Source organism: Oncorhynchus tshawytscha, linkage group LG30 (assembly GCF_018296145.1).
Source record: "Oncorhynchus tshawytscha isolate Ot180627B linkage group LG30, Otsh_v2.0, whole genome shotgun sequence".
NCBI lineage: Eukaryota > Metazoa > Chordata > Actinopteri > Salmoniformes > Salmonidae > Oncorhynchus > Oncorhynchus tshawytscha.
This window is the reverse complement of record NC_056458.1, coordinates 7,424,362-7,565,580: the sequence shown is the minus strand read 5'-3', so window position 1 is coordinate 7,565,580 and position 141,219 is coordinate 7,424,362. Positions and strand designations below refer to the sequence as shown.

The following is a 141,219-nucleotide window of genomic DNA, read 5'->3' as shown; positions in this document are numbered from 1 at the left end:
ATGTCTCAACAGAGAGAGGAGCAGTACAGATGGAGAAAGAGGAGGGGCTAACTCACTGTGTGCATAGACAATGGAAGACCTTGTGTATAACCTCTGGGTCTCTTCTGTACGGCACACACAGTCAGCCCGTACAGTAGGGCAGTTCTAAATCCACCCGGCTCTTCTCCAAAAGCACTGGGCGGTCTGCCCTGTTTGTAAATGGCCAGGCAGATTCCATGCTGAATGTTCTCTTAAGGCACAACAGCAGAGTCCTTAGCTTCAGCGCTTTAGTGTTAAGAGCACCACAGCCAATTCTCTGATCACTCTTCCAAATAAGACCCTCAACAACCCACACACAGTGTTCTCACTGGCCTGTGTGTGTGTGTGTGTGAGAGAGAGTGTGTGTGTGTGTGTGAGAGAGAGTGTGTGTGTGTGGACTGTGAGGATTAAATCTCTTCCTCTCTACCACTCTTTCTCTGCCTCTTTCTTTCTCTCTCTCTTTCTTTCCTCACAAATTAAGGCTACGTATATATAACACGTCTAACAGACAAAATGGCCTATACAAATATATATTTTTAATGACGATTTATAACAGGAGTTAGAGCCTGTAAAATGTAATATCTCTTCAACAATATTCCATTGCTTTGTTTGGGTAAACTTTCTCTTGTGTTCAGGGATTTGTTTTGGTCCTTGACCATCGATTTGCCCTTCCACAACACACAGTCCTGACACACAAACACACAAAGAAACACATAATGACTGAGATGTAGCTGAGCTATAACTGAGAAATATCTGAGATATAACTGAGATATAACTGAGAAATAACTGAGATATAACTGAGAAATGACTGAGATATAACTGAGATATAACTGAGATATGACTGAGATATAAATTAGCTATAACTGAGAAATATCTGAGCTATAACTGAAATATATCTGAGCTATAACTGAGATATAACAGATATGACTGAGCTATAACTGAGCTATAAAACATATAACTGAGATATAACTGAGCTATAACTGAGATATAACAGAGGTGTAACTGAGATATATCTGAACTATAACTGAGCTATAACAGATATATCTGAGATATAACTGAGATATATCTGAGATATAACTGAGATATGACTAAGAAATATATCAGATATAACTGAGATATAACTGCAATATATCTGAGCTATAACTGAGATATAACTGATATGACTGAGCTATAACTGAGCTATAACTGAAATATAACTGAGATATATCTGAGATATATCTGAGATATAAGTGAGATATATTTGAGATATAACTGAGATATAACTGAGATATATCTGAGAAATATCTGAGCTATAACTGAAATATATTTAAGCTATAACTGAGATATAACTGAGATATAACTGATCTATAACTGAGATATATCTGAACTATAACTGAGATATAACTGAGCTATAACTGAGCTTTAACTGAGATATAACTGAGATATAACTGAGATATATCTGAGAAATAACAGATATGACTGAGAAATATCTAAGATATAACTGAGATATGACTGAGAAATATATGAGATATAACTGCGATATATCTGATCTATAACTGAGATATAACTGAGATATAACTGAGATATATCTGAGAAATATCTGAGCTTTAACTGAGATGACTGAGATATAACTGAGATATAACTGAGAAATAACTGAGAAATAACTGAGCCTCAGTGCAGCATGTGTATTATCTTCTCCAGTTACACATCTCACTTCCTGTGGCTAGAGTGTTTTGAGTTGAGGTACAGTAGCTATATAATACACTAGTCCAATCTTATGGATGGGGTAAGGTGGCGTGTGTATGCGTGTGCATGTGTATGTGGGTGGTTGTGCATGTGAATGGGTGGGTATGCAAATGTGTGTGCTTGCGTGTGTGCGTTCCAGGCTCATGAGATTTGGTGCAATAGTGTAATGATGATATGCAATGAGACCGGGTTTGGGTGTCTTCGAAGATATACAATAATACGTTATAGGTATGATATATAAGTATAATAATATGTTTGCACTGACAGCATTAACACAGGTTTTAATAGGGGGAGTGAGAATAAGACAAAATAAAATATGGATTCCAGGGGTTTACAGACACTCGTTTGTATTTCTAACCATTTGTTTATTAGAACTTTTGATTTGACGTTTAAAGGGTGAAGTTACTGGTGGAAGTGACCGTACATATTCATTGTTCTTTGATTTTTGGGCTCACTTGCTTTTCCCCCAGTGAGAGATGGAAAGTGGTAATGTTTTGGATTGATTATTTATTATTAAGTGCTCTCACTGTTTCAGTTGTATTCACTTGGAAGTCTGTACATTCTAATTTGTATCATTTTTTTTTTCTTCACTTAAAGAAATGTCCTTTTTTGGGGAGTGGCCAGAACTGTTGTAAATACAGAGGTGTGTGGGACGCTGTTGCAATGCATACTGCTAATTGGACATTAGAGAAACCATCAGTCTCAGCACTGGTACCTGAGCCCACAGCCCTGCTACCCCCTCTGATACACAGGAACACATCACTTTGAGTGGGTCTCTCACACACATGCGCACACACACACACACACACACACACATTCTACATGAATGGAATAATAGTATGTTATTCATTTCTTTATTTGAAAAATCAAATGTATTTCTTATTCTCTGTCTCAGACATCCATATCATAGTGTGATACTCCTAAACAAAATATATATATACATTTTTACTGAATAGACTGATGATAAGATTACATCGAGGTCAACTGATGCAGAACATGTGTTTAAAATTATTTATCTTGCAAAAGATATTTAACAATGACAATATCAAGCAAACTAATATGTTTCATTTAAGTGAATCGCTTGTTGTAAATTAGCTATAAAGACAAGACAATTAATTAAAATAAGCTTTCTGGAAGAAAAAATTGTGTCATGGCACCATTTTGTTTTTGCAGAGACTGTTTCATGTTGTGTTTTGGGAACAAGCCAGGAACTAACCATGCACAGGTAAGGTTGGTCCTCAGCCTGGGAGGAGGAAAATGACCAGAACATTTTGTCCTTTAGGGGGCACTCGTATACCATTATTGTAGAGTACTTCTCCGCAGTCTCCAGTTTCACCTACTGCAATCTTTTATTTTTGGCTCTCCTTTCTTTTGTTGTGGTGTGTTTTTGTGTGTTTCTTGTTTTCCCAAATGTATTGTTTTTTGTTTTTCTCTTTCATTTTTTTCTCTGTCTCTCCATGTCCCCCCCTTCTTCTCTCTCGCTCTCACTCCCTCCTCACTCTGCTGACACCTAGGGGACCACCCTTTTCCCTTTAGGAAATCACACAACAAAGATGCTTCCTCTGTGAGCCTGAGATTTAGAGGGTGTGTGTGTGTGTGTGTGTGTGTGTGTGTGTGTGTGTGTGTGTGTGTGTGTGTGTGTGTGTGTGTGTGTGTGTGTGTGTGTGTGTGTGTGTGTGTGTGTGTGGTGTGTGTGTGTGTTCAGTGAAGACAGAAGGCATGGCACTAAATTGTGTGAGAGGATGAGGTGAGCCCCCCTCCACCCACTTACAATGTCAAGCACTTTGAGCATTGGAAAATCACTATATAACCAGTCCCGCTTACAATGTCAAGCACTTTGAGCATTGGAAAATCACTATATAACCAGTCCATTAGGTGTGTGTGTGTGTGTTGCCTGTGTAGCTGCGGGTGTGCACTTGGTGTGACTAATAGGGCATGAGAAGAGAGAATCACACCATATTGTCTCCCCAAGTGTGATTAGGATCAGTCTGAGAGGCCAGTTACCACAGGCATATCTAACCCACTACAGATCTGCCCATTTGATATGCAGGGGACACTTCACAAAACCAGCAATAAGTACCTGTTCCTACAGTCTTTTAGTTTCACTCTCTGTGGTGAATTCTAGCTGTACAGCTTCTTCCTTTCTGTGTGTGTGTGCTGCCTGGCAGGATCCTTCATTTGCGCTCTGTGCTGATGTTCCACCTTACACTCGTGGTGTGTACAGTCTTTGTGTCATCCACACGTTTCTCACCGTGGCTCAACACTTCGGGTCTCAAGCATTCCATTACCGTTTCATTCATGAGCACATTATCTCTGGTCAGAACTGGGTCAGCTCTAGGGTTAACTGTTATCCCAATGAGATTTGAAATCCCAGCACTACAGACATATGTCTCTGTTGAATGGATTACATAAGGTTGTAGAACAACACCATTATCATCATCCTTTAACAGTCATACCTGGGTTGTCTCCCTGTAAGTAACCAGGTGTATGGCTAGGCTGTCACTGAACTAGGGATACAGGCATGAGGTATGGGATTATGGAGCTGATTTGAAAGAGTGCTGGTGTTTGGATATATGGGATTGGTTTGGGGTGGGCGGTTTTTACGATGTGAGGGGCTAAAGGTAAGGGAGGGGTTGAAGTGGGGGGGGCTAAACATGAGACCATGCCCATGAGCCATGAAAGCAGTTCTTTCACAGCTCTCTCTCCCCTCCCTCTCTCTCACACACACACACACTCTCTCTCTCTCTTTCCCTCATGCCATCTCCCATCCTCTCCCTCACTCTCACTTCCTGTGTCTCCTGTGTCCTTATCCTCTCCTCCTCCTCTCTCATCCCCAACCCCCCTCCCTGCCCCTCTCTTTTGCATAATGAATTATTTTGTGTCTGCGTTATTATTTAAATCCTGCATTCCACAGCACAACTTAGCACCCTCCCCTCGCCTTTCTACCCTCCATGGTTACCATGACAACCCCCCTACTTTCATGTTGTTTTCATTTCGATATCCCAATTAAAGATGGATGACGTGAAGTGATCACGGCAGGAGGAGAGGGGCTGAGGAAGACTGCAGCTGAGCGGCTTTGGGGGTAATTGCGGTGACTGTGCAGTTGTAAATCAGTCATCGGTATTATGGATGGGAAGGCTAAATGTTGTGTTTGCGTATCAGAAGCAGAGAAAAGCCGTGGGTCATTGCTACCTCACACCTGCTCCACTGTCTGGGGGGGATAGAGGATGGAAGGGTTTTGGTCTGGGATGTAACAGTAGCATCAGATGTCCTGAGGCCATGGCAGAACAGTAGCCTGCTCATAGCCCCCCCTCCACCCCTCCCCCCTTTTACACACACTGACGCCGAACCACCGCCGACTTCACACCTCTGTGGCACCGTGTGAGTCTCAGCTCTTCACACGGTGTGTTTCTTTCATTCGTTTTTTTTCTTCTCTTTCTGGTTCCCACTGTTCTCACCTCCGCCATGTCTCTGTCTCAGCCCAGAGAGGGAAGCCCCGGAAGTCTCGCCCAACACCCTCAGAGCTGTTAGCATATGTGTAAGGGAACATAGGGTTTATGGCCCGCTGTGGACGCGTACCGTCTCTGAGAAACTTGCTGATCCAGCCTTGTTCCCACCCACGTCTGCCTTGTAATTCACATTGACAGAGTGAAAGACAGTGTTGTGAACTGCTGCTGTAGTATTGTGTAGTGTATGAATGGATCGTGTCCAGGAGTGTGTGTGCCACAGGATAGAGCCTTGGATTAAGCCCAGTTAGACCTGACCCCATTTAACCTTCATCTGACCCAGTTACCCATGGACCAGACTTTTTTTGGGGCCACCTTGGACTCAAAAACCTCTCACTGCAACACACAGCTGCCTACGCCACCTGCACAATGGGTGTACGGGTATGGTTTTGGTATTGGTTGTGTGTCTTCTGTGCATACTGCTCATATTCTGAATCTGTGTCCGTCAAAGGGATCTTTTCGTGCAAATAGCTCAATTCAACCCCATTGATTATAATTCCCTTGTTATTTTAAACTGATTATCTCATTCAGCAATGTAGGATACATTAATTTATGTTACAGCAGTTTCTGTGGAGGAGAAGGAGATTTACGTCGCCTAATATCTCGAGTGGAAATGCGTACGTGATGTTTTTTTAATTTATTTTTTATTTAACCTTTATTTAACTAGGCAAGTCAGTTGGGAACAAATTCGTATTTACAATGACGGCCTACTAAAAGGCAAAAGGCCTCCTGCGGGGACGGGGGCTGGGATTAAAAATAAAATACAAATATTGGACAAGACGCACATCATGACAAGAGAGACACCACAACACGACATAAAGAGAGACCTAAGACAACATAGCCTGGCAGCAACACATGAAAACACAGCATGGTGATGTGAGCATAGTTTGCGCTAAATGTGGGGTGTGAAAAAGATTTGTAGGCCATTAAGTCACACACACCCTAAAGACATGAATAAAACATCACTTAGGTCTAACACCAGAAATGTCGGTTTTCTGACTTGCGGACTATACCATAATATAAGTATATCATAGAATATCATTATAAAATGTACTGTATATCGTAATAAGCATTACTTTTTAATTCTCAACGCGTTCTTGTTCTCAGTTGAGAGTGACAGTCTTTCACTGCTACTAATTGTTTTCCACCGGTTTTCCAGATAATTTACGTAAGAAAAGGACAAACCGCTCCTTCACTTTCATGAAGTCACTGCCGAGGAAATAACAGGCCAATACACAAAGTGGGCCCCTGCGACCCTGAATTGAGAGTGCATTTATTTGCATGGGAATGACATGAAACCAGACACAAGTCTGCTGGTTTCTTCTCCAAATAGATTGTAGTAAGTAGCCTACATATATTGTATGCTTGCAGAGCAGACTGGGATGAAACTTAAAACCATAAAATAGAACATTGTAATATGATCTCCACATCTTAAAACCTGTAGGCTATTTCAATGTGTGTATCATGAATGAAACACGATAACACTTTGGTATGAGCAATATCACTCCCGTTATTTAGACTACAGCAACTCTCAACAAGATACAAGATACAAGATCGCAAAAAAATATCACAAAAGTAGGGGTCGAGTGAATACATACGTTGATTTGCATATTCCTATTTGACTGACAGCTCAAATTGACCTATGATTGGCCGAAAATGTGTGCGTGAAGGCGGGGCGTATGCAGTCAGTGGAGGTTAGTGCTTTTCGACTCTGATTGTGTGTGGTGAAACATCCCCAGTGAGACGACTGCGAGTGGACGGCGGATAAGTCCATAACTTTTTGTTTTCAGTTTATTATTACCTGAAAGTGATTTATCGTTAAAAAAAATATTAATATTTAAACTCTCTAATTTGTCAATCATTCCACATCACTGGAAACGTACAGGCAGTGGCAACGAGACACGCAGTTGTTCCCGACCAATCGACTACATTTTTTTAAGGGAAAAAAAAATCATACAATTATTGTTCTGGTCGTTTGGAAAGAAAATAGGCTACCGAAACGTACAAAACGCAGCAGTAACATTATTTTAGTTCATGTTGAGAATTGAGGGGGTTTTCAAGTGCTTTAATTGCGGAGTCTAGACATCGAATTGAGAGGACATTTGGGAGAAGTAGAGGGCTGGCGGACAAAGAGTGGACCGAATACATCCCAAGGATACGAGAAGTTTCACATACATGCGTCCCCTTTTTGAACATGACAGAGAAGACAAAGGACAACGGTGCTATATAATTGTATAGCCAAGCTATACAATATTCTATAGCACTATAAAGCAAAGTTTTCCCTCATATGAAAGTTGATATTTGATTGACTATGCTCGATTTTTAAAGAAGCTGGTGGTTGATTTTTTTTTTTTTTTATCGATTTATTCCATGAGATATTGACTTGGCAACCGTCCGTCAAAAAGCAAGGTTTTCCTTGAAATGCTGTGACCACATTTTTGTATTACTCATTTCCAGTGAAACTGGTGTTTGAACTGTGGTCCGTGTCAGATGTGGTCGGTGTTGCGGCCAATGGGTACACGGTCCAGCTGACGGTGCCACTGAATTCCCAGTTACACGTCGTTGTTTTTTTGACCAACACAACCGAAGGAGTTCGTTTATATTACGGATAATCTGTATGCCATTATGAATTTCATATCCAGGCGCATTGCCCCACTTTGGCTGGTCCTGCTGGAATGTGTGCTTCTGTCGACAGCAGAGGAAGGTAGGTTGGATTACCTCCTGTACAATGTTCTCAAATATAACAAGGCTGTTTCATGTTCTGTCATCATGCTTATTATCGACAAAACAGTGTACAGTGGGGTTATTAGGCTACCTAATAATAGGTTATTGAAAATATAATTAAGGCCCATTTTGCCTTCAGATTGTGGTTACATTGTAACAACAGCACCGTTACATTGTAACAGCCGCACATGGCAATGTAACATGCTAGTTGACAATTATCGTGAAGAGGTTCATCAATCCTACACTCCTACGTGAACTATGTTTACTGTACATTATGTTGTCTTTGTATAAAGAATCATCACCCTCCACTATCTAACTATTGCAATGAGACTTTTCCCGATAATGAAGGTTAACTTGACTGGCCTGCACAAGAGCCTATGCAAGTGTCTGTACATAGGCACTTTAAAAACAGCCCAAGACAACATAAATACCTGGATTCATTTAAGATACGAAGGTGATAATGAATTAGCTGTGTGTGTGTGTGTGTGTGTGTGTGTGTGTGTGTGTGTGTGTGTGTGTGGATTTAGTGTGTCTTTATGTATGTGTTCTGGAAAGGTGTGGAACAGCACAGAAATGGTCTTTGTGGAAACATACACTACATGGCTAAAAGTATGTGGACACCTGCTTGTCGAACGTCTCCTTCCAAAATCATGGGTATTAATATGGAGTTGGTCCCCCTTTGCTGCTATAACAACCTCCACACTCTACTAGATGTTGGAACATTGCTGCGGTGACTTGCTGCGATTCAGCCACAAGCATTAGTGAGGTCGGGCACTCATGTTAAGCGATTAGGCCTGGCTCGAAGCCGGCGTTCCAATTCATCCCAAAGGTGGGGTTGAGGTCAGGGCTCTGTACAGGCCAGTCAAGTTCTTCCACACCGATCTCAACACACCATTTCTGTATGGACCTCGCTTTGTGCACAGGGGAGTTGTCATGCTGACACAGGAAAGGGCCTTCCCCAAACTGTTGCCACAAAGTTGGAAGCACAGAATCGTCTAGAATGTCATTGTATGCTGTAGCGTTAAGATTTCCCTTCACTGGAGCTAAGGGGCCTAGCCTGAACCATGAAAAACAGCCTCAGTCCATTATTCTTCCTCCACCAAACTTTACAGTTGACACTATGCATTCGGGCAGGTAGAGTTCTCCTGGCATCCACCAAACCCAGATTTGTCAGTCAGACTGCCTGACAGTGAAGCATGATTCATCACTCCAGAGAAGGTGTTTTCACTGCACCGGAGTCCAATGGCGACAAGCTTTAAGCCACTCTAGTCGATGCTTGGCATTAAGCATGGTGATCTTAGGCTTGTGTGGGGCTGCTCAGCCATGGAAACCCAGTTAAAGCTCCCAACGAACAGTTATTGTGCTTACATTGCTTCCAGAGGCAGTTTGGAACTCTGTTGTGAGTGTTGCAATCGAGGACAGACGGTTTTTACATGCTTCAGCACTCAGCTTCCCCGTTCTGTGAGCTTGTGTGGCCTAGCACTTCGCGGCTGTGCCGTAGTTGCTCCTAGGTGTTTCCACTTCATAATAACAGCGCTCACAGCTGACCAAGGCAGCTCTAGCAAGGCAGAAATTTTACGAACTGACTTTGTTGGAAAGGTGCCACCCTATGACAGTGCCACATTGAAAGTCACGAAGCTCTTCAGTAAGGCCATTCTACTGCCAATTGTTCCCTATGGAGATTGCACGGCTGTGCGCTCGATTCTATTCACCTGTCGACAACGGGTGTGACTGAATTACCCGAATCCACTCATTTGAAGTGGCGTCCACATACTTTTGGCCACACGATGTACCAGCCTCTAGACCGCATCCACCCAGACCATTTCTACGGTGTCTCACTACCAATCAACCCTGAACGGCATGGCTCGGATTAGTTCCACATTACATGCTGAAATGGAGACACCTGGTTCCTGCTATCTACAAACAATTAACCTGGCGCTGTCTGACAGGCATGGATAACATCCGAGCACGGCTATGGCGTTTACAAGTGACTTGAAGGGATTAGTTGCGTATGCCTATACTACAACTTCATTGTAATTAGCCGCAGCAACGGCAAAATCTATTCACGACTGTGTTTTAGTTGATTCATTGAAGTTTAAGCACCATTCTTCGAGGTTTTGCCCTCAGTCGGTGTCTGAACTATTACGATTCACTCTACGTCCTGGCCTGTATGCTACTCTGTAGGCCTGCTTCACTTCCATTGAGAAGGGTTTTTGGAGGATCTAGGCCTAGAATGTATCGTTTTCATGTCATGAACCCACCTCCAACATCTGTTGACTAATTCCCCTTTTCAACTCCCAACAGATGGAGCAGAAAGAGAAGCAGCGCTGGGAGTTTGGTTGAATGTGACCTCTCCCTTATCTTTTAAAAACTCCACTTAAACAACTTATTTACTTTTTCAAATCATATTCGCACGGCATTGGACGGTCTTTGAAGTGTTACCTCCATGTGGTGGCTGCAGGACTGTGAAGGTATTAAAAAGGGCAATGCTGGTGATGATTAATTTGGCCAAGTTAAGCTTGGCGTCCGTGGGGGGTAGATTGGATTCTGTCCACAGGGTAAGATCCTCAAAAGGGCCCCAAACCCTCTGAGATTAGACAGTGAGTGTGTGTGTGTGCGTGTGCGTGTGGGTGTGTGCATGGGTGTGTGCATGTGTGTATGTATGTGTGGGTGTGTGCGAGTGTGTGTGAATGATTAAACAAAGGCTGATCCCTGTGCATATTGTATATTAGATATTTAGTGGTCTTTGTCGGGAAGAGTTTGAAGAAAAAATACACTTCCACCCCAGTGAGCCGGTGAGCCTTCCCAATCAGCCTCCAAGATGAACTAACCCCCCAAAAGACACCACTCTGAAGGCCCATCCTCTCTCTGTTGCATTCTCATTTCCTCCACCTACGCTTCTTTCTCTCTCTCTCTCTCTCCCTCGCTCTTTCTCTCTCTCTCTCTCCCTCACTCTTTCTCATACTTTGAATAGAGTGCCGTGTTGAGTGACATTCTGCTTCACAACCCATAAACCCAATGTCTAAAACCAGCAAACGCTAAAATAATGTTTTTATTCCGAATGCAAGAGGCCCTAGGTGAAAGAGTTAGGGCCTCCCCCCACCTGCACTCTGTTATTTTGTTACTCTTTCCGTTGACTCTCTCTCTCTGCTATGTGAGCGAGGCAGTGCAGTGGACTTACCACTGTCTGCCCCGCCGCGGAAATGCGGATTTCTTCCCCCGAAATCCTATTAAATGGAACTGATTTTTATAAGAAAGGGATTTGCATTTAAAGCAATCCTGCCCCCTCACTGACACCCTCAGCCCATCATCCTCTGTGGCTTAATCCCACGATTAGCCCCTTGAAGAGTTAAACAGGCATCCGAGTCGTGCAGCTGTAATGTACAGGCCAGTTTCCCTCTACTCTTCAGCAGCTCTCTCTCTCTCTCTCTCTCTCCCCCTCCCTCCCTCCCTCGCTCTCTCTCTCTCTCCCCCTCTCCCTCCCTCGCTCGCGCTCTCTCTCTCTCCCCCTCTCCCTCGCTCGCTCTCTCTCTCTCTCCCCCTCTCCCTCTCCCTCCCTCCCTCCCTCCCTCTCTCTCTCTCTCTCTCTCTCTCTCCCTCTCTCCCCCTATCTCTCCCGCGCCTCGCTCTCTCTCTCTCTCTCCCCCTCTCCCCCTCTCCCTCTCCCTCCCTCGCTCTCTCTCCTCTCTCTCTCTCTCTCTCTCTCTCGTGGCCTGATGAAGTTGCCTCCGCTGGCTGGGCTCGGCCTAGACAGATGGGTTCCTGAGTGGGTCTGGGTTGGCTTATCAAGACTACTTAAGTCACAAATGAGATGCGATGCATATGGAAATATGACAGGTGGACGGTACTCCGGGTTGATGAGGGGATAGAAAAAGCCCCCCAGTTCACCACCACCAGCCCCCAATCCATGCATCAACGTCAGTGGCACGCAGACAGGCAGGCAAGAAGCAGGGCAGGTGACCCACGTCTGCACCTCCACCCACACACCACTCACTGTGAGAGGGGACACAATGGGGACGACTAGAGAGGGGACCGGCAGCAGAGGACAGGGAATGAGGCCACAGCCTTTCAAATAAGACAGGGACAGAGAATGACACTTATGGAGAGAGTAATTTCTGCCAGTGGGTGAGAGGGAGAGACTGCTATCAAGTCGAGTAGAAATGAGAAAGGGCTGACGAGAAAGCGAGAGGGTGTGCGTCTGTGTTGAGTGTGTGTCGTAGGTGATAATCAGAAGCGCCTGGCTGGGAGACAGAGGGACTTCCCGTGCCTGTGTGCTCGCTGTGATTCCCCCGAGCCCCAGAATATCTGTCCTATATACAGTAACAACACTGAGGCTCAGCAGGCAGCAGGCTTCCAGTCCCACCACACAGCTCCTCAGACAGAGAGAGAGAGTACACAACGTGTTCACACTGGTTTCACCATTTCATCCATCGTCATACGAGATATCTCTGTCTTATTTCCCTCTTTGGAACCTACAAAATCTGTTCCAAAGCCCCTCCCCCCCCCCTTCAATTCCACCATGTCTTAAGCCTTTAAGAGCAAAGAACAGTGGAAGGAAGATTTTGAGCTGTACCCCCTCAATGTGTCTGGCTTTCCTTGGCTGCTGAAATGGAGAAAGAGGGGGATGAGTCAGAATGAAAGAGGAGACCCATGCAGGGCGAGTATTCTCTTGTATCTGGGCTTGGACGTGCCGATCTTTGGATGGCTGATGTAGCCTAAGTCTGTGCTGCCATTCAGAGTGACTGTCCTCCAGCCTCAAGCTGTTCACCTCCCACCGCGGATTAGTCACTGAGAGCCTGTGTGTGTTTGCGCGTGTGTGGTGTGTCTGCATGTTTCACGTCACAAGGACCATATCCAGTTGTAACAGTCTGTAATGGTTTTTCAGCCACCAACGGGGGACCCCAAAAGCTCAATATGTTAAAGAATGCAGACGTTGGAGAGAGCCCCCCCCCGACACTAAACGTTTGGTCGTATTATTTTCCGCAGTCGAATGCGTGTGCTTTTTTTGCGTCGGAGCACATTTGAGTGCGTCTGTGGAAGTGTGTGTGAGAGAGTTGACCTTTTGTTTTGGTATTTTTCCCAGTGTTCAGTGGGAGGGAGACTCTCTCAGTGTGACTGACATGGAGATGCATGCAAACACATTTTCTGTCCAGAGATAATTATATGGATGCGACTTGAGTCGTGGGATGGGGGGGAGTAGTGGGCGGAACGGCAGAATTACAAAGACAGAAAGAACCACGAAAACACAACAGACAGTAAACATGCTGAAAGTGCACAAAGGTTATACAGGATTTGAAAACGGATCTGTACCAGAGCCAAAGTGTGTGCTTCCTTCAACACATGGTGATAGTTTGCGAACTATCTTTATAAACTCTTTGTAAATTCTTCTGAACGTATAGAGTTATCGCCGTCACACTTGTTACCGTTGAGCCCCTATCAGTTATTAAAAAGGAACCATTACAAATGAACACAACTCCTTTTAATTGGAGGTCGACTCGATCCTAAACCCTTTGTTCTAAACACACAGTGACACAGACACGGGTTGAGTTGAGATGCCGATAAAACCCATGCCAACTAACTGCACCTTTGTTACTTGATCTTGTAGCGAGCTGTTCCACAGTGGTTCTCTTTTTCTCTCTAAGGGATGGAGGTGAAGACTCAACGGGTTTTTTTGTTCCTCTCCAGCTCTACTTACTTAGGCTTTTATGGAGTTTAATCTCACCCATAGCTCAGTGTCTTTTGTTAGTCAGGGAGGGAGATGTGGGAAGTCAACCGGACTCTTTCAGATCCCCCCCCTTTTTGGTGTGAGGTTAGCTGAAGAACTCCAAATCAAACCAGGGAGAGACAAACCCAGAACATTACTACTGCCAAACAATCTCCGCAATTAGCTGGCTGAAGAAACGTTACAGAAATGTTGTGGTAATGTTTCCCTACGTTCTGGAGACAACTACCGCAGTCTGTTGCGTGGAAATGTTGCTGTCTCTACTTCTATATCTACTGCTTTGGCACAGGAATTTCAGCCACCGTATTTTACACCGACAATTCAGAGGATTGAGTCAATTGGAGCCTGCACATTTCGGAGCCAAAATGAATACCAGACTCGGAGGGTAGGTTTAAGACACTTAATCCCCACTGCTATGGTCAGCCATTTTGGTTCCCAACTGTGTTATTTAACTCTGGCTGCATACCCAATCATACCCACACAGAAAAGTAACCCCGTCCAGTTCTAATAGCCAGCAGCCTGCTCCCGACAGTCACTGGATCGGGTTGTGGCCTGGGAGGGAAGGAGAGCACAGGGACACTAGTATCTTCCTGCCTGGACCAGCCTGTTTGGCATGCATCCCTGAAGAGGATTACATCCAACTAGGAGTCTGACATTAACACCCTCATTCTCACTTTCTTTCCTCACTCTGTTCTCTTTCGCTCTCTCTCCCTCTCTCTCTCTCTCTCTTGCTCTCTCTCTTTCGCTCTCTCTCCCTCTCTCTCTCTCTCTCTCGCTCTCTCTCTCTCTCCTCTCTCTCTCTCTCTCTCTCTCTCTCCTCTCTCTCTCGCTCTCTCTCTCTCTCTCTCTCTCTCTCTCTCTCTCTCTCTCTTTCGCTCTCTCTATCTCTCTCTCTCTCCCTCTCTCTCTCGCTCTCTCTCTCTCTCTCTCTCTCTCTCTCTCTCTCTCTCTCTCTATATATATATATATATATATATATATATATATATATATATTTACAGTATATACACTGAGTGTACAAAACATTAGGTACATCATCCTAACATTGAGCTGAACTCCCCTTTCCCCTCAGAATAGCCTCAATTTGTCAGGGTATGGACTTTACAATGTGTCAAAGTGTTCAACAGGGATGCTGGCCCATGTTGACTCCAATGCTTCCCACAGTTGTGTCCTTTGGGTGGTGGACCATTCTTGACAGACACAGGAAACTGTTGAGTGTGAAAAACCCAGCCGCGTTGCAGTTCTTGACACAGTCAAACCGGTGTGCCTGGCACCTACTACCGTACCCGGTTAAAGGGACTTAAATCTTTTGTCTTGCCCACTCACCCTCTGAATGGCACACATACAGATGACATCAATAAGGGATCATAGCTTTCATCTGGATTCACCTGGTGAGTTTGTCATGGAAAAGGTGTTCCTAATGTTTTGTTCACTCAGTGACATAGATGCACCTCTCTCTCAAACACACACAGGTCCATGCGCTATCATAACGGGGCCCTTATTATAAAGAGCGGAGAGTGAAGTGTAATGTTTCCTCAGAGGGCCTCTCACTCCAGTAGGTCTGCTGAATGCAGTGTGAGGATATCAGTGGCCAGTCCATCACTCCTCAGCTCCCTCCAGACCAGTAGAGAAGCAGGAAACGGGGAGGAGGGGAGTGGGATTAGAAGAGAGGGGGAGACTTAATCTCACAGGCTCAACTCCATGTCAAACACACAAACACACACACTCTAAGAACTGCCGGTCTGCACAAACACACACACACTCATGCTCACATGCACATGAATAGTGGAAGGCGGTGTCTTAGTGGCAAAATGCCCTGATAAGCTTCCACTAGTCTCTTTTCTTCTCTCCCTTTCTCCCTTCATCTGTTTCTATCTCTCTCTCCCTCCCAGCTGTCCCATAACTGCTTACCCCAGGTCAGCCTTGTCCAACACTCCCGCCCACTCTTCTCCCCGCCCTTCTCCCCACCCTTCTCCCCACTCTTCTCCCCACCCTTCTCCCCACTCTTCTCCCCGCCCTTCTCCCCACTCTTCTCCCCGCCCGTCTCCCCGCCCATCTCCCCACCCTTCTCCCCACCCTTCTCCCCACCCTTCTCCCCACTCTTCTCCCCACCCTTCTCCCCACTCTTCTCCCCGCCCTTCTCCCCACCCTTCTCCCCACTCTTCTCCCCACCCTTCTCCCCACTCTTCTCCCCGCCCTTCTCCCCACTCTTCTCCCCGCCCGTCTCCCCGCCCATCTCCCCACTCTTCTCCCCACCCTTTTCCCCACCCTTCTCCCCACCCTTCTCCCCACTCTTCTCCCCGCCCTTCTCCCCACTCCTCTCCCCGCCCTTCTCCCCACTCTTCTCCCCCGCCCGTCTCCCCGCCCATCTCCCCACTCTTCTCCCCACCCTTCTCCCCACCCTTCTCCCCACTCTTCTCCCCACCCATCTCCCCCTCTTCTCCCCACCCTTTTCCCCACCCTTCTCCCCACCCTTCTCCCCACTCTTCTCCCCACCCTTCTCCCCGCTCTTCTCCATCTCCCCGCCCGTCTCCCCACTCTTCTCCCCACCCTTCTCCCCACTCTTCTCCCCACCCTTCTCCCCACCCTTCTCCCCACTCTTCTCCCCGCCCGTCTCCCCACCCGTCTCCCCACTCTTCTCCCCGCCCATCTCCCCACTCTTCTCCCCACCCTTCTCCCCACCCTTCTCCCCACTCTTCTCCCCACCCTTCTCCCCGCCCATCTCCCCACTCTTCTCCCCACCCTTTTCCCCACCCTTCTCCCCACCCTTCTCCCCACTCTTCTCCCCACCCTTCTCCCCACTCTTCTCCCCACCCTTCTCCCCACTCTTCTCCCCGCCCATCTCCCCACTCTTCTCCCCACTCTTCTCCCCACTCTTTTCCCCACCCTTCTCCCCACCCTTCTCCCCACTCTTCTCCCCGCCCTTCTCCCCACTCTTCTCCCCGCCCGTCTCCCCGCCCGTCTCCCCACTCTTCTCCCCACCCTTCTCCCCACTCTTCTCCCCACCCTTCTCCCCACCCTTCTCCCCACTCTTCTCCCCGCCCTCTCCCCGCCCGTCTCCCCGCTCTTCTCCCCGCCCATCTCCCCACTCTTCTCCCCACCCTTCTCCCCACCCTTCTCCCCACTCTTCTCCCCACCCTTCTCCCCGCCCATCTCCCCACTCTTCTCCCCACCCTTCTCCCCCACCCTTCTCCCCACTCTTCTCCCCACCCTTCTCCCCGCCCATCTCCCCACTCTTCTCCCCACCCTTTTCCCCACCCTTCTCCCCACCCTTCTCCCCACTCTTCTCCCCGCCCTTCTCCCCACTCTTCTCCCCACCCTTCTCCCCGCCCGTCTCCCCACTCTTCTCCCCACCCTTCTCCCCACCCTTCTCCCCACTCTTCTCCCCACCCTTCTCCCCACCCTTCTCCCCACTCTTCTCCCCACCCTTCTCCCCACCCTTCTCCCCACCTCTTCTCCCCACTCTTCTCCCCCTCTTCTCTCCGCTCGCCCTCTGTTTTTCTTGCTCTTTCCCTCTCTCCCCTCTGCATGTTCTCCCATCCTACCCTAACCTGAGTCTCTGTTCTCTCCCTCTCCTTCTCAGCTACCCCCCTTGCTGTTCCTCTTCCCTTCTCTCTTTCCTACTCTATCTCTCCCTCTCTCTAGGCGTGTAGGGGGTAATTGGCACTCTGAGTTTCCTTAATTAAAGCGGGGGTCTAATTGTAGTCGATGCAGGGCGAAGGCTCACAGGCCTATAATTTCCCTATCACACTCCAGAGCCACTGGAGGGGAAAGAGAGGGAGGGAAAAGCAAGAGAGCGGAAGGGCGAGTAGCGGAGAGGTAGAGAAGAAAGTGAAGAAGTCGGTCTGTGATTAAAGAGAGGGTTTGTGTTCCAACTCGATGGAGTCATGCTATCATATTCAAGGTCACTTATGTAAAGAGCAGAGGCATTTGGGTTTATTCACCTGCTATGTGGAGTGGATGGGGACAGAGCTGGTAGTAGGAATCCTAGACTACTGTACCGCCAGGCCCTGCTCTCTGGGGTGGTGTAAGGTCAGGATGAAGGATGGCACCAGCTTATATGGAACACTCTTAGGCAGGGGTCTAAGACCTGCTGGTCTGCAAAAAGCAGCAGGCTGCCTGGCTGTGTGTGTGTGTGTTCAGTCAGCCCCATCTCAATGATAACCTCCATTTACTGTTGGGTGGCTCTCTCGGACATGGTTTTTCTAAAAGGGTTCTTCGAGGCCTCCCGAGTGGCACAGCTGTCTAAGGCACTGCATCGTAGTGCTTGAGGCGTCATTACAGACCCGCGTTTGATCCCAGGCTGTGTCACAGCCTGCTGTAGTCGGGAGACCCATGATACGGTGTACATTTGGCTCAGTTTCGTCTGGGTTAGGGGAGGGTTTGGCCAACCGGGATGCCCTTGTCCCATTGCGCTCTAGCGACTCCCTGTGGTTGGCCGGGCACTTGCAAGCTGACAGCAGTCGCCGGTTGTACGGTGTTTCCCCCGACACATTGGTGCGCTGGCTTCTGGGTTAAGCGATTGATTCGGAGGTTCGGAGATTCAGAGGACGCACGGAGGACGCACGGCTCTCAACCTTTGCCTCTCCTGAGTCCATACGGGAGTTGCAGTGATGGGACAAGACTGCAACTACCAATTGGAAATTGCAGAGAAAAATGGGTTCAAATAAAATAAGTACAAAAGGGCTCTTCAACTGTCCCCATAGGGGAACCCTTTTGGGTTCCATTTAGAATCCTCTATAGAAAGGGTTCTACATGGAACCCAAAAGGGTCCTATCTGCAACCAAAAAGTGTTCTTCAAAGTAGGGCTGACCCCATTTAGTTGACTGGTCGATAGGCTGTTGGTCGACCAAGATTTTTTTAAGGCAAGCAGTGGCAAGTATATTTAAAAAAATGTATGGCACGTGAGACACCTGTCTGATTCACCCCTGTCTCAGTGGACTAACCCATTGCAGAGGCCACGGGGGTGGCACACCAGTATCACCAGTAGTACATTTATCATTAATTCCCATCATTTCTAATCTACAATGTTTGTTTGATTACGGTCATTTCTGTTAATACATTCAATATATTATTATTTCAGTCTTACTGTTGTCATTGTCGGAGTGGACACATTGTTTGCAGAGCGCACAACCTATGCTACACTTGTGAGAAAAGAGAAAAAAGTTGTGGTTTAGAGGTAGGCCTAGGCTACCTGGCCTCCGTGCAAATGTAGGCTTATTTGCCCATTTGGGGATCTGATAGTATTTCTGATTGTCTTAACTCACCATCACTATGGAGCTTCTCACAGTCATTTTTTTCTCTCGCCTCAAACAGCAAGTAAACCAAGTCTGTTTTTACATCCATTGAGAATGACAATAGTTCCTCAACATAGCCTACTTGACAGTTTTTTTTCCCAGCTCTCTCCATTTCCATAACCAGTCAGCATGAAAGGGGGAAAATATGTCATGCTCTGATCCGGGGGAAACGTCATAAAATAGGCCTACCTGATTCCTTCTTATCCCTTGCGCAAATAGTCTACAGCTGTGTCTGTTTGTCTGGAGCTCGCTGGCACAGGAAACTGAGGGCCCAGAATATTTATACAATGTTGCAAGTTTGCTAGCATGATTGGGCCCGACCAAGTTAGAAGTTGATACAATGTTTTAAGTTTCTTGCAGACAGGCCATGTATATCCAATGTGATTTATTTGTTTTTTTATCAAGATATTTTCTTCCTGCAGGCTGCAATGTTTTTATTTGTTGGTTTATGTTGGCAATGGCAATAGAAGTCGTTTTTAGATTTGTATAATTTTCATTTCGATACAATTTTGATGAACCACATGACATTGATTTTGAGACATGTAGTTATTAGAAATGAAATGAAACTTCCACATAAATGTGCATATGAAAATCTAAACTGTCACGCCGATCAGTAGAAATGGTAACGATAACTTGGCACTCCAAATGGAAAAGGTTGCCGACTGCTGGTGTAGCCTGTTCCCGTCAACTTTAGGAGTGTAATGGCAGAATCTGCAAAGGTCAGCAGTAGCAGGCAGCGGAAGGAGGAAGGTCGGAACAGGTTTACTCCTTTTGATTGGGCTATATTGATCTCTGGCTCCCTCTTTAGTAATTTGTGAGTCTTCATTTGTAATCGCAGTGCTTAAAGCATCAGACAAGCTCAGTAGCCTACATGTAGTTGATTATATTCAAACATAGGGTGTGTCTACAGTACATGAACTCTCGGTCAACTAAGATTTTTTTTTGTCGGGGACAGCCATACATCAAGGGGTTCTCCTATGGGGACAGCCAAAGAACCATTTGGGGTTCTAGATAGCACCTTTTTTTCTAAGAGTGTACTCTGTCATATAGCGCGGTACTACATGTCTGTGCATGCATACACAATGAGTAAACATAACATGAGGAACACCTTCCTAGTATTGAGTTGCACCCCCATTTTGCCCTCAGAACAGCCTCAATTTGTCAGGGCATGGACCACACGGTGTCGAAAGCGTTCCACAGGGATCCTGGCCCATGTTGACTCCAATGCTTCACACATTTGTGTCAAGTTGGCTGGATATCCTTTGGGTGGTGGACCATTCTTGATACATACGGGAAACTGTTGAGCGTGAAAAAAACAGCAACGTTGCAGTTCTTGATACACTCAAACCGGTGCACCTGGCACCACTACCATACCCTGTTCAAAGGCACTTAAATATTTTGTCTTACCCATTCACCCTCTGAATGGCACACATACACAATCCATGTCCAATTGTCTCAAGGCTTAAAAATCCTTCTTTAACCTGTATCCTCCCCTTCATCTACACTGATTTACACTGAGTGGATTTAACAAATTACATCAATACTGGATCATAGCTTTCACCTGGATTCACCTGGTCAGTCTGTCATGGAAAGAGCAGGTGTTCCTAATGTTTTGTCCACTCAGAGTCGAAAAACACTCAGACAGACACATGCATGCTGTCTCATAAAACATAATGATAGTTCAGTGGTAAACAGTGATTACACACCTCATACTCACCACACATTCGCCTCATACTCACACGGCTGGCGTAACCGGCTGTGCCTGGAGGGGGCTGACAGTTGTGTTTCCGCTGCTCCTTATGATTGATCCTCATAGGACATCAGTAGGAGCAGGTTAGGAATGGCACAGTGTGTGTGTGTGTGCGCGTGACTCCCATTTTATAGTGGCACACCAGTTACCACCATGAAGACGTTGTGTAATTTGGTTTCCTGTGAACTTGAGGCAGAACACACAATGGGGAAACACCGGGTGAGATTGTGTTTTCTTCAACCCTCCATCTCCACCTCACCGCCATGCCTTCCCATTCCTCCATCTCCACCTCACCGCCATGCCTTCCCATTCCTCCATCTCCACCTCACCACCATGCCTTCCCATTCCTCCATCTCTACCTCACCACCATGCCTTCCCATTCCTCCATCTCCACCTCACCACCATGCCTTCCCATTCCTCCATCTCCACCTCACCACCATGCCTTCCCATTCCTCCATCTCCACCTCACCACCATGCCTTCCCATTCCTCCATCTCCACCTCACCACCATGCCTTCCCATTCCTCCATCTCCACCTCACCACCATGCCTTCCCATTCCTCCATCTCCACCTCACCACCATGCCTTCCCATTCCTCCATCTCCACCTCACCACCATGCCTTCCCATTCCTCCATCTCCACCTCACCACCATGCCTTCCCATTCCTCCATCTCCACCTCACCACCATGCCTTCCCATTTCTCCATTCCTCCATGCCTTCCCATTCCTCCATCTCCACCCACCATGCCTTCCCATTCCTCCATCTCCACCTCACCACCATGCCTTCCCATTCCTCCATCTCTACCTCACCACCATGCCTTCCCATTCCTCCATCTCCACCTCACCACCATGCCTTCCCATTCCTCCATCTCCACCTCACCACCATGCCTTCCCATTCCTCCATCTCCACCTCACCACCATGCCTTCCCATTCCTCCATCTCCACCTCACCACCATGCCTTCCCATTCCTCCATCTCCACCTCACCACCATGCCTTCCCATTCCTCCATCTCCACCTCACCACCATGCCTTCCCATTCCTCCATCTCCACCTCACCACCATGCCTTCCCATTTCTCCATCTCTACCTCACCACCATGCCTTCCCATTCCTCCATCTCCACCTCACCACCATGCCTTCCCATTTCTCCATCTCCACCTCACCACCATGCCTTCCCATTCCTCCATCTCCACCTCACCACCATGCCTTCCCATTCCTCCATTGGATTTACACTTGTTCCACTCCTGTCTGAAGCTGAGAGCGACCCTGCTCCCCCTTAACCCCTCATCTCCCTCTCTCCTTGCCCCCTGGGTGTCGATTTCTTAATTCTGGCTGTTGGACTGTGCTTATCAGCCCTCTGCAGCCTGCTACTACCAGGGAAGGATGGGAGAGAGAGAGTGGTAAAGATACAGAGGGGAAACAGGAGGGAGAGAGAGAGGGAGATGTCAGGGCTCTCAGGGACTGTCAATGGAGATGGAGAGAGTGAGCGATATGGATAGAGAGAGACAGGGAGAGGGAGAAGTGTTTGGCCTGTCAGAGACAGGGGGGGGGCTGTTAAAGGGTGCATTGTATCAAATGTGCCTCAGTGTAAATGACAGTCTGTCAAACCTGCAGGTTTCATATCAGCCTATCAGAATTATTGATGGCATGGCGCTGTTCTGTTCTAAACACAGCTGACCCAGAAAACACGCAAGTGATAGAAAAGTTTCATTCTGTCTTTCCAAAAGCAGACTGTGCCAGAGAGTAGGGTGCACTAAGATAGATAGAAATAATTCCCTCACGAGGCAGAGGGAGGGTGGGGTGAGAGAGAGAAGGAACAGAAGACAGAAGAGAGAGAAGTTAGTATCTGTGCACACTGAGGACGTGTATTAATAGATCAAAGGAAGCCTGGTAGTGGGGAGATGATGTGGGCACGGCTGGGGATGGTCATGTGACCATCTTACCTGCAGACAGCCTGACCCCTTAGAAGGACCCCTGCAAGGAAACCCCTTAGGGACGGACAGACTCTAAAAACACACCACTGAGATTCTGATGGAAGGAAACCTCGTTCCATCAATAAGTCATGGGCGGACCACAATGCAGCAAAGAGCCAATCTACCGAGGGACGTCTGGGGGGGGGGAGAGCATTTTCGCAGGAAAAGAAATCATTTCAGCTCCGCTTGCCTGTGACATTTCTGCATTGTTCCAGTTCCGGGCCCCAGTCCGTATTGAATTACTCAATCATAGCAGAACAGTTCTTGGCTGTTAGGGACCTGGCAGTCTGCCTACACTCCAGGAGATTACGCAGAATTAATTCATTTGTAACCACGGCTGGAGGGGTGTTGTTGTGCCGTAGGTGTATGCGCAAGACCAGTGTGTGTGTGTTTGTTGTGTGCGCGTGCATCCATGTGTCTATTGAGTTGCACATGTGCATTTCGAATATCCCCTTGTTCCCACAGCTAGTCCATATGTCCCCACCCTCTGCCCCTGAGAATAGAGAGGTTTCTCAGCAGGTTCTTTTTTAGCTATAAACAAGGGGGGGGGCCTTAGGACAGACCTGTATGGCACACTGACCGCAAACATGGAGGACAGGGAGGGAGGGAGGGCTAAACAGAGCTAAAAGGCGAGGAAGAGAGCAGGGTCTATTTGGCTCAGGACTCAGTTGGTCCCTCTCTCTGTAGTGAATATATTATCAACCGCCTCTCCCTCCCTCTTTACATTGAAGCGGAGCGTTTAGGGAGAGACAGTCGAATGCCACAGTTCTACTGCCTCAGTCAGTTGATCACGGTGAGCACCGGGAAAGTGTGTCTGTCCGTGTATCTCTGTGACGGCTGTTGAAGTGTGTGAAGTGTCCTCCCCTGCGGTGTGTGTCCTCACATTTCTCGTGTCCGTCTTCACAGAGGTCCTGATGAACACCAGGACCGAGACTTCCGATCTCAGATGGACCATCTACTCCCGTGACAACCCTCTGGTGCGTATACGGACCCCCAAACGTATCCTCTCTGGATCCTACCTTTGAACTTTAGAATCAGTATGCCAACTGTATAACAATGTGTCATTGATGGGCTTGCTATCTAAACATATTTTCTACCCCCCCCCCGTCTCAGTGGGAGGAGGTGAGTGGTCTGGACGAGGAGAACAACAGTGTGAGGACCAATCAGATCTGCCAGACGGACGGCTTGTCCAGCCATTGGCTGCGCAGCGGGCTGATCCAGCGGCGGGGAGCGTCCCAGGTGTACGTGGAGCTGCGCTTCACCATGATCGAGTGTTCGTCCAGTGTCACACACCACCGCAGCTGCAAGGAGACCTTCAACCTTTACTACTACCAGGCCGACTCTGACGAGGCTACACCCACTCACCCATCATGGATGGAGAACCCCTATACTAAGGTACACAGCTATTGTGTACACACATACACACACACGCACACATCAACACTCAGCAACACATTCCTCATGGATGAAGAATCTCTACACTAAGGTATACACACCAAGGGTTGGAACCGGGTCAGGGAACAGAACCGAAAACCGGAAAATAACTAAATTATTTGAGGAACAGAATCAGAATCAGAAACGAAAGTGATCTATACTGTTCCGGAACAGAAACTTAATTTTTTAAGGCATGGGAACTGGTTATTAATGTTGTTTTTTTCCCAGTTCCACGAAAATCGCAAAAAAAAGCACCCATGCAAAGCCCTCACTCTGTCATTTAGAAATGTATTCCAGTGTCTGCCTGCCTGTCAGCTGGAAATCTTTGTGTGTGTGTGTGTGTGTGTGTGTGTGTGTGTGTGTGTGTGTGTGTGTGTGTGTGTACCGTAGGTTACCTGCCCCTCCCATCTGAAGCATAGGTTATTGTAGCCTACTGACAACATTACAAGCATGATTCAGAAATTGGGGAGAGATGTGTAAAGGAATGGATTCACTTTTTCAATGCCAGTTAAGGATATTATAGTTATCATGTTTCACATTGGATATATGAATTGTGTTTAATTCTAGCGCTGCTCTAAAAAAAAACACAAGCTTGTTAGCTCTGGTCCACCATTAAACCAACTCGGAAGTTCAAAGACACTCAAAGTTCCTGCATAGAAGCCGCTCTTCCGTAGATATAATTCTGTGGGCCTAATTCAGATCAGGCATGTCATGACAAGATGTCCGCCGCTGCAAGGCAAGCTTCCCCCATCCTCTCTCCTCACCCGCAAAATATGTCAGTCGCATCTCACGCCCTACATTGTGACTGGCAGCACAGTTTGTGTGTTTGCCTTTCGTTATGATTAAAACCATGTTGTTACGGCGAAATACAATTAGCTGTTAACGACTTTCCTATACAGATGAAATCGCTTACCCGCTCAATAGCCAGGTACTCTGTCTGCGCTTATTGGGGAAGTCATTTAATGTCGAGCTAAATAAAATGAAAAACGATTTCAAAGGTTTAAAAAGGAAAGGAATATTAAACTGTACTTTTGGGTCTCGAACCGGTTCAGAACTTTATTTTTCTGGTCGGAACAGTGCAAAACAAATGACGGTTCTGTTCAGAATGAAACGTTTTGGAAAACAATTACGGTTCCACACACAGCTGCTCTACACACACCGACATACACAGATATACACGCCCGTTATGGATGGAATCCACTGGAATGTGCGTAGGCTGTTGGGATGTTGGATACCATGTAGAGATATTACTTCCTGTGTTTGTGTTGACCGCCTGCCTCTCCCTCCTGTCATCCTGTAGGTGGACACAGTGGCAGCAGACTTCCTGCTGAGGAAGGGCGGGGAGCGTAAGTTCAATGTGAAGACCCTGCGGCTGGGGCCTCTGTCTAAGAGGGGCTTCTACCTGGCCTTCCAGGCACAGGGAGCCTGCATGGCCCTGCTGTCTGTCAGGGTGTTCTTCAAGAAGTGTCCCGCCCTGGTCAGCTCCCTGTCCTCCTTCCCTGAGACCGTGCCCCGTACCCTCGTACAGGAGGCCCAGGGGGTGTGTGTGGACAACGCCGCCCAGCAGGGGCCGCGGCCACGCCCTCCCAAACTCTTCTGTGGAGAGGACGGCCAGTGGGTGGGCCAGCCCACTACCTCCTGTGGCTGTCTGTCCGGATATGAGCCCGCTGATGGACACAGCCGCTGCTCAGGTGAGAGGAAAGGGGAGGTGAGGGGGGAGACAAGGGGAGTATGCCGTCTCATCAGTTTAGGTGGAAATCTATTCTGTCTGTCCTTTAACACTCACACAGAGTTGATGCCTGAACAATGAAACAATGGAGAAGTGGCCGGGTGGGGGTTGGAGGGCGGGGGACAAGAGAGAAGAGGCTTACAGAAGCAGTATTAACCGGGAGTGTTGTGGTGGGGCAGGTTAAAGCCTGGGGGACTGAGGGAGGTCAGGGGGAGCAGGGAAAAAGGTTAGAGGTGAGTGCGGTGTCACAGGGCTGGGCGGCTGAGGGTGGCACTTAGGACATGTCAGGACTGGCTGTCAGACAGACCCAGTGAATCAGCCATGAATGGAGGGGAAGAGAGGAGGGAGGGAAAGAGAGAAGGGAGGGGAAGGAAAGAAAGAGAAGAGGGAGGGAAAGAGGAGAGGGAGGGAAAGAGAAGAGGGAGGAAAGAGAGGAGGGAGGGAAAGAGAGGAGGGAGGGAAAGAGAGGAGGGAGGGAAGAGAGGAGGGAGGGAAAGAGAGGAAGGAGGGGAAGAGAGGAAGGAGGGAAGAGAGAAAGGAGGGGAAGAGAGGAGGGAGGGGAAGAAAGAATGGAAAGGAAGAAGGGGAAGAGAGCAGGGAGGGAAAGAGAGGAGGAAGGGGAAGAGAGAAAGGAGGGAAAGAGAGGAGGGAGGGAGGGAGGGAAAGAGAGAAGGGAGGGGAAGAGAGGAGGGAGGGAAGAGTAGGGAGGGAAAGAGAGGAGGGAGGGGAAGAGAGAAAGGAGGGGAAGAGAGGAGGGAGGGAAGAGAGAAAGGAGGGGAAGAGAGGAGGGAGGGAAAGAGAAGAGGGAGGGAAAGAGAAGAGGGAAGGAAAGAGAAGAGGGAGGAAAGAGAGGAGGGAGGGAAAGAGAGGAGGGAGGGAAGAGAGGAGGGAGGGAAGAGAGGAGGGAGGGAAAGAGAGGAGGGAGGGAAGAGAGGAGGGAGGGAAAGAGAGGAGGGAGGGAGGGAAAGAGAGAAAAGAGGGGAAGAGAGGAGGGAGGGAAGAGTAGGGAGGGAAAGAGAGAAAGGAGGGGAAGAGAGGAGGGAGGGAAAGAGAAGAGGGAGGGAAAGAGAAGAGGGAGGGAAAGAAAAGAGGGAGGAAAGAGAGGAGGGAGGGAAAGAGAGGAGGGAGGGAAAGAGAGGAGGGAGGGAAGAGAGGAGGGAGGGAAAGAGAGGAGGGAGGGAAGAGAGGAGGGAGGGAAGAGAGGAGGGAGGGAAAGAGAGGAGGGAGGGAAAGGAAGAGGGAGGGAAAGAGAAGAGGGAGGGAAAGAGAGGAGGGAGGAAAGAGAGGAGGGAGGGAAAGAGAGGAGGGAGGGAAGAGAGGAGGGAGGGAAAGAGGGAGGGAGGGAAAGAGAGGAGGGAGGGAAAGAGAAGAGGGAGGGAAAGAGAGGAGGAGGGGAAAGAGAGAATGGAGGGGAAGAGAGGAAGGAGGGGAAGGGAGGAGGGAGGGAAAGAGAGAAGGGAGGGGGGAAGAGAGGAGGGGGGGAAAGGGAGGAGGGAGGGGAGAGAGGAGGGAGGGAAGAGAGGGGGAAGAGAGGAGGGAGGGGAAGAAAGAATGGAGAGGAAGAAGGGGAAGAGAGCAGGGAGGGAAAGAGAGAAAGGAGGGAAAGAGAGGGGGGAAGAGAGGAGGGAGGGGAAGAAAGAATGGAGAGGAAGAAGGGGAAGAGAGCAGGGAGGGAAAGAGAGGAGGAAGGGGAAGAGAGAAACGAGGGAAAGAGAGGAGGGAGGGAGGGGAAGAGAGCAGGGAGGGAAAGAGAGAAAGGAGGGAAAGAGAGGGGGAAGAGAGGAGGGAGGGGAAGAAAGAATGGAGAGGAAGAAGGGGAAGAGAGCAGGGAGGGAAAGAGAGGAGGAAGGGGAAGAGAGAAACGAGGGAAAAAGAGGGAGGAGGGAGGGAGGGGAAGAGAGAAGGGAGGGGAAGAGAGTAGGGAGGGAAAGAGAGGAGGGAGGGAGGGAAAGAGAGAAAGGAGGGGAAGAGAGGAGGGAGGGGAAGAGAGAAAGGAGGGGAAGAGAGGAGGGAGGGAAGAGAGAAAGGAGGGGAAAAGAGGAGGGAGGGAAAGAGAGGAGGGAGGGGAAGAGAGAAAGGAGGGGAAGAGAGGAGGGAGGGAAGAGAAAAGGGAGGGGAAAGAGAGAAAGGAGGGGAAGAGAGGAGGGAGGGAAGAGAGAAAGGAGGGGAAGAGAGGAGTGAGGGAAGAGTAGGGAGGGAAAGAGAGGAGGGAGGGGAAGAGAGAAAGGAGGGGAAGAGAGGAGGGAGGGGAAGAGAGAAAGGAGGGAAGAGGAGGAAGGTTGCAGGTAAAGAATCTTCCATTACCGGTACATGGAAGCCAACCTGACAACAGAGAGAAGCAGGGAGTATTCTCTCTGGGGAGGGACAACTCTCCTAATGAGTCAAATTATCCATGTACACACACACACACACACACACACACATTCACAGGTGGAGAGAGACAGATGGACAGAAATGCGGATAGTGTATAATGAAAAGCCAAATGTTTTACTCAAGCCTCTTGTTTGAAGAGAAGAAAAAAAGTATGAAAATGTGTGCACTCACTACACTCACTACTCTGGATAAGAGTGTCTGCTGAATGACTCAACTGGAATGTTCTGACGTTCTATCGTACGTTTCAGTGGTTAGATACAGTCTTTTGCTGCTCTGACAGGGAGTTGCTCATGAGCCAAAACAGCCACACTCAGCAGGTCATTACAGGCACTCCGCATCATTGCAGATGACTGAAAATGTTGGAGAAGAGCTCGTACAAGCAGTAATAGAGCTCTGCCAAGCTAACGCCAGCACGCACACTGGTACGCACACACACAGTGCAGGACACTTCTCTTCCTCATGTCCACACCATCACACAGATACAATGCCACAGGCAGGCGGTGGGTTGCCTCTGTCTAGCTAATTGCTGTGCTCTTATTTCGTTCTTTCAGTGTGTGTGTGAGTGTGTGTCTGTGTGCCTGTGTGTCTGTGTGTGAAATGGGCCTCCACCCCTATCTCCCACTCCCCCCTGGAGAAATGTAAAGGGAAGGTCACAATAGGGTCACATTCCACACTCTGTGCTTTAAGAAGAATGGGAACACTCTCTCTTCGTCTCTCTCTCTCTCTCTCTCTCTCTCTCTCTCTCTCTCTCTCTCTCTCTCTCTCTCTCTCTCTCTCTCTCCCACATGCTACTGACTCAGTAGCACTTGTCTGCACAATTACATTAGCATACACACACAGCCAAGTATATACAGTGGGGCAAAAAAGTATTTAGTCAGCCACCAATTGTGCAAGTTCTCCCACTTAAAAAGATGAGAGGCCTGTAATTTTCATCATAGGTACACTTCAACTATGAAAAAAATCCAGAAAATCACATTGTAGGATTTTTAATGAATTTATTTGCAAATTATGGTGGAAAATAAGTATTTGGTCAATAACAAAAGTTTATCTCAATACTTTGTTATATACCCTTTGTTGGCAATGACAGAGGTCAAACGTTTTCTGTAAATCTTCACAAGGTTTTCACACACTGTTGATGGTACTTTGGCCCATTCCTCCATGCAGATCTCCTCTAGAGCAGTGATGTTTTGGGGCTGTTGCTGGGCAACACAGACATTCAACTCCCTCCAAAGATTTTCTATGGGGTTGAAATCTGGAGACTGGCTAGGCCACTCCAAGACCTTGAAATGCTTCTTACGAAGCCACTCCTTCGTTGCTCGGGCGGTGTGTTTGGGATCATTGTCATGCTGAAAGACCCAGCCACGTTTCATCTTCAATGCCCTTGCTGATGGAAGGAGGTTTTCACTCAAAATCTCACGATACATGGCCCCATTCATTCTTTCCTTTACACGGATCAGTCGTCCTGGTCCCTTTGCAGTAAAACAGCCCCAAAGCATGATGTTTCCACCCCCATGCTTCGCAGTAGGTATGGTGTTCTTTGGATGCAACTCAGCATTCTTTTTAATCCAAACACGACGAGTTGAGTTTTTACCAAAAAGTTATATTTTGGTTTCATCTGACCATATGACATTCCCCCAATCTTCTTCTGGATCATCCAAATGCTCTCTAGAAAACTTCAGACGGGCCTGGACATGTACTGGCTTAAGCAGGGGGGACACGTCTGGCACTGCAGGATTTGAGTCCCTGGCGGCGTAGTGTGTTACTGATGGTAGGCTTTGTTACTTTGGCCCCAGCTCTCTGCAGGTCATTCACTAGGTCCCCCCGTGTGGTTCTGGGATTTTTGCTCACCGTTCTTGTGATCATTTTGACCCCACAGGGTGAGATCTTGCAAGGAGCCCCAGATCGAGGGAGATTATCAGTGGTCTTGTATGTCTTCCATTTCCTAATAATTGCTCCCACAGTTGATTTCTTCAAACCAAGCTGCTTACCTATTGCAGATTCAGTCTTCCCAGCCTGGTGCAGGTCTACAATTTTGTTTCTGGTGTCCTTTGACAGCTCTTTGGTCTTGGCCATAGTGGAGTTTGGAGTGTGACTGTTTGAGGTTGTGGACAGGTGTCTTTTATACTGATAACAAGTTCAAACAGGTGCCATTAATACAGGTAACGAGTGGAGGACAGAGGAGCCTCTTAAAGAAGAAGTTACAGGTCTGTGAGAGCCAGAAATCTTGCTTGTTTGTAGGTGACCAAATACTTATTTTCCACCACAGTTTGCTAATAAATTCATTAAAAATCCTACAATGTGATTTTCTGGATTTTTTCCCCTCATTTTGTCTGTCATAGTTGAAGTGTACCTATGATGAAAATTACAGGCCTCTCTCATCTTTTTAAGTGGGAGAACTTGCACAATTGGTGGCTGACTAAATTATTTTTTGCCTCACTGTAATTTAGCAGACAGTGTTTAACTAACTTCTGCTGCTGTCTTCTCGTTTTAATGTAGAAGGTTGTACTCTTATTTCGCATCCCTCCCCACCAAAGAGGAAAGTGTGTCATTAAAGGCAGTGTGTGTGGGTTGATGTATGGAGAGTGTGCCGTCAGTGGTGGGGGGGCATACAGCTCTTTAAGTCGCCCGGTTGGAGCCTATCTGTTAGCTATAAAACTCTCTCATCCCACCAGCAGCCAGCCAGTTAGAGGGCATTTACCAACAGCGCTCTGATGCCTTATCTCTGACTCCTGTCTCTTTCTCTTTCTCTGTCTCCTTCTTTCTCTGTCTCCTTCTTTCTCTGTCTCTTCCTCTGTCTCTCTCTTTCTGTCTCTCTCCCTCTTTCTCTGTCTCCTTCTTTCTCTATCTCTCTCTTTCTCTGCCTCTCTCTGTCTCCTTCTTTCTCTGTCTCTTCCTCTGTCTCCTTCTTTCTCTGTCTCTTTCTCTGTCTCTCTCTTTCTGTCTCTCTCTCCCTCTTTCTCTGTCTCCTTCTTTCTCTGTCTCTTCCTCTGCCTCTCTCTGTCTCCTTCTTTCTCTGTCTCTCTCTTTCTCTGCCTCTCCGTCTCTCTCTGTCTCCCTCTTTCTCTGCCTATCTCTTTCTCTGCCTCTCTCTGTCTCTGTCGGTCTCTGTTTCTCTCGGTCTCTGCCTCTGTGCGGCTTCAATGCTCCCTGGCGTCTGGTCACTGAGGTCGAGTCTGTTAGGGGAACTCTGATCCTCAGAGCAGCTCCACCTTCTGTCAAAAATGCCTTTTTACTAAGATGCATTGTAGAGTCTGCTCAGTATCAGTGTAAGGATTCTTTTGTGATTCTTCGGAGATACTTATGTGTTGTGTCCGGTACCTGTTTGCACATGTTTTTAAGGCATGCGTTTCTATAGTACATGTGCTACTATTCAAAGGCCCTCTTCACACACAATAGAGAGAGAGAGAGGGTGAAAGTTACACCGTGTACACGGTTAACAAAGAGAAAGTCTATTTATACTGTCTGGGAAAGGAAGGCCAAGGCCACTTGAATTGTAATGATGTCATCTTACTCAGCGATTAGGTTTGACGCGGGGCTTTTATGTAGCTTCCTGCCTGGCTGAGTTAGCACCTTAACTGTTTAGCCTCTCTATTTGGTTAATGATAACTCGGCTCCAGGGAGTCGGAGACTGTTAGACAACCCGGCTTTGTATTAATCCTGTGAACAGTGTTTCCCCTATATTCATTTGGCAGCGGCGGGCCGCGGCTGTTCAAACTTTGCCGCCACTCCAAGAAATATGATATATATATGATGAAATATGATATATATATGATGAAATATGATATATATATATATATATATGATGAAATATGATATATATATGATGAAATATGATATATACATATATATGATGAAATATGATATATATGATGAAATATGATATATATGATGGAATATGATATATATGATGAAATATGATATATATATGATGAAATATGATATATATATATGATGAAATAAGATTTATATATGATGAAATATGATATATATGATGGAATATGGTTGTTTAAAAATATAAATATTTTTGTGGAGGGTAAAACGTTGTCAGTGTAATCTTAAATGACTAAAAACAGGTATAATTATGTAGAAAATATAAAGGAGGTATATATTTTTTAATAAGATCATCTTCGAGAACGAATAATCACCTATGGATACTCAACAGTCAGAGGGAATCTCACATTTAAAAAAATGTCATGGCCTGGGGCCCCCCGTGGATTTTGTTATAACGTTTGAGTCACCCAGATAGCATAAGAACACGGCATAAGTTACGGCAAAATGTTTAGAAATACACGAAATTTGCTTTTAAAACTGCGGATTTTCTCTCCGAAACTCTGAACTACCCATTAAACATAGACACTGTACAAGTGGAACAACAACCCAAAACTAGCTCTACCTAACTGCTGATGACTTGCATAACCGTGTTATGCGATACAATAAAATACAGTACGATAAAACCCAACTTTATTGTCCCTCATGGGGAAATGCAATTAGTCGATAACAACTTAAACTTCAGTCATTTTCCTAAGTAGAGCAACGGCAGTTTGTTAGAAGTCTTTATCCATGGATGATGTGTGTATGTGATGTGATGTGATTCCTTGTCATACTGAGTGGGTGTTATGACTAATGTTTTAGGAGTCTGTTATTATTACCCAGTACTTCACAGGGGCTCACATAGCTCAAATTAGACCTTCAATATCCGCAAATGAATACATATGATCCCCAGCTATGTATTTGATTAATTTCTGTAGCCGTTTATTTAAACAGAAAGTGAACAGAGCAGATATTACAATAACACACGCGCACACACACACACACACGCACACACACGCGCACACGCACACACGCGCGCACACGCACGCGCACGCACGCACGCACACGCACACACACACTTGCTGTGCCGGATCCCCCTCGCTGAATGAGCCCGGTGTGTCAGGGAGCGAGCCTGATTTATGGGCTGTTTACACTGAAGCCGGGTGTCCCGCCTGAGTCGAAGGATCAGACGAGAGGCGAGCGCATTCACATCCATTTCATTGTGTTTATGTATCTTGGCGGTGATTAATGAGCGTTCCTGTACTGTTTGTCTTTTTTTAACATGCTTTTTGGCTCCCAACCCGACCTGCTATGATGGGACGCTATGCTGCATGCGGTGTTGGTTTCTGGTGTCACGTTTTGTGGCGACATTCAGGGCCCGTACTAACTTTCCTTCTCCCCTCTCGCTCACCCTCGTCCTCTCAGCCTGTCCTGTGGGTCAGTTTAGGTCCACCTCGGGGGGCCAGTGCCAGGCCTGTCCAGGGTTTAGCCATGCTATGGTGACGGGCTCACCTGTGTGTCAGTGTCGTCCAGGATACCTCCGCGCTGACTCGGACACCCCAGACACCCCCTGCACCAGTAAGTAAACACATTATTACACCAGTGGAGGTGTGATAATAATAATAATGGCTGGAACGGAGCGAATGGATTCAAACACCACATGTTTGATGTGTTGTTTTACCTTTTAACTTTTAACCTTTTAACTACCTTTTAACAAGTCAGTTAAGAACAAATGATTATTTACAATGGCAGCCTAGGAACAGTGGGTAGCTGCCTTGTTCAGGAGCAGAACGACAGATGTTTTACCTTGTCAGCTCGGGGAATCGATCTATCAACCTTTTGGTTACTGGCCCAACGCTCTAACCACTAGGCTACCCTGCCGCCCCATACATACTCTAACCACTAGGCTACCCTGCCGCCCCATACATACTCTAACCACTAGGCTACCCTGCCGCCCCATACATACTCTAACCACTAGGCTACCCTGCCGCCCCATACATACTCTAACCACTAGGCTACCCTGCCGCCCCATACATACTCTAACCACTAGGCTACCCTGCCCCATACATACCCCATACATACTCTAACCACTAGGCTACCCTGCCGCCCCATACATACTCTAACCACTAGGCCCCTACCCTAACCACCCCATACATACTCTAACCACTAGGCTACCCTGCCGCCCCATACATACTCTAACCACTAGGCTACCCTAGGCTACCCGCCCCCATACATACTCTAACCACTAGGCTACCCTGCCGCCCCATACATACTCTAACCACTAGGCTACCCTGCCGCCCCATACATACTCCACCCTCTATTTACTCTCCCCGGATACTCGGCCTCTGCGCTTTCTTTCACTTTCAACTTGTGTTTCTCTTGTTGCCCTCCCTCCTTTGTTGTCCCTCGCCCCTCTCCTATTTCTCTTCTCTGGTGTTGTGCTCAGCCCCTGTCACCTGCTCTGTGGCCTTTTGTCCCAGGGCTGAGAGTATTGAGATGCGGTCCCTTTGTAACGGGTGTAGAGCGGGGCGGAGCCTGGATGTCACTCCCAGGAAGGGAAGCGTTGATGGGTCGTGAGGGACACCTCAGTGTGGATTCAGGAATTTCAATTCAGCCACGTGTGATGTGTGAATTGGAGGCCTTTTGAATTGGGCACGCTCACTCAGAATGGCCGCGAAAGGAGTTCGCAAGGAACAGCAGTCTGAAACTCGTCTGAAGACTGAAACCCGTCGAGGACAAACAGAATTCCCCGTAGACTCTGCTAGCCTATTAAATCACAGGTTAAATGACAGCTCTCCCTTATTAAGTCAGACAGTTGATTTATTTGACCACTCCAGATGTTTTGACTAATCACAAGCCGTTTTTTCCCCTCATCCTAGATGTTGACGTAAATGAAACCTAAATTACAGTAGGCCGTTGTGATGGTACACAAATGCCTCCTACTTGAGGCCACCCAAACCTCCCAGAGAGCATTATGGCGGATTTTACCAAGCACTACTATCACAGAAGCTGTAAATGGCCTAGCCACTGGTTCAATGACAAGGCACAGTCTCCTTAGCAGGAGCAGGAACTAATTCACACTGGCTGAGTGGCATTGCAATTGTGTTTTGCTTGGTTGGCAGCAATCACAATCCCCCTACTACAATCTTCAGCTGCTGATCATTATCATTTAAAATGTGGACGTGTGTAATTGGAGCACCAATTCAATTCTGCATCACAATGTTGTTTCCTGCTGTGCCCCTCAGCATCTTGTCCCTGGTGGCTCCTCCAAACGCTAGCTGGAAATGTATCTGGGACATGACGAGTAGCATGCAAGCGATTTAATTGATAATGCAAATCTGAAACAGAGGAACTCTAATATGGCACATTGGGCCAGTAAAGTGCCTTCTAATGGAAAATGTATTCATACTTTTGTCTGATGAAATATTTGTGATTTCCTGATGTGGTGGTGTGTGACCCTCTCCTCTCCCCCTGTCCTCCAGGACCCCCCTCTGCCCCGCGAAGCATCGTCACCCAGATTAACGACACCACGGTGACCCTAGAGTGGAGCGAGCCCCAGGACAGTGGTGGCCGGACTGACCTGAGCTACTCTGTGGAGTGTTCTCTGTGTGGGGCCCCCTGGGGCCCCTGCTCTCCCTGCGGGGACAGTGTCAGTTACCGGCCCTCTCAGCGTGGCCTGCTGGGCCGCAGGGTGGTGGTCTGGGGCCTCATGCCTCACACTACATACACCTTCTCTATCCAAGCCCTCAACGGGGTAACCCCGACCAACGGCAAGGGGGCACCCAGCGACAGTGTCAACATCACAACCAGTCACGACGGTGAGAGAGATAGAGACACAGAGAGGACGAGAGAAGGGTTTGTGGTTGGGGTCGTATAGTTAGAAGAGGAAGATTGAATGTTGTTTTATCTTTTAATGCCGTTTCTTTGTGTTGGTCTGAGTGCAGTTCCAGTTCTGGTGTCTGTGATCAGGAAGAGTATCTCTACAGAGAGCAGTCTGACTCTCCACTGGTCAGTTCCAGCCCAGCTGCACTACACCATCCTGCAGTACCAGCTACGTTACTGTGAGACGGTGAGGATGACCAGACGCTCTGTCCTCCCACTGTTAAATACTCTAGCTCTGACTCACCTTAGGTCTTAGGGAGTTGACCGTTACATCTGTGTACATCACGCTGACCTCCCTCCCACTGGCCCAACCTGGCGCTCTTATCTGCTTTTGTTCTCCCACCATCCCTCTCTTCCTCCATCCCGCTCTCTCTCCGTCCCTCTCTCTCTCTCCGTCCCTCTCTCTCTTTCCGTCCTGCAGGAGCGTCGAGGTGAGGAGCAGGAGCAGTTGTGTAGCTACAGGGAGAGTGACAGTAACCAGGTGGTGCTGAGTGATCTCCGCAGGGCCACTCAGTATGAGGTGCAGGTCCGGGCTCGCACCATGGCCGGCTACGGCAGCTTCAGCCCAGCAGCCTCCTTCCGCACCATGCCTGACGGTAAGGAAAGGCCCAGGCTTCACTCTTTCAGGGAGGCCTATCCATATCCAGGCTCACAAAGTATTCTGGGGGTTTTAACTTTTTTTGTGTGTTCTTTCCGCCTTCTTGTTAATTTGCCAGATCACATTAGTTCATTAGTTACAACATTTGTTAATTAGTTACAACATTAGTTCATTAGTTACGACATTAGTTCATTAGTTACAACATTAGTTCATTAGTTACAACATTAGTTCATTAGTTACGACATTAGTTCATTAGTTAAGACATTAGTTAATTAGTTATGACATTAATTCATTGGTTACGACATTAGTTTATTAGTTACAACATTAGTTCATTAGTTACAACATTAGTTCATTAGTTAAGACATTAGTTCATTAGTTATGACATTAATTCATTGGTTACGACATTAGTTACACCATTAATTCATTAGTTACGACATTAGTTTAGTTACAACATTTGTTCATTAGTTAAGACATTAGTTACAACATTAGTTCATTAGTTACGACATTAGTTCATTAGTTACGACATTCGTTCATTAGTTGCAACATTCGTTCATTAGTTACAACATTAGTTCATTATTTGCAACATTAGTTCATTAGTTACAACATTAGTCTATTAGTTACGACATTAGTTCATTAGTTACGACATTAGTTCATTAGTTACGGCATTCATTCATTAGTTATGACATTCGTTCATTAGTTATGACATTCGTTCATTAGTTACGATTAGTTCATTAGTTACAACATTAGTTACGACATCAGTTACGACATTAGTTCATTAGTTACGGCATTAGTTACGGCATTAGTTACGACATTAGTTACGACATTAGTTCATTAGTTACAACATTCGTTCATTAGTTCATTAGTTACAAAATTAGTGCATTAGTTACGACATTAGTTCATTAGTTACAACATTAGTTCATTAGTTACGACATTGATTCATTCGTTACAACATTAGTTCATTAGTTACAACATTAGTTCATTAGTTAAGACATTCATTTTAGTTACAACATTAGTTCATTAGTTAAGACATTCATTTTAGTTACAACATTAGTTCATTAGTTATGACATTAGTTCATTAGTTACAACATTAGTTACGACATTAGTTACAACATTAGTTACGATACTAGTTCATTAGTTACAACATTAGTTCATTAGTTACAACATTAGTTTATTAGTTACGACATTAGTTCATTAGTTACAACATTAGTTCATTAGTTACGACATTCATTCATTAGTTAATACATTAGTTCATTAGTTATGACATTCGTTCATTAGTTACGATTAGTTCATTAGTTACAACATTAGTTACGACATTAGTTCATTCGTTAAGACATTCGTTTTAGTTACAACATTAGTTCATTAGTTACAACATTAGTTACGACACTAGTTACGACATTAGTTCATTAGTTACAACATTCGTTCATTAGTTCATTAGTTACAACATTCGTGCATTAGTTACGACATTAGTTCATTAGTTACAACATTAGTTCATTAGTTACGACCATGATTCATTCGTTACAACATTAGTTCATTAGTTACAACATTAGTTCATTAGTTACAACATTAGTTCATTAGTTAAGACATTCATTTTAGTTACAACATTAGTTCATTAGTTATGACATTAGTTCATTAGTTACAACATTAGTTCATTAGTTACGACATTGATTCATTCGTTACAACATTAGTTCATTAGTTACAACATTAGTTCATTAGTTACAACATTAGTTCATTAGTTAAGACATTCATTTTAGTTACAACATTAGTTCATTAGTTACAACATTAGTTACGACATTAGTTACAACATTAGTTACGATATTAGTTCATTAGTTATGACATTCGTTCATTAGTTACGATTAGTTCATTAGTTACAACATTAGTTACGATATTAGTTACGACATTAGTTAATTAGTTAAGACATTCGTTTTAGTTACAACATTAGTTCATTAGTTACGACATTAGTTACGGCATTAGTTACGACATTAGTTACGACATTAGTTCATTAGTTACAACATTCGTTCATTAGTTACAACATTCGTTCATTAGTTACAACATTAGTTCATTAGTTACCACATTAGTTCATTAGTTACGACATTAGTTCATTAGTTACGCCATTAGTTCATTAGTTACGACATTAGTTCATTAGTTATGACATTAGTTCATTAGTTACGACATTAGTTCATTAGGTAAGACATTAGTTTTAGTTACAACATTTTTTTCTTTGCGTCTCAGGGCATGACTCTCCTTCCCAGCTTCTGGTGACCGGTGTCCTTATCGCCATGGGGATGCTGCTGCTTGTCACTGTCATCACTGTGGCTGTCTTCTGCATACGGTGAGAACCAGGGAGAGAGGGAGGATTGGGGGGACGGGGAGAGAGAGTGGATACTGTCATGTGAATTGTACATAAAGGGAAAAGCTCAAATAGAAATATGGGTCTTAACATTTGCCATGCTTTTGTCTTTTTGCAACCGGTACCAATCTTATCACGCTTAGATTATGACTGTTACCTTCATACACTATGTCACATTTGAGCGAAACTCTCAAAGAGCCAAATCATTTCTCTTTGTGACTTTGTGCTTACGGGGCTAGAAGTTATTCCGCTCATTATAACACTTTCCCTTGGCTTCATTGTTTCAGCAAATAGCTCCACATGCCCTCTGAAAAAAGGTTCTGGGAACATAGGGAACTAGAGAGTGAGAAAGAGAAAGGGAGAGTGGGAAAGGTAGAGAGAGGGGGGGGGTGGAGAGAAGGGGTGAGAGAGAGCGGGAAAGGTGAAGAGAGAGGGGGAGAAAGAAAGAGAGGGGGTGGAAGGAAGGGGTGAGAGAGCAGGAAAGGTAAAGAGAGAGAGGGGTAGAGAGAGGTAGAGAGAGGGTGGAGAGTTGGGGGTAGACAGGATGCAGCAGTCCCAACCCTGTCTCCACAGGACAGGAGAACAATAGCTCTGACCTTGGGGCACACACTACACACACATGCAGAGTTGTGCACACACATCCACACACATTGTTCATTTGCACATACACTAAGAAGTACACAGTGTGCACACCCTCACGCACACACACACACACTCACAGTTGTCGGCCTGGTTCCACCGCCAGATGAGGGTGGAACAGTATTGCTATTTTGGGCCTGAGATAGAGAGAGAGAGAGAGAGAGAGGGGCATGGGTCCAGTAGCTACAGGGCTGTACAGTCCTACTGGGATGGGCCTGGGCCAAAGGAAGTCTCACTAATGGAGCCCTCCATCACAGCAGTCCCAGACACAGAGCAGAGTGGCTCCTGAATGCGCAGAACAGTAGAGGGCCCAGGGTCAAGGCATTACTTCATCTACCAGTCATGTATTGTTTCTGAGACCGAGAGAGAGACTCAATGAGCTTGTTTGTGACACTAAGAAACCCTCACAGAGAGACCAGAGGTGTTACGTCACTGGACTAGCTCTCTTTCTCTCTCTCTCTCTCTCTCTCTCTCTCTCTCTCTATCTGACCCCTTGCCCCTTTTCCCTCGTCCCCCCTCTCCCTCCTTCCTCTCCCACACACTGTTCTTCTCGGTAGTAGACACAGCAGAATGAAGGACCCAGAGCTGAGTGACAAAAACGGCCAGTACCTCCTGGGCCAAGGTGAGTACACATACACACACATACACACACATACATACACATACACACACACACACACACACACACACAGACACACACACATACATAGAAATACCGCATACAGCTATTTTCAAAGTCATGTTTTTCATGTTTTAGTCTGTCTGCTACTTTGGCTGTTCCGTCGTTTACTTCCCCCTACCCTCCCTCTACTCCTCTCCTCACCTCAGGAGTCAAGGTCTATATTGACCCCTTCACTTACGAGGACCCTAACGAGGCCATACGGGAGTTTGCCAAGGAGATCGATGTTTCCTTTGTCAAGATCGAGGAGGTCATTGGTGCCGGTTGGACTCTCTTATCTCTTTGTTTTTCATGATGTATCGCTGCCTGTAAACAGACTGGTTGGTATGGTGCTACAGTATCATGTTTGTACTAACGGGTATTTCCCTGGCTCGTCTATAGGGGAGTTTGGGGAGGTATGTCGGGGAAGACTGAAGGTTCCAGGGAAGAAGGAGAACTATGTGGCCATCAAGACACTGAAGGGCGGCTACACAGACAAGCAGAGGCGGGACTTCCTGTCGGAGGCTAGCATCATGGGCCAGTTCCAGCACCCCAACATCATCCACCTGGAGGGCATCATCACGGCTTCCTGTCCCGTCATGATCCTCACTGAGTTCATGGAGAACGGAGCGCTCGACTCCTTCCTTAGGGTCAGTCTATCTATTGTCCTGTCACTTTGTCTCTCCGAGAGTCCTTCACACACACACACACCCACACACACACACACAACTTGACCGTGACCCCACTCTCCGGGGGTGTCTCAGGGGGAGTTGGGACATGAATGTACATTTTAGTCATTTAGCAGACGCTCTTATCTAGAGCCACTTACAGTTAGTGCATTCATCTGAAGATAGCTTGTTGGGACAACCACATATCACAGTCGTGGTCATTTCATTTGTCCTCAATAAAGTAGATGTCAGCAAACTCAGAGCTAGTAAGGGGGGAAAACTCCAGTGGGAGTGTTACTTCGCAATAAAATGTAAAAAATCCCCCACCAAATTATATTATTATTACACACAAACACACACAAATGCAAATGCACAAACTTGTTCTCCTACAATTCAAACATTCCCATCTCTCTCGCTCTCTCTGTAGTTGAACGATGGTCAGTTCACTCCCATCCAGCTGGTGGGCATGCTGCGTGGCATCGCGTCGGGCATGAAGTACCTGTCTGAGATGAGCTACGTCCACAGAGACCTGGCCGCCCGCAACATCCTGGTCAACAGCAACCTGGTGTGTAAGGTGTCTGACTTCGGCCTGTCCCGTTTCCTCCAGGAGAACTCCTCAGACCCCACCTACACCAGCTCTCTGGTGAGACTTACTGTTCTTCCTCCACACCAATCCCATAGTGCATCTGTTTATGGTGTGTGGTTGTTGACCCCCCCCTGTCCTCTCTTCAATCAGGGTGGTAAGATCCCCATCCGCTGGACCGCCCCAGAAGCCATCGCCTTCAGGAAGTTCACCTCAGCCTCCGACGCCTGGAGCTACGGCATCGTCATGTGGGAGGTCATGTCGTTCGGAGAGCGGCCCTACTGGGACATGAGCAACCAGGACGTGATCAACGCCATAGAGCAGGACTACCGCCTACCGCCGCCCCCTGACTGCCCCGCCCACCTCCACCAGCTGATGCTGGACTGCTGGCAGAAGGAGCGCTCGGCCCGCCCCCGCTTCGCCGCCATCGTCAGCGCCCTGGACAAGCTGATCCGCAACCCCGCCTCGCTGAAGATTGTGGCCCAGGAAGGTGCAGGGTGAGTGGGCACAGATATCTAGGCAAAGAGCTGGGTGTGGAGGGTGTGTGGAGAGTCAGAGAAGGCCAGTGTGGGTTTGAACACAGCCTGTGGTAAAGACAAGGAGGTGACTGTCTCACCAGATGGAGAGTATATATTGTCTCTTAAAAGAGCCCAGTCTTTATTCCATTGCTTCATTCCTAGAATACAGTCCTGTCTGTCAGAGTCAGTCTACATTAACCTCCTACTGTCCCTCCTCCTCTGTCCTGCTGTGACCTGTCACACTCTAACTGTGCCCATTCTCTCCGCCTATCCAACCCCGAATACTAACCTGTCACTCACAGCTTGGGCCACACCCCCTTCCCCTCCAACAGCCATTGTTGTTCCCTGCCACTCATGCAGCCTTAGATCCCGCCCCCATTCTGTGGAAATGCCTGTCCCTCAAGGCTACATGCCTGTGAGGCCCCTGGTATGCTAGTGACAGAGAGAGTGTGTGTCCCCTGTCCCCAGGCCGTCCCACCCCCTGCTGGACCAGCGGGCCCCCCCGGCCCCCTCAGCGTGTGGCTCTGTAGGGGAGTGGCTGAGGGCCATCAAGATGGAGCGCTACGAGGACAGCTTCCTCCAGGCAGGATTCACCTCTGTAGAGCTACTGGCCCAGATCACTGCTGAGTAAGTTCACAGTTCACACCTGCAACAATGTGTCTCTCTTTGACCTCTTGAAGTTGAGTCACACTCTACGACCGTAGCTCTATGTCTCGGTCCGCCTACCTGTCAGTCACTCAGTATGTCTGTCTGTCGGGCTGCCTGTCTGTCAGGCCTTCTGTCTGTCTGTTTATCTAACAGTATGTCCTTCTCCTCAGGGACCTGCTGCGTCTGGGAGTGACCCTGGCTGGACACCAGAGGAAGATCCTGTCCAGCATCCAGACTCTAACCATGACCAAGAGCCCTGGCACCATACGCTTCTAACCCCGGCACAATTTACCTTGACCCCCGACCTCTGACCCAACACAGACACCAGCACGCACACAGCACATCGCACACCCATGGATCCAGCCAGCACCCTGCTACAACCACACAGTCCCTGACCCTGGCACCAACCGGGCCCATTCTTAGACGTGAAGTCCATCAGTGACTGGGCGTAGTGACAGCACCTCAAGTTGAACTAATTCTAGATGACCTTCCCTACAACCTGACCAACCTGTCCTTGCTGATCAGTCAAGTGATCAGTCAGGCCTGGTGCTGAGGACTGGTAAGGAGGCTGCTGTGCTCTCTATCCTCGATGCAGTGAAAATAATAGAAGAGGTAAAAGCTTTAGGCAAAACATCTTTGTGAGGATCCATTACACTTCTTTGCTTATCTGAAGTTACGGGTTTTACGTGCCCAACCAAACTTCTGGGAGAGCGTGATCGTCCCCTTTTGATAGGCTTGCTGGAGCCTCTCAGACTGCCTCTCTGGCCAGTTCACCCTCACTCCGCCTCCACTGCTTTACTGCTTGAATGTTTACCTGTGGTCCTAAACAAACTGGTGATACCATTGGAGGAACAGGTCAGTGCCGACGCCAAACCCAAGGACTAAAGTTGATCTATTGGTGTGTTTCGCCAGTGGCAGACGAGGTTACTGCAACATGGATTAATATGATATTAATCCATGGGAATTATATGACGGTGTGGAGGGATGCCACCTGTTTCAGCGGACCCGGAAAACGTGTGTTTGGACTCTTTTTCGAATCGGCCTCACTTTTTCCCCTGGTTTCAAAATGGCCTTGGCTTTCCTCGGGTGTTATGGGTAATGTAGGCGTTTGGACCAGAACAGACTGTAGTCATACAAGCCTTTGTTTCCTTATCTTCTTCAGTGACAATGTGTGACCCTCCTGGGTCAGTCGTGTGGGAGGAGGACTGAGACATATCAGCACTTTTATATATTGAACAGACAGAAGTTGGGTTTTTAGTCAGTTCTCTGTCTCTCCAACCCTCCTGTCAGCAGCTACATTACTTCCTGTGTTTCTCTTGGAGTATGGCTGGCTGGCATTTCCACTTCCTGTTGCTGCTGGACTGGGCAGATCACTTCCACACACTCAGACTGAAGGAGGTCTCTGACCATTTTTACTTGGGACTTTGACCAGGAAAAATACCAGTCTGGCCTCTCATTATTTGGTTGATATTATAGGTGGTCAGTTTTTCGTCTTGCTTGAGTGCCATTGGATCTTCGATGTGGACTGATGTCAAAATGCCTGTTCTATAAAGCAGAAAGCCCTCCCTGGGTTATGTAGTTAGATCTGCCATACAGAAGTCTCTTCAGATGCCACCGTTTTCACATGTTTGGGGAGATTGTGTGGTTCCTTGTTAACTAAAGGATTGTGGGAAATGTGGTCTTCACATTGAGGATCTGTTATGGAAACGGGAACCCCTCTTTTATAAAGTTTCCATTCAAAATCATGTATAGATATGTGTGATTTGATTCGCCCCAACCTTTCTGTGTGTAACCTGTACTCAGTCACAATAAAGACACACACCGGTGTTTATCATCGAGACTCCTCATTTAGCGGCGAACTGAGCTTGTAATAACAACACATTACTCGCACTCCCTCTAGAGATGTAAAGACGCACACACATGAATGCAAACACACGCAGGAGTACAGGAGGAAAAACACATGTAAGTGCGTGCACACTCGTGCATTCTAAGTGAAGCATCCCAAAAACAGAGTGCATCCACCACCTACAGTATAATATCCATACTCCTGTAATCGTTTTAAGGTGATCCGTTTCCTTGGCAGCTCTTGTTTCAAACATTCCTCCCCGCAGATACTGTGACCTTCTCCATGTTGAAGGGGGGTTGTGGGGGAATTGAGCTTACACCCTCCTCACCCTCACCACTTTCAGCTTAGCTCCCTCGTGGACATTCCTCTCTCCTTTTTTTTTTTTAAAGGGGACAGCCCAAACCACTGAGAGCTCTCAGCCTGTCCTTGACTCTGTTCTCTGACACTTAGCTGGGTGTTCTCTCCACTGTTCCTCAGCTTTCAGTCCACTGGAGTAGTGCTCTCTCCCTGCCCCTGCTACTACAGCCCCAGAGCCACAGCCTCAGAGCCACAGCCTCAAAGCAGTCAGAACAGCCCAGAGAAAGCTCACCACAGGCTGTCTCAACTCTTACTCTGGGTGTCTGTTTTTTCAATGCTTTCAAGCTAATGTATGTGTTTTGATTATCTGTGTTATTGATGAGTCATTGCCAGGTCCCATGACCCTAATGTGCCCTACGCTCGGCTGTTCCAGAGGAAGTGTGTCACAGAGATAAACAATGAGAGGATGACCCCTCCGAACTCTGACCCTTCCTTCAATGTAAAACAATAAATGCCCTCTCCAACCACACCAGCACACTTAATATAGGGGCTTTCTGCTGAAATCTGCCATTAAGTCCTGCTCTTAATTCTCCACAATAATACAATAAGTGCAGTGTCCCAGTTTGTAATGGTTTAATAATTTGATGTTTTCAACACAGGCAGTCCTGGGCTGTGTGTGTGCATATGGGTGAGTGTGTCTGTGTGAGTGGGTGGGTGTGAGAGATGGGTATTGAGCTAGCTCTGATTTCTAGTGTTGACAGTGTCTTTGTGACCTTTAACCCCTATCTGAATGCCCATCCATTAGGGCCTTTGTTGAGGAGATAAGAGACTGGGCCAATCAGGTTTCAGCACTAAAGTAATTGTGTCGTTCCCCTTGCATTCCTGTGTGCACTCAAGTGTGGAGCCAGGGTGGTGGAGGCCCGAGCAGAAAGACAGGTGTGTAAGTTTGAGTGTGAGAAAGAGAATCTGTGTATGTGGTGGGGTTGTTGAGAACTGTGTCTGCTTACTTTCGTTCCATATAGACTTCTTCTTACTGCCAGGTGCAGGTCATGGAGGGTGTTTCTTGGGATTGAGGACTAAAGTTACAATATTTTGCTTATTTATCCATTTAATTATCAGTGTGTCCATCCATCTCTCTGTCAACCAGTCTGTCTGCTTTTTTGTGTCCACAACGCCACTGGCCAGCCTCTCCATCGGTCTGTCTGTCTTTACTCAAGCTTCAATGTGTGTTTGTATAGTCATCACTCACATACCTCTCATCCCCTTATCTGTCAATCTGTCCGAACTTCCTCTATCTATCGTTCCATCTGTCCACACATCCACACCATCCATCTCATCCCCTGTCCCTTTCTCTCTCCCTTATTGGATGATCTCCCTAACCATGTAATGAGGAATTGAGGGGGCTGGGGGTATACCCCCCCCGTGCTGAAACTCAAGCCCCAAGCTTCTAGGTCTCTCAGGCCACCTCTGGGTAAGGATACCAACAGGCTCAGAGGCAGTTTCTATCTACAAGCCATCAGACTGCTGAACACTTGAACTGGACTGACCACCTGCACTGAATCTCTGCACCTTAGCATTCATGTATTCATGTACACACACACACACACACACACACACACACCAACACTAACACACGCATATACACTGATGCTACACACTCCACAACTCCTGTTATTATTTAGCACCACAATCCCCTCTTCCCCAAAACATGTATATATATTGGACTATAAATTGTGCCTTCCTGTATTATACTTATGCTAAAATGTTTATTCTATTCTACCGAGCCATTTACTTTACGTTCGTATTCTTATCTTGTATTATTTCTTATTGTTGTTGCGTTGTCGAGAAGGAACCCGCAAGTAAAGCCTTTGGTTGGACGATGTATACCAGTGGTTCCCAACCAGGGGTACTAGGACCTATCCTCAGGGGGTACATGAGAAGTCTCATGAGACCATAGTCCTACTGCTAAAATGCACATGCGGGGGTAAATCAGGGGTATTCTAGGCAGAGAGCAGAGCAGGGGTGGAAAAAGTACCCAATTGTCATACATGAGTACAAGTAAAGATACTTTAATAGAAAAGTCACCCAGTAAAAAAGTCTAAAAGTATCTGGTTTTACATATACTTAAGTATCAAAAGTAAATGTAATTGCGCAAATATACTTAAGCATCAAAAGTAGAAGTGTAAATCATTTCAAATGATTCATTTACGGATAGCCAGGGGCACACTCTAACACTCAGACATCATGTACCAACAAAGCATTTGTGTTTAGTGAGTCCACCAGATCAGAGGCAGTAGGGATGAGCAGGGATGTTCTCTTGATAAGTGTGTGAATTAGACCCTTTTCCTGTCCTGCTAAGCATTCAAAATGTAAGGAGTCGTTTTAGGTGTCAGGGGAAATTAATGGAGTAAAAAGTACATTATTTGCTTAAGGAATGTAGTGAAGTAAAAGTAAAAGTTGTCCAAAATATAAATAGTAAAGCAAAGTACAGATACCCCAAAAACCTACTTGAGTAGTACCCTAAAGTATTTTTTAAAGTACTTTACACCACCGCCACTGGTGTGTACTATGTGTATCCTGTATATATGACTTATAAAACTTGAAACTTGAGGAGCGAGTGGAAGAACACTAGAGTTATTCCAAAAGAGAAAGAATGACTTTAAGGTGAGAGGAGTGATGTGTTGTATTTTATGTCTGTGTCTGTAGTGGGGGATGTTGAAATGTGCTCATTATCTTTAGCTGAGTGCTGACCTCTCATAGCTTTCTTATCAAGGTGAGTTCTGTTTGAAGGATTAGCTTGGCCAGGGCCCCACTACTGCTCTTAATTCTCACCAAATTGTCAGGCAAGGGGATTTCTTCACTCTAATTTAAAACCCCTTCTCCGCCGTTTAATTCTGTATGACTGACAACTCCAACTGAACTGCCTGATCCCAGGACAGCATTTCACACGGTTCTGCACAGCCATCTTATACAACTCCAGCTGAACTGTCTGATCCCAGGACATCATTTCACACCTCCTTCGGAGAGAACGTCTGACCTCCAAATGATCTTAGCTCCTATATTTGACCTTCTTCAAAGGCGGATGTTGGGAGGGACAGAAGTTGGTCATATCCTTGCACTATACCACTACCAACATGAGGAGATTCTGAGGGCGTTGCAGCAAGGCACTATTGTCCTTACGTTTCTGACCAGGACGCATGCGAGATTGGGAGATTGCATACTTTGCAGGGGAGTTAAATGTACGTTACGTTTTCAAAATGTTTACCTAAGCTTGGGTTTGAATGCTCCACCCAGAGCGGTGTCCCAGTCAGCCTTGCACTTAACCTCTTGCTGAGGCCCCAGCTTAATCTCCCATCTTAAACCCAACCCCGCCTCACCTCTGAGCCCCCCACAAGCGTAAATCCTTTTCGGCAATCCCCCTTGGTTTCTCTGCTTTTTTTTCTGCTGTTCTCTCCTCCAGTAAGCTCGGTTATTTACGTGGTCTGAATGTCCTTCACCCCAACAGGATCTTGATCTGGTCCTTGTCCTATCCTGGTTAACTCTATCCTATCTGGGTTTGGGATCTTTATTACTGTGGTCTGGTCTCTAGACCATTTCATCCATAAATAACTGTTATTTGTCCTCAAGCAGGTCTGGGTGTCTGGCTCTTCGGAGAATTGCCCAATCGATGACCGATTCGACCGATTGTGTCAGAATTAGTAGAACGATGAGACCCATCAGCATTCAGTCTAGTTCTGTCATGCGACGTGATTGTGTTCTGTCCAAGTCATCATTTCTAGGTCCTACCCCTGTTTCAGACAGTTGACTGACCTGGAGAACACCGAAATTAGTCCAAATAAGCCAACTGAAAAGAGCTATTGTGAGTGATTTATGCAGCTGATAAGACCCATTTACAGTGAGTTTGTAGCTGAATGGGATCTCCCCACCTGGGCTTAGATTCCCGCCCCAACTCCCCTCCCCCCTCCAATAACTCTCGCCTGAGCCCCCCTCGCCTCCTTTTCCCTTCAGGCCCGTGTGGATGATTTACAGCCCCTCATAATCACTCATTAGATGGAAAACACATGCTCACTCATGCTCAATACTGACCTGTTCTACAAACCGCCAGCATGCTTTAAGGAAACTCCCATTGTGACGGTCTGCAGGGCACTCAAGAGTTTGTGTGTGTGTGTGTGTGTGTGTGTGTGTGTGTGCGTGTGCGTGTGTGTTTTCTTTCTTTGAGTCCCTGTATCATTGTTTACAATGTACATACTTAGAACCTTGAGGACAGAGCATATGGTTTTGATTTATCCGGCATCTGGTGGCAATATGCATGTTTTGTTGTGTGTGTGTGTATGTCTGTGCTTGTGTGTGCTTGTGTACGTGTGTGTGTGTGTTGTTGGTTAGGTTACCCATGAATTCCTCCTGGAGATCAGTGGACAAAGTAAAAGAAGCCTGTCTGGGGTAGGCTACTGGAGTAGTTCAGTCTGTAACGAAACGCAGCCAAACATACTCAATATAAGTAGTGTGTCCTCTCAAATTACAACGTAGTCATTTCAATACATTTCAGTAACTACCGGTTCATAAGATTCGTTATGACATTAAAAGTTGATTTGTTATGTTTGTGGAACTTTTGAGGATAATGGAGGGTGCTGTTACACAAAATGGCTGCAGCAAATCATCCTGTGGATGCCTCGGTAAAATGGAGGGCAACTACCTCCTCCTTTCTCTGTTTATTTCCCCATTACAGACAGAATATGCATGCATTCACATTGCAGTGTATAATGAGAACCTCACAAGACCGCTGTGTGTGTGTGTGTGTGTGTGTGTGTGTGTGTGTGTGTGTGTGTGTGTGTGTGTGTGTGTGTGTGTGTGTGTGTGTGTGTGTGTGTGTGTGTGTGTGTGTGATCAGATCAGAAATGTGTATGTAACAGAGAACAGAGCCTACCCTCTCCTTGAACTCCTGGTCCTGCTCTCTGCTGGTAATGAAAGGCAGGTTTCTCCGCTCACCTCTGTAACTAGCACCCAACCCCTCCCCCAAGGCCCTTCTCTACTAGTGGTAAACATGCAGAGGGTATGATGAGGGTAGTTAGCAGGTCACGTGTGCCTGAGAGGGTGATACAGGGGGACTGTTCCGGTCCATTTGGGCTCATTTTGAGGAACCCCTATCTGTGCTAGGGGCTAGGTGCTAGGGGCTAGGTGCTAGGGGCCTGGTTGCACTGACATGTAGGCAAGAATTAAAGTTAGCTTAGTTGTTTTTTTATGAAGTGACATTAAGTCCCTGCTCTGATTGAGGTACCTGGAGCACTGTGGTCTCTGCTGACAAGAGTTTCTCCCGTTCTCCATCACTCATTTCCCTTGAGCTTTGGGAAATTAGAGGCTCATTCATCAAACACGCTGTCACAATATTATTCTACCAATTATCCCTGGCTTTTTCCTCGCTTCTTCTACATTCCCAGACCTCTGCCTTCTCCCAACATTACCCCAAAACACCATTTGAATGACTACCATAACTGACAGTAATAACTGTGTGTTCATTTCTCTAATTGAGCCTCTTATTCCATTAAGGACCTCAACTCCCCAAGGATGCTGTGTGTGTGTGTGTGTGTGTGTGTGTGTGTGTGTGTGTGTGTGTGTGTGTGTGTGTGTGTGTGTGTGTGTGTGTGTGTGTGTGTGTGTGTGTGTGTGTGTGTGTGTGTGTGTGTGTGTATGTGTGTGTGTGTGTGTGTGTGTGTGTGTGTGTGTGTGTGTGTGTGTGTGTGTGTGTGTGTGTGTGTGTGTGTGCGTGCGTGCGTGTTTCTCTTTTCCTCTTTTTGCCTCTGTTTCACACTGCAAACCTCACCCAACATTCACAAATGACACAGGCCCACGTCTGTTCTCTGTCATGTTATGTTTCTCACTGGTTTGGATACAACCATGTACAGGTCCTACACAGCCTACCCGAACCAAGCGACGGACCGTCATATACGGCCCATTTCCAAAACTTGAGCCGCACAAAAGCACGTCGAACTACGTAGAAAACGACGCTCCGTTTGGGTAAAAGCGTGTAGCGGCCTTTACACTGTTGGCCATTCAGTGGCATGGAGGGTGTTCAGCTTCATCCCTACCACCTCATTCTTTTACCACACACACGCTACCTCACACCTCTACACCCCCGCAAATCCCCCTCTCACTCACTCACAACTGACATTTTCTAAGCTGTCTACTCCACAGACAACACAGACTATAATTATTCTTATATTGAAAACAAACATTACTCTAATTGTGTCATGCAAGTCTTTATGTTTCGGTCTTGCAACAATATTTCCCCCTGTCATTCACGAACTGAATTCCCCTTTAGAGTTCAAGCTTTTGTTTCCACCTCCCCAGCTACCTGTAGCAGGTATTAAGATGGATTATAGACCCCCTGCCAGTCACACACTCGCCTCACCCCTCTGCAGGGTGAGGAACTGCTTTATAATGACGGGGGTTTCTCTGTATAATTCTACACAGGTATTTATTCACCTCTGAGTTGTCTGTAGACAGATAAGACATTCAAAGTAGCCCTTCGAAGTAATTATTGCCTATAAGCATGAGATTGATTGTACACACAACTGACCAAAAAAAAACAGAGCTCCTTCTGAAAAATATGGACTTTCATAAGTCTTTGTTTGTTGAAGGTGTAGAGAAGAACTACGACTTGTCTTTTCTGCCTGTCGATTCTCCGCCGGATTGAACCCAGTGAATTAGCTAGAGCTGCAGAGAGCCCTTTTCTCTCCAGGTCTTTAGCAAACAAAGGTCACATGCACAACTGGACACACTGCAGCATCTGCCCCGCGGTTAAAAATAGATGTGCGTTTCTGAACCTGGTCACTTGGAAGATGACAAGGAAAAGTACAGGGAAGCGCTTTAAGCGGACGGGTGGTTTGAGAGGCCCAAGGTTCCATAATGATGCATGGCCTTGCTTCTTGACCATCTGACCACTGGTCCGGAAGAGCCTTCTCAGATAAATGGAGACTGATAAAGACTGTCTGTCTCCACGTTGAAACCAATCTATACCGCTGTGGTGGATGATGAGCAGCAAGAGCCAAGAAGCATGACGGAGCCAGGAATTAGTATCTGGGGGTGGTGGTAATACAGGGGACTAATTGTGTGGAACCAGAGTGGTGGAACCACCGTACTCATCTCCCCCTGACAGAACATTTTTTTATATTTTTATTTCACCTTTATTTAACCAGGTAGGCCAGTTGAGAACAAGTTCTCATTTGCAACTGCGACCTGGCCAAGATAAAGCATAGCAGTGTGAGCAGACAACACAGAGTTACACATGGAATAAACAATTAACAAGTCAATAACACAGTAGAAAACAAAGGGGGGAGTCTATATACAATGTGTGCAAAAGGCATGAGGAGGTAGGCGAATAATTACAATTTTGCAGATTAACACTGGAGTGATAAATGATCAGATGGTCATGTACAGGTAGAGATATTGGTGTGCAAAAGAGCAAGTAAATAAATAAAAACAGTATGGGGATGAGGTAGGTGAAAATGGGTGGGCTATTTACCAATAGACTATGTACAGCAGCAGCGATCGGTTAGCTGCTCAGATAGCTGATGTTTGAAGTTGGTGAGGGAGATAAAAGTCTCCAACTTCAGCGATCTTTGCAATTCGTTCCAGTCACAGGCAGCAGAGTACTGGAACGAAAGGCGGCCAAATGAGGTGTTGGCTTTAGGGATGATCAGTGAGATACACCTGCTGGAGCGCGTGCTACGGATGGGTGTTGCCATCGTGACCAGTGAGCTGAGATAAGGCGGAGCTTTACCTAGCATGGACTTGTAGATGACCTGGAGCCAGTGGGTCTGGCGACGAATATGTAACGAGGGCCAGCCGACCAGAGCATACAGGTCGCAGTGGTGGGTGGTATAAGGTGCTTTAGTGACAAAACGGATGGCACTGTGATAGACTGCATCCAGTTTGCTGAGTAGAGTGTTGGAAGCCATTTTGTAGATGACATCGCCGAAGTCGAGGATCGGAAGGATAGTCAGTTTTACTAGGGTAAGCTTGGCGGCGTGAGTGAAGGAGGCTTTGTTGCGGAATAGAAAGCCGACTCTTGATTTGATTTTCGATTGGAGATGTTTGATATGAGTCTGGAAGGAGAGTTTGCAGTCTAGCCAGACACCTAGGTACTTATAGATGTCCACATATTCAAGGTCGGAACCATCCAGGGTGGTGATGCTAGTCGGGCATGCGGGTGCAGGCAGCGATCGGTTGAAAAGCATGCATTTGGTTTTACTAGCGTTTAAGAGCAGTTGGAGGCCACGGAAGGAGTGTTGTATGGCATTGAAGCTTGTTTGGAGGTTAGATAGCACAGTGTCCAATGACGGGCCGAAAGTATATAGAATGGTGTCGTCTGCGTAGAGGTGGATCAGGGAATCGCCCGCAGCAAGAGCAACGTCATTGATATATACAGAGAAAAGGGTCGGCCCGAGAATTGAACCCTGTGGCACCCCCATAGAGACTGCCAGAGGACCGGACAGCATGCCCTCTGATTTGACACACTGAACTCTGTCTGCAAAGTAATTGGTGAACCAGGCAAGGCAGTCATACGAAAAACCGAGGCTACTCAGTCTGCCGATAAGAATATGGTGATTGACAGAGTCGAAAGCCTTGGCAAGGTCAATGAAGACGGCTGCACAGTACTGTCTTTTATCGATGGCGGTTATGATATCGTTTAGTACCTTGAGTGTTGCTGAGGTGCACCCGTGACCGGCTCGGAAACCAGATTGCACAGCGGAGAAGGTACGGTGGGATTCGAGATGGTCAGTGACCTGTTTGTTGACTTGGCTTTCGAAGACCTTAGATAGGCAGGGCAGGATGGATATAGGTCTGTAACAGTTTGGGTCCAGGGTGTCTCCCCCTTTGAAGAGGGGGATGACTGCGGCAGCTTTCCAATCCTTGGGGATCTCAGACGATATGAAAGAGAGGTTGAACAGGCTGGTAATAGGGGTTGCGACAATGGCGGCGGAAAGTTTCAGAAATAGGGGGCCAGATTGTCAACCCAGCTGATTTATACGGGTCCAGGTTTTGCAGCTCTTTCAGAACATCTGCTATCTGGATTTGGGTAAAGGAGAACCTGGAGAGGCTTGGGCGAGGAGCTGCCGGGGGCAGAGCTGTTGGCCGAGGTTGGAGTAGCCAGGCGGAAGGCATGGCCAGCCGTTGAGAAATGCTTATTGAAGTTTTCGATAATCATGGATTTATCGGTGGTGACCGTGTTACCTAGCCTCAGTGCAGTGGGCAGCTGGGAGGAGGTGCTCTTGTTCTCCATGGACTTCACAGTGTCCCAGAACTTTTTGGAGTTGGAGCTACAGGATGCAAACTTCTGCCTGAAGAAGCTGTTCTTAGCTTTCCTGACTGACTGCGTGTATTGGTTCCGGACTTCCCTGAACAGTTGCATATCCCGGGGACTATTCGATGCTATTGCAGTCCGCCACAGGATGTTTTTGTGCTGGTCGAGGGCAGTCAGGTCTGGGGTGAACCAAGGACTGTATCTGTTCTTAGTTCTGCATTTTTTGAACGGAGCATGCTTATCTAAAATGGTAAGGAAGTTACTTTTAAAGAATGACCAGGCATCCTCAACTGACGGGATGAGGTCAATGTCCTTCCAGGATACCCGGGCCAGGTCGATTAGAAAGGCCTGCTCACAGAAGTGTTTTAGGGAGCGGTTGACAGTGATGAGGGGTGGTCGTTTGACTGCGGCTCCGTAGCGGATACAGGCAATGAGGCAGTGATCGCTGAGATCCTGGTTGAAGACAGCGGAGGTGTATTTGGAGGGCCAGTTGGTCAGGATGACGTCTATGAGGGTGCCCTTGTTTACAGAGTTAGGGTTGTACCTGGTGGGTTCCTTGATGATTTGTGTGAGATTGAGGGCATCTAGCTTAGATTGTAGGACTGGCGGGGTGTTAAGCATATCCCAGTTTAGGTCACCTAACAGAACAAACTCTGAGGCTAGATGGGGGGCAATCAATTCACAAATGGTGTCCAGGGCACAGCTGGGAGCTGAGGGGGGTCGGTAGCAGGCGGCAACAGTGAGAGACTTATTTCTGGAGAGAGTAATTTTCAAAATTAGTAGTTCGAACTGTTTGGGTATGGACCTGGAAAGTATGACATTACTTTGCAGGCTATCTCTGCAGTAGACTGCAACTCCTCCCCCTTTAGCAGTTCTATCTTGACGGAAGATGTTATAGTTGGGTATGGAAATCTCTGAATTTTTGGTGGCCTTCCTGAGCCAGGATTCAGACATAGCAAGGACATCAGGGTTAGCAGAGTGTGCTAGAGCAGTGAGTAAAACAAACTTAGGGAGGAGGCTTCTGATGTTGACATGCATGAAACCATGCATGCATGAAACCAAGGCATGCAGGGCCTGGGTTTACCTCCACATCACCCGCGGAACAGAGAAGGAGTAGTATGAGGGTGCGGCTAAAGGCTATCAAAACTGGTCGCCTAGAGCGTTGGGGACAGAGAATAAGAAGAGCAGGTTTCTGAGAGAGACATACAGCGAGGCATACAGTAATCACAGGTGTTGAATTGGGAAAGCTAGCTTAAACAGTAGGTGAGACAACAGCTAATCAGCTAGCACAACAACAGCAGGTAAAATGGCGTTGACTAGGCAACGGGGCCGACAGATAAAACATAAACAAGCAGAATGGAGTACCGTGATTAATGGACAGTCCAGAGTGCATCAGCTATGTAGCCAAGAGATCAGTGTCCAGGGGGCAGCGGTGGAAGGGGCAGGGAAGCTGGACTGGCGAGTGTTATCCAGGTTGAAAAAAAAGAGTTAACAATGACTAAATAGCTTGTAGCTAGTTAGCTGGTTAGCTTCTGGAGGTTCTTGAGTGTGTTCTAAAAATTAAAAATAATAGCGATTCCGTATCACATTGGGTGAGGCAGGTTTCCGGAAAGGTATAAACAGATTAAAAATCAAGAAGAGATAGAAAGTAAATATGGGTCCGGTGAGTGTTTGGGACGCGGCGATTCAGACGGTTAGCAGGCCTGTGCTAACAAGCTAACAGTTCGTAGGCCCGGGCTAGACAAGCTAGCAGTTAGCAGGCCTGTGCTAACAAGCTAACAGTTCGTAGGCCCGGGCTAGACAAGCTAGCAGTTAGCAGGCCTGTGCTAACAAGCTAACAGTTCGTAGGCCCGGGCTAGACAAGCTAGCAGTTAGCAGGCCTGTGCTAACAAGCTAACAGTTCGTAGGCCCGGGCTAGACAAGCTAGCAGTTAGCAGGCCTGTGCTAACAAGCTAACAGTTCGTAGGCCCGGGCTAAACAAGGTAGCAGTTAGCGGACCGGGGCTAGACAAGCTAGCAGTTAGCAGGCCGAGTTTAGCAAGCAGGGAGATAGCGAGGGCTAGAGAGTTGGCCTTTAGGGGACGTCGCGATGGGGTGAGTCTGTTTATTCCTCTTCATGCGGTGACATCGATAGACCGGTCGTGGGCCCGGGTATTGTAGCCCAGGAGTATGCTACGGTGGTGGTACAGGTGCGCTGTCCAGGCTAGCTTCACGCTAAGTGGGTGGAAGCGCTAGCCAGGAGTAATCATCCGGGGTTGCGGTTTAGCTAGATAGCTAGTTGTGAAGATCCAGCTGAAATGTTCCGTTTGCGGTGGGAATCCAGGGATGAATCCGGGGATGAAAAATAAATAGGTCCGTTATGCTCTGGTTAGAGTCGCGTTGTTCGAGCTGGCGAGAGCTTTCCGAGCTAAAGGTTAGCTTAGCTGATGACCGGTTAGCTGAAGACCGCTAGCATAGCTGGTGGTTAGCCGGCTAGCTTCAGTTGAGAGACATAAGAGTCCTCTTCACACAACCTGTCTTCCTAAATGGCCCGAGGGACCAAATACACCCACTGACCGGAGTGTTGCTCATCTGTGGGGCCTCTCACACGCAGGCTGAGGTGGACGGGTACATCACACGACACAGAGAACCTTTTTTTTTTTTAATACGGACTCAAATGCTTTGCTTCAACTAATGTGAGCTATGTGACAGGGCCGTGCTGTATTCCAGTATACAAGGGTAGAGTTGAGCTCATTGTCCTGAATTGTTTGATCTCAATTTTAGAGCGCTGACCGCACCACAACCTCTCGTTTAACGGACATCTGACCACCAGTTTGTCAACCTCGTTTGAGTATTAAATGTTTCAATGTGTTTCCTGCTCTCTTGAGTTTTGATGTCAGGTTGGAAAATGTAGTGAGTGATTGTGTCGATCACAGTTTCCAGACCCATTGCCCATGACTGGTTTTGGCAAAGCAGTATGTAATCACAAACTCATTCTAATGTCCCAACTCTTAACCATTGGGGAAACCGATTGTTTGGATTACGAAGCCATTGCAATGTACATGAGCAATTCTGAGCTTGAATTTTGTTCAATGTTTGGTCTCTGGGTCTGTATACGAGTGTCTATTTGTGGTAGTGCTTTCATCCTTAGATTTAGCCAGTCCCATTTCTAAGTTTAGCTTTTGTTCCTGTTTCAAATGTAGACTCGGGTAATTGCTGATTTGCTCATTTGCATGTATAATTAGCATCTTCTCAACAAAGGACCAGCTCCCTAATTAGCGATGATCAATTATGAATGAAATCTCCATCACAACCAATCCCCCACTGGCTATCTGGGATTCTGTGTCTACAGTTTTTCTCCCAGGATGTGATGTGAATCTTTATTGGGGATCTTACCAGCATGCAGTTTACAGAAATAAACACACTCCCTGAAGTACTGGAGCTTAGACTCCCAGCATGTTGAAATCCATCAATTATTGCTGCTTCTGAGTTATTAGGATTTAGGGAGAGACTCAGATTTTGCGATATCAGAAAGGATACGAGTGTGGAGGGGAATATAGAAAAGATAGAGTCCTGGGTGGGAATACTGAAACCAAACAATCAGGCAATAGTTTGTAATGGCGGCGCATTTAATGTGACGAAATAGAAGCACCACAACTCAGATGAAGAGTAGGGAATGAGACGGAGACTGATAGATAGACGCTAAGTCTCTTTGAGTGTAAACAGGGTTGTGGTCTGTGGTCAGAAGAGTCTTTGTGTTCCTCTCCTTGAACCGCATCCTGAGTAGAGTGAAAGGGAGGGGGACAAACAACAACACAACTGCTGCGCCTGTGGTTACGGTGATGAATCAACAAATCTGCACTGACCATAACAACACCTTCTCTTACAGCTAAACATTTTCTAATTTCAGCCTAATTTCTTTCTTTCTCTCTCTACCTCTCTCTCTCTCTCTCTCTCTCTCTCTCTCTGACAGAAGATTTCATTTCACAGCCTCCTCCCTGTTCTCTCAGGATTACTCTGTATTCCTGCCCTCCTGCCTTAAAGCAACAATAAGCCCAAGGCAGCGGGGTGCCTGAGAATTGGTTCAATAAAAAAACAAGCAGAAGCAGAGGAAGAGAGCATTATGGGTTTGACGTGGCTCGGTCACAAAAATACAGTTGTAGAAGCCATGCTTTCATGCATTCATGCATTCATGCTTTGCAAATACACAATTAGATAGAAATACAATATAAAGAGCACAACAGATCTCATTGGTTTCCTTTCCCCATCATCTCTGTGGACTTCACTTTGCTTCATGAACATAGAAACATTCCTCAGCGGAAATCTGACTTACAGCTGTAGAGACTAGCAAAGAACCTGGGAGGCAAGGTATGGTATGACCTTCCTGACCCAAGTTTACAGTGCCCTCTGGAGTTTTCTTCAGACCAACAGATAGCTGAACATGAACCCATATTATGCTATAGCTATTGGTTGCAGTCTCAGAGAGGTTTTTCAGTGCTACTGTGTGTGTGTGTGTGTGTGTGTGTGTGTGTGTGTGTGTGTGTGTGTGTGTGTGTGTGTGTGTGTGTGTGTGTGTGTGTGTGTGTGTGTGTGTGTGTGTGTGTGTGTGTGTGTGTGTGTGTGTGTGTGTGTTTGCGTGCGTGCGTGTGTGTGTGTGTGTGTGTGTTTGCGTGTGTCTTGTGGTTAGGGACTCTTCACCCTGTTTCATTGTATTAATTTCTGCTATGTTGCAGGGTATGAATAATACCTGTGTGTTCATCCTGGCAGTGTAAATGGTAGGAAAGGGTGATAACTAGACAGTTGTACAACTGAATGCCTTCAACTGAAATGTTCTGCATTTAACCCAACCCCTCTGAATCAGAGCGGTGCAGGGGCTTCCATTAAAAAAACATCCTCGTCTTAGGTGCCCGGGAACAGTGGGTTAACTGCCTTTCTCAGGGGCAGAACGAAAGATTTTTACCTTGTCAGCTCAGGGATTCGATCCAGCAACCTTTCAGTTACTGAAGGAGCGGGGTCAGAGGAATCCATCTACAGATACAGTTGAAGTCGGAAGTTTACATACACTTAGGTTGGAGTCATTAAAACTAGTTTTTCAACCACTCCACAAATTTCTTGTTAACAAACTATAGTTTTGGCAAGTCGGTTAGGACATCTACTTTGTGCATGACACAAAGTCAATTGTTTACAGACAGATTATTTCACTTATAATTCACTGTATCACAATTCCAGTGTGTGAGAAGTTAACCTACACTAAGGTGACTGTGCCTTTAAACAGCTTGGAAAATTCCAGAAAATGATGTCATGGCTTTAGAAGCTTCTGATAGGCTAATTGACATCATTTGAGTCAATTGGAGGTGTATCTGTGGATGTATTTCAAGGCCTACCTTCAAACTCAGTGCCTCTTTTCTTGACATGATGGGAAAATCAAAAGAAATCAGCCAAGACCTCAAAAAAATAATTGTAGACCTCCACAAGTCTGGTTCATCCTTGGGAGCAATTTCCAAACTCTTGAGGGTACCACGTTCATCTGTACATAAACAATGGGAGACACGTTCTGTCTCCTAAAGATGAACGTACATTGGTGCTGTTGCGCAGCAACTCACTGCCTTCCTGAAGACAAACAATGTATACGAAATGCTTCAGTCTGGTTTTAGACCCCATCGTAGCACTGAGACTGCACTTGTGAAGGTGGTAAATTACCTTTTAATGGCATCAGACCGAGGCTCTGCATCTGTCCTCGTGCTCCTACACCTTAGTGCTGCTTTTGATACCATCGATCACCACAATCTTTTGGAGAGATTGGAAACCCAAATTGGTTTACACGGACAAGTTCTGGCCTGGTTTAGATCTTATCTGTCGGAAAGATATCAGTTTATCGCTGTGAATGGTTTGTCCTCTGACAAATCAACTGTAAATTTCGGTGTTCCTCAAGGTTCCGTTTTAGGACCACTATTGTTTTCACTATATATTTTACCTCTTGGGGATGTCATTCAAAAACATAATGTTAACTTTCACTGCTATGCAGATGACACACAGCTGTACATTTCAATGAAACATGGTGAAGCCCCAAAATTGCCCTCGCTGGAAGCCTGTGTTTCAGACATAAGGAAGTGGATGGCTGCAATCTTTCTACTTTTAAACTCAGACAAAATAGAGATGTTTGTTCTAGGTCCCAAGAAACAAGGAGATCTTCTGTTGAATCTGACAATTGATCTTGATGGTTGTACAGTCGTCTCAAATAAAACTGTGAAGGACCTGATCTTCAAGAAACTGTTACTCTGGACCCTGATCTCTCTTTTGACGAATATATCAAGATTGTTTCAAGGGCAGCTTTTTTTCTATCTGTGTAACATTGCAAAGATCAGAAATGTTCTGTCCAAAATTGATGCAGAAAGATTTATCCATGCTTTTGTTACTTCTAGGTTAGACTACTGCAATGCTCTACTTTCTGGCTACCCGGATAAAGCACTAAATAAACTTCAGTTAGTGCTAAATACGGCTGCTAGAATCCTGACTAGAACCATAGAATTTGATCATATCACTCCAGTGCTAGCCTCCCTACACTGGCTTCCTGTTAAGGCAAGGGCTGATTTCAAGGTTTTACTGCTAAACTACAAAGCATTACATGGGCCTGCTCCTATCTATCTTTCCGATTTGGTCCTGCCGTACATACCTACACGTACGCTACGGTCACAAGACGCAGGCCTCCTAATTGTCCCTAGAATTTCTAATCAAATAGCTGGAGGCAGGGCTTTCTCCTATAGAGATCCATTTTTATGGAATTGTCTGCCTACCCATGTGAGAGACGCAGACTCGGTCTCAACCGTTAAGTCTTTATTGAAGACTCATCTCTTCGGCAGGTCCTATGATTGAGTGTAGTCTGGCCTAGGAGTGTGAAGGTGAACGGAAAGGCACTGGAGCAACGAACCGCCCTTGCTGTCTCTGCCTAGCTGGTTCCCCTCTCTCCACTGGGATTCTCTGCCTCTAACCCTATTACAGGGGCCGAGTCACTGGCTTACTGGTGCTTTTCTATACCGTCCCTAGGAGGGGTGCGTCACTTGAGTGGGTTGAGTCACTGACGTGGTCTTCCTGTCTGGGTTGGCGCCCCCCCTTGGGTTGTGCCGTGGCGGAGATCTTTGTGGGCTATACTCGGCCTTGTCTCAGGATGGTACGTTGGTGGTTGAAGACATCCCTCTAGTGGTGTGGGGGCTGTGCTTTGGCAAAGTGGGTGGGGTTATATCCTGCCCGTTTGGCCCTGTCCGGGGGTATCATCGGATGGGGCCACAGTGTCTCCTGACCCCTCCTGTCTCAGCCTCCCGTATTTATGCTGCAGTAGTTTATGTGTCGGGGGGCTAGGGTCAGTCTGTTATATCTGGAGTATTTCTCCAGTGTCCTGTGTGAATTTAAGTATGCTCTCTCTAATTATCTCTTTCTATCTCTCTCTCTGGGGACCTGAGCCCTAGGACCATGCCTCGGGACTACCTGGCATGATGACTCCTTGCTGTCCCCAGTCCACCTGGCCGTGCTGCTGTTCCAGTTTCAACTGTACTGCCTGCGGCTATGGAACGCTGACCTGTTCACCGGACGTGCTACCTGTCCCAGACCTGCTGTTTTCAACTCTCTAGAGACAGTAGGAGCAGTAGAGATACTCTCAATGATCGGCTATGAAAAGCCAACTGACATTTACTCCTGAGGTGCTGACCTGTTGCACCCTAGACAACTACTGTGATTATTATTATTTGACCATGTGGCACCCCTCATAGCCTGGTTCCTCTCTAGGTTTCTTCATAGGTTTAGGCCTTTCTAGGGAGTTTTTCCTAGCCACCGTGCTTCTACACCTGCATTGCTTGCTGTTTGGGGATTTAGGCTGGGTTTCTGTACAGCAGTTTGAGATATCAGCTCATGTAAGAAAGGCTATATAAATACATTTAATTTGATTTGATTTTGATGAGAAAAGTGCAAATCAATCCCAGAACAACAGCAAAGGACCTTGTGAAGATGCTGGAGGAAACAGGTACAAAAGTATCTATATCCACAGTAAAACAAGTCCTATATTGACATAACCTGAAAGGCCGCTCAGCAAGGAAGAAGCCACTGCTCCAAAACCGCCATAAAAAAATCCAGACTACGGTTTGCAACTGCACATGTGGACAAAGATCGTACTTTTTGGAGAAATGTCCTCTGGTCTGATGAAACAAAAATAGAACTGTTTGGCCATAATGACCATCGTTATGTTTGGAGGAAAAAGGGGGAGGCTTGCAAGCTGAAGAACACCATCCCAACCGTGAAGCACGGGGGTGGCAGCATCATGTTGTGGGGGTGCTTTGCTGCAGGAGGGACTGGTCCACTTCACAAAAGAGATGGCATCATGAGGTAGGAAAATTATGTGGATATATTGAAGCAACATCTCAAGACATCAGTCAGGAAGTTAAAGCTTGGTCGCAAATGGGTCTTCCAAATGAACAATGACCCCAAGCATACTTCCAAAGATTGGTGGGCAGAACTGAAAAAGCGTGTGCGAGCAAGGAGGCCTACAAACCTGACTCAGTTACACCAGCTCTGTCAGGGGGAATAGGCCAAAATTCACCCAACTTGTTGTGGGAAGCTTGTGGAAGACTACCCGACACGTTTGACCCAAGTTAAACAATTTAAAAGCAATGCCAATCAAATACTAATTGAGTGTATGTGAACTTCTGACCCACTGGGAATGTGATAGAAATAAAAGCTGAAATAATTCATTCTCTCTACTATCTGACATTTCACGTTCTTAAAATAAAGTGGTGATCCTAACTGACCTTAGACAGGGCATTTTTACTCGGATTAAATGTCAGGAATTGTGAAAAACTGAGTTTAAATGTATTTGGCTAGGGTAAACTTCCAACTTCAACTGTATCTACCTTTGAACACTATCTAGGTCAGGGTGATCACTCCGCCTGGAAACCATGGAAATACAAGACCAATGCATTTTTGTCAGTGGGACCATCTCTCATTCACTCCATTCAATGCTCACCTTTCTAATCTATATCTCTACCACCTCTGCTACCCATTTCCTCCCCCTACTGTACTTTTCCTGTAAGCAACTGGTTGCCTCTTGTAAACCCTCTCTTGGCAGATCATCCTATTGGATACATTTGGAAAGTCATTAGTGTTGCCTTAAGTCATTAGTGTTGCCTTAATTCTTAAGATTCTAAGCCATTGGGGAGTGGGGGTGGGTCTAAGCTGACATATGGAATTGTTTTAAGATTATATATTTTAAAAAAACATTTGATCAAATTTCACATTTACTACTATAGCCCATAGAAATCCACTGAATAACATATTCATATATGGCAGTGAGAAAATCATAAGGAATAATGCTTTGAAGTGTCTGTCATATATCTAGGTTACGTAAGAAAGCACAAGAAATATAAATGTTTTACACATATTTAACTCCTTTATTTGGGTAGGCACAAAACTACCTCCATACTTCCATTCACGTTTTTACTGGGTACCGGTTACCCTCAGACGGGTCCCGGTTACCCTCAGACAGGTCCCGTGGTTCTTGTGGGGGTTGTAGAGCACAACCGAGAACACCATCTTGTTCTTGAGAATCTCCCCTTTCTACAGTGGGGTCAGCTTAGTTTGTAGCCCGGACGCTACAAACGGAAGCTGGCACATCGACCGTACGGTTCAGACACGACAGATGTTTTTCGTGAGAAGACCGTTTTTCGCTAGATATCTCTATCTTAAACTGAATGATTATGACGGGGATTTTTGTATTATGTTAATCAGGTCTGTTTATGGAAACTTGACGAGAGAGGGCGTGGTGCTGCTTCATCCTGGAGTGGATTGTTATTAAGTGTCCAAGCTGACCCTACCACACAATAAAGGTCACAGCGCTCTGATACGGCCAGGGGAGAGGAAGAGGAGACTTTCCATTTTCACTGGCTGACCCTTTTGGCCACACTTCCTCACCTACATGAAGTGACTTAACAGTGTATTAGTCAGACACATTACAGACATTATTACAGGCATTGTGACCGTAAACAACAACAGGATGCCCAACAGTAATGACGCTATGCTACTCCGACAGTCGATACCATGCCCTGTGCTAGGGGCTATAAACAGTGTGGTCTGTGGTATACCACTGAAATACAGATTACATGGGCCAGTTTCTGTCCTTCTGGAACTTTGGTTTTACGAACCATCAAATGTGTTGTACGCTATTTATTAACAGACCTTGGACTGACTACATGTACTTCTCATTTCAAAAATTAGATATCCCCTTTTCTGAATATTCCATCATACATGACAGTCTGAGCTGTGTTAATAGCCTACTACAACACAGTTGCCTGCACCAAATGAATTATGTGTGTGTATAATAGCCTAGCTCATTGATTCCTAACCCTAACCCTATATTATGTGTGTATAATAGCCTAGCTCATTAATTCTTAACCCTAATCCTAACCTTAACCCTAAATTATGTGTGTATAATAGCCTAGCTCATTGATTCCTAACCCTAACCCTAAATTTAAAAAAAATATATATATTTGACCTTTATTTAACCAGGTAGGCAAGTTGAGAACAAGTTCTCATTTACAATTGCGACCTGGCCAAGATAAAGCAAAGCAGTTCGACAGATACAACGACACAGAGTTACACATGGAGTAAAACAAACATACAGTCAATAATACAGTATAAACAAGTCTATATACAATGTGAGCAAATGAGGTGAGAAGGGAGGTAAAGGCAAAAAAGGCCATGGTGGCAAGGTAAATAGAATATAGCAAGTAAAACACTGGAATGGTAATGGTAAATTATGTGTGTATAATAGCCTAGCTCATTAATTCCTAACCCTAATCCTAACCCTAAATTATGTGTGTATAATAGCCTAGCTCATTGATTCCTAACCCTAAATTATGTGTGTATAATAGCCTAGCTCATTAATTCCTAACCCTAATCCTAACCCTAAATTATGTGCGTATAATAGCCTAGCTCATTGATTCCTAACCCTAACCCTAAATTATGTGTGTATAATAGCCTAGCTCATTGATTCCTAACCCTAATCCTAACCCTAAATTATGTGCGTATAATAGCCTAGCTCATTGATTCCTAACCCTAACCCTAAATTATGTGTGTATAATAGCCTAGCTCATTGATTCCTAACCCTAACCCTAAATGATGTGTGTATAATAGCCTAGCTCATTGATTCCTAACCCTAACCCTAAATGATGTGTGTATAATAGCCTAGCTCATTAATTCCTAACCCTAACCCTAAATGATGTGTGTATAATAGCCTAGCTCATTGATTCCTAACCCTAACCCTAAATGATGTGTGTATAATAGCCTAGCTCATTGATTCCTAACCCTAAATTATGTGTGTGTATAATAGCCTAGCTCATTGATTCCTAACCCTAACCCTAAATTATGTGTGTGTATAATAGCCTAGCTCATTGATTCCTAACCCTAACCCTAAATTATTTGTGTGTATAATAGCCTAGCTCATTAATTCCTAACCCTAATCCTAAACCTAATTTATGTGTGTGTATAATAGCCTAGCTCATTGATTCCTACTGGATAGCCTTAAAACAAAACTATAGTATAACTATTGAACAATAACATGAGAAAGTCGTCAAAATGAAAAGCCCTCATGCTTATTTAGAAGACTTTTGCCAATGAGTTTTGCAGTCCAAAAAGCAATTTACAGACTAATGTGACATGTTTAACCTACTCAACTAATGTCTCCTGCCCAGTGGTGGAAAAAGTACCCAACTGTCATGCTTGAGGAAAAGTAAAGAAACCTTAATAGAAAATGACTCAAGTAAAAGTGAAAGTCACCCAGTAAAATACTATTAAAAGTCTAAAAGTATTTGGTTTAAAATATACTTAAGTATCAAAAGTAAAGGTATAAATAATTTCAAATGACTTATATTAAGCAAACCAGGCGAGATGGCACAATGCTTTATTTTTTTTGATAGCCTGGGGGACACTCCAGGTCAGTAGGCAGTAGGGTTGACCAGGTTTGTTTTCTTGATAAGTGCAGTGGATTGGACCATTTTCCTATCCTGCTAAGCATTCAAAATATAATGAGCACTTTTGGGTGCCAGGGAAAATGTATGGAGTAAAAAGTACATTATTTTCTTTAGGGATGTAGTGAAGTAAAAGTAGTCAAAAAATATAAATAGGAAAATAAAGTACAGATACCACAAAAAAAACTACTTAAGTAGTACTTTAAAGTATTTTTACTTAAGTAATTTACACCACTGCTCCTGCCCCCACGCCTTCTACGCCTGGTCCTAGGCGGGTCGGGCTGAGGAGCTGCGTTTTCTGGGCATTTTGATGATCGGTATTTCACGCTATGTCGATTAGGTGGTAGGTAGGTGATAGGTTAGGTAGGTAGGTAGGTGGGACTGGAGCCTGATTGGATATCTCAGAGCTTCTGCTCTTTTCTATCCATGCATGTCATCTCATGGGATGAGAGGAGGAGGCAATGAAGATAGGGGGAAGGAGGAGGGCGTGGTTAACTCCAGGCTTGTGATTGCGTGGCTGGCGCAGTTTTAATAATCCGTGCTAGACTTGGGCAGGAGCTCACCGGAGCTGAGTACCGGCACCTCAAATGTTCCAGAACCATTGACTACAATGTACCAGAGTCACTAATGAATTAACCACAAGAGGTCCCTGTTGGCTCATATACCAGTCTTCCAAGGATTACAAACTGAGAAAGTCTAATTTAACAGAGGGAAATATACAATGATTCTGTACACTGTAGTACTGTATAACATTTAGTTTGATTATTTAATATCTATATATTTTCAATCATGGAATTCAAACATCACATCAGTGCACCTTTCAATATTGAAGTAGGCTTCTGGTCAATTTTGTGATATTTGGTAACATTTCTGTACCTGGGATACTACCACATGAACGCTGAGAGGAAAATACTGTCTGCTTAATACTTGCAGACATTTTACATTGATAAGAGTTCATAAAATAAGAGGTAACACAATGCAGCATGCTGGGTAATAGATACTGAGGGTATGGATTGTAGGGTTCTGGAGGGAAATGGTTTTGTGTTAGATCATCACTCAGTGCCAAGGAAAGTGGTGTGAGGCTTGAGGACGAGTCCAGCAGATTTCCTGGGAATGCAGAGTTCCAGAGTGGATCCTGGCTCCAGGTAATGGACACCTGTGGGAGAAACACCAGGAACATCGGCACTGGTTATAGTAGTGCAGTAATTGTGTTCCGTATTATAAGTCATTCATTTGAATGTCGTTTGCAACACACACTGGCTGGGATGGGGAAGACTCACCGGCTGTGTAGCAGGTGTTTTGGGCCACAGCGATGTTGCTGGGCATGCTCTGTATACATGTCATCAAGCTGGTCTCGATACCATGTAGACGCTTCTTGATCACATGGCCCATAGTTCATGTGGTGTCTATACAGCACCTGAACACAAACAAAGCGATGGTATAGAGGGGATCTTGATATTCTCTCAGGAGATGACAATATGTCTATGTTTCAATAGGCTACCTGACTGTAGATGAACAAAGTCCCTTCAGTTACCACGGTGACCATTTCTCCAAAGATCTGCAGCCCCTCTCCTAGACTGTCCTAAAGCCCATTTCACCAGAGACCTGCAGCCCCTCCCCTAGACTCTGTCCTAAAGCCCATTTCACCAGAGACATGCAGCCCCTCCCCTAGACTCTGTCCTAAAGCCCATTTCACCAGAGACCTGCAGCCCCTCCCCTAGACTCTGTCCTAAAGCCCATTTCACCAGAGACATGCAGCCCCTCCCCTAGACTCGGTCCTAAATCCCATTTCACCAGAGACATGCAGCCCCTCCCCTAGACTCTGTCCTAAATCCCATTTCACCAGAGACATGCAGCCCCTCCCCTAGACTCTGTCCTAAAGCCCATTTCACCAGAGACATGCAGCCCCTCCCCTAGACTCTGTCCTAAATCCCATTTCACCAGAGACCTGCAGCCCCTCCCCTAGACTCTGTCCTAAAGCCCATTTCACCAGAGACCTGCAGCCCCTCCCCTAGACTCTGTCCTAAAGCCCATTTCACCAGAGACATGCAGCCCCTCCCCTAGACTCTGTCCTAAAGCCCATTTCACCAGAGACCTGCAGCCCCTCCCCTAGACTCTGTCCTAAAGCCCATTTCACCAGAGACATGCAGCCCCTCCCTAGACTCTGTCCTAAAGCCCATTTCACCAGAGACATGCAGCCCCTCCCCTAGACTCTGTCCTAAAGCCCATTTCACCAGAGACATGCAGCCCCTCCCCTAGACTCTGTCCTAAAGCCCATTTCACCAGAGACATGCAGCCCCTCCCCTAGACTCTGTCCTAAAGCCCATTTCACCAGAGACCTGCAGCCCCTCCCCTAGACTCTGTCCTAAAGCCCATTTCACCAGAGACATGCAGCCCCTCCCCTAGACTCTGTCCTAAAGCCCATTTCACCATGCAGAGACATCACCAGAGACCTGCAGCCCCTCCCCTAGACTCTGTCCTAAAGCCCATTTCACCAGAGACCTGAGCCCCTCCCCTAGACTCTGTCCTAAAGCCCATTTCACCAGAGACCATGCAGCCCCTCCCCTAGACTCTGTCCTAAAGCCCATTTCACCAGAGACCTGCAGCACCTCCCATAGACTCTGTCCTAAAGCCCATTTCACCAGAGACATGCAGCCCCTCCCCTAGACTCTGTCCTAAAGCCCATTTCACCAGAGACCTGCAGCCCCTCCCCTAGACTCTGTCCTAAAGCCCATTTCACCAGAGACCTGCAGCCCCTCCCCTAGACTCTGTCCTAAAGCCCATTTCACCAAGACCTGCAGCCCCTCCCCTAAACTCTGTCCTAAATCCCATTTCACCAGAGACATGCAGCCCCTCCCCTAGACTCTGTCCTAAATCCCATTTCACCAGAGACCTGCAGCCCCTCCCCTAGACTCTGTCCTAAATCCCATTTCACCAGAGACCTGCAGCCCCTCCCCTAGACTCTGTCCTAAATCCCATTTCACCAGAGACCTGCAGCCCCTCCCCTAGACTCTGTCCTAAAGCCCATTTCACCAGAGACCTGCAGCCCCTCCCCTAGACTCTGTCCTAAAGCCCATTTCACCAGAGACCTGCAGCCCCTCCCCTAGACTCTGTCCTAAAGCCCATTTCACCAGAGACCTGCAGCCCCTCCCCTAGACTCTGTCCTAAAGCCCATTTCACCAGAGACCTGCAGCCCCTCCCCTAGACCTGTCCTAAAGCCCATTTCACCAGAGACCTGCAGCCCCTCCCCTAGACTCGGTCCTAAAGCCCATTTCACCAGAGACCTGCAGCCCCTCCCCTAGACTCTGTCCTAAAGCCCATTTCACCAGAGACCTGCAGCCCCTCCCCTAGACTCGGTCCTAAATCCCATTTCACCAGAGTGTAATCATCTTCATCTGAGATAACAAACACAATCATGAAGTGTACGTGTGTTAGAGACAAAAGAATGTCGGAAAGTATTGTAGTCAGTGCCAACATACTGTGTGTGTGTGCGTGTGTGTGTGTGTGTGTTACAAGAGACTGACCAGTGCACCACTCCCTCCTTCCTCTAATTCCATCCCATTTGGTAGGTCTGTGAGAGTCAGATATCTGTACCAAATGCCAGATGTGATATCAGATGTGAACCTCAGAGGAATCAGATGGTTCAGATATGTGGTGAACAATCAACTAGCCTAATTGTCATCCTTTTTTCCCCAGACTTCAACTCCATTGAAAAGAGTGGTGGATAATAGGCCTTTTTTTAAGCATTAGGCTAATAATAAGCATGTTGAATGATTTCTTATTTCAAAATCAGAAATAGCCTAGTGAGTATAGCCTAAGAATATTTATTGACTTCTCAAAAACCCACTTTACAAATCAAGCAGAGTTTTACAGTTGCGATTTCTTTTTCCCATAGCCGATAACCTATGGAGTAGGCCTAAATGTGTGCGCTCACCTACCCGCAGCGCGAGATATCATCCGCAGATCATTTCTCTAGGCCCCCCCCCCCGCACACCAAACTGGTCCACTGACGCAGCTCCCGCAGTTCGATCTGCATCTCCCTGATGCGGTTGGACTGCAGGACCATCACGCAGCCAAGAACACCGACACCGCGTACAGGAGATATATGTCATGAACATTTACTGTACAACTGTTTGTCTTTACGTCACACAGGCGATCGCAACTGCTGCAGGGATGAGGGGTTGGCCGTCCCTTGTCAATGAAGGCTTTGTAAGGGCTTTAATGATCCTGTTATATGTTAGGCTACCTTCATTTTCTGAACGTCATCATGACAGAATGGGCTCGAGGAAATATTGATCCTATCATTTGGGAAACAATGACTCATGGATTCTATAATTACAAAATAACTTATATGAAGACTTGGAGGACGTGTGAAAAAAAAGTGATAGACTACAGTGGGCCTATAAAATGCCCTTAGGACAATCCTACATTGAAGTCTAAAGCAAAGTTTCATGCTCATTTTTAAATGAAATGTGCATAATACAATTTGTTTTGAGAAAGACAGTGACCAAGACAGGCAAGTTGCTGATAAAAACAACAGATTTTAATAACTGAACACAGTTCAGTGGGTTTGCAGCTCTATACATGATAATAAATGGATTTATATGCTTGGCTTTCGAGGGAAATGGCTTACCGCACAGCATATTCCCCTTGAAAGCCAAACATAAATAAAGAAATAAATGTCTAGTCAGGTGGTCTGGGTTTGACAGAACAAGGTCAAAGTCCTTTAAGAGATGGACTCAGTCGAAGGCTGAGGCCGCTAGTCTCCCACTTCACTACCTCAAAAAACTGCCTCGCCAGCCCTTCGAGAACTGAAAGCCTTCTCAAACAAGAGGAATGGTCTCGCTGTCAAAACAGCAGTGAAGTGAGCAGCCAAGACAAATCACTTAGCGTTCGTTTTCTCTAATATATTTCCTCATATAAAGCTCCCCAGTTCAAGACCATACTAGTCACACTTGGAATGCAAATGAAAATGTTAAGTTTTCTGTATTTATTTCCTCATTGCCTGGCTACCCGGTATAACATTAACTGTCCAAGTGTTTTACATCGTTTTTAAGCTGTAAAATCTGAACAAATGTAATGTAACAATACAAAACATTTCCCTCAAACTCTTAATCTGATCAATACAAACTATTTCCCCTTTATACAATGTGAACTGCTTTGGATAAATATATTAAAAATACAATTACTACTCTGCAGTGTGCCCATTGCCCCAGAGTTCATTATGGGACAGACAAGGGCCATGCCATCCCCCCTTGGCTTGTCGATCAGCAGTTGCCAGGACAAATGACATCATCGTACTCCCGCCAGGAGAAAGATGGGATGCTTGTTCAAGTCCTCCAAAGAGACTCTGCAAAGACATCACAGTAGAATAAGGGATATTCACACTTGCTGATCAATAGAGCTCTGTCTCCTGCAGAGGTCCCCAATGTGCTGCATTGCTGCTGCCACTCTGGCTTGCACCACCTGGCTGCCCTTTTGCTTCTCCCCTGTCCTCCCCTTCTTCTTCCGGCCCATCAGTTCAGCTGGAGGGTAGTTTCCCAAGACCCAGCCTTCCTCCTTTTGTTACCTCCCTATCCTGCTGGAGGTGCTTCTGCCATGCCCACGCCAACCTTCTGTGCACGCAATGAACAACAAACAAACGCTTTACCTCAATCATAGGAGGTTGTACCAATTAAACATAAGGCAGCCCCAGTGAAACGCATGTCTAGGCTACTAAGTCATAGGCTAATCATCTGTGGTTTACTCACTAGGCCTTCAGGTTTGTTTTAGTACCTCGGCATCTGAAAAGGGCTGTCGGATGTGGCGGGCTCAGGAGACACTTCTTCATTAATGAAACAACAGATACAGACCTCTATCAGTAAGAGTGCATTTGATTGGAGCATTTACAAACATTGATTGCATACTGTATGTGTTTATAATAGAGTGAGGTTGTTGGTGGTGAGTCATCTTGGCTGACATAGAATCCTGTGGCAGAAATCTTCTCTGCTCTGTGACAGGGAGCTAGACTGTGGGGGAGGAGGTCTGGGCTCAGTCTCAATCTCGGAACTCTGAAGCGGAACAACCTTTTGATCTCCGCAGGGTGTGGAAAACACTTGATCATTGTTGTGCAACAACACAATGTAAGCTTCTTGTTATCTGAAATAATGACTTATCTTTTGAGATTATACATCCTGAGTTCTTGCAATTTAAGCAACTCACTTGGCAAAGGAGAGGGATCAAAGTGCCCTGTTCAAAAATGAAAGTTACAGACTGCACAAATATCATACCCCCCAAAATGCTAACCTCCCGTTATTGTAATGGTGAGAGGTTAGCTTGTCTTGGGGGTATGATATTTGTGCGTCTGTAACTTTATCACTCATCATTATTCACAATTCACTCAAGACTGTCTGTAATCATGGTAGTATCCACATGAATGTAGAAGTGTTTAGAAACATATTCTATTCTTATTTACAAAAAGTGCTGTAATTTTTAAACGGTTCATCTGATATGGATGAAAATTCCCTCAAATTAAAGCTGACAGTCTGCACTCTTAGTCATTGTATCATTTCAAATCCAAAGTGCTGGAGTAAAGAGCCAAAACAACAAAAAAATGTGTCACTGTCCCAATACCCCTGTATATGCCATTTAAGTATCAGGCGCTTTTATCCAAAGTGCCAACAGAGAGTTCATGGATTTTCCTATGTGACCCCAGTGGGAATCGAACCCACTACTCTGGTGTTGCTTGGGCCATGCTCTTACTAACTGAGCCACACAAGACCACTACAAAAATAAGTATAATACAATACTGTAAAATAAAATACAAGATTACAATACAGGTAGAATTGTAATGATTGCCATGCCCAGAAACATGCCATCCTCCTCCAGGCCATGGATAAGGTATGCAATGACATGACATCAGTCCAGACTTACAGTGGGGCAAAAAAGTATTTAGTCAGCCACCAATTGTGCAAGTTCTCCCACTTAAAAAGATGAGAGAGGTCTGTAATTTTCATCATAGGTACACTTCAACTATGACAGACAAAATGAGATTTTCTTTCTCCAGAAAATCACATTGTAGGATTATTAATTAATTAATTTGCAAATATGGTGGAAAATAAGTATTTGGTCACCTACAAACAAGCAAGATTTCTGGCTCTCACAGACTTGTAACTTCTTCTTTAAGAGGCTCCTCTGTCCTCCACTCGTTACCTGTATTAATGGCACCTGTTTGAACTTGTTATCAGTATAAAAGACACCTGTCCACAACCTCAAACAGTCACACTCCAAACTCCACTATGGCCAAGACCAAAGAGCTGTCAAAGGACACCAGAAACAAAATTGTAGACCTGCACCAGGCTGGGAAGACTGAATCTGCAATAGGTAAGCAGCTTGGTTTGAAGAAATCAACTGTGGGAGCAATTATTAGGAAATGGAAGACATACAAGACCACTGATAATCTCCCTCGATCTGGGGCTCCACGCAAGATCTCACCCCGTGGGGTCAAAATGATCACAAGAACAGTGAGCAAAAATCCCAGAACCACACGGGGGGACCTAGTGAATGACCTGCAGAGAGCTGGGACCAAAGTAACAAAGCCTACCATCAGTAACACACTATGCCGCCAGGGACTCAAATCCTGCAGTGCCAGACGTGTCCCCCTGCTTAAGCCAGTACATGTCCAGGCCCGTCTGAAGTTTGCTAGAGAGCATTTGGATGATCCAGAAGAAGATTGGGAGAATGTCATATGGTCAGATGAAACCAAAATATAACTTTTTGGTAAAAACTCAACTCGTCGTGTTTGGAGGACAAAGAATGCTGAGTTGCATCCAAAGAACACCATACCTACTGTGAAGCATGGGGGTGGAAACATCATGCTTTGGGGCTGTTTTTCTACAAAGGGACCAGGACAACTGATGCGTGTAAAGGAAAGAATGAATGTGGCCATGTATCGTGAGATTTTGAGTGAAAACCTCCTTCCATCAGCAAGGGGATTGAAGATGAAACGTGGCTGGGTCTTTCAGCATGACAATGATCCCAAACACACCACCCGGGCAACGAAGGAGTGGCATCATAAGAAGCATTTCAAGGTCCTGGAGTGCCCTAGCCAGTCTCCAGATCTCAACCCCATTGAAAATCTTTGGAGGGAGTTGAAACAATAATTAATTTGTTAATTAGCCGATAATTAGTTTGTTGGACATGGTGGGATCTTTTTGTGTCGGTAACATTTATGCTATAAATGGTGGTGGAAATGCCTTTATTCTCAAATATTGAACCATCATATCGAAGTAAACTTGGGAGTCACGCTATGATATGGTGTGTGTTTCTCCCACTATAAATGATTCACGCGGTGGTGAAAGTGAAAGGTGATCTTGATGCTCCTTACCAATAAATAAAGATAATCTTATTCTGGTGACATGATCGATGCTTGACAAATAAAATTATTCTCGCCATTATCCATAATTATGTAGACTAGCCTACCTCACTATCTGCGAGCTATTGGTTAGAGCGCAAGAGCCAAGAGTAAGCACATTTGCTATTTAATGCATCAATTTGTGGCAAAACTATCCGTAGAGTTGAAAATGCGATTTTTATTCAGTACCTGAAAATTAAAGCAGAAAAATATATTTTTTGCACTACGTAGGCTACGTCACGCACTGACTTTTAACCGCAAAAGTACGTTTGGAGAGGTTTTCTTGTCATGGTCCTTAATTTATAAACACAATTTTTCTCCACACAGATATTATATATGGAATAATCGGGATATATTGTATAAAAATACCTCTCTGTTTTTAGAATATTGGTTCCGAAATAATATCCTATTGGTGAGCCAACTGGTAAATGCAGAGGGTCTTTTACTCAGTTATAAAGAATTCTTATGACTTTACAAGGTCCCTGTAAACACCTAAAGATTTTGCAATTGTTTTAGATGCCAGGTGTTGCTATGTTATTCAGGAACATGTCAAGACCTGACCCTCAGAGCCTACCTTCTGTTGACCCTGTTGACTCATCAGTAGGAACGATTTGTTTCTCTTTTGGTCCATTCAACAACAGAGCGATACGATCCTTGTTTCAGCAGGATGTTGTATCTATACCTTATGTCATGCCTTATTGGAATGGATTTATTGATAATATCTGTTGGAAAAAAGTTTGGATGTTGCCACACACATACCTACATGTTAACAAAATTAAGGAAGTTTCCTTTAAAATTATTCATAAATATTATCCTGCCAACCACTATATGAAGAAGTTTAAGGAAAACATCAGCTCAAATTGCTCCTTTTGTAATGACCACCCAGAAACAGTTGTGCATCTTTTTTGGCATTGTATGCATGTAAGAAAACTGTGGCAAGACATCAGTAGGTTTATAATTGAACACATTTATGAAGATTTTACACTATTGTGGAGAGATGTATTGTTTGGATTCTTTTACATACATAAAAATGATTCCGCTTATTTCTAATGTAATTAATTTCACTATTCTTTTGGCCAAATTTCATATACACAAATGTAAATTTACAAACAGAAAACCACATTTTCGTACCCTACAAAAAGAAATTGAACTGTATTTTAAGACTGTTAAATGCTATACTAACAAAAAAGCTGTTAGAATTGTAAGTATATGCATGTCCCTTAAGATCCTTGTGTAATTGTAATGTGATATTGTACCCCCTAGCCCCGCCCCTAGCCCGCCCCCAGCCCCGCCCCTAGCGCGATTGTCTATTGTTTGTAATCTATGTATCCTTGTGTTCCCTCATGTGCTTTATGTATTGATTTGATATTAATAAAAAATTAAAAATTAAAGTACGTTTGGAGGAAACAACACTGACGGGCAAATTAGCATATTTTCTTTAAATATGTTTTTTAATATTTGCATAAATCTGTCACCAATTGGATGAAAACCTAGCTATGGGCTCTAAAAGATGTCTTCAATGATCACACATGGAAATGTGCTATTTTTTGTGTGCAAGTGTATGCCTAATGTGAACACAATGTAACCTTTCAGACATAGCTACCTTTCCTTTTGTTTGTCTAATCTGCAATGTTCTTCTGACAAATTTTAGGTTAAATGGCAAAACATCATATTTGGACTGAATAAACTAGTTCCATTCCAGATGAATGCCCTTGTAGTGTGCTGGGGCACTTTCTCTCAAGTCTCTCTTTTTTTAGTCTAACATGTACACACACACACACACACACACTTGCCTCCAGTATATTACAGTCCTTACTCATTTACTGACTCACTCTTTCTCAAACATGCTCCAAGGTCAATTCTCAGTCTACTGATCCACTATCACCAAGAGAGTTCTTTGCCCAACTGTACTGTGTTAATCTGTACAGTCCGAGTTTTATCCCATATAAGAAACGTTTTTCCTGTTATCCTTCATAGCATATAGTGTGAAGTTCCACTTCATTTCCAGGAAATAATATCAAATAGGGAACAGACATGAGAACACAAATGTATTCACGTTTCAGTATTTTTTTATTACAACCAGATTTTACTTCATAAAAACGACACCGGACTAGGTTTAAAGCTTATGTGAATGGACTTGAAAGGGGGGCTGGTCGTTGTCTGCACAGCAACTTCCCTCTGCTCCTTGTCTAGGTGTTGGAGAATTTGGGCAGCTGGTGTCCCAAAACAACCCGTCTCTCCAGGCCCTCCTCTGTGATGGCTGCCAGACGGGCCACTCCTCCACTAGAACCATCCCGCTCCATGGCAAGCGCCAGGGCTGTACGGAGAGGGATGTTAACAACACAGCCTTTGTCCCAACACATCACATATTCAACTATGAAGTGTTCTTCCAATTCAGTGGTCATGATTCATGAGTGAAAAGAGAATAGAAAAGCAGTAGCTGAAGAGATTTGAAACAACCGAATTACATTGTGAAGAGCAGAGGTGGGTTACAGGGGCTGCTGTGTGTGCAGGCATTTGTTCAAGCACAACAGACTCAAATGAATCAACTCGTCGTGTAATCAGGGTGTTCGATTTAAAACACCACTAGTAGGCATATTTCAATCAGCTTTGTTACTGCAGGGCTTGAACAAAAGTCTGCACACACTGCGGCTCTCCAGGACCAGAATTACCCCACACTATGGATCATTTTTAGCAGCTCCTCTTATCCAGAGACTTACATTAGAGTCATTTAGCAGCTCCTCTTATCCAGAGCGACTTGCAGTAGTGAGTCATTTAGCAGCTCCACTTATCCAGAGCGACTTGCAGTAGTGAGTCATTTAGCAGCTCCACTTATCCAGAGCGACTTGCAGTAAGTGAGTCATTTAGCAGCTCCACTTATCCAGAGCGACTTGCAGTAAGTGAGTCATTTAGCAGCTCCACTTATCCAGAGCGACTTGCAGTAGTGAGTCATTTAGCAGCTCCACTTATCCAGAGCGACTTGCAGTAAGTGAGTCATTTAGCAGCTCCACTTATCCAGAGCGACTTGCAGTAAGTCATTTAGCAGCTCCACTTATCCAGAGCGACTTGCAGTAAGTGAGTCATTTAGCAGCTCCACTTATCCAGAGCGACTTGCAGTAGTGAGTCATTTAGCAGCTCCACTTATCCAGAGCGACTTGCAGTAGTGAGTCATTTAGCAGCAGCTCCACTTATCCAGAGCGACTTGCAGTAGTGAGTCATTTAGCAGCTCCACTTATCCAGAGCGACTTGCAGTAGTGAGTCATTTAGCAGCTCCACTTATCCAGAGCGACTTGCAGTAGAGAGTCATTTAGCAGCTCCACTTATCCAGGGCGACTTGCAGTAGTGAGTGTATACTTTAATATTTTTTTTGTACTGGTTCCTCGCGGGTATCGAACCCACAACCCTGGCGCTGCATGCTCTACCAACTGAACTACACGGGACTGTCAAACACTGGCCTTACTCACCCTGGGTACAGAAGTGAAGGCACTCTTCCTTGGTCATTCCAGGCTTGTAGTTAGAATCCATGAAGCCATAGATGTAGGAGCTACCAGAACCCCCTACTGACACTGGTTGCCTCACTATCATCCCTCCCATTGGGACTGTGTACACCTGGGGAAGAGGGAAGGGTCACACAACAATTCTTTGAGACAGTAGGGAAAAGTGGTTAGAGTATATGATCCAAATCCAGATGCTGGGAATTCACCTGTCCACCCCTTCTTTTGTCCCAGCCAGCCACAATGATGCCAGCCATCAGCTCCTCTCTGTATCTGTAGCACATCTGCTGGAAGAGGTTGGCTGCCGTTTGCACAAGTGGAGGCTCATCCAGCTCAATACTGCAGCAGGTCCAGAGAAGTTATATTTCATGGTGAATAAATGTAGAATCAGACACGCTTGAGACAATATTTTTTAGTGGTATCGAGAGACACACTATTGCTGTGTGCTGAGGAGTTATTTTAGTGTAGAGGTATTTGTCAATGTTGAAGTAACCAATTATTTTTTTAAATGAAAACATATATATTTTTTTTAAGTCATACAACCTAGGCCCTAAGGTGTTACCTGTGAAAGCCCAGCTGGTAGGTGACTGCATCAGCAACAGCCTGTGTGTCAGCTGCAGACCCAGAGCGGCAGCAGAAGATGTGGTCGTGAATGGGAGTCAACTTGTCAGTAACTCGATTGGCAATGTAAGCGCTACAAACAGATGCAAAAGAGAAGGATTGTGACTTTTAGGCTGTACTGCCTGTAAAGGCACATTACGATTTTTTTTGTGGAAGAGAGGCCGACTTATTAAATCAGCCAGCTAGCATTGCTATTACCTAGATCAGGAAGCCAGCAAGAGACCAACATTTAGCTGCTTGATCCAAAGTAACTTACCCTGTTGTTGTTCGGGAGTCAGCACCAATCACAACCCCTCCATCAAACTCCACTGCCATTATGGTTGTCTGCAAATAGACATGAAGAATCAGCATTCTATCGCTTTATTTGGGGGGGGAAATAATCTCAGTGACATTAGCTATGTAGAAGAGAACAATGGCTAACTGGCTAGCAACTTCATGATCTAGCATTGCCTGGAAACCAGACGTTGAATTGACATGTAATTCTACTTTCCTGTGGATGTATTGTCTCTCATTCCTACCACACCAACAACCGGCAAAGTACGTTAACATGCCATTGTATTCAACCTTCTGGCTTGTTGAGGTCGTGAGCGCAAACTTCCCGGATTCAAACGCTAATTTCTTCCCGACAATGCAATTCAGCGTCGGGTTTCCAGGCAAGATCTGTAAAATGCTGTGACTAGCTAACTAACTTTACATAGACGAGCGCTTCTGCGGTCTCATTGTTAGCTAAGCTAGCTAGCCACGTAAACGGCCTGGCGTTCAGCTTGGGCAACTCACTTAAACATATGTAAGATGAACGGTGCTATATTCAATTTCCTCACCCCAGTGCTAACTTCTTCTTGTGCCCATTCTGGTACAAAATCATGTGTACTAAAAGCATTTGCTGAACGGCCCGCTGACATGTACGCAGCCATCTTGAACAGCTAAATAATGCTCTTCTTTGCTGGTGGACAGGTTTAGTTTAACATATTCTGTTGTGCTGAATATCGCCACCTTCTGAATTGCATGAGTAACGTTACATAAACTCCAGGGGTGATAGTTCAATCATTATCTATCAGTGTCTATCTATGACAAGGTCAAATGCCAGACTTACTAGAAGTATTATTTTAGGCTTTAATAACATGATAAGAAGGGAATTGTCAAAACAATATTCTCAGTAAGAATATTTCAAACACTGAAGCACTCGTTGGTATTGGATCTGCTTTAAGTTATTCCTTATGGGGGAGGTTGAATTTTGCTCCAGTACTTTTGCTATTGATTGGGTTGGTGGTTAAAAACATGTCGTGGGATTCATGTGGGACCGGGGAAAAGCTGCGCAACAAATCAAATCAAATTTTATTGTCCACGTCCACAGATTTGCAGATGTTATCGCATATATGTATTCCAGACTCAGACATTGCTCATTCTGATATTACTTTCTTTTTACTTTTCCAATTATCTGCGTATTGTTTTGTATTGCTAATATATTCCAGACTCAGACATTGCTCATTCTGATATTTCTTTCTTTTTACTTTTCCAATTATCTGCGTATTGTTTTGTATTGCTAGGTATTACTGCACTGTTGGCACTAGAAACACAAGCATTTCGCTGTATATACAGTACCAGTCAAAAGTTTGGACACACCTTTTCTTTATTTTTACTATTTATACATTGCAGAATAATAGTGAAGACATCAAAACTATGAAATAACACATATGGAATAATGTTGTAGACAAAAAAGTGTTAAACAAATCTAAATATATTTTAGATTTGAAATTCTTCAAAGTAGCCACCCTTTGCCTTGATGACAGCTTTGCACACTCTTGGCATTCTCTCAACCAGCTTCACCTGGAATGATTTTCCAACCGTCTTGAAGGAGTTCCCACATATTCTGAGCACTTGTTGGCTGCCTTTCCTTCTCTCTGCGGTCATCCCAAACCATCTCAATTGGGTTGAGGTCGGTTGATTGTGGAGGCCAGGTCATCTGATGGCAGGACTCCATTACTCTCCTTCTTGGTCAAATAGCCCTTACACAGCCTGGAGATGTGTTGGGTCATTGTCCTTTTGAAAAACAAATGATAGTCCCACTAAGTGCAAACAGATGGGATGGCATATCACTGCAGAATGCTGGTTAAGTGTGCCTTGAATTCTAAATTAATTACTGACAGTGTCACCAGCAAAGCACCCCCACACCATCACATTTCCTCATCCATGCTTCATGGTGGTAACCACACATTCGGAGATCATCCATTCACCTACTCCATTCACCGTCTCACAAAGACACGGCTGATGAGAAAAAATAAGGCAAAGGATGGCTATTTGAAGAATCTAAAATATAAAATATATTTTGATTTGTTTAAAACTTTTTTGTCGACAACCTCATTCCATATGTGTTACTCCATATGTGTTACTCCGAATCTGTCGTTCTGCCCCTGAACAGGCAGTTAACCCACTGTTCCTAGGCCGTCATTGAAAATAAGAATTTGTTCTTAACTGACTTGCCTAGTTAAATAAAGGTAAAATAAATAAAAAATATTTAAAAAATGTCATAGTTTTGATGTCTTCACTATTATTCTACATTGTAGAAAATAGTAAAAAATTAAGAAAAACCATTGAATGAGTAGATGTGTCCAAACCTTTGACTGGTACTATATATATATATATATATATATATATATATATATATATATATATATATAAGATAGGGAAAAGCAGTCTCGGTAAGGTATAGACAGCAGGGTACAGCAGTAGTTATAAAGGATGAGCCAATAATAGAAAACAGTATATGCATATAAAAGAGGGTAAAACAGTATGTAAACATTTTTAAAGTGACCAGTGTTCAATGACTGTAGATAGGGAAAAGCAGTCTCGGTAAGGTGCAGGGTAGAGTACCGGGTGGTAGCCAGCTAGTAACAGTGACTAAGGTTCAGGGCAGGGTACTGGGCGGAGGTTGGCTAGTGGTAACTGTTTTACAGTCTGATGGCCTTGAGATAGAAGCTAAGTCTCTCGGTCCCAGCTGTGATGCACCTCTACTGTCTCCTCCTAGATGGTAGCGGGGTGAACAGGCCTTGGCTCGGTTGGCTGAGGTCCTTGATGATCTTCTTGGCCTTCCTGTGACACAGAGTTCTGTTGATGTCCTGGAGGGCAGGCAGTGTGCCCCCGATGATGCGTTGGGCTGACCACACCACCCTCTGTAGAGCCCTGCGGTTGTGGGCGGTGCAATTGCCATACCAGGTGGTGATGCAGCCTGTCAGGATGCCCTCAAGGGTGCACCTGTAGAGGTTTGTGAGGGTCTTAGGGGCCAAGCTGAATTTCTTCATCATCCTGAGGTTGTGTCTGTGTGAAGGGACCATTTCAGGTCGTCAGTGATGTGCACACGGAGGAACTTGAAGCTTCTCACCCTCTCTACTGTGACCCCGTCGATGTGGATTGGGACTGCTTTCCCCGCTGTCTCCTGTAGTCCACGATCACCTCCTACGTTTTGTTGAGTGAGCTTCAGTAGGGATAGTGTGTAGATGGGGAATACTATAATAGAAAATCTGACTGCAGAAGATAAAGTGACCAATAGTGTCCTGACCATTTATTCTGACCATTCATTTTTTTTTTTTATTATTATTATTTTTTTTAATACATTACTTTAGAAAAATAATAGTTGTGTTTGCAAAAGAAAATGTGTCAGTTGTCCACACCGACTGACCTCTTCCTCTGTGTAAATGCCTTGAGGCATAGGTCAAGACAGGAAGACAGGCCCTGAATAAAATTATGTTTTAGGTCAAACTCATATGAAACATCACCTGAAATGTACTGAACTGCACTCCTGGAGGTACTGGAGGAGAATAAAGGCCACCCTAGTAATGTGTACACCCTGACTCTCTTGCACTCTTGGTAACCATGTTTGCTCAAACTATAAGGTGCCTAGCTATTGGAGAATCTTGGGGTCTGTCATTTTCAATCTCTTTCAAAGAGAGAGATTGGCCTTAGCCAGCTGCCAGTGGGATTTTAGTCAATCAAAGGAGTGCTTAGAGAAGATTAATCTCAGATAATTGTCACTCCTAGAAGACACTGCAGCATAAACCAGGAGTAACACAACATAAACCAGGAGTAACACAGCATAGACCAGGAGTAACACAGCATAGACAAGGAGTAACACAGCATAAACCAGGAGTAACATAGCATAGACCAGGAGTAACACAGCATAAACCATGAGTAACACCGCATAGACCAGGAGTAACACAGCATAAACCAGGAGTAACACAGCATAGACCAGGAGTAACACAGCATAGACCAGGAGTAACACAGCATAGACCAGGAGTAACACAGCATAGACCAGGAGTAACACAGCATAGAAATAGTCCCTACTGCCGCCTCCACAAGACAAACTGATGAAAGTAGACCTACTGATAAATCAACTACAACAACTGAATGGGTTCTTGGAGAGTCAATGAGCTTTCAGGGAATCCATGAGTTTATCTGCACCGATGTCCGCTCATTCATTCATGCATCCAAAAGCTGTCATCAGTCAGACCTCCCGTTGTATTCAATCAGAGTTCCAGATTCCTTATGACCATGACTACTTCAAGATTCAACTTTGACAGTCAATTGCTGTGTCACCATATAGGTGGAGAATGGATTTTTCAAACCGCATGCACATTAGGAGTAAACATGTTTTCTTTAGTTTAGAATAGCAAAATATATCAAGTAAAAGTCAGGCTGTTTTGCTGTGGAAATTTGTTCTGTAAAACTTGAGCGTTCTACTTGAGCGTTCCACAAATGTCTCCTAGGACAGTGGGCGGGGGGTTGTAGCCTTGACAGGCTGATTGAGATGAGTCATCACTTTCTGTCATTATTTACAGTCTGGTTTCTCAGAAACGAATTTGGTTAAGGCCCCATTCTTCGAGACCTAGCGGTCCTACTGTGTGTTGCTCTGAATGACCATGAGTTGCATGCCTTTTTCTCTTTCTACTTCTTTACATATGTCTCTTACTTTTATCCTCTTCCTCTTTTCTCTCACTCCTTCCCAAATAGTCTCTGGGAGATGGACAGACAGAGGAGCCCACTTCATTACATAGCAGATGCGCCCAGATGTTCCTGTCCTGTACTGTCCTACTTAAGCAGTGAGAGATGGAGTGGCAGCCCATAAGAGGCTTTTCTCCAATGAGGAGAGGAGATGTTCTCTCATAGAGCTCTCCTAAAGGGATCGTGTGAAAAACCAGAGCGGGCTGGGGCTCAGCCAGAACATTAGCCCAGCAGCTGCCAATAACACTCACCGCTGGTCAGACGCCTGTGCCAGCTGCTGGCTGGAAGCCACCCTTTCGCTCTAGAAGCCAATGGAAGCCGGAGAGCATGAACCTCGGTTGTTATAACACATCTGCTATTCACAAGGTGGATAATATCTGAAATGATTTTGGAATCAATTGACTGTTTTTTTACACTAGAAATAGTCTGAGGTTGTCAATTTCCCAGGAAAAGGTCAGAGAACAGATCTCTAGACTCCTTGGCTGAGCTGCTATTGACATGGCTGTAATCTCCAGAGCTGGAGATAAAGATTTGACCTCAAAATGGGACTACAGCTGATTGATGTGTAAGTAGAGGGGTTTGGTCTCCCTGTCTCCTGCTCCTCTCTTATTTTGCTTCATGTGGGTCTCCTGCTAATCTGGGCAACTGTAAACTGGTCGGTCTTCAACATAAATCCCCCTCTGTCCCTCATCTGAGAGGGAGATAAAGATTCAGATGTCTGTTTCTGTCCATCTTCAGAAAAATAAGCAATGCTCATCAGTCCATCTCTCTTGGATCTGTTTTCCCAGTGTTTGGATGTTGTTGTCCCTTTAGGATTCATTTAGCTGGATTCTGGATTGTTACGTTACACCTCTTGGAGGAGGGAATGCAACACCGTGCTACATCTCAACTCCCCGTGGAGCGAAAGACATCAGAAAAGAGAAGTCAAGACTTGTTGACGTTTCACAGGTGTTTTGAATAAGCAGGACCAGTGAATACTTTTTTTTGGATTGATTCTGTCTTCAATCACATCCTACTTGTATAAACCTTGCATGTGAAGGATCAGATCTGTAACAGTGACACTGGTTTACGTACAAACTTTTTGTTGTTATTCTTTGCATTAATAACACATCTGTATCGTCAAGGATTCAGTCTCCAGTCTACTTTTTGGTCACATGAATGCAAAAGAAAGAGGACTTGCAAGGCAACAAGTAAGAAAGTCAGATTTGCTAAGTCAATTTCACCTCAGTCAAAATACTTTTATCAGTCATGCTTGCTGGAGGCAGAGGTGGTGGTGGCAAGGGTGGGAAGTTTTCGGTGGAGGACCTGTATGGCATCAGCAAGAAGCCCAAATCTTCGTCATCCGCTGGGGGCACAACAGCCAAGAGAGGGTCCAGGAGAGCCCAGCAGAGGAGTGAGTCAGAGATGGCCACCCAGATCCTGGAGGCCGCCCACAGGCTGGTGGAGAAACGCAGACTGGAACTGTACCTCAGAGAATGTGCAATCTCCCTGACTGACTGTGAGGCTGAACGCAGTGCCATGATATACAGGTGAGTGAGAGGGAGGGAGACAGAGAGAGAGAGAGAGAGAGAGAGAGTTAAAGAAAGAAAGAAATAAAGAAAGAAAGAAAGAAAGAAATAAAGAAATAAAGAAAGAAAGAAAGAAAGAAAGAAAGAAAGAAAGAAAGAAAGAAAGAAAGAAAGAAAGAAAGAAAGAAAGAAAGAAAGAAAGAAAGAAAGAAAGAAAGAAAGAAAGAAAGAGTGTAGCCCCACTCTCACTGCATTGAGTGATACATAGTCAAATGTTTAATGGTACAAAACATAGTCATATCATTTTAACACCTTGTATGTCCTGTCCTGATTTAGGAGTGCACTTTCTCAGATTCAATCACTCCGTTAACTATGAGAATAGATTTCTTTAGAAATGTGTTTTAAATCTGATTTCCTAGTGTAGTGGAAGCGTTCTGATTTCACACACACATAATCAAATGAATTCTGAGAAAGATGGGATGGGATTATGTTCTTATAAGAGCGAGGAGGGCATAGGGTGTAAGGTTGAGACAAATCAAAACATCAGGCTTTGGGAAAGAGACAGAGAGGGGCACAGTCTGACCTCATTACTCCTGCCATCTGTGAATAATCCACTGGCTGTTTTAAAATGACATTTTGGGCATGGAGTTGTCACTTTGAATGGCCTATTGTTGGTGTGTGTGTTGTTTTTCTATTCCAGAACCCAGGTGTTTATCATCACTAGGAGATTATTTGTATGACCTAAAAGATGGTGACAGATGAGCTGCTTTTGAGAAATGGTCACCTTGCAGTTACACATTTCCCCCACTAGAGACCAACAGAATGCCGGCGTGTCCTGCACAACAGGATTTTACACACAGATGGTGTAAAATATGGTTGTATGCAGAATATTTCTGGCTGTAAAAATTGTATGATTGTGCATGACAGTCTAATCATGTTAGTAGGATGAGAGCTGCCTGTCACATTTTCTGTCATCCTCTTTTTAGCCAACAACTACCAATTTCTAGCCTATTATACCCTCAGCTTGACAGGGTCCATTGACAACTGCGGGCAAGTGAGCCTTACTGGTTAGTCGTGATTTTACAGCCATTCAAATGTATTGTAATGAAACAGGCAGGGAGCAGGTCTCGAACGCTTACATTACTCCCTCCTTTCAAAGAGCGCGTCCTCGCGCTATCTTGCGACTCTACGTTTTACAGGAACGCGCTCACCGGACAAGCACACGCACTGTTGTGGATACAAGGTCCGATCACTTCTGACACCGATGTAATGAAACAGGCAGGTAGCAGGTCTCGAACCCTGGACGTTCTAGCCCGAGGTCCGGCGCGCTATCGATACACAAATTTCAGTTTTGGTAGTAGGCCTACAGTAACCGGAAAAGTTTGGGAACCACTGATTAGGGGTGGAAAAAATACCCAATTGTCATACTTGAGTAAAAGTACAAATACCTTAAGAGAAAATGACTCAAATAATAGTGAAAGTCACCCAGTAAATAACTACTTTAGTAAAAGTCTAAAAGTATATATTTTAAATATTCTTTTTATCAAAAGTAAATGTAATTACTTAAATATACTTAAGTGTTAGAAGTAAAATTCTAAACCATTTTACATTCCTTATATTAAGCAAACCAGGTGGCACCATTTTCTTGTTTTTTAAATTGGATAGCCAGGGGCACACTCCAACTCTCACACATAATTTTAAAACGAAGCATGTGTTTAGTGAGTCCGACAGATCAGAGGCAGTAGGGATGACCAGGGATGTTCTCTTGATAAGTGTGTGAATTAGACCCTTTTCATGTCCTGCTAAGCGTTCAAAATGTAACGAGTACTTCTGGGTGTCATGGAAAATGTAGGGAGTAAAAAGTACATACATGTAAAAAATATAAATAGTCAAGTAAAGTACAGATACCCCCAAAAACTATTAAAGTAGAATTTTCAAGTATGTTTTACTTAAGTACTTTACACAACTGAATACACTTTGCTACTCGTTCAAAAAAAGTGTTGAATAAAAAGTGTTGACAGTGCTGGCAAGAACTCACTCATAAAAACAGCAGCTTTTTGTTGTTTTCGTTGACAGTCTCTCTCTATTCGTAGTTTTAGACGTTTTGAAATAACAGTATCAATTTAGGCTACTTTTCTGTGCGCTCTGGTTTTCACTAGTTACCACGAACACAAAGTCAAAATTGGCTATAAGCCTATCGTAAAAATTAATAAATACGAAAATTATCTTGTTGGTCTTAATTTAATTTTACGGTTAGGCATGAGGTTAGCAGTGTGGTTAAGTTTAGGTTTAAAATCATTTGAAGAGAAATTGTAGAAATTTGGCCATGCTGGCTTTATGGCTGTGGTAACTAGTGACGACCGGTAGGTAGCCAGGGCAGTCCTGATTTAGATTGAACTGATTTTCCCCCTAGCGGTCGCAGAACCATATCTGAATTGTGAATTCACTTCATTTTATGTTTTTTAATGTTTTTATTTAAAAAAAAGATTGAACGTTTTTTTAAATATAAAACAAACAAACATTTGTTACATCCCTAATAGGAAAGGGATCTGGCCATGGTGCTGAAATGAGTACAGTTATGCTCTCCCAGTGTAAACCCTCAGATAATCACTGGTCCTGAAAAACCAATAGGCTACATCAAACACTCTGCAGCACACCAAAAAAAAGATATTGGAAAAAAACAAACATTTACTTATTCCTTTACCTTTACGAACTCTCCAATGCATATTTCTTCTTTATTTTGTTATTGTTATTGTTATTATTTGTAATTATTCGCCTACCTCCTCGTGCCTTTTGCACACAATGTATATAGACTCTTTCTTTTTTTTCTCTACTGTGTTATTGACTTGTTTATTGTTTACTCCATGTGTAACTCTGTGTTGTTGTCTGTTCACACTGCTGTGCTTTATCTTGGCCAGGTCGCAGTTGTAAATGAGAACTTGTTCTCAACTAGCCTACCTGGTTAAATAAAGGTGAAATTTTTTAAAATTACTAAATAAAAAAATCTGTTTCATTCTATAGTTACACATCATCATCCCAACTCCTCTCCTGCTTAAAGATTCCACAATATGATGTAAAATGTCATTGTGCAGCTATGAAAGGCTGTGCGGTTCAGTTTCTTGGCGCTGAGATAGCTCTCTAGTATATTAGCAGGTTACATTCATGCATCTGGTTACTTTGGACTTCACCCTCATCTCTGAGCAATGAACAGATTATCTCCTCTCACTGCACATATGCACTGCTCATTGATTGGCTCGCTGAACCGAGCTATCCCTGTGTGATTGGTTGGCGCTGGTCAGTGGGCACCCGTAGACAGTCGTCTGGTGTTATCAATTGAACACGGGTTCATCCCTGTAGTTTGGGGACACTTGCTCATTTGCAAGCAATGCCAGAAGGCCACCGTCATGCACTCCCATGCACAACAGCTTTACAATTATGTTATTATACACGATTCTGCAAACACAACTGAGCAGTGAAGAAGAAGCATGTATTTCACACAACTGTATATTAAATGTTGTTTCTTATGGGATATTGTGATGGCACATTTTATTTCATGAACTAAATGTGAGTAAATCTCACAGGTAAATGCAAGAGAGATCAATGCTTTAGGTTTTCTTGTCACGCCCTGATCTGTTATACCTGTCCTTATGCTTGTCTCCACCCCCCTCCAAGTGTCGCTCATCTTCCCCATTATCCCCTGTGTATTTATACCTGTGTTCTCTGTTTTTCTGTTGCCAATTTGTCTTGTTTGTCAAGTCAACCAGCATTTTGTCTCAGCTCCTGCTTTTCCTCAGTCTCTCTTTTTCTCACCCTCCTGGTTTTGACTCTTGCCTGTCCTGACTCTGAGCCCACCTGCCTGACCTGATCCCGAGCCTGCCTGCCATCCTGTACCCTTGCCCCACTACTCTGGATTATCGACCTCTGCCTGTCTTGACCTGTCGTTTGCCTGCCCCTGTTGCTGTAATAAACATTGTTACTTCAACACCGTCTGCATTTGAGTCTTACCTGAAATGTGATATTGCTTTTAGAATCACTGATTTGTTTTGATCTCCCAGAGCACGCCAGCCAGCCATCTCGCCCATATACCCGGTGACTTATGTCATGATTCCTTCAAAAGCCAATTAGGCAGAATGAGAGCTGTCACCACCATTCACTTATTGCACTGTATATCCTCATCCCCACATTCACTCATATCTGCCAAAAGTATTAGGCTGCATAATATACAGTACCACTTCCTCATAAACTGTGGAAGTAATTAAGAGATCCTTCGACTGCATGCCTGTGTTTCAGTATGGAGAAGGGACAAGCAGGAGATAGGGTGACAGACAGAGATACCATGACGAATGGGGGGAGGGGGGATCCTCAGTCAATATGCTTGAGTGTGAGTAGGGTTTATATAATAAACGGGGTGGCTTAACAGACCTGCATGTGCGTGTTTCTTGAGTATCGAATTTAAGGCTGCCATGCAGTTCAGGTTTACCGATGTGTATGCGTATGCACCAGTGAAGGGGATTTTAGATGTTTTTCATGCGACCCCCCTGAATTGTGCTATTGATTAATGAAGAATAATGTATGTTTAATGCATGTGTTAGAAAGCACCCATTCTGTTTAATGCGTAAACTATACACACACACACACACACAGAGAGAGAGAGAGAGGTGCCTCTCCCAATAATCGATTTTACGTGTCGTGATTAACACTTTGGGAGCCTCTGCAATGAGAACCAGGGATTGGAATTATAATCCTGAAGATAATTAGCCATCATCATCATCAACAGCTCAAATGAGACAGCTGGACACAATAACATAGTAGCGTCGCTTTATGCATTTGATTAGATAGTCTCAATGCTGCCCACCAATTATGCTGTGAAATGGTAACCTAATGCCATGGGGATCCTGTTTTGATGAGGAAAATGAATAGCCTGACGGATATCCGACAGAGATTATAGCAGTTATGAAATTGACAATATTCAAAGTGGATGAAATTAGCACGCCATTTGGCGGTGCTGATGTTGCCTTTTCTGCACCAGTTCGATGTCGTTGCGTGAGGCTGGGCACTATGTTAGATATAGGAAAGACATTAGATGTGTGCATGCGAAGACCATGGTGTTTTAGCGCGTATTGAATTCTGTGAGCCTGTGGGATGTAGCACATCCCCGGTTTTTATTCGTTGTGTTTGCGTCGAAACATGCAATGCGACCCGAGGTGTGAGAAAAATGCCTGTAGCTCATGTCGTTGTTGCGCCGCACCCCGGGTCTCTAGCTGGGCTCGACAACGATAGACTAACCTCAGTTTGTAGCTGAAGAGGAGACAAGCAAGTTGATGAATGCTTTACCACCCTACCTTTTTAATTTGTAGCAAAAACATATAGCAAGCATCTTCCTCGCCTCCAGGATCTTTCCGGATGTCTCTGCAAGACTAGGCAAATCAGCCGGTTTGTTTTAAGTGAGGAATCTGTTGCGCTCCTGTGCCGTGGAGAGCGCGGTTGGAGAGGTAGCCTACCCCAGCCCGTGGAACTGCTTGATCAGCCTCCGACTACGAGCCGAGGACCACACTGTATACCAGCTCCCCGCTGATGATGGGAGGAATGTTCTGACTAGAAACCTCTTGAGACTGAGCAACACCAGACAGGAGAGGAGAGACGGAGACAGACCAGACGCTGACTCTGCGTGCCAGGTTAGGGCCTGGATTCTTGCCGGCGCCTGTGGATCTGGCTCAAAAATACAAAACTTCCCTGTTTGGGCATTTGTCTGGACAGGGACATCCTCACTGTACAAGCAGCTTGACTTTGTAGCAGCAATTTTGCAGACAGACCCTAAGCAGCATCCCAAAGAGCCTCTCCAGGGGCCAATTTAGTGAACCAGAGACTAGGCAGTGGTCACTATGCAGGTTTCTTTCGCCTGCACTGAGCACAACCTGAAGAGCCGCAGTGAGGACCGACTATGTGGCCTTCGCACCGCGCCACCCCCTGGGGGAGGTGGTGGAGGGAGCAACCAAGGGGGTAATGGCAACTACAACACCCATGGCTCAGCCAAGCCCAGGGAGCAGTTGGGGTCCCGCCCGGTTCCCCAGGGCCATGCCCACATGAAGGAAGCCATAGGGCGCCACAGCAGTATGAAATACAGGTGAGCATGGGGGAGGGAGGGGTACGGGGAGGGTTGCTGAATATTTGGGGTGGAGAGTGAAAGGGCATGCCAACAGAGGTGGCACAGACAGACTGGGAGGGTATCTGATTCAATGAGTGAATGAGAGTTTTCATGTTGTGTCTGAAGAGCGATGAAGTCTCATTGACCTCCACTTAAATGATGGATCATTATGATGAAGGACTCAGACACAGCCCTCTCTCTGGAACATGACGGCAACTCAGGTTACCCCACTTTCACTTACCATGAAGGGCCTCTCAGACAGCCGGCTATTGCATTTCAATTAACACCTGAGTTGTAGTGGACGGGGAACAACTATGTTAGGATTACATCATTTACGTGGCTGGGAGTTTTTGTTCTTAGTGTTTCTCATGTCTATTTTTACATGTGTGTGTAAGCTACTGTGTGAAATCACAACAGCCTCACCATATATAAGCATAGAATTCATCCAGCTGTGAGCGTTATAGTGGAAATTCAGTAATATGTATTCATTTGATAGGATTAGCGTCACCAGATAAGAACAACAATGGGACTGTTTCGATGTCACATATTGTGATATTGAAATACAACAGACAGATCTGTATTCCTTTTTAGCCTGTTCCAGAATAAGATGGAGCGTGATAGAAGTGAGTAGTCGTTAAACAGATTGACAGCTGCCTACGTCAGAGGAAAGAATCATTCCCGATCCACGGTCCCACCGTGTTATTCTGGATAGGCAATGAAAATGCCCCTTAGCTCAATCGTGACACCATTCTCTTCACTCAATTAGGTTTTCATTTAAGAGGCCATTTAAATAGGGAATGAGGCAGAAGAGGAAATGGGATGCCAGGACGTGGTGTTTTATGTCATTTGTGCATACTGCATATTGATATAATTGGATAGGGAATAACAACCTGATTAGTGGGTTTCTGTCATTGGGTTGGTTTTGAAAGGAGCACGCAGCCCATAAGGCCATGGCATTGTGACTAGTGCCTAGTGCCCACAGTGTGTGTCTGTTATTTTCAAAGCTGCAGACATCCCTGGTCCTTACCAGACTCCCTCTGCCGGAGAACTCATCCCCAAATTCACCCTGCTGCCACCACCATCGCCTCCAGGGAACAGTGTCACTAAGCCCCAACATGCAACGGTTACTTATCAGAGAGAACTTGTTTTTTTTATTTTTTATTTTTTTTAAACATTTTCTTTATTACTCGTCTGAAACATTAATTTGACACACAACACGCTAAAATGTTATGCACGAGAATCAGTTTGAAAATGAACTTAGAATAAGAAGTCCCTTTCCCTCGCTAACTACAATGGACAGCGAAGACTATGCCAGTCTGGCCCAAAACAAGCTTAATCAGCATCAGTGCCACTGTCCCACCATCATAACATGGCTTTACCGCACACAAATATCTGCTAGGCTCATTTCAGTTCTCGTAGGGAAAACAGCAGACAGTGATGATAGTGATTGGAGTGAGCTCCCCTGTGTTGACTGTGTGAGCCTTTCTCGTTCCGCATGTCGTCATCCACTCTGAGGGAAACAGCTGAGAAAGGGGAGTGGAGGTGGAGGTTGGAGAACTCACTTCCTCCCTCCTCCCGCCGTCTCCCTTTTCTCTGCATGTTCCCTAATTGCATATACTAACTCATTAGTCAGATCATTCATCGGAGCTGAGAGGGACTCCTCTTTGGCAGGTCGCAAAATAACACTGACCACCACTCCCATTAACTCTGTCGGTCTGTCTGTCTTTTTCTTTCTCTCAATAATCTCTCTCTCTCACTCTTACTCTCACTCCTGTCTTCCTGTCTCCTCTCTAATTCTCTCGTCCTCTCTCTCCACCATTCTACCCCTCCCGTGATCTGTCTCCCCTCTCTCTTTTTCCTCTCGTACACTCCCTTCAGCTCCTCTTCTTAGTCAACACTTGCGGTGCATTGCAGCATTCTCTGCACAGGAGCTGGGAGAAGCTGTTATGTGTAGCCTAGCAGTTAAGAGCATTGGGCCAGTAACCAAAAGGTCCCTGGTTCAAATCCCAAGCTTGTCTAGGTGAAAAATCAGTCAATGTGCCCCGGATCAAGGCCCTTAACCCTAGTTGCTCCTGTAAGTTGCTCTGGATAGGAGCGTCTGCTAAATGACTCATAAGAGCATCTGCTTAAATGACTCAAATGTATGTTTAATGTTGGCTTTCAAATATAATGTCAGTTGTAAAAGACTATGCATGCCTTAGTATGTATGGGCATGTTTCTTTGGTGTTGTGTGATGCGTTAAAGCATTCCTTTGGGTGCTGCTTAAGTGATACGGTATGTACAAATATTACATGTATGTCGTTCCAGTTTGAGATTAAACTCCTCTGTCTAGTTGTATGTTCCAGTTGTGTGAGTGTGCTGATCTGAGTTGGAGCAGATCCATCACTGATTGTTCATCAAAACAGCCATCTCATATATAAGAGATTCCAGGATTAGAAGAGCCACTGATGGAAGAGTGACAGGGGAACAGGGTTATTGATGACGTTAAGGTTGTTAGTAGAAGTTGGTGGGAGTAGAGTAGAGGGTGTATTTGTGGTAGGAGGGCAGAGGGCGTGTGCCTGTGAGCATGCATGCTAGTGCCTGTGTGTGTGTGTTATTGTCATCGTTGGTGTGTATGTGCGTGTGCGTATGCGTGTGGGTGATGTGCCCCAGTGAACTGCACGCTCAGTGTGTGTATTGTGACAGTTTGTCACAGCTGTATTTGGAAGAAGCCATCGCCCTGAGGAGCTGTGCACTTGCACCGAATCCACATTAAAAATATATACTACAGTTTACTATAGAATACTACAGCCCTTACTATCAATTCTGCCAGCTGTAGTATACTGTAGAATACTATACTACATACTGTATTATCCCTCGATCATGTGTAGGACTTACTATAGAATGTTGTAGTATACTGTAGAATACTATAGTAAATACCACAGTATTATCATAAAAAAGGCACTAGTACAGTTTACATACACTTAGGTTGGAGTCATTAAAACTTGTTCTTTGACCACTTCACACATTTCTTGTTAAACAAACTATAGTTTTGGCAAGTCGGTTGGGACAAAAAATAGAACGCAAGTATTAACACCATGGGACCACTCAGACATCATACCGCTCAGGAAGGAGGCTTGTTCTGTCTCGAAATGAACGTACTTTGGTGTGAAAGGTGCAAGTTGATCCCAGAACAACAGCAAAGGACCTTGTGAAGATGCTGGAGGAAACAGGTACAAAAGTATCTATATCCACAGTAAAACAAGTCCTATATTGACATAACCTGAAAGGCCGCTCAGCAAGGAAGAAGCCACTGCTCCAACGCCATAAAAAAGCCAGACTACGGTTTGCAACTGCATGTGGGGGGACAAAGATTGTACTTTTTGGAGAAATGTCCTCTGGTCTGATGAAACAAAAATAGAACTGTTAGGCCATATTAACCATCGATATGTTTGGAGGAAAAAGGGGGAGGCTTGTAAGCCAAAGAACACCATCCCAACCGTGAAGCACGGGGGTGGCAGCATCATGTTGTGGGGGTGCTTTGCTGCAGGAGGGACTGGTGCACTTCACAAAATTGATGTGCTTTGCTGCAGGAGGGACTGGTGCACTTCACAAAATTGATGGCATCATGAGGCAGGAAAATTATGAGGATATATTGAAGCAACATCTCAAGACATCAGTTAATAAAGCTTAAGTTAAAGCTTGGTCACAAATGGGTCTTCCAAATGGACAATGACCCCAAGCATACTTCCAAAGTTGTAGCAAAATGGCTTAAGGACAACAAAGTCAATGTATTGGAGTGGCCATCACAAAGCCCTGACCTCAATCCCATAGAAATTTAAAGGCAATGCTACCAAATACTAATTGAGTGTATGCAAAAACACTACAGAGGATACAACAATAAAGACAGCAAAAGCACAGTGAATACAATAGTATTTATTTATTATTATTAAACCTTTTTTTAACCAGGAAGGGCTCATTGAGATTTAATCTCTTTTTCAAGAGCGTCCTGGCCAAGATAGGCAGCACCAAGTCATTACAAAAATGACAGCCAAACAACATGAAAAACTACAAGTAATCTAGTAAAATCCATAGAATTCACAAGAGTATAACAAAATCAAAAACAGCAAATTAAAAACATTGGGAGGTCAGGGAACCAGTCTCAAGATCATTCATCAGTGATTTAAAAATACCAATCGGGACAAGTTCTTCCAGTTTAAAAGTATTTTGTAAGGCGTTCCAAGACGATGGTGCAGAGTACATAAAAGCCCTTTTACCAAATTCAGTTTGGATATTTGGAACAGTTAGCAGGATAAAGTCCAGCGAACGAAGAGAGTACCCACCACATTTCTGAACAATAAAAATGCCCAAATTAAAAGGTAGTTGTCACACTCTGACCATAGTTTGCGTTGTTTGTTTCTATGTTTTGGTTGGTCAGGGTGTGACATGAGTGGGCATTCTATGTTGTATGTCTAGTTTGTCTGTTTCATTGTGTTTGGCCTGATATGGTTCTCAATCAGAGGCAGGTGTTAGTCGTTGTCTCTGATTGGGAACAAATACCATGCTTTTGTTTGAGAAGAGCGATCAATAACAACAAAAACATTTTCCTCCATGACAGTTTTTACACATTCACATCTGAAGGTAGAATTATGACTTACGGCCTCCCGGGTGGCGCAGTGGTTAAGGGTGCTGTACTGCAGCGCCAGCTGTGCCATCAGAGTCCCTGGGTTCGCGCCCAGGCTCTGTCGTAACCGGCTGCGACCGGGAGGTCCGTGGGGCGACGCATAATTGGCCTAGTGTCCTCTGGGTTAGGGAGGGATTGGTCTGTAGGGATGTCTTTGTGCACCAGTGACTCCTGTGGCGGGCTGGGTGCAGTGTGCGCTAACCAAGGTTGCCAGGTGCACGGTGTTTCCTCTGACACATTGGTGTGGCTGGCTTCCGGGTTGGATGCAGTGCGGCTTGGTTGGGTTGGGTTGTGTATTGGAGGAAGCATGACTTTCAACCTTTGTCTCTCCCAAGGGAGTTGTAGCGATGAGAGTTAGTAGCTACTACAACAATTGGATACCATGAAATTGGGGAGAAAAAGAGGTAAAAAAAATAAAAAATAAATAAAAATTATGACTTACATTATTTCTCTTCCTGAGGGTCCCAGTGATCAAATGAAGTGCCGTTTTCTTTGATCGAAACATTTTGTAAACCGTTTGTGCCGTGAATTCCATTTCTATCAACTTTTTACGGAGCATTCGACGTAATTACACACAGTAAACAATCATTTATCTAGTCATGGTTGGTTTCAGTGCAATCCTCTGGATGTTTGTAACACAGCCAAACTTTATTGTTTTTTTTGCGGGGAGTATTGACCGAAGTGAACTGATTTGAAGACAACGAGCAATGACTTCATTGCGCACCAATAATTTTAGCGAAGCTTCGTTGATTGACTGTATTTCTGCCCTATGACCAAGACTGATCTTCTTGAAATCTAGCTGGGTAGATAGCCAATGAGTTGAGGTAAACGCCAGTATGTAATGGTTGTGGGTTGGACCACCGTTCCTTGTTTGTAAAGGCACGCGTAACGAACTCCATTCTCGCCTTGACCATCAGAGTAGTTGCAGTCACACTTGTTACGCACAGCAGTGTTTTGGAAAGTAGTATTTTGGAAAGTGTTTTCGCAACGATTTCATTGAAGACATCATCGCAAATAAATCAGGAAAAGCGAAGTCCAAGTCTAAGTATATAGATTTGCACCAGATTATAGAAGAGATTGATTGGGAAAGTGAGACAGATTTTTTGTTTGAGGAATCTTTGAGTGTTATGATTCAAACAGGAGCTGTGGAGCTGTTTCTGCAAGGACAGGACGTACTTCTGGACAGGTAAGTGCTAATGCCGTTTTATGAAATATAAATATATATATATATATTTATATATATTTGCAATTTGCAATGAAATGTGTGATGCAATGTGTAAAGTACACATTGGCTATAGTGTGTGTGTATGTATGTGTACGACCCATAACCTGTGTGTGTGTGTGTGTGTGTGTGTGTGTTTGTTGGTTTGTTTGTTTGTTTGTTTGTTTGTTTGTGTGTGTGTGTGTGTGTGTGTGTGTGTGTGTGTGTGTGTGTGTGTGTGTGTGTGTGTGTGTGTGTGTGTGTGTGTGTGTGTGTGTGTGTGTGTGTGTATATATATATATATATATATATATATATATATATATATATTCCATGTCAGATATATATATTTTCCATTTTTTATTCAAATGGAATGGAGTAGAACAGCAAACACACACATGGCCACTGCGCCTGCTACTCCTCTCCATTTCCATATGAAATAGCCATTGGGTGCTGTTCGGGGGAGGGCAGGCCCACAACAATGTCCGGAGTTGAATGGAACAGCACTTCACCTTAGTGACTGTTCCCTCTGCTCTATACAATACATATCTGTTTATTTTATGTGATGATAAAAGGCTCATACAATACAAATATTTTTTAAACGTTTTCTTTCACAGTGATAGCGACTCCGACTGGGAGCCCCCGGTGCCAAGCTGCCCGCTCTACCTCTGCCCCCTCTACTCCTGCCTCCAGTGGTGTTCATATGCCACAGTTCATTACTGCAGGCATGACTGTGCCTCAGGGCCAAAAGGGCACAGCATGGAGGCGTCGTTGTGTTCTGTGTCGCATGACCTGCACCACTTGTTCAGTTTGCCTCTGCTTTACATCAGAAAGAGACTGCTATGGGACATGGCACAGGCAGCAAAATATTGTGTAGAGGACTTCCAAAGGGTCTACAGTTTTTTTTAAATATTTATTTTCTAATATTAAAAAATATATATATATAATTTTTTTTGTGTGTTAGAATTGCTTTTTGATATGTTGTATATAGTTATTTGTACTGTTGTATATAGTTATAGGTCATTTCACCAATTCAGCCACTTGGGTACATTTGGGCAACTTGTGTGGGACACCTGGGTGACTTCATGCTAAATTTAATGTAGCCCAATTATCAGTCTGAAACTTTGCACACCTACAGTTGCCCTCTTGTGTTATCCATCAAAATTATTTCCAGCATCCTATCTGACTGTGTGGCTATTCTAGTACATGTGAAAGATGATGCTACAACAATAAAAAACAGAAAACGTATGCTCTTTCTTTCTCTTTTCTTCCACCAGATCTACTGTGTTATATTCTCCTACATTCAATTAACATTTCCACAAACTTCAGAATGTTTCCATTCTAATGATACCAAGAATATGCATATCCTTGCCTCTGGGGCTGAGCTACAGGCAGTTAGATTAGGGTATGTCTTCAGGTGGAAATTGAGACCAAGGGATGCAGCCATAAGAGGTTACTAGAGAAGGCCAGCCAACCCTGGTATACAAAGTGCAGTGGTGCTTAAGGGTTTTGCAGTTTAAAATAAATCTCAAATTGCCATGGTAAAGGGTGTCAATTGATCTCAAACACTGAGAGGAAGCATTCATATATAAAATATCCCCATAGTCTAAAGGCATAAATATAGCTGATACTAGCCTCCTTCTGGCTTCACAAGAAAAACAGGCCTTATTCCTAAAATAAAATCCCAATTTCAGCTTCAATTTTTTTGTAAGTTGTTGAATATGAAATTTAAAAGAGAGGCCATCATCAATTAAAATGTCAAGATATTTATATGAGGTTACAGTCTCAATCTCAATGCCCTGACAGGTAATAATAGGTGAAAAGTTCAGAGGTCTATTTCTTGCTTTAGAAAACACCATTAGTTTAGTTTGGTCAGTATTGAGGATAAGCTTCAATTGACACAAGGTATGTTGAACAGTATAAAAAACATTTAGCAAGTTCTGGATTGCTTTTGTAAGAGACAAGGCACAACAGTAAATAACAGTATCATCAGCATAAAAATGAATTTGCGCATTTTGGACATTTTTGTCTAAATTATTTATATAAATATTGAATAAGAGAGGACCAAAGTACAGAGCCTTGGAGCACACCATTGCAGACAGACAATTTAACAGACATAAGCCCATCAAATTGAGTGCACTGAGTTCTATCAGACAGATAGTTAGCAAACCATGCAATTGCATGCTCCGAAAGACCTACACTCGACAATCTCTGCCTTAGTATAGCATGATCAACTGTATCAAAAGCCTTAGAGAGATCAATAAAAAGTGAGACACAATGCTGTTTTTTGGCAAGGGCTTCAGTGATATCATTTAGACCATAGTACTATAGTATTTATACCATAGTACCATAGTATTTTTTCATGTGGGAACCATCTGTACTGTATATCTCTCTCTTCTGCTTGTCTCAGGTGAAACCTAACGGTAGGCGTCAGCAAAGACTATAATACTGACTTTACTGTTACAGATCAACCTGTGTGCTTCCGGTGTGCTTGTGTAATGATGTAAAGAATGTCCAGACCCCTAAAATCACCTAGCATGGCTCCGTGAGTTATGGCAGGAGAGAAAATAGATGAGAACTTAGTGTAGGAACAGAAAGCATCTGTGCCTCTGTGTGTGTTCACTCTGTATGAGTGCAGGCGTACATGACTGTTCAGTATGTAGATTTGTGTGCATCTGCTCATCAAGTGTGAATATTCATATGAGCACACAGACCAGCAACCAGCCAGCTCATATGTGAGTTTGTGTACTGTGTTTCTTTTATATGTCTTCATATAGTCTCCCACAGACTGACAGACAGCAGCTCTGCAGATTGCAGTACTGCGGAGGTGGGAGGGGGGGCAGTTGTCAAACATACGGACAGTGACAGTGACACTCTATCATAATCACCCAGAACCCAAAAGAAGTGTATGTTGCATATCTACCAGCAGCAGCTGTAATTCATACATTCCCCTCTGTTTGTGTGTTTGTCTCTCTGATTGTCACAGGGCCAGATCCTAACTTGATTTCAACTATTGAAGTGACATCGATGCATGATTTATGCTAAAGGCTTAGCCTCCGTTTGTGTTCTCCAAATATATTAGAGGATATAATTAGGCAAGCATATTGAGCTATAAGACATAAGCTACTACGCCCACATGAAAAAATACTATAGCATACTACAGTATTTACTATAGAACTCTGTAGTAAACTGTAGTGTAGTACTACACACCAGTATCCCTCAATCACGTGTAGTACTTCCTATAGCATTTTGTAGTAAACTATAGTATACTATACCATATGCTGTGTACTACTTACTACTTTTGTAGTAAACTGGAGAGGTCCACGGAGGTACTGCAGGAGGTCCGCGAATATATATATACACAGTTGAGGTCGGAGATTTACATACACTTAGGTTTGAGTGCTTAAAACTCGTTTTTCAACCACTCCACAAATGTCTTGTTAACAAACTATATTTTTGGCAAGTCAGTTAGGACATCTACTTTGTGCACGACACAAGTCATTTTTCCAACGATTGTTTACAGACAGATTATTTCACTTATAATTCACTGTAATCACAATTCCAGTGGGTCAGAAGTTTACATACAATAAGTTGGCTGTGCCTTGAAACAGCTTGGAAAATTCCAGAAAATTATGTCATGGCTATAGAAGCTTCTGATAGGCTAATTGACATAATTCGAGTCAATTGGAGGTGGACCTGTGGATGTATTTCAAGGCCTACCTTCGAACTCTTTTCCTCTTTGCTTGACATCATGGGAAAATCAAAAGAAATCTTCCAAGACCTGAGAAAAAAATTGTAGACCTCCACAAGGTTCTGGTTCATCCCTGGGAGATATTTCCAAATGCCTGAAGGTACCACGTTCATCTGTACAAACAATTGCAACTGCACATGGGGACAAAGATCGTACTTTTTGGAGAAATGTCCTCTGTTGGCCATAATGACCATAGTTATGTTTGGAGAAAAAAGGGGGAGGCTTGCAAGCCGAAGAACACCATCCCAACCGTGAAGCACAGGGGTGGCAGCATCATGTTGTGGGGGTGCTTTGCTGACTGGTCCACTTCACAAAATAGATGGCATCATGAGGGAGGAAAATTTTGTGGATATGTTGACGCAATATCTCAAGACATTAGTCAGGAAATTAAAGCTTGGTCGCAAATGGGTCTTCCAAATGGACAATGACCCCAAGCATACTTCCAAAGTTGTGGCAAAATGGCTTAAGGACAACAAAGTCAATGTATTGGAGTGGCCATCACAAAGCCCTGACCTCAATCCCATAGAAAATTTGTGGGCAGAGCTGAAAAAGTGTGTGCGAGCAAGGAGGCCTACAAACCTGACTCAGTTACACCAGCTCTGTCAGGAGAAATGGGCCAAAATTCACCCAACTTATTGTGGGAAGCTTGTGGAAGGCTACCCGAAACGTTTGACCCAAGTTTAAAGGCCATGCTACCAAATACTAATTGTCACACTCTGACCATTCCATCTGTCCTGAGCTGTCAGAGCCGCCAGTCTGTCCTGAGCCGTCAGAGCCGCCAATCTGTCCTGAGCCGTCAGTCAGCCAGGAGCTGCCAGAGCCGTCAGTCAGCCAGGACCTGCCAGAGCCGTCAGTCAGCCAGGACCTGCCAGAGCCGTCAGTCAGCCAGGGCCAGTCAGGAGCTGCCAGTCAGCCAGGAGCTGCCAGAGCCGCCAGTCAGCCAGGAGCCGCCAGAGCCGGCTCTGACAGCTCAGGACAGATGGGAGACTCTAGCAGCTCAGGACAGATGGGAGACTCTAGCAGCTCAGGACAGACTGGAGACTCTAGCAGCTCAGGACAGACGGGAGACTCTGGCAGCGCTGGGCAGGAGGAAGGCTCTGGCAGCGCTGGACAGGCGGGAGCACCTGTAGGGATGAGACGGAGAGACAGCCTGGTGCGGGGGCTGGTGCATGGAGGTGGAATCGGATAGACCGGACTGTGAAGGCGCACTGGAGATCTTGAGCATCCTGGTTGAATGCTCCCCGTAGCCAGGCCAGTGCGGCGAGGTGGAATAGCCCGCACTGAGCTGTGCTGGCGAACCAGGGACACCCTGCGTAAGGCTGGTGCTATGTATGGCGGCCCGAGGAGTCAGCCAGGAGCCGCCAGAGCCGTCAGCCAGCCAGGAGCCGCCAGAGCCGTCAGCCAGCCAGGAGCCGCCAGAGCCGTCAGCCGCCAGAGCCATCTGCCAGCCAGGAGCTGCCAGAGCCGCCAATCAGTCCGGAGCTGCCCGTCTATCATTAAATCATGCATTCACACCACGCTGCGCTTTGGTCTCCCCTTTACGACGATCGTGACACTAATTGAGTGCATGTAAACTTCTGACCTACTGGGAATGTGATGAAAGAAATAAAAGCTGGAATAAATAATTCTCTCTACTATTATTCTGACATTTCACATTGTTAGAATAAAGTGGTGAATAAAGTGGTGATCCTAACTGACCTAAGACAGGGAATTTTTACTCGGATTAAATGTCAGGTATTGTGAAAACTTAGTTTATATATATATATGGTACCATTCAAAAGTTTGGACACACCTACTCTTTCAAGGGTTTTTATTTATGTGTTACTATTTTCGACATTGTAGAATACAATTGAAAACGTCAAAACTACAAAATAGCACATATGGCATCATGTAGTAACCAAAAAAGTGTTAAAAAAATCCAAATATATTTTATATTTGAAATTCTTCAAAGTAGACACCCTTTGCCTTGATGACAGCTTTTGCACACTCTTGGCATTCTCTCAACCAGCTTCATGAGGGATGCTTTTCCAACAGTCTTGAAGGAGTTCCCACATATGCTGAGTAATTTATGGCTGCTTTTCCTTCACTCTGTGGTCAAAGTCATCACAAACCATCTCAATTGGGTTGAGGTCAGGTGATTGTGGAGGCCAGGTCATCTATTGCAACGACATAGCGATTGGAACCAAAAGTCGCAAATTTGGACTCATCAGACCAAAGGACAGATTCCCACCGGCAAGTGCTTGTGTTTCTTGGCCTAAGCAGGTCTCTTCTTATTATTGGCGTTCTTTAGGACAACAAAGGAGAACAAAGTCAAGTGTGTTTCTTTGCAGCAATTCGACCATGAATGCCTGATTCACGTAGTCTTCTCTGAACAGATTTTGAGGTGTGTGTTACTTGAATTGGGAAGCATTTCTTTGGGCTGCAATCTGAGGTGCAGTTAACTAACTTATTATCTGCAGCAGAGGTAACTCTGGGTCTTCCTTTCCTGTGGTGTCCTCATGAGAGCCAGTTTCATCATAGCGCTTGATGGATTTTGTGACTGCACTTGAAGAAACTTTCAACATTTTTGAAATATTCTGGATTGACTGACCTTCATGTCTTAAAGTAATGATTGACTGTCATTTTTCTTTGCTTATTTGAGCTGTTCTTGCCATAATACGGACTCAGTCTTTTACCAAATAGGGCTATGTTCTGTATACCACCCCTACCTTGTCAAAACACAACTGATTGGCTCAAACGCATTAAGAAGGAAATAAATTCCACAAATTAGCTTTTAACAAGGCACACCTGTTAATTGAAATGCATTCCAGGTGACTACCTCATGAAGCTGGTTGAGAGAATGCCAAGAGTGTGCAAAGATGTCAAGGCAAAGGGTGGCTACTTTGAAGAGTCTCAAATATAAAATATATTTTGATTTGTTTAACACATTTTTGGTTATTACATGATCTCATATGTGTTATTTCATAGTTTTGATGTCTTCACTATTATTCTACAATGTAGAAAATAGTACAAATAAAGAAATGCTGTTGTGAATGAGTAGGTGTGTCCAAACTTTTGACTCTTACTGTATATATTGAAAGTTGAATTTATTTATTTTTTAACTCCGAATATTGAGCAAATTACACTCATTGTAGCCAATTATACTCACTGGAGTATCTGAAGTAGGTTTTGAAAAAGCATCCATGAATAGGCTACCAGTGGGGCAATTGCGTCTGACTGCTAGTAAGCTTTCTTGACATGGACTTAATTTTTTGCCAACACATGGCTGACCTTTGTTTACCAGCAAAACAGCTGCTCACTGAGAAAATGTGTTTGGAGTTACCTGTTAAGAGATCACACTTCCTCTTCCAATTATAATATCAGGAGGTCAAAATAATGAAAAACACTATCTACCAAATCTATTCACTTTAAAATGTTGATTACTTCTCTTCGTCATTATCATTCACCTGGTGATAAGACAAGACGTGGGGAAAACTACGTTTCGTTAGAGTATAATGGGTGTCCCTGTGTCGCCAGTTTTCCTGGTAAGGAGTCCCTGGGCAACAAAAGGTTGAAGACCCCTGCTGTAGAATACTATACTACACACTGTAGTATCCCTTGATCATGTGTAGTACTTACTATAGAATTGTGTAGTAAACTGAAGTAAACAGCAGTATACTGTAGAATACAGGTTATTGAAAATGTGCTCCTTTATCATTTTTCCAGTAGGTTTCATCAAGGAGAAAGTCCACACTTCTATGTCAAAGATAATAAAACAAAAACACTACAGTAAATACTACAGTATACTACAGGCCGCAAAAACACCACAGTACATACTACAGTATAGTTTTTAAATAATATCTGCAAAAAACACTATAGTAAATGCTACAGTATACTACAGTAATATCCGCAAAAATAAAAACAACTATAGTAAATACTACAGCAATGTCCGCTAAAACACTACACTACAAAAACACTATAGTAATACTACAGTATTCTATAGTAAACTATAGTATTTTTTTTTAAATGTGGGTGGGAGTGGCGAAAACATGGGCGTTAAGGAAAGGCTTGCCATTTTTTTTGTAGTTATCAGCTAAAGTGTCATATCTGTGTTGATATGGTCAGTATGCTGTAATTTGAATCCCTGTCAGTATTGAAAGTGAGAGTTACTGTGTTTTGCCCAGAGGCTAGTTTGTGGGGGATAAAGAATGACTCATGCAATGTATTATAAAGTGCTCCATCCTCCCTCTCCCTTCACATACAGGATCATGCACAATTCTTTGAGTACATGTGACTGACACAGAAACACACACAACACGTATGTATGTGTTGTATTCACGCACACAATGGCACACAAACGCACACATATGCATACGTCTAAAAATAGCTGCCAGGGCAAGTAATAAAAGAGCAGGGAAAATAAAGCAGTGCCCGTCTGCCAGGATCTAAACGCTCTGACAGTCTGTCTCTTTCCATCAGGCTATTTGTGGCGAACGCAGGCAGGCAGACAGGCAGAGGGGCGAGGCGCTGGAGATAAAAAGATGGCGAGCAGCAATGAGTTCCGCTGCAGTTCTGCTGCCTTTCCAGCCGGCTTATTAGAGTGGAGGAGAGCATGCGTGGAGGAGAGGAGGAGGGCGAGGACGAAACCCACAGAATTTCCAGTGGCACACACTTGCATGACCAGAACTCACTGCAGCTCTCTGATCCCACTTCTATCCTGCCCTTCAAACACTCAGCTGTCTGGATAATCAGATGTGGCAGGCCCAGCACTGGGCTCTAGAACCATATAAACCATTTCAATCAGCCCCGTGTTATTACTTATATGCTGAGTATATACAGCTTCATCTGGAGTAGGGTTGAACCCACCCAGTGCCCTCCCATTGCTAAAGCCTATGCACTATATTACACTGAACTGTTGATGTGAGAAGGGTAAAGGTCAACTGTTCAACATTGGCCGTCTGGGCAATGGCGATCATTTTATCACAGCCAGAAATACACTCACTTATCCAGATTTCCAAGCAGATACAAAATAAATGTATTGGCCTTACCCAAAGTTATTTAGAATTTGTATCTGCAGATTGTGTTGAAAAATCTAGTGGAGAGGTGTAGGCATTGACCCTTGTAATTGAGGAAACTGAACTACATTCTGTGAATGTACCTACTGTGCTGGAAGCATTAGAAGTGCTAATGTAGGTAGCTTTTGAGGTGACAGTATACAGTACATCTTTCCATAACAAATGTTCATACCTCTTATTTTCTCTTCCCAACCCATGTCTTTCTTTGTCTCAGGAACCTGGGGAAGTCTGGTCTGCGTGTGTCCTGCTTGGGGCTGGGTTAGTACAAAACAAAATGGACCAGAACAATATGCATTAGAGACTCCCTGAGGAATGTAACAGAACTGATTCTCCGTATGTCTGTTTCTGTCTGTCTGACGGTAGGCACCTGGGTGACATTTGGATCGCAGATCTCTGACGAGGTGAGTTTTGTAGTATGTAACAATTATTTGGGACACCATGTTTAACCCAGTCTGAGGATGCTGAGGGTGCTGAGACTCTCTCTCTCTCTCTCTCTCTCTCTCTATCAATTTAATTCAAAGGGCTTTATTGACATGGGAAACATATGTTTACATTGCCAAAGCAAGTGAAATAGACAGGAAATAAACAAGGTAAATAAACAATCAAAAACGAACGGTACATATTACACTCACCATTTAAAAAAAAAAAAGAATATAGACATTTCAAATATATGTACGAAAGTGAAAATACATAAACGGATAGATATAGTGTGATAACGTGCGTTTCGGGGAGAGGTGTAGGAGTCAGGCGCAGGAGAGCAGGGATGTCTGAGAAGAGTGTTTAATCATATAGTCCACCAATACAAAAATGGCACAGACGAAAATCCAAAAACTACGCTCTCGATTCTCAGAAACTCGTGACACTTTACATACACGTGCGTAATCGTAAACACAACCAACATCAAATATAATCGTGCACAATACACACAAATCTAATCCCGCACGTACTAAGGCAGGCAACAGGTACCCTATATACACACAGAAATTAACGCCAATGAAACCAGGTGTGAAAAGAATCACAGACAAAACAAACAGAAAAGGAAAAAGGGATCGGTGGCGGCTAGTAAACCGGCGACGCCGAGCGCCGCCCGAACAGGGAGAGGAGTTACCTTCGGTAGAAGTCGTGACATATAGGTTGTATTTACAATGGTGTTTGTGCTCCACTGGTTGCTTTTGTAACGACAGATCGCGGATCTTGCTGCTGTGGTAGAACACTATGGCATTTCACCTAATAGATATGGGAGTTTATCAACTTCTTTGTAATCTGAGGGAAATATGTGTCTCTGATATGGTCATACAGTTGGCAGGGGGTTAGGAAGTGCAGCTTGGTTTCCACCTGTCTTCTCTTGAGAGCCACGTCTGCCAAAGGCGGCCTCTCTCAATAGCAAGGCGATGCTCACTGAGTCTGTACATGGTCAAGGATTTTCTTAATTTTGGATCAGTCACAGTGGTCCCTCTGCTACTGTGTACTCTCTGTTTAGGGCCAAATAACATTCCTGTTTGCTCAGTTTTTTTGTTGGTTCTTTCCAACGTGTCAAGGATTTATCTTTTTGTTTTGTCATGATTTGGTTGGGTCTAATTGTGTTGCTGTCCTGGGGCTCTGTTTATGTTTGTGAGCAGAGTCCTCGTACTAGCTGGCAGAGGGGACTCTTCTCCAGGTTCACCTCTCTGTAGTTGAGGGCTTAGGAAGCTTTGAGAATCACTTATTTTTAGGTGGTTGTAGAATTGAATACATTTTTTCTGGATTTTGATAATTAGCGGGAATCGTCCTAATTCTGCTCTGTATGCATTGTTTGGTGTTTTTCGTTGTACACTGAGGATATTTTTGCAGAATTCTGCATGTAGAGTCTGAATTTGGTGTTTGACCCATTTTGTGAATTGTTGGTTAGTGAATGGGACCCCAGACCTCACAGCCATAAAGGGCAATGGGTTCTATATCTGATTCAAATATTTTAAGTCAGATCCTAATTGGGATGTCAAATTTTATGTTATTTTTGATGGTGTAGAAGGCCCTTCTTGCCTTGTCTCTCAGATCATTCACAGCTTTGTGGAAGTTACCTGTGGTGCTGATGTTTAGGCAGAGGTAGGTATAGTTTTTTGTGTGCTCTAGGGCAACAGTGTCTAGGTGGAATTTGTATTTATGATCTTACTGAAATTAACTGTCAGGGCCCAAGTTTGACAGAATCTGTGCAGAAGATATAGGTGCTGCTGTAGGCCCTCCTTGGTTGGAGACAGAAGCACCAGATCTTCTGCAAACAGTAAACATTGACTTCAGAGTCTAGTAGGGTGAGGCCGGGTACTGTCGACTGTTCTAGTGTGCTCACCAATTCATTGATATATATATGTTGAAGACGGTGGGGCTCAAGCTGCATCCCTGTCTCACCCTGAGGAAAGAAAGCAATGTGTGTTTTTTGCCAATTTTAACCGCACACGGTTGTTTGTGTACATGGATTTCATAATGTCGTATGTTTTCCCCCCAACACCGCTTTTCTTCATTCATACAACAAATCAACAAAGCATGAGAAGACTTTACTTTTGTTTTGGTTTGTTTGTTTGTCAATTAGGGTGTACAGGGTGAATAAGTGGTCTGTCATATGGTAATTTGGTAAAAAGCCAATTTGACATTTGGTCAGGACATTGTTTTCATTGAGGAAATGTAGGAGTCTGCTGTTAATGATAATGCAGAATATTTTCCAAAGGTTGCTGTCGATGAATATACCACGGTAGTTATTGGGGTTGAATCTGTCTCCACTTTTGTGGATTGGGGTGATCAGTCCTTGGTTCCAAGTATTGGGTAAGATGCCAGAGCTGAGGAGGATGTTAGAGAGTTTAAGTATAGCCAATTTAAATTTATGTTCTGTATATTTGATCATTTCATTTAGGATACCATGTATATGTTTTTGCTGTTTGTTATTTGTTATAGAGCCAAAAAGATTGGAGAAGAGGTTTATCCACACATCTCCATTTTGGGTAGACAGCTCTTCATGTTGTTGTTTGTTTAGTGTGTTCCAATTTTCCCAGAAGTGGTTAGATTCTATGGATTCTTCAATTAAATTGAGCTGATTTCTGACGTGCTGTTCTTGTTTTTATGTACTGCTTCACCATGGTGAAACCGTAGGCTCAGGGTTTCAGGGTCTCTGTGTTTTTGGTTGGATAGTTTCCTCAATTCCTTTCTTAGGTTTTTGCGTCCTTCATCAAACCATTTGTCATTGTTGTACATTTCCTTAGATTGTCTGGTTGAAATGTTTAGATTTGATAGGGAAGCTGAGAGGTCAAATGTATTGTTTAGGCTTTGTACTGGCAAGTTTACACCTTCACTATATCAGTGAAACGTTTTGTCCAGGAAGTTGTCTAAAAGAGATTGAATTTGTTGTTGGCTAATTGTTTTCTGGTAGGTTTCCACACTACTTTCCTTCCATCTATAGCGTGTCTTAATACTATTCAGTTTGTTTGGCTTTCATGTCTCATGATTGAGTATTGCTCTGTTAAAGTAGACTGTGACTTTGCTGTGATCTGAGAGACTCTGGGTTGAGGTCGGTAGTAGTCTACAGTACTGTGACCAAGAGATGAGCTGTAGGTGTCCCTACTGTAGGAGTCCCCTAGAAAGCCTAACATTGTCTATGTACAGACCCAGCGTGCGACAGAGCTGCAGGAGTTATGACCTGTTTTGTTGTTAGTTGTTTTGTCACAGCGGTGTATAGCAGGGCATATTGGGTAGGAAATGTTGTCACCTCCAGGTAGGTGTTTGTCCCCCTATGTGCTGAGGGTGTCAGGGTTCTTGTCCAGTTCTGGCGTTTAGGTCATCAAGGACTAGTACATGTCCCTGGGTCTGTAACAGTGGCGCTCGGTGCTGTTTAAGAATAGGGAAGACGATTTTTACTTTTCATGAGCATAGCCTTATTTCTATTACAGTATATTGGATGGCTCTCATTCATATTCCATTCACCCAGTTCACTGTAACAGTGATGGGTTTAGGCTACAACGTGATTCAAACATTTTCTCTATAGCCATCATGAGGTTGCTACAACCTAGCCTATGAATGAAAGATTACCACGTAGGTGCACACAGGTCGAGAGAAAATGTTGAGGTGACAGAGAGTGATACACTCAGAGTGTAATCATTAGTCCAACAGTTGCAAATGAGAGTTTCTATTGGACAAATGAATGTATGTTTATCCCCGTTTCTTTCAGTTTGCTTACGTTTAAGAAACGTTGTTCTACAGAATCGGCGGAATGAATACACCCCTGATCATGCGTAAACACGATGCACTTTCATAGCAGCCACATTGTATTCCTTCTCGCATCTATGCGCTCTCCTCCTCTCACCTTTTCCCTTTACTTGTGGACTTCAATGCACAACACATCAGCTGTATGTGACCAGGCAAAAAAAACTTTCCAAGCCAAATCATATCATAACCACTACACACAGCTTACATCATTGTCACCATATTAGCTAAAGTAACGTCACAGTCAACATAGCTAATAGAACTAATGTGTTAGTAAACCCTGTTACAATCATGCAGTAACGTGACAGTGTACAGTCAGTAAGTAATTTAGTACTTACACCGGCGTGCCCCCGTGACAATAAATTAGTTCAACCAAAAGCTTGCCTTGACTTGGAAGAGTTTCAGTGTTGTGTTGGATATAGTCAGCTAGCTAACATATACTTTTTATGAAACTCACTGAGTAGGATGGTCCTCCCCTTTCTCCTCTGAGGAGCCTCCACTGGTCTGGAAATGATTGATCTGCCCCTTTATGATGGAGAAGCTGTCTTCATTAAAGTATGGAGATTCTAGTGGGGGGATATAGGTAGCACACAGGAGAACATTTTGTTTCTGTGGAGATCATTTTCTTATACATTTCTAGTCAGATGTCAAATGTTCCTGTTTTTATGAATTCAATAGGGCCTGCTCTATAAGAAATTAGCATACCCCCTGAGACACTTCCTTGTTTCACACCTGGTAATTTGGTGGCTGGGACTACCAGATCTCTGTAACCTAGAGGGCAACCAGTGGGTCCGTCTCCTCTACACCATGTTTCTTGTATGATGACAATGTCTGTTTTTCACAATTTCTTTGGTGAAGTCTGGTAAAGTGTCTCTCCCTCTTTCTCTCCCTCTCTCTCTCTCTCTCTCTCTCTCTCTCATTCTCAGTCCCAGTCTCTATCTCCCAGTCTCTATCTCTCTGTCTGTCCCTAATGTTCTCTGTCTCAGTCTCTCTCTCTCTCTCTCTCTCTCTCTCATTCTCAGTCCCAGTCTCTATCTCCCAGTCTCTATCTCTCTGTCTGTCCCTAATGTTCTCTGTCTCAGTCTCTCTCTCTCTCTCTCTCTCTCTCATTCTCAGTCCCAGTCTCTATCTCCCAGTCTCTATCTCTCTGTCTGTCCCTAATGTTCTCTGTCTCAGTCTCTCTCTCTCTCTCTCTCTCTCTCTCTCTCTCTCTCTCTCTCTCTCTCTCTCTCTCTCTCTCTCTCTCTCTCTCTCTCATTCTCAGTCCCAGTCTCTATCTCCCAGTCTCTATCTCTCTGTCTGTCCCTAATGTTCTCTGTCTCAGTCTCTCTCTCTCTCTCTCTCTCTCATTCTCAGTCCCAGTCTCTATCTCCCAGTCTCCATCTCTCTGTCTGTCCCTAATGTTCTCTGTCTCAGTCTCTCTCTCTCTCTCTTTGTCCCCTCAGATGGCTGAGAACCTGATGACCATTGCCTATGAGGCCGGGGTGAACCTCTTTGACACAGCAGAGGTGTATGCCTCCGGCAGGTCAGCTTTGTACACCATCCTCCACTGCTCTCTTCTGTTCTTTCTCTTTGTCTCTATACACTCTGCCTGCCTCGATCTATCACTCCCTCTATTTCTGTCCATCGTTCAGTCTCCCCACTGTTTATTGCCGTTTGTTCATATTGTCATTCCATCACGTCTTCTCCTCTCCACAGGGCTGAAATCACCCTAGGGAACATCATCAAGAAGAAAGGATGGAGGTGATATTAACCGTATTTCTAATGTGACTCATCTGCATATGAGTAGCTGCCTGTCTAATTATATTACATCGTAAATATTTTTCTGTGAACTTTCCTTTTCAAATTTCATAAGAACAGACAGACATAGTTTTTTTTTTAACATAGATTGTTTGAAAAAAATAGAAGCTTTATCACCGCCGGATCTTTTTTCAAATGCTGTTGGCTTCTCCGTGGTTGACATCGTGTCACTGTGTCGGGAAAGGATACATTCTATTTCATTCTTGTGCTCTCTAACCTCTCCTCCCATTTCACTGGCAGGCGTTCTAGTTATGTCGTGACAACCAAGATCTACTGGGGAGGGCAGTAAGTAACAGTCATTATTTCTCCATTGCTCTGGCAAAGTGACTCTGTATTGTTGCTATTCATCCCCTGACTATACTGGAACTCCATCACTCTACAGGGCGGAGACAGAAAGGGGACTCTCCAGAAAGCACATCATTGAAGGTACAGTCAAATGAAGGATACACAGTGGCGATGATGATGATGATGACGATGACGACGGTGGTGAGAATGACAATAAGGGCGATGATGACGATGATGCCCATTACGTTGCAGGTTTGAGAGGATCCTTGTCCAGACTCCAGTTGGATTATGTGGACATGGTCTTTGCCAACCGTAATGATGTCAACAGCCCTATGGAAGGTCAGTCACAGTCACACCAGTCCCTCTACTCCATTGTCATGTGTTCATTGCTCTGCCCCCAACCCTTTATGGTGTCTAATATGCACTCGGAAAAGTGTCTTGAGGTTTGCATTCTCAGCATGTAATATCTGTGTTGTTACAGTATGTTTATTACCAGCATGTAACAAGTTGGTTCATGTCATTTGCAGAGATAGTCCGGGCCATGACCTTTGTAATAAATCAGGGCATGGCAATGTACTGGGGCACCTCTCGCTGGAGTCCCATGGAGATCATGGTGAGTCCCCTGTTATCTCTCCCTGTTATCTAATACATTCCAGTCAACACCTGCTCCTGTTCGTCAATGGCTCTGTGGTGATGGTGTTACTCTGTTTCCCTGCCACCAGGAGGCGTACTCAGTGGCGCGTCAGTTTAACCTGATCCCACCAGTATGTGAGCAGGCTGAGTATCACTACTTCAAGAGGGACAAGGTGGAGGTGCAGCTCCCTGAGCTCTACCACAAGATAGGTCAGTCGTCCACAGTCCAGCGAACAGCACCAGATGTCCTCACAATGCTGCTTGCAGAGAACTCTTAAAACATTGTCATTTCTCCCTCGCTCTTTCTCTCTCTCTCTCTTTCTCTCTCTCTCTTTCTCTCTCTCTCTCTCTCTCGCTCTCTTTCTCTCTATTTCTTTCTCTTTCTCCCTCTCTCTTCTCTCTCTCTCCCTCTCTTGTCTAGGTGTAGGGGCAATGACCTGGTCTCCCCTTGCATGTGGGCTGATCACAGGGAAGTACAATGAGGGTGTACCTGACATCTCCAGGGCTAACATAAAAGTGAGTTCTCCAGACAAAATACAATTCATTCAATAGTGGATATTCTCCTGTGTTTTCTACTTGATTGGATTTATTTAGTTCCTATACCACTTTTTGCCCGTTAGGCCTACAACTGTGGATGACACAATTCAATATTTCTTTGTTTGTTCTGTCTAATATTGGTGCAGGGTTACCAGTGGCTGAAGGAGCGGGTCAACAGCGAGGAGGGACGCAAGCAGCTGGCCAAGATCAAAGAGCTCCGCCTAATGGCTGACAGACTAGGCTGCACCTCCGCACAGCTGGCCATCGGTATGGACGACGTGTGTGTGTGTGTGTCTGTACATGCGTCTCTGTTTTTTTGTCCATCTCTGTTATCTAATGTCTCTGTCTGACACTCTAACATACTGTTTCGAATTGAAACGCAGACTTAAATAGAAAGCGTCAATCTGCCACATCAACTCAGCCTCCATCTCTGATCCCTCTCGGTGTTCTCTCCTTGTTCTCTGTCCTCCTGTAGCCTGGTGTCTGCGCAGTGAGGGAGTGAGCTCAGTGCTGCTCGGTGTCTCCAATACTGACCAGCTGATGGAAAACCTGGGTGCCCTTAGGGTAACTACCCTCCCCTCAACATCATACCACTCTGATTTTACACGTTTCACTGAACACTCAATCAGAGCTCGTCAAACTAATGTCATTGTCATAAGCATGAAATGTAACAAATAATTATATAATACAAAAAAGGTCTGTATTTTTAGGCATCCTTAATGTCACTTAAGATTCCATTTTAGATTAAGCAAACAAGCAAGCAATCACCAAATGATTTTGGGCTAGTCCTAAACTGACGTTCCATGTTGTGCCTGCAGCTTATTTCACAGATGACTCCTCAGACCGTGGCTGAGATTGACTCACTCTTGGGAAACAAGCCCCACTCCAAGAAAGAGTCACGAGCATGAAGAGGAACCGATGGAGATAAAGGACAGAGTCAGAGAAAGATGACGAAAAGGTGATGGCGTCGAGGAACATCGCTCTTTCACCCTCCAGTATAATCAACAACCTGCATGTCCTCAACAACATTGTGCTTCCAGTATTTGCGCATATCCATTCGGCGGTTTGCATTGTATCATGTATGAGAAAACAAATCTATATTTTAATGTGCAAAAACAATGATTAGATCAGATATATTACAGATCCCTCACTGACTGATAATGTCTATGAAAAAGAAGGTGAGGCAGGTAGTCTAGCGGTTAAGAGTGTTGGGCCAGTAACCGAAAGGTCGCTGGTTTGAATCCCTGAACCGACTAGGTGAAAATCCGTTCGATATGCCCTTGAGCAAGGCACTTAACCCCGTAAGTCACTCTGCATAAAAGTCTCTGCTAAATGACGTAAATGTGAGGCCAAATCATGGAGCGTTTGGTTTCTTCCAGAAAGACCAATGAGGGTAAAGTTGGAGATAGGAGGTAGTTAAATGGGGGCCCTCAGTATCGTCAAGCAAACTGCACTCTACTTTATCAACAATGAGATGATAACTTTTTGATGCCATGAAGCAACTTGAGACACAGCTCTGCACTCTCCCACTGACTTTGTGACCAGTGCTGTCATAAGACACTCTTTCTCCACAGTTAGTGAGTCGCTATGACGTTTAGTACCCAGCAGAGAGCCAAAGGTTAGCAGCACATAGGTGTCTGGCTTGTCATCTCCTTATGTGACTGGCCCGTCACTCTGTGTCCTTTAACAGCAGTGTCTTCCTAGGTGTCTTCTCTGTGTATAAACTGTGTGCATGTCCCTTTAAGAGAGACCAGCCCAAGCAGGGTGTAAATGTGGCATGGCTTTTGTGGTTTGTGTAGATTTGCAGTGCCCCTCTAAGCAGTCTTTTTGCACTAGCAGGTGGGACGGGCTGATCTAGGCTCTGCACTGGCGGGCACATTGTGGAGCTTTACTTTAATTACTCTCTGCAAGCCCGCTGACAGGGTCTGTGTCTGTGTGACGTGTGTATTGTCCTCCACGTCAAAACTATTTCTGCGTCAATAACAATGACAACTAAGGCTTTTCCTACTTGTTTTGGAAGAGCCTATTTACTCATCCACTAAAGACTGTGGAGAGTGGACCCCCTAATGAAAGGTACTGTAGGTCATTCTTCCTCAGCCTTAGACAGCGGGTACAACCCACTGTGGTAAACTAGCAGTCGTTCAATGTGTTTTTGTTGCTTTGTTTTAACATTTTAAATGAGCCCACATAACATGCAAATCATGACCTTTACATGAAGAATTCTTCAAAGTGCAACGTTCGCCCTGTAATGTTCTGTGTGTTCTATCTCACTGGGAATGAGTCAGGCCGAAAGAGGTAGCCGAGTGAACTCAAGTGTGTCTGAATTGAGAAATGATTGGCACCCTTGATAAAGATGAGCATAAAAGACTGTATAAAATAGTAAGACAAATACTGAGCTGTATTGTACGCAAAATAAATGGGGAAATTATATCATTTCATACAAATACAATTCCTCATAAAATAGATTTTGTTTAACAAGTAATCATTTTGTAAAAAATATGGAGGTCAAAATTATTGTAATCTGTTTTCAATACTCCTGCAACCTCCCCTTCCAAGGATAACAGCATTGAGCCTTTTTCTAAAATGTTTTATGAGATTGGAGAAAACATTGGGAGGGATCTTAGACCATTCCTCCGTACAGAATCTTTCCAGATCCTGATATCCTTTGTCTGTGTTTATGGACTGCCCTCTTCAATTCATACCACACGTTCTCAATGGGGTTCGACTCCAGAGACAGAGATGGCTATAAACTGTCTGGACTTGAACCTCATTGCATTGCAAAATGTTGATTTTGTGGTCAATTAACCATTTCTTTGTTTATTGTTATGTGTGCTTGGGGTTATTGTCTTGCTGGAAGATTCCCTTGTGGTCAAGTTTCAACCTCCTGGCAAAGGCAACCAGGTTTTGGCTAAAATATCCTGGTACTAATTAAAGTTCATGATGCCGTTGACCTTGACAAGGGCCCCAGGACCAGTGGAAGCAAAATAGCCCCATAACATCAAAGATCCACCACCATATTTTACAGTAGGTATGAGGTACTTTTCACATATGCATCTTTCTTTCAACACCAAACCCACCACTGGTGTGTGTGGCCGAAGAGCTCAATTTTCATGTATTCTGACCATAGCACCGGTTCCAATCCAATTGCCAATGTTGTTAAGCAAACTCCAGGCGTTTACATTTGTTGGATGATGTGAAAATAGAGGTATTTGGCCACGAGAGTACAGGGATGCCCCTATCTTTTTCATGTTTGTTTTTTTACTTGATAGACAATCTCCTCTGGCCAATTGTATTAGTATAAAATAACGATTTTTGAGTATACAATATACATGTAGTTCAGTAGTTTTAAAGTCTTTTTTGCTCATCTTAATCAAGGATGCCAATAATTCTGGGGGTGACTGTAAATAATCATTTGGACTTTGATTAAATGCAATGTGCTTTTTTGTACTTCTCTGGGGATGAGATTTAGACAATGTTGTGTTGGAAGCAGATTATATTGGGTGTTTCATTGGGCAGCCTGAACCCAGCTGCTTGGCCTATTTCTGTAGTTCATTGTAGTTTTTCCTTACCAAATATTATAATTCTTTCCCAATTGTATTATAACTTTCAGTCAATTTTTGTCTCTATTTAACTTCTGTTAATTCTGCTATGTGAACCTCTCATGTTTGTGAACCTTGGTTTGTGGTCAGGCTCAGGAAAACGCTCCAGGGCACTAGTGAATTTGGAATGAGAGAGATTTGTCCCACACTTGTTATCCCACTGTCATTACTGATGAGTGTTCTCTGTGCTTTTTGATACTGGTTTGTTTGTCTTCTAATCACTGGTGTATGTAAATACTAGAATATGGAATATTGGAATGTGACAAAATGTTGGATTCTGAAGTGAGCAAACGACAAATCTAACCAGATTGACATGTTGTTTTGTTCTGTGTTTATGTATTTTATTAGCAGGCTCTAAGTTGAACTGAAAAGCATCCACCTAATGTACATAAATGCCTAGATCGCTCCTTAAGACTAGCGTTGCCTGCATAACTTATATTTTACTGTCTTGAAACAAAAACCTGAAAAAAGAGAAAGAAGCCTTGAATGTATTACTGTATGCTTGCCCTTAAAATATCAGAAGAAAATTATACCTCATATGTCATTTGGTGGTCATGCAACCAGATCTACCGGCAGCTTGGCAGGGCCACACACACACACACACACACAGTAGTTATCATGGTCTGCCTGCCTTTTGGCAAAGCTGAAAAAATCAAGTAAAGATTTTGCATTGATTTAAAATCATATCAAGCTTCTGTATATCCATGTTCCCCCAAGAACCATTAAATGGCTAAAAAAGTGTTTGGTAATATTGCGCAGTATTTCATTGGCATGCTACGAGCAGGTTAGAGAAAATCTTCCAGTGGTTTTCTATTGAATGCATCTCTTATATGCATTATTTGATGTTAATTACTTGGCTCATCTCACACAGTCACTCATTAAGGGTTCCACTCATCCTTTTTTGTGTAGGCAGAGAAAAAAATACAAGATGGTTTGCATTTAGCTGACAACCTTGGGTGAAGGGAACCTCAAGAGAATCATTACCATGGCAGCAACGGACAGGGATATTTTGGAGATGACCAGACATTCATCATTGCCACCTTGTGCCAGTGTGATTTAAATGGACTGGTCACCACCTGCTCACCACTAACACTCATCACCACCTCCATGCCCCTGGACATTGTCAAGACCACAGTACATTATCCAGGTGCCTGTCACCCCCTTGTTCTATGCCTTCCTTCTTTTTCTATCTCTCTTCCCTCTTTGCAAGTCTCAGTTAATTCAGCCTGTGGTTTCTGTTGAAACCATAGCACCAATTTTCTTAATGAATTTCTGCCCACTGCAGTTTGAAATGTATTGGGATGAATCTTGTCCTGGAGGCAAAAGCTGAGCGGTTTCCACTAGATGAGCCACCCAACAAAGTCAAAATCATCTACTTCGTTGAAAAAGATCATGAAAACAAAAAATGTGCTTTATGGTCTTATTTCAATGTTAGGGTTAGCCTCCCAATCCACATATTTAAATAGTAGTCGTTTTTTTTGTTCAAATGTAAAAAGCCACACCTTCATGGAGCCACACCCTTTTTCCCAATGCATTTACAGGCTCTTCTCGACCTTATGGAATTGATTGTTTTCCACAGGACGCAAGACACAATGTGAGTGACTAACGGCCAGCACTAGTACAGATGTGGCCTGGTGAATCTGCCTGCTCTCTCACTGCACGTCACATCACCTCTATGCGCTCTGTCTATTTCCCCATCTTCCCCTTTCAGTCTGTTCTCTGTCACCAGTCTGTCAACCCTTCTCCTCTCTGCTGTCTCTCCATCTGCTCAGTTCCTCTGTGTTGAAGTAAACACTCTGAGACAGCTGGATGTCTGACCTTTACAGAGTAAAAGTGAGAAGTGGGGAGGGAGAGACATCAAGGTAACAGACCAGTAGGCTCTGTTGTGTTTCAGATGATGACAGCTTTTTGTGTTAGGACTCTGAAAAACATGCACTGCACAGACTGGAAAAACAGAATTTCTGTCTGATTCCATCGTCCAAGCACCTTCAAGTTCAACCAGATCTTTTTTTTAGACAGAACAGACTGATCTAAACTGACAGATCAGATCTGTGTCTGACTCCCAGACAAGGGGGCTTGTCCAGCTCTTCACCTGCTGCTCCTTCCATTTGCTTGACAGAGAAATCACATTGACTGATACAATGTCAACAAAGTTCAATAAAGCATCCGTATACACACTGCATGGTATACTAGACTTCTGGCCTCCACAACTGTTTACAGATTTCCTCTTTTCATACGTAGTTTAACCTGTACTGTAGGACATCATCCTACCTTCAACTGATCAATCGCTTAGTTTATTTATTCATGAAAAGTAAAGGGATAGTAATGCTTTCGAATTTAATTCATGTTTTAATATTTATTTATTTAATGGAAAAAAAACATGTTCTCATTGATACAAGTTATTTAACATGAATATTGCCATTTATTGTCTGTTTTTTTGTGTGTGTAAATTGACCATCAGATAACAGCAAAAAGGCACAGTAAATAAACTCAAGAAACAAAACAAAAAAGATGATTCAACATATATTATTTCAGTACATTCACTACCAACAATTTGTCCAGACATAGAAGGCTATAGTAAATAGCCTGTTATGTTGATTATTCTAAGAAAGAATTGGCTAGCTCTTAGATAATTTTTCAGTATCTTTTTTTGTTTTCTTGTTGTGTTATTTCTTTCATTATTTGCTTAGAACGTTTCTTGTATTATTACCTACAGCCGGACACATCATTATATGTATATATACTGTATTTACATTCAGGTCTCTGACATTGCTGGTTCTAATATTTCTTTATTTCTATTTATTTTCTGGATTATGTGTGTATAGTTTATTTAATTTTTGCTATGTATTAGCTACTGCACTGTTGGAGCTAGAAACACAAGCATTTCGCTGCACCTGCGAAAGCATCTTCAAATCTGTATACATGACCAATAAAAATAGATTTTATTTCAATATTCTTTCTGTTGATATGCGCATGCGTATTACCCCCCACGAATGTTTTCAAACAACGTGCTTCTGGTAGTGATCATCCAGTCCAAGATGGCGGACCTCTTAGGCTTAATCTTAAAATCAATGGAAAACCCTCCAGCAGTGGGCGACAAAGAGAGCTGACGAAGGGACCGAGGTATCAGCAATATCAATCTAGTAATTTTTCCTCAATTCGTTTGTAACTAGTTGATTGTAATGAAAAGTTACAGGATCCCTTACGTGGTATTCCCAACCTCTTTATAATCTGTACAGAAAGGTATCCAGTCACATACGAGTATTTGCACTTGTGGTGAATTGCATCCTTGTTCAATAAAATGTCTCTGATTGGTAAAAAAAAAAAAAATCTGTTATTGTATTGCACTCATTGGCTAAAATGATCCTTCATTCAAGTGCTGCGTGGGAAGCTGTTTGTTCATGCAAAGCAGCTCCGCCTCTTTTACAGTCTGCGTTAGTTGATAATAATGAATATTATATGATACAGTGCATATGTAAATCACATGCAGGCTATGCTAGTAGTCCCTAATCGGGAAATGATATGTGAATTACACCTAAGCAACTATAGCATATGATCCTTTTATTTACTCAACCATACTAAATCCAAAGCCATATCATATCAACCTAATCAAAATTATATCTAGTCAATAAAAGTCAGTGGTATAGGAGATATATTCATACATATTCCACTCGTATGAACGTTAATAGGCCTACATTTTCAGTATGAAAACAATTGAATCATATAACCTTGTTTTCTATCCCTCAACAGACCAGGCAGCAAGAATGAAGAAGATGCAGCAGGATGAGAAGGAAAAAGAACGCCGAGTTCAAGAGAAGGGTGAGAGGCTCTGCCTGCAGGAGGAGGATTATGTTCTGCCTGCGGGGTTATTTTCTGCTCACCCAGATCAATGTCCAGTCAGTAACTTGGACAACCCAGCTCCAAACCCCTACTTTGTTTCCAATTCTTCAATGGTTGTGGTCTTTTGTGGGTAAAGATCAACCTAGTTTACCGCCAGCTCTTTTTTCAGATGGAGAAAGAGGTTCCCGAATTCATTCAAGCCAGTAGGCAACCGAAGAGGGAGTTCAATTCCATGGGAAAGATTGAAAGGAGCATATTGTAAGTGACGACAGAGCATGATCTATGCAATAAAACATCATATGGAACAGTTGCACATCTTTCTTTACATGTAAACTTTTACTGACGTCCTATCTTGTTAGAGGCATGATGTTGCAGAGGACGCTGGTCTAACATCGTTTTCTCTCCGAGAGGATTAGGAGAGCAGATACATCAGGATTTTTTAGAACGTCAGTCCTCTTTGGGTATTCTTTATGTTCAAGTTTCAAGTGTCACTAGATTTACAGTGCATTCGGAAAGTATTCTGGCAAATTTACATTTGACACATTTTGTTACGTTACAGCATTATTCTAAAAAAATAAAAAATGAAATATGACGTTTACATACAGTAAGTATTCAGAGCCTTTACTCATTACTTTGTTGAAGCACCTTTGACAGAAATTAGTGTTGACTCTTCTTTGGTATGACGCTACAAGCTGGGCACACTTGTATTTGGGGAGTTTCTCCCATTCCTCTCCGCAGATCCTCTCAAGCATTGTCAGGTTGGATGGGGAGCGTCGCTGCACAGCTATTTTCAGGTCTCTCCAGAGATGTTCGATCGATCGGGTTCAAGTCTGGGCTCTGGCTGCGCCATTCAAGGACATTCAGACTTGTCCCGAAGCCACTCCTGCATTGTCTTGGCTGTGTGCTTAGGATTGTTGTCTCGTTAGAAGTTGAATCTTCGCCCCCAGTCTGAGGTCCTAAGCGTTCTGGAGCAGGTTTTCATCAGGGTCTCTCTGTACTTTTCTCTGTTCTTCTTTCTCTCAATTCTGACTAGTCTCCCAGACCCTGCCACTGAAAAACATCCCCACAGCATGATGCAGCCACCACCATGTTTCACAGTAGGTATGGTGCCAGGTTTCCTCCAGACATGACGCTTGGCATTCAGGCCAAAGAGTTCTATCTTGGTTTCATCAGACCAGAGAATCTTGTTTCTCATGGTCTGAGAGTCCTTTAGGTGCCTTTTGGTAAACTCCAAGCGGGCTGTCATGTGCCTTTTACTGAGGAGTGGCTTCTGTCTGGCCACTCTAACATAAAAGCCTGATTGGTGGAGTGCTGCGGAGATGGTTGTCCTTCTGGAAGGTTCTCCCTTCTCCACAGAGGAACTCTGGAGCTCTGTCACAGTGACCATCAGGTTCTTGGTCACCTCCCTAACCAAGGCCCTTCTCCCCCGATTGACCGGGTGGCCAGTTCTAGGAAGAGTCTTGGTGATTCCAAACTTCTTCCATTTAAGAATGATGGAGGACACTGTTCTTGGGGACCTTCAATGCTGCAGAAATGTCTTGGTAACCTTCCCCAGATCTGTGCCTCGATACAATCCTGTTTCGGAGCTCTACGGACAATTCCTTTGACCTCATGGCTTGGTTATTGCTCTGACATGCATTGTCAACTGTGGGACCTTATATAGATACAGTGGGGGGGGGGGAGTATTTGATACATTGCTGATTTTGCAGGTTTTTCTACTTACAAAGCATGTAGAGGTCTGTAATTTTTATCATAGGTACACTTCAACTGTGAGAGACAAAATCTAAAACAAAAATCCAGAAAATCACATTGTATGATTTTTAAGTAATTAATTTGCATTTTATTGCATGACATAAGTATTTGATACATCAGAAAAGCAGAACTTAATGTTTGGTACAGAAACCTTTGTTTGAAATTACAGAGATCATACGTTTCCTGTAGTTCTTGACCAGGTTTGCACACACTGCAGCAGGGATTTTGGCCCACTCCTCCATACAGACCTCCTCCAGATCCTTCAGGTTTCGGTGCTGTTGCTGGGCAATACGGACTTTCAGCTTCCTCCAAAGGTTTTCTATTGGGTTCAGGTCTGGACACTGGCTAGGCCACTCCAGGACCTTGAGATGCTTCTTACGGAGCCACTCCTTAGTTGCCCTGGCTGTGTGTTTCGGGTCGTTGTCATGCTGGAAGACCCAGCCACGACCCATCTTCGATGCTCTTACTGAGGGAAGGAGGTTGTTGGCCAAGATCTCGCGATACATGGCCCCATCCATCCTCCCCTCAATACGGTACAGTCGTCCTGTCCCCTTTGCAGAAAAGCATCCCCAAAGAATGATGTTTCCACCTCCATGCTTCATGGTTGGGATGGTGTTCTTGGGGTTGTACTCATCCTTCTTCTTTCTCCAAACCCAGTGAGTGGAGTTTAGACTCAAAAGCTCTATTTTTGTCTCATCAGACCACATCAGACTCCCATTCCTCCTCTGGAACATCCAGATGGTCATTGGCAAACTGCACACGGGCCTGGCATGGGCTGGCTTGAGCAGGGGGACCTTGTGTGTGCTGCAGGATTTTAATCCATGACGGCGTAATGTGTTACTAATGGTTTTCTTTGAGACTGTTGATCCAGGTCTCTTCAGGTCATTGACAAGGTCCTGCCGTGTAGTTCTGGGCTGATCCCTCACCTTCCTCATGATCATTGATGCCCCACGAGGTGAGATCTTGCATGGAGCCCCAGACCGAGGGTGATTGACCGTCATCTTGAACTTCTTCCATTTTCTAATAATTGCGCCAACAGTTGTTACCTTCTCACCAAGCTGCATGCCTATTGTCCTGTAGCCCATCCCAGCCTTTTGCAGGTCTACAATTTTATCCCTGATGTCCTTACACAGCTCTCTGGTCTTGGCCATTGTGGAGAGGTTGGAGTCTGTTGGATTGAGTGTGTGGACAGGTGTCTTTTATACAGGTAACGAGTTCAAGCAGATGCAGTTAATACAGGTAATGAGTGGAGAACAGGAGGGCTTCTTAAAGACAAACTAACAGGTCTGTGAGAGCCGGAATTATTACTGGTTGGTAGGTGATCAAATACTTATGTCATGCAATAAAATGCAAATTAATTACTTAAAAATCATACAATGTGATTTTCTGGATTTTTGTTTTAGATTCTGTCTCTCACAGTTGAAGTGTACCTATGATAAAAATTACAGACCTCTACATGCTTTGTAAGTAGTAAAACCTGCAAAATCGGCAGTGTATCAAATACTTGTTCTCCCCACTGTAGGTGTGCATTGGTGATGTACCCACAGCGTCTATTAAAACATTCCTCAACCAGAAACCGTGGATTGATGGCAGCATTCGCGCAAAACTGAAAGCGCAAACCATTGCTTTTAATCAGGGCAAGGTGACCGGAAACATGACTAAATACAAACAGTGTAACTATTCCCTCCGCAAGGCAATCAAACAAGCTAAGCGTCAGTATAGAGACAAAGTAGAGTCGCAATTCAACGGCTCAGACACGAGAGGTATGTGGCAGGATCTACAGTCAATCACGGACTACAAAAGGAAAACCAGCCCCGTCGCGGACCACAATGTCTTGCTCCCAGACAAACTAAACAACTTCTTTGCTCTCTTTGAGGACTTCACAGTGCCACTGACACGGCCCGCTACCAAAACCTGCGGGCTCTCCTTCACTGCAGCCAACGTGAGTAAAACATTTAAACGTGTCAACCCTAGCATGGACAAACTGAAATGATCCACCCACACAGACAGCGTGGTGAAGAAGGCGCAGCAGCGCCTCTTCAACCTCAGGAGGCTGAAGAAATGCGTCTTGTCAACAAAAACACTCACAAACTTTTATAGATGCACAATCGAGGGCATTCTGTCAGGCAGTATCACCGCCTGGTACGGCAACTGCTCCGCCCACAACCGTAAGGCTCTCTAGAGGATAGTGAGGTCTGCACAACGCATCACCGGGGGCAAACTACCTGCCCTCCAGGACACCTACACCACCCGATGTCACAGGAAGGCCAAAAAGATCATCAAGGACAACAACCACCCGAGCCACTGCCTGTTCACCCCTCTACCATCCAGAAGGCGAGGTCAGTACAGGAGCATCAAAGCGGGGACCGAGAGACTGAAAAACAGCTTCTATCTCATGGCCATCAGACTGTTAAACAGCTGTCACTAACATTGAGTGGCTGCTGCCAACATACTGACTCATCTCTCGCCACTTTAATAATGAAAAATTGATGTAATAAATGTATCACTAGCCACTTTAAACAATGCCACTTTATATAATGTTTACATACCCTACATTACTCATCTCATATGTATATACTGTTACTCTATACCATCTACTGCATCTTGCCTATGCCGTTCGGCCATCGCTCATTCATATATTTTATGTACATATTCTTATTAATTCCTTTACACTTGTGTGTATAAGGTAGTTGTTGTGAAATTGTTAGGTTAGATTGCTTGGTAGATATTACTGCATGGTCGGAACTAGAAGCACAAGCATTTCGATACACTCGCATTAACATCTGCTAACCATGTGTATGTGACAAATAAAATTTGATTTGATTTGTGTGTCTTTCCAAATCATGTCCAATCACAATTGAATTTACCACAGCTGAACTCCAATCAAGTTGTAGAAAAATCTCTAGAATGATCGATGGAAACAGGGTGCACCTGAGCTCTATTTAGAGTCTCATAGCAGAGGGTCTGAATACTTATGTAAATAAGATATTTCTATTTTTTACTTTTAGTACATTTGCAACATTTCTAAAAAACCTGTTTTCACTTCATCATGATGGATTATTGTGTGTAGATGTATGACGAATAAGGCTGTAACTTAACAAAAATGTGGAAAAAGTCAAGGGGTCTAAATCATTTCCGAATGCCCCATGCATGCCCTTCCCTTCAGTTGTGCTGTGCATTTTATCGTTCTACCAGAAGCATAACTGAGTAGATCTGGCAGGAGTTTGCTCCATCCGACGATGGAAAGCCCCAGAAAGCTGTTTACAGGCGCAGACTTAAAGTAAGACTGGAGACAAACACAGTCGCTCACATTCACTGAGGAACAAAACTGAAGAGCAGCACAGGACACTCTGCTTCCCACAATTGAGTCTTGCTCCACCTTAGATATACTCACTCTAACAGTACTCATTTGAGGTTGGGTTCAGAGCTGTTGCTTTACAGTTTTTTTCGATTGCTAAACGACAGTGGGCACAACTGGAGTCACATGTGCAAAACTCTAACTACAGTCTGCACTACCAACAGTCACCTGAGCTAAACAGTTCACATCACCTGCAAAACTCATTCCAAGCAACACAACTCTTAACACATGGCTCAAAACACGCTCAGTGCAGCCAAACACTATGCACAACCCTCACTGAGATAACACACACTGTCACTCAGAACACACTGAGAGTAAAAACACTAGCATCAAACACCAATACAGAAAATACAAACTTTTCATCTTTACAGTTTGAACAATTTCAGTGACTTCATACAAAGTAATATTTTCTTCAAAGAAAAGAGTAACATTCTTTCACATGATTTATTGAAATTTTTAGAACCTAACAATTCTTTAAGGTAAATGAAAATTAGCAGTTTGCTTCAATAGTCTGTAGTAATTTACAGAATTACAGTAATGAGAAAAAAAAGGTAGAAACTAAAAGTACATACTGTAATTCGAACAAATAATTGAGGGGCTAAATCCTGCCTCTCTCTAGCATCAGGCCACAGGTTTTATTCAACATCACATCTAATGTTTTCTCTTGCCATGCACCTGGGGGAAGAACCTTCTGGAGTGCCTTATCCATCCCTGGCAGTCCTCTGGACTCGTGTCCTCACATCCGGCACGCATGGCTTCCAAAAGAGACATTTGGTCATGTGGGTGGTGACCAAACACTTTCCACATCCAGGCAGAGAAAAACTCCTCTATTGGGTTGAGGAAGGGTGAATATGCAGGCAGGTACAAAACCATAAATCTGTGATGTGCTGCAAACCAATCTGTGACAGCTGCAGAGTGGTGAAAAGCAACGTTATCGCAAACTATGACAAAAACTTGGGGGTTTCTTACTGGCTCCCCTGTTCTGCTGGCACTAGCTGAGTATAGAGCTGTTCTAGGAAAGCTATAAGCCTTTCTGTGTTGTATGGGCCAATGAGTGGTGTGTTGAGAAGCAAACCATCATTGGCCATTGCAGCACACATGGTGATATTTCCCCCCTTTGGCCTGGAACCTCCACAGTGGCCCTTTGACCTATAACATTCCTTCCTCTGCGCCGTGTTTTGGCAAGGTTAAATCCAGCTTCATCGATAAATACAAATTAATGTGGTCTTTCCAGTGCTTCCACCTCCATTACTCTCTGAAAAACAGTAAGTGCACAGTTTTACTGTAGAAATGCTAGTGTTTTTTTTACTGTAAATATTTTGTATAGCTGTGTACGTAACCTCAGACGTCTTACCTGGACATATTGGTATCTTTGCTCTTTTACCCGTTCACTGTTTCTCTCGAACGGTACAGTGTATAACTGTTTCATTGTAACTTGGTGTTTCTTTAGGACTCGAGCAATAGTTGTTGTGCTGACAGAATTAACATTTTCAAATATATCATTATCAGCCAGCACTCTATCTTGAATCTCCCGCAGTTTTATTGCATTGTTGACAACAACCATGTCAACAATAGCATTTTCCTGCGCATCTGAAAATATTTTTCCTCTTCCCCCTGTTGGGGGCAGCCTTTGGGTCCTGTTGTAAAAATATATTTTACAGTCAAACTTACTGTAATATATATCTGTGTAAATATTCTATAATTGCAATACAAAATAGATTCCTGTAATGTTTTCATTTACTGTAAGGATGTAACTCTCACCTGTTTGCATGATGGAAAATTCGCATTACAGATGCCACTGTGGATCTTTGCAGATTGGGTTGCACCCTCAACCCTGCCTCTCTCAATGAGAGACCATGGTTCACGACATGGTCTATAAGTGTAGCCCTTATTTCATCTGAAATAACAGCTCTTTGTCTTCTTTGTCTTCCTCCACGCATCCGCTCTCTCCCTGCCACCCTTCTCCCTCCACGAACCCATCTTTCTTGTTCCATTTCCAAAATGAGTCTTTCTGAGCTCTACCTATATATACTGTAATATGTGTGTGTGTTCACTAACAAGTCTAAAACAAGACACCTGCTTAGCCTTTCAGCTGAAATTGCAATCAGCAGTGTTTGAAAGGCACAAGGCTGAAATCTATTCCGTTTTGAATGTGTGGTTCACAGTTTTGACAGCAGTGTGTTAGCATTTGAACAAAGTGCTGTAAATCCACAGTGTTGTGCAGGTTGTGGTTAAAGTCATGGGATAAGTGTGTAGAGTTTTGAAAACTGTGTTCAAGCAATGAAAAACGAACTAGAGTTTGGTCCACATGAACTGCTGTTGTGCAGACTGTAGTTAGAGTTTTGCACATGTGACTCCAGTTGTGTCCACTGTTGTTTAGCAATCAAAAAAAACTGTAAGAAAGTTTTTGATTGTGGAACCTGTCCACTGCACTTCAGGAACAAGCTGCATTGGAAGAGGAGACAGCCAAACATACACAGAAGAGGGCAGTTTCTCCCAGCTCCAATTACCGTGACAAGTACAGCCATCTGATCGGCACCTCTGCTGCTAAGGATATAGCACATACAGTCTTATACTCAGCTGGACCCTCCCCAGATTTTGTGTTAAATGCTCTACAACAAAGCTTTCTCTACCCTTAACCTTGTTCTGAACACCTCCAAAACAAAGGTCATGTGGTTTTGTACAAGTACTTGGGAGTGTGGCTAGACGGTGCACTGTCTTTCTCTCAGCACATCAAAGCTGCAGGCTAAAGTTAAATCTAGACTTGGTTTCCTCACTCCTTTTCCTAATCACTCCTCTTTCACCGCAGCTGCCAAACTAACCCTGATTCAGATGACCATCCTACCCATGCTAGATTACGGAGACATCGTTTATAGATTGGCAGGTAAGGGTTCTCTCGAACGGTTAAATGATCTTTACCATGCGGCAATCAGATTTGCCACCAATGCTCCTTATAGGACACTCTATACTCCTCTGTAAACTAGTCATCTCTGTAAACCCGTCGCAAGACCCACTGGTTGATGCTTATTTATAAAACCCTCTTAGGCCTCACTAACCCTATCTGAGATATATAGTGCAGCCCTCATCCTCCACATACAACACCCGTTCTGCCAGTCACATTCTGTTAAAGGTCCCCAAAGCACACAGATCCCTGGGTCGCTCTTGTTTTCAGTTCGCTGCAGCTAGCGACTGGAACGAGCAGCAACAAACACTCAAACTGGACAGTTTTATCTCAATCTCTTCATTAAAAGACTCAATCATGGACACTCTTACGGACAGTTGTGGCTGCTTTGTGTGATGTAATATTGTCTCTACCTTCTTGCCTTTTGTGCTGTTGTCTGTGTCCAATAATGTTTGTGCCATGTTTTGTGCTGCTACCATGTTGTGTTGCTACCTTGTTGTTGTTATGTTGTGTTGCTACCATGCTGTGTTGTCATGTGTTGCTACCATGCTATGTTGTTGTCTTAGGTCTCTCTTTATGTAGTGTTGTCTCTCTTGTCGTGATGTGTGTTTTGTTCTATATTATGTATTTATTTATTTATTTAAAATCCCAGCCCCCGTCCGTCCCCGCAGCAGGCCTTTTGCCTTTTAGTAGGACGTCATTGTAAATAAGAATTTGGTCTTAACTTACTGGCCTAGTTAAATAAAGGTTCAACAAAAAATACAAAAATAGATAAACATACGCCAGAGGCCGACCAGGCATGGTTGAGTGTGAAGAGGCTCAGTATTGATTTGTATTCCTTAGTGCATCACATCTCCTCATGATCTGTGCTCTGTTCTTTGCATAACAACATGTATTTGTCTCTCTTCCCTCAGTACCAGTGGCCAACAAAAGGATTGGCCATGAATGAGATCCAGGCCAAGAAATGTCAGAAGACAGGCGCAGAAGACACAGGGGCAGGCAGCAGTACCACCTCCTGAGAGGGTGTGTGTGTGTGTGTGTGTGTGTGTGTGTGTGTGTGTGTGTGTGTGTGTGTGTGTGTGTGTGTGTGTGTGTGTGTGTGTGTGTGTGTGTGTGTGTGTGTGCGTGTGTGTGTGTGTGTGTGTGTGTGTGTGTGTGTGTGTGTGTGTGTGTGTGTGTGTGTGTGTGTGTGTGTGTGTGTGTGTGTGTGTGTGTGTGTGTGTGTGTGTGTGTGTGTGTGTGTGTGTGTGTGTATGTGTGCATGCAGTAAGTGACTGAGTGCAAAAGAGAATTTAAAGAAAATGTGTGAGGAGCACAGAGGGAATACTTCAAATCTGTTCTTATACAGTATTAACCTACAGTTGGCCTACTGCTGTATATTGAAAGACCCTACGTGTTTTCCAGGACATATATAATAGGTGAAACTCGTGGGTATGGATGGAAGGTTCTTGAATTATGTATGTCCTCTGTCCTAGACTGGTTGGCATTTTCATATTCCATGTTCCAACCAAATTGGTAACTTGTAAGTCTGAGAATTTAGAGAATTTTCTCTATTGGCATTCTTTCTGTCTACACCAGTGTCCTGTCATTTCTCCCACGCAAATGAGTCCCTTTCCCAGTGAAAGTATAGAGGAGCACAGCCATGAGGGCCAACAGTTGGTTGCTGAGAGTTTAGCCTTTGTCTGTTTTTGCTCTTTACAAGGAAAATAATTTGTTTTGCGACATCTAGTAGCAGTAAGGAATTACTGCATATTTTGTTATTGGAATGTTTTTGTGTTGTTTTTTTAGTGTTGTTTTTTTAATGTATGTAACCTTTATTTAACTAGGCAAGTCAGTTAAGAACAAATCCTTATTTACAATGACGGCCTACCGGGGAACAGTGGGTTAACTGCTTTGTTCAGGGGCAGAATGACAGATTTGTTACCTTGTCAGCTCAGGGATTCGATCCAGCTACATCATGTCTTTGTTATAATTTCATTGTTGGTGTCATATTCATGCCAAAGTGTCTCATTTAAAGACGCCAAACACTGTTTGGCATCGGACTGCCTATAAACCACTGTTGTGTAATCTCGTCTGGTCAAACTGAATCAGTGAGTCACACTTAAATGAGGATTAGAATGAGTTTCCTATGCTATGTGGACATTGCTGTGCTGTCGTTGTTTTATTCTGTGTTTTCCCCCATGCCCAGTCTGTAAAGATTTCAGCATGAAGGCATCTAGCAGTTTGAAAGTATTCGTTTTAATCCCTGAATGTTTAAATAAATGCTGGAGTAATGTTGAATAATAGTCTTTCCTCTCGTGTCCCATAACATTGCAGTGTGTTGGTAGCCCTACTAGGTGCGTTCGCCTTTTAGGAGGGAGGGTAGATGTCTTGAGACAAAAATACATTTTAAGGCCTAAAAGTATCTTTACATATGTTTTACTGCTTTGAGACCTAAAAAATTACACACTGTCATTTCTAATTGGGCAATTCTCCAACACGATTTACTGTGAATCGGCCCTTCAGTCTTCATCTCACATCTGCAAATTATCTTGGCAGCGGAAGTGAGCTTAATCTTTTTCACTGCCATTTCAATTCCTCAACCATTGGACCCAGTTGACAGTTGCCGTGGCCTCTCTCGCTGAGCCTCTGACTTTGTGTCCCTCCACCGCCGCCCGAACGCTGGTCGTTCCGTTGAGCAAACAGCGCCACTAGCGCACAGGTTCCATTGTGATCCAGTAGGAGCTTCGTTCTCCCTATTGAAAGATCTCATCTGCCTTTGAATCTTTAACAAATAAGCAGCGGGCTTTTGACCTCAAGGTCATGTCATTTCCATTATGACATCATAGGCTCCCATCCCATTTTTTATTATGACATCACAGGCACCCATCCCATTTTCATTAGGACGTCATCGAAATGTCTAGTTAGGGCTACTGTGCATTTTAGAGACAAAGTAAGTCTGCTTTATTTCTCCAATTAATTATTTGACAACATAGGGTTTATTCCTACTGTAGGCCTACTTGACAACCAACACCCATAAGATAATTTAATATACTTGTATTAATTCTCATCCTCTATCTGTGAAAGCATATGATTTCAACGTCCTGACGACCTGAATTTTGACAGCATCACGTCATTCATTTCACTCCAGTTTATAAATTGGCGTATTCTTCCTGTAGGAGGCGCCTTCGTGAAAACCAATGATAAATTCATGATTTTATGGGGAGTTTCACACGGTCCTGGGGTTTGCTGTCGCAGTTGCTGCTATTTCATTTCATATTGACAAGCAACATGAAGCATATTTTCTTATTAATTTGCATACGTATGTTCGTTGGTTGTGGCGGTGATGTTATAAGAACAAGGAAAGGTAGGACGGATGGCCTGCAAATCTAAAGTTAAATCGTTACCTGCAACTGATGAAATGCGTATATGATGTAGTTAAAAACAACATTTAACATTCTGAGTTTTACTATATGAATACACAACAACCGCTACTTGCGATGATCTACGCTTTTTTTTCTATATTTGGCAAGTGTACACAGTGCGTGTATTTCTGTCCTATCTATAAGGTTCGTGTAGTACTCATACAGTAACTTGTTTCGGAACTTTGTTTAACTATCTTTATTCCCGAAGGCGTTATATTTTCATGAGATTAGTCTCTTTCATTTTCTGTTTATGAAAACTCCTGCTTTGCTTCATATGGTAAACAAGCTGCTCAAATAACTTCTTACCTTCCATCCTTCCCCTTTTTTTGGCACCCAGTGTCTTCAGTTTTCTGTACTTTCAAAGAGAAAACGTACAGTCCAGGAGACAGCTGGCATCCTTATCTGGAACCCTTTGGATTCATGTTTTGTATGCGCTGTTCCTGCACTAAGGTACTTTACCCATATAGTTAGAATACGCCATTAGTCCGTTTAGGCTCATCTGTAGGTTAGCTTAATACAGTATGAAACCACAACACTGTCATATAGACTACTGTATCAAACTGTCTGAATCTGAGTGATATTGGATCGTAGGCTACTGCATGCCGAGGATTTAGGCTACACGCTATCTATAATACTGGCAGTCGTTGGAAAGGATTTTGGTGGGTGGGATTTCAAGGTATGCCTGTAAAACATGTACCGTTTCCCTCTCTTAGACAGGCCATGTGAAATGTAACACAATTAAGTGTCCTACTCTGCAGTGTGAGAACCCAGTGACTGACTCTGAGCAGTGCTGCCCTCGCTGTACAGGTAGGATCAGACATTGCCATACAATACAGCAAGAACAACATCCTGCTTTGGCACTCGTGTACATTTTTTTTGTGCTTGCCATTATCTCCTCAGATGAGCCTAGGATTCCAGCTGGCCTGAGAGCACCGGTGAAGTCCTGCAAGTATAATGGAACTATCTACCAACCGGGGGACACCTTTGCCAACCACAACCTCTTCCCATCTCGCCAAACCAGCCAGTGTGTCATGTGTACATGTTCTGTAAGTCACACTCTCTCTCGTCCTGTAGTTTACGGTGTTGATCTTTTACAATGGAGGCTTTGACGTTACAGCTCGTTATTCTGAGAATGTAACTGGGAGTTTTTCCTCGTATGTCATATCTGACGACTTAGATATGACCTAGCCATAATACTGGAGCTGTTAATGTAGCTACAATGCCCGGTGGTAACCAATGCCACCCTATTCTGCAACGTCTGAAATCCCTTCTGTCTCTCCTTCACCTTTTTTGTCCACTGTTGTTTTTAGAATGGAAATATCTTCTGTGCTCTGAAAACTTGCCAGCCACTGACCTGCTCCTCGCCATTCTCAATCCCAGATACCTGCTGTCTAGTGTGCAAAGGTGTTAACATTTTATTTCTTGCAACATCAGATTTGCATCATACTTTCTGTTAAAGTAAATATCAACGTAAACAAGTATGTCTCCTGTTAATTTCTCTGTGTTTAGATGGCGACATTAATGGGTACACATCAGTGGAGCATAGAGGCCAACAGCTGAACCGAGGCGTTGTATGTATTTTTCTGTTAATTCATTAATGACTCTAGTCTTCTAGATTTGTAAAACCGTCATATCAACAAACAAAAAAAACGACAACTAATGTTTCATCTTCATTTGTGAGACATGCAAATCAACTTTGATGAAACCGTGTGCGCAGGGGATTTTGATTTGAGGGGAGGTATCTGTACTGTCCATATGTCCATGTTCATATCTACCTGTGTTACTGTATTTTAGAAGGGGGGGGGGGGTTCAACTCATTGGCATTGGAACTGCACGTGAATCGAAAATAACCCCGTAATAACTGTCTATTTGTGTCCGTGAATATACAAGAGGCATTCATTGGACCAGTGTGCTGGAGAGCAGCTCCAAGGGCGCTCTGTCCGTTCTACTCCATCCACTGTCAGGGGTACTCCCAGAGGCCTGAGCCTGCCCAAACTCCACTTCAAAGGTGCTGCAGAGACCACCGTGAATTTCCTGCTGCAGAAAAACCACCAGAAGGGTGAGAATTTAATGACAGCCCTACATTGATAATAGACTTATTGATAATTCTCCTATTTTCAATGCCTACAATAGGCGACCGGTTCTCTGGTCATTGAGCAGTCCATGTAAGCAGTCCATGTAATACAGTGTTTCCACACGCTTTGGGCCATGTTCCCAAAACTCTCGACACAAAACACAAAACCACAAACACAAAATGCTAAACTCTACAAATCTCTAGCAAAAGCAAACACTGCATTCAAAACGGTTTTATCTCTTTCCAAAATAGTTTTTTTTGCATCAAAATCATACACACACATGTCATGAATAGATCTGTCTACCAACCAACAACACACGGATGTGCTCAACACAAAACACTACTATGAATATCCCATCAGTAGGTTTATGCCTTTTGCATTTTCAGTGTTACACTGTAGCTGGTTGTAAAAAGGTTGTTACAGTAATGTATACCTACTCAAATATACAATATTAAACACACACACATGCAATACCGTAACAAAAACATTGTCATTTATTTCCAACAATTGTGTTTTGTATATAACCCTTTCCATACCCAAAAGGAGAAAACCAGGAAAAAAATTCAGTAAGATAAAGGGTTTTCTGTACAAAAATTAAAAAAGGAAAGTGGCTCATTCTTTCAAAACACAAAAAGACAAAAACACGTGCAAAATGTAAGGAATAAGACATTAGGCTGCATCCTGCCTCCTATTTGGGTCTGGCCACAGCACCTCATCTACAGTCGTGGCCAAAAGTTTTGAGAATTACACAAATATTAATATTCACAAAGTCTGCTGCCTCAGTTTGTATGATGGCAATTTGCATATACTCCAGAATGTTTTGAAGAGTGATCAGATGAATTGCAATTGATTGCAAAGTCTCTCTTTGCCATGCAAATGAACTGAATCCCCAAAAAAAACATTTCCACTGCATTTCAGCCCTGCCACAACAGGACCAGCTGACATCGTGTCAGTGATTCTTTTGTTAACACAGGTGTGATTGTTTAAAGAGGACAAGGCTGGAGATCACTCTGTCATGCTGATTGAGTTCGAATAACAGACTGAAAGCTTCAAAAGGAGGGTGGTGCTTGGAGTCATTGTTCTTCCTCTGTCAACCATGGTTACCTGTAAGAAAACACGTGCCGTCATCATTGCTTTGCACAAAAAGGGCTTCACAGGCAAGGATATTGCTGCCAGTAAGATTGCACCTAAATCATCCATTTATCGGCTCACCAAGAACTTCAAGGAGAGCAGTTCAATTGTTGTGAAGAAGGCTTCAGGGCACCCAAGAAAGTCCAGCAAGTGCCAGGACCATCTCCTAAAGTTGATTCAGCTGCGGGATCGGGGCACCACCAGTACAGAGCTTGCTCAGCAATGGCAGCAGGCAGGTGTGAGTGCATCTGCACGCACAGTGAGGCGAAGACTTTTGGAGGATGGCCTGTTGTCAAGAAGGGCATCAAAGAAGCCACTTTTCTCCAGGAAAAACATCAGGGACAGACTGGTATTCTGCAAAAGGTACAGGGATTGGACTGCTGAGGACTGGGGTAAAGTCATTTTCTCTGATGAATCCCCTTTCCGATTGTTTGGGGCATCCTGAAAAAAGCTTGTCCAGAGATGACAAGGTGAGCGCTACCATCAGTCCTGTGTCATGCCAACAGTAAAGCATACTGAGACCATTCATGTGTGGGGTTGCTTCTCAGCAAAGGGAGTGGGCTCACTCACAATTTTGCCTAAGAACACAAATGAATAAAGAATGGTACCAACACATCCTCTGAGAGCAACATCTCCCAACCATACAGGAACAGTTTGGTGACAAACAATGCCTTTTCCAGCATGATGGAGCACCTTGCCATAAGGCAAAAGTGATAACTAAGTGGCTCGGGGAACAAAACATCGATATTTTGGGTCCATGGCCAGGAAACTCCTCAGACCTCAATCCCATTGAGAATTTGTGGTCAATCCTCAAGAGGCGGGTGGACAAACAAAAACCCACAAACTCCAAGCATTGATTATGCAAGAATGGACTGCCATCAGTCAGGATGTGGCCCAGAAGTTAATTGGCAGCATGCCAGGGCAGATTGCAGAGGTCTTGAAAAAGAAGGGTCAACACTGCAATTATTGACTCTTTGCATTAACTTCATGTAATTGTCAATAAATGCCTTTGACACTTATGAAATGCTTGTAATTATACTTCAGTTTTCCATAGTAACATCTGACAAAAAATATCTAAAGACACTGAAGCAGCAAACTTTGGAAGTTAATACTGTACATCACAAGCCATGTTCTCCCTGGCTAAACAGCAGGGAAAGAATATTCTGGAGTGACGGATCCAGCCTCCGAAAGCCCCGCATCAACTTCACCACATGCATCCTCCATTGCCTGGAGAAGAGGCATGCGTGTGAGGGGATGGCGTTCATACACCTTCCATCGCCAAAAAAACTCTTCAATTGGATTTAGGAATGGGGAATATGGTGGGAGGTATAGAACAAATTGTGGGTGGTCGATGAACCAGTTGCGGACCAGAGCAGCCCGGTGGAAACTCATGTTGTCCCAAGAGACAACATAACTGGACTGCTCTGGTCCACCCCTCTGCTCGGCTGGAATGAGGATGCCTTGTAGTGTGTCCAGGAATGTGATGAGAAGGGCGGTGTTGTAGGGACCAAGGTTGGCATTGTGATGGATGATGCCTTGCTGGCTAACGGCTGCGCACATGGTGATATTCCCTCCACCCTGTCCAGGGACATTCACAATGGCACAGTGGCCAATAATGTTCCGTCCCCTTCTTTTGGCTAGGCTGAAGCCAGCCTCCTCAATGTAAATATAAACGTGCAGAATTGAAGCGGCATCCAGCTCCAAGACTTTCTGAAACAGACTACCAGACAATATGTCACATAGACCGAGAGTGGTCAATGTGGTGAGGCACAATACACTGGATTACAGTACTGTAATGTGTCTATACAGTGCTGATATGATAGTAAAATCACAGTATATAGTACTTGCACATATTCATAGAGCTGTTCTTTAACCCTCTGAGTTTCGCTCAAATGGCACCCTGTAGACCCGTTTCATCCGGATTCGGTTGCATAATACACGGTCCAATGTTGACAAGCCCACCTGGTGAATGTTATTGTATATTGTGTTGTCTGCAATTATGTGGTTCTGGATTTCTCCTAGTCTAATGGTGTTGTTTGCCACCTCCATGTTCACAATAGCCGGTCTCCTGTTCTGGTGTGAACAGCCGGTGTCTTCCACCATGGTCTGGCCGTCTCTCAGTTCACAAATATGATATGATTGGTTACAGTAAGCTAAAATAATCTATTTTCTTTCAATATGAAATGACATTACTGTAACATTGGCCAACAATCACTGAGTAACAAAGGCTACTGATATGTTGGACTGCAGTATACTACAGTATACATACATAAAGAGCATAGTGTAGATGGTAACTTACCGGTTCTCATTTCTGAGTGTACGGATGATGTATGCAACCGTGTAGCGGCTCAGATTGGGCTGAACTCTCTGCCCAGCCTCCCTCATACTCAATCCATGGTTGAGCACATGGTCAACCAATGTCGCCCTGATCTCATCTGAGACAACTGTCCTTCCTCATCCTCGTCCTCCTCTTACTCTCACTCCTTCACCTCTAACTCTTGCTTCACCATTGACTTCCATTGTCCTCCAAAACAGGAGAGCTCATCTGTGGCCTTTTTATAGTGCTATAGCTCCGATTTCTAAGTGAGCAATTCAGCAACTAGTGTTTACACCTGTGAGGAGTGGGTGTTGCCAATTGGTGTATAGAGCCTGGCATTGTTATTGGTGTTGCTTTCCAAAGGGACTAAAGAGATTTTCATTTTGAATGTTGTGCCTAATGTTGAGAACTGTGTAGTGTTTTGCAAAAAGTGTAATATAGAATTGAAAACTGAGTGTACAGCAGGAATTGTGCTTGCAATTTTGCAGACTTGGTTATTAAGGGATTTGGTACATGAGTTTCAGGTTTCTGTGATTTGCATTTAAAAGTTCCAATTTTAGTGTGTAAACAATTGGGGAAAAAACAATATAACCCTTACAGCTTTGTGATTTGTAATAATATTTAATACAAGAATATGTTTTTTCATTTTTCTCTCAGCATGCCAATACAGCGGCAAGACCTACTCTCATGGTGATGTGTGGCACCCAGTCCTGGGGAAGGTCCTGGAGTGCATCCTGTGTACCTGTAAGGATGGCATGCAGGACTGCAAACGCCTCACATGTCCCAGCCAGTATCCATGCCAACATCCCATGAAAACCGAGGGGAAGTGCTGCAAGATTTGTCCAGGTAGTAGTGAACAATTATTTTTTTTCACCATAGGTTTTTGACAAGACAAGTAATCTCTCTGTTTCTTGCCCCTAGAACTTAAAGCTGAGAGCAACGGGACTGACTGTTACATGAACACGAATCTTGGACATGACCATAACAAACTCTCGGTGTACAAAGTTAAGCCGCCGTCAAAGGATCAGACCGAGGACACCGTTAGGATAATTGCTATTGAAAGTCAAGGGACTGCTGAAGTTGAAGTGCAAGTATGGAAGACTGTAGGAGGTAATAGGGGGGGGGAGTATTAGAGGGCACTAGCATGGCAGTGTAAATAACAATGTTACAGCTGTGGATTACCTAACTATTCGGAATATCACCCATTTTGTATTTTCACTTTTCCCAGGAGTTTTACAATTAATGGAAACGGGAGAAGTTCTGAAGAAAGATCTTCTAGATAATCCAGATAACTACACCTTACTGGCAACATTAGATGAAGGTGAGTTTATGTGATGTTTTCCAGTAATTAAAAGTAGAATAGTCCTCTAGTTACAAATCTTGTATTCCTTTTAGTTTCTTTTAAGTAGAGCTTTTCCTTGCCAATGTGAATAGTTGGGCAATACAGCTCAAACCATTTCTAGACATAAGGTCATAGACTAGACATATTGTAGACCAAAGGAAATTTCATTTCATTTCACCAGATTAAAAAAACAACTGTTGTTTTTCTCTTTGTCAGTGACCATCTTGTTTCCTGCTGGGGGGTTGCTTTTTGTCTGCTGTTGGATAGCCACATGTCTTTGTTCTTTTTACACAGAGACTTGGAAAAGATTCAACGAGGAAGAAGACAATCAGAAGAGATTTCCCAATCCCAGGACCTGTGAGAATGGGATCAGGGAGGTAGTGGAGTTCTTGTGTCCAGACCAGCTGTGCTCATCTTAACTTTCATTCTCTGACTTTGAAGTTACATATTTACTACAGAGGACATCGGTGGAAAATGCACAGCATTCATATCTATTTCATTAAACATGAAGCAAAGCATTGCTTATTGGTTAGAGAATAACAAGCTTTTGTTTCTTTTTAAACGTCAACATAACTCCTAACAATGTGATGTCCCATATTCTCAGTAACAACATTGTTGGTAGCATTTTGGTAGTAGAAGACACAAAAATAGGGGAGAAAATGCTTTAAATTCATCAGTTATCTCATTTTTGTTTTATTGCATGCTGGAATACAGTAAATCTGGTATTATCTAAAAATACAGGTGTACATGTATATATTAGAAAAATACTGCCAACTGGTCATAGCATGTTTTTATAGAGTAGACTATTTTCACAATCACTTTACTCTTCTGCTAAATACTGCTGTTTGAAACCATATGCCTTTTCTGAATGTACCAAGAAATATTAATCAGCATATTTATTGTAAATACAAATGTTAACATATGTAATTTTGGCAGAGCGTATAATATTGGTTTGTTTGATATGTTTGTACATTATGTATACATTTGAGTGTGTACTGGAAGGTCCTTGTCTTGCTTTAGCTCATTGGGCTATACACTAGTGAATTCTGCAGAAAATGTGGGTTTGTTATCTATGCATTGGTATTGCCCTGAAAAAGTGTTCGTATGTATTCTTTCATGAGAGTGGTTACTTTGGTTTGGGGAAACCACTTTCCATTATGTTCTCTGATATATTTGTCATTATGTTAGGTCAGTTTTCTACAGGCGAATTTTCCGTATGATTCTGTGCGATTTCGGTGCTTGATGTACGTCTTTCCCTTTTGCACAGTTGCGAGGCGTTCTCGCACGTAACGACGAGGCTAAAAGTTATGATATTGTTGAGCTCTACCTGTGGTTAGAATTCCAGCGCAAGACGGACTGTTGTTTCTCCTTTGACTATCCTCCAGTGAACACAGTCGACCAGGAGGATTTCGGCTTTATAAATTGTGCCTGTAATTTGGCTTTGTTCTCCAGTGTTATAGTTTGTTTTCTCAAGGGTTATAATGCCCTAACGGAGATGAGCACAACAATAGAGCACTGTTCATTTGATTTGATATATATATATATGTATGTAAGTCAGGAGTTGGAAGGACACCAACATTTTTCCAATAAAGAGAACTGAAGAAGAGATGTCTCTGAGAGGAATTATATTGAAAAATAAGAATAATATTGCTGGAGGCCCCAGTCTTTTGGAAAAAAAAAGGTGTAGAGCACAACTGTAACAGGATTGTCAAATAGTTCAACATAATTCGATTATTTGCAGGATGTATAATCTACCAAAACCAAGAAAAATAAACCCTTGGTCTTTAAAAATGGAGGATATTAGTGCTGTTTTTCCTAGTACATCAAATACCTATTATGACAAGTTACTGAGTATGTCATTACTGTTCTACACACATTGAGATAGCTGGCTTATGACCACATCATCTGAAGTCCATGTTTGCCTTTGAGTTGAGTTGCCCTGTCAACAGCTTGTCAACAGGCTTGTTTAGGTCAACAGGTGTAAAAATGATAATAATAATAATTAAAAGGCCCCATTGTCCCTGTGCCATATTCTTTACAGTAGACTAGCCGTACACAGAGTCCTGTCGATATGGGAGCAGTGCACCGACTTGTGACTAATATCCCTCCTCTGTGAATTTCAACAGTCCACTCTCTCCCGCCACAGCCACAATGACTCATTGTGTTGGCCT

The 141,219-nt window shown here is 44.2% G+C and overlaps 4 protein-coding genes across 9 annotated transcripts; 3 read left to right on the top strand and 1 right to left on the bottom strand.

The window, feature by feature from the left end:
* Positions 1 to 6,954: 6,954 nt before the first annotated feature.
* On the top strand, positions 6,955 to 44,429 carry LOC112228866 (ephrin type-B receptor 4a). 2 transcript variants are annotated; one of them, XM_024394575.2, is made up of 16 exons: positions 6,955 to 7,953; positions 23,615 to 23,685; positions 23,822 to 24,103; positions 25,443 to 25,833; positions 33,480 to 33,632; positions 35,537 to 35,872; positions 35,999 to 36,123; positions 36,358 to 36,532; positions 38,764 to 38,863; positions 40,081 to 40,142; positions 40,349 to 40,462; positions 40,581 to 40,828; positions 41,274 to 41,489; positions 41,583 to 41,926; positions 42,416 to 42,574; positions 42,766 to 44,429. In XM_024394575.2, exons 1-16 carry the CDS (start codon positions 7,875 to 7,877, stop codon positions 42,869 to 42,871), a joined length of 2,961 nt encoding a protein of 986 aa, XP_024250343.1. In that variant the 5' UTR covers positions 6,955 to 7,874; the 3' UTR covers positions 42,872 to 44,429. The 2 variants fall into 2 exon arrangements, with proteins under 2 accessions (XP_024250343.1, XP_024250341.1); XM_024394573.2 differs by having other exon boundaries at positions 40,078 to 40,142.
* Positions 44,430 to 76,468: 32,039 nt separating this feature from the next.
* LOC112228868 (proteasome subunit beta type-6-like) lies at positions 76,469 to 90,512 on the bottom strand. Of its 2 annotated transcripts, none has more exons than XM_042309339.1 (6): positions 90,378 to 90,512; positions 78,789 to 78,856; positions 78,474 to 78,605; positions 78,121 to 78,250; positions 77,882 to 78,026; positions 76,469 to 76,734 (listed from the first exon to the last, which is right to left on the bottom strand). In XM_042309339.1, exons 1-6 carry the CDS (start codon positions 90,399 to 90,401, stop codon positions 76,607 to 76,609), a joined length of 627 nt encoding a protein of 208 aa, XP_042165273.1. In that variant the 5' UTR covers positions 90,402 to 90,512; the 3' UTR covers positions 76,469 to 76,606. The 2 variants fall into 2 exon arrangements, with proteins under 2 accessions (XP_042165273.1, XP_024250347.2); XM_024394579.2 differs by lacking the exon at positions 90,378 to 90,512 and adding an exon at positions 79,354 to 79,504.
* Positions 83,743 to 128,725, top strand: LOC112228867 (voltage-gated potassium channel subunit beta-3). 3 transcript variants are annotated; one of them, XR_002950095.2, is made up of 17 exons: positions 83,743 to 85,056; positions 106,064 to 106,107; positions 106,213 to 106,250; positions 111,519 to 111,598; positions 111,772 to 111,816; positions 112,114 to 112,158; positions 112,256 to 112,299; positions 112,411 to 112,497; positions 112,686 to 112,771; positions 112,881 to 113,001; positions 113,213 to 113,307; positions 113,475 to 113,595; positions 113,804 to 113,892; positions 114,147 to 115,401; positions 120,678 to 120,746; positions 120,937 to 121,025; positions 128,687 to 128,725. XR_002950095.2 is itself a non-coding variant. In XM_024394576.2 (14 exons), the coding sequence occupies exons 1-14, from the start codon at positions 84,776 to 84,778 to the stop codon at positions 114,234 to 114,236; spliced, it is 1,266 nt and encodes a 421-aa protein (XP_024250344.1). In that variant the 5' UTR covers positions 83,743 to 84,775; the 3' UTR covers positions 114,237 to 119,878. The 3 variants fall into 3 exon arrangements, 2 of the variants coding, with proteins under 2 accessions (XP_024250344.1, XP_024250345.1); XM_024394576.2 differs by lacking the exons at positions 120,678 to 120,746; positions 120,937 to 121,025; positions 128,687 to 128,725 and having other exon boundaries at positions 114,147 to 119,878; XM_024394577.2 differs by lacking the exons at positions 83,743 to 85,056; positions 120,678 to 120,746; positions 120,937 to 121,025; positions 128,687 to 128,725 and adding an exon at positions 90,642 to 91,159 and having other exon boundaries at positions 114,147 to 119,878.
* Positions 128,726 to 131,769: 3,044 nt separating this feature from the next.
* LOC112228869 (chordin-like protein 2) lies at positions 131,770 to 140,718 on the top strand. Of its 2 annotated transcripts, none has more exons than XM_024394580.2 (11): positions 131,770 to 132,125; positions 132,521 to 132,633; positions 132,897 to 132,990; positions 133,084 to 133,229; positions 133,494 to 133,587; positions 133,693 to 133,754; positions 134,074 to 134,242; positions 138,364 to 138,552; positions 138,628 to 138,816; positions 138,935 to 139,027; positions 139,343 to 140,718. In XM_024394580.2, the coding sequence occupies exons 1-11, from the start codon at positions 131,978 to 131,980 to the stop codon at positions 139,465 to 139,467; spliced, it is 1,422 nt and encodes a 473-aa protein (XP_024250348.1). In that variant the 5' UTR covers positions 131,770 to 131,977; the 3' UTR covers positions 139,468 to 140,718. The 2 variants fall into 2 exon arrangements, with proteins under 2 accessions (XP_024250348.1, XP_024250350.1); XM_024394582.2 differs by lacking the exon at positions 131,770 to 132,125 and adding an exon at positions 132,175 to 132,327.
* The last annotated feature ends 501 nt before the right edge of the window (positions 140,719 to 141,219 follow it).

Coding starts and splice junctions, on each gene's coding strand:
- LOC112228866 (XM_024394573.2), top strand. CDS start 7,875: ATGAATTTCATATCCAGGCGCATTGCCCCACTTTGGCTGGTCCTGCTG. Junction 35,873..35,998: donor CATCACAACCAGTCACGACG/GTGAGAGAGATA, acceptor GTCTGAGTGCAG/TTCCAGTTCTGGTGTCTGTG. Junction 41,927..42,415: donor GTGGCCCAGGAAGGTGCAGG/GTGAGTGGGCAC, acceptor CCCTGTCCCCAG/GCCGTCCCACCCCCTGCTGG.
- LOC112228868 (XM_024394579.2), bottom strand. CDS start 79,446: ATGGCTGCGTACATGTCAGCGGGCCGTTCAGCAAATGCTTTTAGTACA. Junction 78,251..78,473: donor TACCAGCTGGGCTTTCACAG/GTAACACCTTAG, acceptor GACCTGCTGCAG/TATTGAGCTGGATGAGCCTC. Junction 78,027..78,120: donor ACAAAAGAAGGGGTGGACAG/GTGAATTCCCAG, acceptor CCTCTTCCCCAG/GTGTACACAGTCCCAATGGG.
- LOC112228867 (XM_024394576.2), top strand. CDS start 84,776: ATGCTTGCTGGAGGCAGAGGTGGTGGTGGCAAGGGTGGGAAGTTTTCG. Junction 112,498..112,685: donor TGTCAACAGCCCTATGGAAG/GTCAGTCACAGT, acceptor TGTCATTTGCAG/AGATAGTCCGGGCCATGACC. Junction 113,596..113,803: donor CTCCGCACAGCTGGCCATCG/GTATGGACGACG, acceptor GTCCTCCTGTAG/CCTGGTGTCTGCGCAGTGAG.
- LOC112228869 (XM_024394580.2), top strand. CDS start 131,978: ATGGGGAGTTTCACACGGTCCTGGGGTTTGCTGTCGCAGTTGCTGCTA. Junction 133,230..133,493: donor GTGTCATGTGTACATGTTCT/GTAAGTCACACT, acceptor TGTTGTTTTTAG/AATGGAAATATCTTCTGTGC. Junction 133,755..134,073: donor AACAGCTGAACCGAGGCGTT/GTATGTATTTTT, acceptor TGAATATACAAG/AGGCATTCATTGGACCAGTG.